General features: G+C 43.5%; 6 protein-coding genes and 1 long non-coding RNA gene across 7 annotated transcripts; 3 read left to right on the forward strand and 4 right to left on the reverse strand.

Moving 5' to 3' along the window:
- The first annotated feature begins 20,132 nt into the window (after nucleotides 1-20,132).
- On the forward strand, nucleotides 20,133-27,213 carry LOC139835439 (uncharacterized). Its single transcript, XM_071825294.1, has 2 exons — nucleotides 20,133-21,232; nucleotides 26,922-27,213. The coding sequence occupies exons 1-2, from the start codon at nucleotides 20,133-20,135 to the stop codon at nucleotides 26,983-26,985; spliced, it is 1,164 nt and encodes a 387-aa protein (XP_071681395.1). The 3' UTR covers nucleotides 26,986-27,213.
- A 2,644-nt stretch (nucleotides 27,214-29,857) lies between these two features.
- On the reverse strand, nucleotides 29,858-35,192 carry LOC139835440 (protein neprosin-like). The gene is made up of 4 exons (XM_071825295.1): nucleotides 34,977-35,192; nucleotides 31,247-31,300; nucleotides 30,893-31,042; nucleotides 29,858-30,278 (listed from the first exon to the last, which is right to left on the reverse strand). The coding sequence occupies exons 1-4, from the start codon at nucleotides 35,190-35,192 to the stop codon at nucleotides 29,928-29,930; spliced, it is 771 nt and encodes a 256-aa protein (XP_071681396.1). The 3' UTR covers nucleotides 29,858-29,927.
- Nucleotides 35,193-45,549: 10,357 nt separating this feature from the next.
- Nucleotides 45,550-46,963, reverse strand: LOC127329865 (uncharacterized). Its single transcript, XR_007869037.2, has 4 exons — nucleotides 46,651-46,963; nucleotides 46,479-46,554; nucleotides 46,036-46,145; nucleotides 45,550-45,789 (listed from the first exon to the last, which is right to left on the reverse strand). It is a non-coding gene; the product is annotated as an uncharacterized lncRNA (long non-coding RNA).
- Nucleotides 46,964-53,343: 6,380 nt separating this feature from the next.
- LOC127328353 (uncharacterized) lies at nucleotides 53,344-55,375 on the reverse strand. The gene is made up of 3 exons (XM_051354958.1): nucleotides 54,925-55,375; nucleotides 54,443-54,663; nucleotides 53,344-54,244 (listed from the first exon to the last, which is right to left on the reverse strand). Exons 1-3 carry the CDS (start codon nucleotides 55,373-55,375, stop codon nucleotides 53,537-53,539), a joined length of 1,380 nt encoding a protein of 459 aa, XP_051210918.1. The 3' UTR covers nucleotides 53,344-53,536.
- Nucleotides 55,376-55,616: 241 nt separating this feature from the next.
- Nucleotides 55,617-65,691, reverse strand: LOC127331741 (uncharacterized). The gene is made up of 12 exons (XM_051357924.2): nucleotides 65,562-65,691; nucleotides 65,289-65,423; nucleotides 65,167-65,214; nucleotides 64,979-65,023; nucleotides 58,259-58,378; nucleotides 57,814-57,959; nucleotides 57,533-57,680; nucleotides 57,058-57,141; nucleotides 56,837-56,952; nucleotides 56,400-56,458; nucleotides 56,196-56,286; nucleotides 55,617-56,105 (listed from the first exon to the last, which is right to left on the reverse strand). Exons 2-12 carry the CDS (start codon nucleotides 65,386-65,388, stop codon nucleotides 55,878-55,880), a joined length of 1,185 nt encoding a protein of 394 aa, XP_051213884.1. The 5' UTR covers nucleotides 65,389-65,423; nucleotides 65,562-65,691; the 3' UTR covers nucleotides 55,617-55,877.
- Nucleotides 65,692-66,766: 1,075 nt separating this feature from the next.
- Nucleotides 66,767-71,036, forward strand: LOC127331742 (E3 ubiquitin-protein ligase AIRP2). Its single transcript, XM_051357926.2, has 5 exons — nucleotides 66,767-67,051; nucleotides 68,517-68,667; nucleotides 68,766-68,832; nucleotides 68,921-69,155; nucleotides 70,511-71,036. The coding sequence occupies exons 1-5, from the start codon at nucleotides 66,987-66,989 to the stop codon at nucleotides 70,719-70,721; spliced, it is 729 nt and encodes a 242-aa protein (XP_051213886.1). The 5' UTR covers nucleotides 66,767-66,986; the 3' UTR covers nucleotides 70,722-71,036.
- Nucleotides 71,037-106,898: 35,862 nt separating this feature from the next.
- LOC127331743 (DDT domain-containing protein PTM) lies at nucleotides 106,899-119,570 on the forward strand. The gene is made up of 10 exons (XM_051357928.2): nucleotides 106,899-107,971; nucleotides 108,063-108,671; nucleotides 109,385-110,384; nucleotides 110,477-110,759; nucleotides 110,842-110,966; nucleotides 111,037-111,500; nucleotides 112,603-112,631; nucleotides 112,916-113,536; nucleotides 113,784-115,277; nucleotides 119,211-119,570. The coding sequence occupies exons 1-9, from the start codon at nucleotides 107,070-107,072 to the stop codon at nucleotides 114,794-114,796; spliced, it is 5,046 nt and encodes a 1,681-aa protein (XP_051213888.1). The 5' UTR covers nucleotides 106,899-107,069; the 3' UTR covers nucleotides 114,797-115,277; nucleotides 119,211-119,570.
- The last annotated feature ends 24,609 nt before the right edge of the window (nucleotides 119,571-144,179 follow it).

The raw sequence follows: 144,179 nt of genomic DNA on the forward strand, positions 1-144,179 counted from the left end.
AAAGAAGCGGCACTTCGGCATCTTGTTAATAGGTTAGTTCCAGAAAATGCACGAATATGACATAAAGTGTGCATAAAACATGTAGATATTATCAATAATGTGGCATGGAACACAAGAAATTATCGATACATCGGAGACGTATCAGCATCCCCAAGCTTAGTTCTGCTCGTCCCGAGCAGGTAAAACGATAACAAAGATAATTTCTGGAGTGACATGCCATCATAATCTTGATCATACTATTTGTAAACATATGTAATGAATGCAGCGATCAAAACAATGTATATGACATGAGTAAACAAGTGAATCATATAGCAAAGACTTTTCACGAATAGTACTTCAAGACAAGCATCAATAAGTCTTGCATAAGAGTTAACTCATAAAGCAATAATTCATAGTAAAAGCATTGAAGCAACACAAAGGAAGATTAAGTTTCAGTGGTTGCTTTCAACTTGTAACATGTATATCTCATGGATATTGTCAACATAGAGTAATATAATAAGTGCAATATGCAAGTATGTAGGAATCAATGCACAGTTCACACAAGTGTTTGCTTCTTGAGGTGGAGAGAAATAGGTGAACTGACTCAACATAAAAGTAAAAATAATGGTCCTCCATAGAGGAAAAGCATCGATTGCTATATTTGTGCTAGAGCTTTGATTTTGAAAACATGAAACAATTTTGTCAACGGTAGTAATAAAGCATATGTATCATGTAAATTATATCTTACAAGTTGCAAGCCTCATGCATAGTATACTAATAGTGCCCGCACCTTGTCCTAATTAGCTTGGACTACCGGGATCATCGCAATGCACATGTTTTAACCAAGTGTCACAAAGGGGTACCTCTATGCCGCCTGTACAAAGGTCTAAGGAGAAAGCTCGCATCGGATTTCTCTCTATTGATTATTCTCAACTTAGACATCCATACCGGGACAACATAGACAATAGATAATGGACTCCTCTTTTATGCATAAGCATGTAACAACAATTAATTTTCTCATATGAGATTGAGGATATTTGTCCAAAACTGAAACTTCCACCATGGATCATGGCTTTAGTTAGCGGCCCAATGTTCTTCTCTAACAATATGCACGCTCTAACCATAAGGTGGTAGATCGCTCTTACTTCAGACAAGACGAACATGCATAGCAACTCACATGATATTCAACAAAGAATAGTTGATGGCGTCCCCAGAAACATGGTTATCGCACAACAAGCAACTTAATAAGAGATAAAGTGCATAAGTACATATTCAATACCACAATAGTTTTTAAGCTATTTGTCCCATGAGCTATATATTGCAAAGGTGAATGATGGAATTTTAAAGGTAGCACTCAAGCAATTTACTTTGGAATGGCGGAGAAATACCATGTAGTAGGTAGATATGGTGGACACAAATGGCATAGTGGTTGGCTCAAGGATTTTGGATGCATGAGAAGTATTCCCTCTGGATACAAGGTTTAGGCTAGCAAGGTTATTTGAAACAAACACAAGGATGAACCGGTGCAGCAAAACTCACATAAAAGACATATTGTAAACATTATAAGAATCTACACCGTCTTCCTTGTTGTTCAAACTCAATACTAGAAATTATCTAGACTTTAGAGAGACCAATTATGCAAACCAAATTTTAGCATGCTATATGTATTTCTTCATTAATGGGTGCAAAGTATATGATGCAAGAGCTTAAACATGAGCACAACAATTGCCAAGTATCACATTATCCAAGACATTATAGCAATTACTACATGTATCATTTTCCAATTCCAACCATATAACAATTTAACGAAGAAGAAACTTCGCCATGAATATTATGAGTAAAGCCTAAGGACATACTTGTCCATATGCTACAGCGGAGCGTGTCTCTCTCCCACAAAGTGAATGCTAGGATCCATTTTATTCAAACAAAACAAAAACAAAAACAAACCGACGCTCCAAGAAAAGCACATAAGATGTGATGGAATAAAAATATAGTTTCAGGGGAGGAACCTGATAATGTTGTCGATGAAGAAGGGGATGCCTTGGGCATCCCCAAGCTTAGACGCTTGAGTCTTCTTGATATATGCAGGGGTGAACCACCGGGGCATCCCCAAGCTTAGAGCTTTCACTCTCCTTGATCATGTTGTATCATCTCCCTCTCTTGATCCTTGAAAACTTCCTCCACACCAAACTTAGAACAACTCATTAGAGGGTTAGTGCACAATCAAAATATACATGTTCAGAGGTGATATAATCATTCTTAACACTTCTGGACATTGCACAAAGCTACTGAAAGTCAATGGGATCGAAATATCCATCGAACATAACAAAACTGGCAATGTGAAATAAAAGGCAGAATCTATCAAAACAGAACAGTTCGTATTGACGAATTTTATCGAGGCACCAGACTTGCTCAAATGAAAATGCTCAAATTGAATGAAAGTTGCGTACATATCTGAGGATTACTCACGTAAATTGGCATAATTTTCTGAGTTACCTACAGAGAAAACAGCCCAGATTCGTGACAGCAAAGAAATCTGTTTCTGCGCAGTAATCCAAATCTAGTATGAACTTTACTATCAACGACTTTACTAGGCACAACAAAACACAAAACTAAGATAAAGAGAGGTTGCTACAGTAGTAAACAACTTCCAAGACACAAAATAAAAACAAAGTACTGTAGTAAAAACCATGGGTTGTCTCCCATAAGTGCTTTTCTTTAACGCCTTTCAGCTAGGCGCAGAAAGTGTGTATCAAGTATTATCAAGAGGTGATGCATTGGCATTCTTACCAGGGGTGTTGCTCTTACCTTTCTTACTCTTATTCCTACTCTTTGGTCTAGGGAATACATGACCGCATCCAGGTGTAGAGGTAAAATTTAGAGTGCCTTTCCCAACATCTATGACTGCTCCCATGAGTTTCAGCAGGGATCTTCCAAGCGTGATTTGTCCTGCCCCTACACATTCAATAACGAGATAATCAGTGGATACCGTCCTTCCAAGAAAGGTTGTGAAAACACCTTCAGCTATACCCTTAGGTATTACAACAGAGTTATCCGTAAGAGTTATTTCTTCTCCCCCTTCAGTAAGTTTCCAAAGTGTCAAAGATTCATAAATACTTTCAGGCATAAGGCAAAACTCAGACATAATATCACAACGAGCAAGAAAAGTTTCACCACCAATAGTAGCTTTAATGGTAGGCACCCACATTGAAGGTTCGAAACTTAATGGAACATAATCATAGTATTCGCGAATTTGGTTATACACTTCTTTTAAACAGGATATATTTGTTTCAATAGTGTTTAATCTATTATGCATGCTAGCATGAGATGGATCAAAATTATTATCGGAGCTAAATGATGTAATCAATTTCCTTATAGCATTAAAAGCTTGATCCCCATCACAATGAAGGAAATCTCCTTCCACTACAGCATCTAAGGCATATCTATAGCGAAGAATAAGCCCAAAATAGAAATTACTAAGAAGCAAACTCAAGGTCATTTTAGGTTCAGTTTTACTATAAGAATCAAAAATTCTAGACCATGCTTCTTTAAAATTCTCTTCACCTCCTTGTTTAAAAGTGAAGATTGATTCCTCAGGTGATAGAGTAACAACTACGGGACTAGGCATAATAATAAAGTAAATGCGAGTAACTAATTTTTTTGTGTTTTTGATATAGCAAACGAGATAGCAAATAAAGTAAAACTAGCAACTAATTTTTTTGTATTTTGATTTAGTGCAGCAAACAAAGTAGTAAATAAAACTAAGCAAGACAAAAACAAAGTAAAGAGATTGGGAAGTGGAGACTCCCCTTGCAGCGTGTCTTGATCTCCCCGGCAACGGCGCCAGAAATTTGCTTGATGCGTGTAGTTGACACGTCCGTTGGGAACCCCAAGAGGAAGGTGTGATGCGCACAGCGGCAAGTTTCCCTCAGTAAGAAACCAAGGTTTAATCGAACCAGTAGGAGTCAAGAAGCACGTTGAAGGTTGATGGCGGCGGGATGTAGTGCGGCGCAACACCAGAGATTCCGGCGCCAACGTGGAACCTGCACAACACAACCAAAGTACTTTGCCCCAACGAAACAGTGAGGTTGTCAATCTCACCGGCTTGCTGTAACAAAGGATTAACCGTATTGTGTGGAAGATGATTGTTTGCAGAAAACAGAGAAACGATTGCAGTAGATTGTATTTCAGTAAAGAGAATTGGACCGGGGTCCACAGTTCACTAGAGGTGTCTCTCCCATAAGATAAACAGCATGTTGGGTGAACAAATTACAGTTGGGCAATTGACAAATAGAGAGGGCATGACCATGCACATACATATTATGATGAGTATTGTGAGATTTAATTGGGCATTACGACAAAGTACATAGACCGCTATCCAGCATGCATCTATGCCTAAAAAGTCCACCTTCAGGTTATCATCCGAACCCCCTCCAGTATTAAGTTGCTAACAACAGACAATTGCATTAAGTATTGCGCGTAATGTAATCAGTAACTACATCCTCGAACATAGCACCAATGTTTTATCCCTAGTGGCAACAGCGCATCCATAATCTTAGAGGTTCTTGTCATTCCTCCAGATTCACGGAGACATGAACCCACTATCGAGCATAAATACTCCCTCTTGGAGTTACTAGCATCAACTTGGCCAGAGCATCTACTAATAACGGAGAGCATGCAAGATCATAAACAACACATAGACATAACTTTGATAATCAACATAACATAGTATTCTCTATTCATCGGATCCCAACAAACGCAACATATAGAATTACAGATAGATGATCTTGATCATGTTCGGCAGCTCACAAGACCCGACAATTAAGCACAATGGGGAGAAGACAACCATCTAGCTACTGCTATGGACCCATAGTCCAGGGGTAGACTACTCACTCATCACTCCGGAGGCGACCATGGCGGCGTAGAGTCCTCCGGGAGATGATTCCCCTCTCCGGCAGGGTGCCGGAGGCGATCTCCTGAATCCCCCGAGATGGGATTGGCGGCGGCGGCGTCTCTGGAAGGTTTTCCGTATCGTGGCTCTCGGTACTGGGGGTTTCGCGACGGAGGCTTTAAGTAGGCGGAAGGGCAGGTCAGGGGGCCACACGAGGGCCCCACACCACAGGTCGGCGCGGCCAAGGGCCAGGCCGCGCCGCCCTATGGTTTGGCCGCCTCGTGGCCCCACTTCGTCTCCTCTTCGGTCTTCTGGAAGCTTCGTGGCAAAATAGGACCCTGGGCGTTGATTTCGTCCAATTCCGAGAATATTTCGTTACTAGGATTTCTGAAACCAAAAACAGCAGAAAACAGCAACTGGCACTTCGGCATCTTGTTAATAGGTTAGTTCCAGAAAATGCACGAATATGACATAAATTGTGCATAAAATATGTAGATATTATCAATAATGTGGCATGGAACACAAGAAATTATCGATACGTCGGAGACGTATCAACGGCCTTCATCTTCACCGTCAAGGTTCAGATAAGAAGAGAACTCTTCTTCATCTTGATCGGTCGGCACATAAAGAATATCGCCGTTTATGAGGCCCATTATATGTTCTTCAGCGTCCGGATCATAGTTGGCCATAACGGGTCAGCTCTATCGTCCGCCATATGTCAGTCCTGAAAACATGTAGTAAAAACAAATTAATTGTGTATATGCATTATCACATCTCTTCTACATATAAAGAGAGAGGGCGACGAGGGAGGCGAGAGGGGGGACGCAGTGACCGCGTGACCGAGAGACCGGTGGCGGTGGCGAAAGGGCGGTGGCGGTGCCGAGGACACATAACCCTCGCCGCCCCCTCTCGATCCCAAAAAAAACACCGCGCGTATACGGAGGGGGCGATGAGCGCTGCCCCCTCCGTATACGCGCGGTGGTTAAGTTATTTTTGTTATTTTAAAAGTGACAAACTTGTGTTAAGTTATTTTAAAAGTGACGAATTTTTAAGTCAAATTTTGAGTTCTTTTAAAAGTGACAAACTTTTGTTAAGTTATTTTGACAAACTTTTGTTAAGTTATTTTTGTTATTTCGAAAATTTAGTTCATGTATTTGACAAACTTTTGTTAAGCTATTTTTGTTAAATTTTGTTAAGTTATTTCTTGTTAATTTAAATTTTGTGAAGTTCAAATTTTGTTTCCGTGAAGTTCAATTTTTTTTGTTAAGTTAATTAAAGTTTTTATGAAGTTAATTTTTTTGTTAATTAAAAATAATAATGGGAGAGATGGAGGGGCCGGGGCGCCGCCGGGCGCCGCCCTAGCTACTGTGCGTGTGTGGCGCGCGCCCCCGGCCGGCCGCCGGCCTCCCTCTCCCCCTGTGTGTGTGGCGCGCGCGCGGCGGCGCCGGCGCCGGCGGGGAAGACGACGGGGACGAAAAGATCGAGCACACGTACGCCGGCGGGGGAGCGTGTCGAGAACGTACGGTGGCCGGCGCGTGCGTGTGGCGACGGCGTCGAGGCGAGCGCGCGGCGGCGATCGGCGAGGGCGGCGGTCGGCGAGGGCGGCGAGGGCGGCGGTCGGCGATCGAGCAGCCTGACGGCGTCCCCTGCAGTTCCTTCGCGCGCGGATCGATCGGAGAAGAAGAGAATGGGGCAGCGGCGGTTCGGGCGCGCAGTTTTATACTGGGCGACCTTTGGTCGCGGTTGGGGACCCCAACCGCGACTAAAGGGGTACCTTTAGTCGCGGTTGGTGACCCCACACCCGCCAAAAGGGTATTTTTCGCCGGGTTTAAGTTTCCCGCGGAAAATACCCTTTAGTCGCGGTTGGCGAGGCCAACCGCGACTAAAGGTATTTTTCGAATTTTTTTCTTTTTCAAAATGTGAAAAGTACATATAATATATCAATAAATTCATAAAAATAAAACTAATTCATTTCAAAATCTGAAAAATACAAATAATATATCAAAAAGTAAAGAAAAATAAAACTAGTTCATTTAAAAATCTAAAAAATTCAAAAAATATATCAAAAAATTCAGAAAAATAAAACTAATTCAATTCAAAATCTTAAAAATACCAATAATATATCAAAAAATTCAGAAAAATAAAACTAATTCATTTCAAAATCTTAAAATACAAATAATATATCAAAAAATTCAGAAAAATAAAACTAATTCAATTCAAAATCTTAAAAATTCAAATAATATATCAAAAAATTCAGAAAAATAAAACTAATTCAATTCAAAATCTTAAAAATATAAATAATATATCAAAAAATTCAGAAAAATAAAACTAATTCAATTCAAAATCTTAAAAATACAAATAATATATCAAAAAATCAGAAAAATCCAATTTCTTCCCTCAACTGTCTTCCTGCCCCCGCTTCCCCGCCAGTTCTTCCCGGCCACCTCTGTCTTCCCACAAGTTCTCCCCGGCATGTCTTCCCGCCAGTTCTTTCCCGCCTATGTCTTCCCGCCATTTCTTCACGCCTCTGTCTTCCCGCCTCTGTCTCTCATCGAGCAGTGCGTCCACCCACGCGTTCTTATCCTGCCGACAGCTTTAGTCACGGTTGCACCCTCCAGCCGGGACTAAAGCTTACCCAAACATCCTTATCCCACCGATAGTTTTCATAGATGACACAAAAACCACCTTTAGTCACGGTTGCACCCACCAGCCGGGACTAAAGATTAGATGACCAGCTCTGGATTCCTCTTCTTCCCGCCATTTCTTCCCTGTCTTCCCGCCTCTTTCTTCCCGCCTCTTTATTTCCGCCACTTTCTTCCCGCCACTTTCTTCCCGCCTCTTTCTTCCCGCCACTTTCTTCCCGCCTCCTGTCTTCCCGCTCCCATTTTTCCCGCTATTTTTCACTACATATATGTAGCCCGGCTTGGCCAGCATTATCACATCTCTACAATCTCTCATCACTCTCTCATGGCTTCCACCGCACCCACTCTAACCTACCAGCAGGTGGAGGAGCTTTGCGCCTCGAACTACCCTTGCCCACCGGGCTACCGCGTCCCCGCCGGCTGGAGCCTAAGCACCGGCGGCGTGCCGGTCCCTCCCATCCCTCAGGGTACTGCGCGCCGGGCGGCCATCACGAACCACTACTACCTCGACCTCACGCCGGAGCAGCGGATGAATCCCCGCTGGCATCCCGATAACCAGCATACTTGGGACGCCTTCTTCATCAATCGGCGTGAGAGGGCGCTCGCCAGGTATGAGGAGGACGGTCTGCCTCCTGGGAACTTCCACGAGGCCGGCCGTCGGCTATGGTGGTACGGCCGGACTCTACAGAGCGTCATGGACTACATCACGGCCGGCGATATCCCCGCCTGCGCTACCCTCGATTCGAGCCACGAGCGCCGCCCGACGACAGCCGACGACAAGACAGCGACGACGACGACGGCAACTTAGAAGGCGACGACTACCAGTACAACGGCGGCGGCTATGAAGACTACGAGTATGCATATTATACGCCTAGGCAGGAGTATGACTAAATCACTCCAAATTTCATGTATCATCAGTGGTATCTCGAATCATTCAAAAATGGACACCAAACACATCACGGGTAATATAATTCACATGATCCATTCAACAAAGTTTGGTACAATAAATTATTACACATCATTTCTTCCCTTGTGTCCCTGCTTGCTTACGATTGTGCCGTATCCATGGAGCATCCTCATCATTTAACTTAATGCTTGGGTCGGTGTTCACTTTGAAGGGCGGAATTTCAGCAAACATATTATAATCTTCTGACATGTCTGTCTTGTCCTCCACTCCCACGATGTTTCTTTTCCCTGAAAGAACAATGTGGCGCTTTGGATCATCGCATGATGTACTGATCGTTTTCTTATCTTTCCGTTTCCTCGGTTTGCTACTCATGTCCTTCACATAGAAAACCTGAGCGACATCTTTCGCTAGGACGAATGGTTCGTCAAGGTAACCAAAATTGTTGAAATCCACCATTGTCATTCCGTATTGCTGGTCCACCTTTACCCCACCTCCTGTTAGCTTGAACCATTTGCACCGGAACAAAGGGACCTTAAAGGAGGGTCCATAGTCAAGTTCTCATATCTCCTCTATGTAACCATAATATGTGACCTTTTGCCCATTCTCGGTTGCTGCATCAAAGCGGACACCACTGTTTTGGTTGGTGCTCTTTTTATCTTGGGCGGTCGTGTAAAATGTATTCCCATTTATCTCGTACCCTTGGAAAGTCGTTATAGTCGAAGATGGTGTCTTGGCCAACATGTACAGCTGATCTACAACATCATTGTCATTCATTAAATGTTTTCTCAACCAACTGCTGAAAGTCTCCATGTGGGCCTTCCTAATCCAGGATTCAGGCTTCCCCGGGTTGTCCAAGCGTAAAATATTCTTGTGTTTCTCAAAGTACGGAGCCACCAAGCTGGAATTGGTCAGAACTGTGTGGTATGCTTCAGTCATAGAATGGCCGTCCATACATATCGTTGATTTCCTTCCGATCGTGCCTTTTCCACTTAGTCTCCCCTCGTGCCGCGATCGAGGAAGACCAATCGGCTTAAGGTCAGGAACAAAGTCAACACAAAACTCAATTACCTCCTCATTTCCATAGCCCTTGGCGATGCTTCCTTCTGGCCTAGTGATGTCTACGGGTGCTTCTATTCTTGTAGACAGTGTTGGGCCTCCAAGAGCAGAGGTTTGTAGAATAGCAGCAAGTTTCCCTTAAGTGGATCACCCAAGGTTTATCGAACTCAGGGAGGAAGAGGTCAAATATATCCCTCTCATGCAACCCTGCAACCACAAAGCAAGAAGTCTCTTGTGTCCCCAACACACCTAATAGGTGCACTAGTTCGGCGAAGAGATAGTGAAATACAGGTGGTATGAATAAGTATGAGCAGTAGTAACGGCGCCAGAAAAGTGCTTTGCTGCCCAGGACTGGCGTGTGGTTGATGGTGGTAATATTGCGGACAGTACAGATGCAGTAGAACAGTAAACAAGCAGCGATAGTAGTATTTAGGAACAAGGCCTAGGGATTATACTTTCACTAGTGGACACTCTCAACATTGATCACATAACAGAATAAATAGATAAATGCTAGACTCTACACTCTCTTGTTGGATGATGAACACCACTAACTGTGTAGGATTACACGAACCCTCAATGCCGGAGTTAACAAGCTCCACAATATTCGATGTTCATATTTAAATAACCTTAGAGCGCACGACAGATCAACACAACTAAACCAAGTACTAATATAGTATGCACACTGTCACCTTCACGCTACGAAAGGAGGAATAAATCACATCAATACTATCATAGCAATAGTTAACTTCATAATCTACAAGAGATCACAATCATAACCTACGCCAAGTACTACACGATGAACACACTGTCACCATTACACCGTGCAGGAGGAATAGACTACTTTAATAACATCACTAGAGTAGCACACAGATAAATTGTGATACAAAACACATTGCAATCATAAAGAGATATAAATAAGCACTTCACTATGCTATCCATAACAGTGAATAAGTATTCTGTGAAATATAGCCTAAGAGACCCACACGGTGCACACAATGTCACCTTTACACACGTGGGACAAGGAGTCTCCGGAGATCACATAAGTAAAATCCACTTGACTAGCATAATGACATCTAGATTACAAGCATCATCATATGAATCTCAATCATGTAAGGCAGCTCGTGAGATTATTGTATTGAAGTACATAGGAAGAGAGATTAACCACATAGCTACCGGTACAGCCCCTTAGCCTCGATGGAGAACTACTCCCTCCTCATGGGAGACTGCAGCGGTGATGAAGATGGCGGTGGAGATGGCAGCGTTGTCGATGGAGAAGCCTTCCGGGGGCACTTCCCCGTCCCGGCGGCGTGCCGGAATACAGACTCTGTCCCCCGGATCTTGGCTTCGCGATGGCGGCGGCTCTGGAAGGTTTCTCGTACCGTGGCTTTTCCGTATCGAAGACTTAGGTCAGGGGCTTCTTATAGGCGAAGAGGCGGCGTCAGAAGGGGTCTAGGGCCACCAGACACTAGGGCAGCGCGCCCCCCCTGGGCTACGCCGCCACCATGTGTGGGCCCCCTGTGGCCCCTCTCTGGCGGCTCTCGGGTGTTCTGGAAGCTTCATGCAATCCTAAGATGCTGGGCGTTGATTTCGTCCGATTCCGAGAATATTTCCTTACTAGGATTTCTGAAACCAAAAACAGCAGAAAACAGCAACTGGCCCTTCGGCATCTCATCAATAGGTTAGTTCCAAAAAATGCATAAATATGACATAAAATATGCATAAAACATGTAGATATCATCAATAATGTGGCATGGAACATAAGAAATTATCGATACGTCGGAGACGTATCAGCATCCCCAAGCTTAGTTTCTGCTCGTCCTGAAAGGTGTAAACGATAACAAAGATAATTTCTGGAGTGACATGCCATCATAATCTTGATCATACTATTGTAAGCATATGTAATGAATGCAGCGATCAAAGCAATGGTAAATGACATGAGTAAACAATTGAATCATAAAGCAAAGACTTTTCATGAATAGTACTTTCAAGACAAGCATCAATAAGTCTTGCATAAGAGTTAACTCATAAAGCAATAATTCAAAGTAAAGGTATTGAAGCAACACAAAGGAAGATTAAGTTTCAGCGGTTGCTTTCAACTTGTAACATGTATATCTCATGGATAGCTGTCAATGCAAAGTAATATAACAAGTGCAATATGCAAGTATGTAGGAATGAATGCACAGTTCACACAAGTGTTTGCTTCTTGAGGTGGAGAGAAATAGGTGAACTGACTCAACATAAAAGTAAAAGAAAGGCCCTTCGCAGAGGGAAGCATTGATTGCTATATTTGTGCTAGAGCTTTGGTTTTGAAAACATATAGAGAGCATAAAAGTAAAGTTTTGAGAGGTGTTTGTTGTTGTCAACGAATGGTAGCGGGTACTCTAACCCCCTTATCAGACAAACCTTCAAAGAGCGGCTCCCATTTTATTTTTATTTTTGTGTGGCACTCCTTCCAACCTTTCTTTCACAAACCATGGCTAACCGAATCCTCGGGTGCCTGCCAACAATCTCATACCATGAAGGAGTGCCTTTTTATTTTAGTTTTATTATGATGACACTCCTCCCCACCTTTGCTTTCTCAAGCCATGGCTAACCGAATCCTTCGGGTGCCGTCCAACAATCACATACCATGGAGGAGTGTCTATTTAGGTTAATTAATTTGGGACTGGGAATCCCATTGCCAGCTCTTTTTGCAAAATTATTGGATAAGCGGATGAAGCCACTAGTCTATTGGTGAAAGTTGCCCAACAAGATTGAAAGATAAACACCACATACTTCCTCATGAGCTATAAAACATTGACACAAATCAGAGGTGATAAATTTTGAATTGTTTAAAGGTAGCACTCAAGCAATTTACTTTGGAATGGCGGAGAAATACCATGTAGTAGGTAGGTATGGTGGACACAAATGGCATAGTGGTTGGCTCAAGGATTTTGGATGCATGAGAAGTATTCCCTCTCGATACAAGGCTTAGGCTATCAAGGTTATTTAAAACAAACACAAGGATGAACCGGTGCAGCAAAACTCACATAAAAGACATATTGTAAACATTATAAGACTCTACACCATCTTCCTTGTTGTTCAAACTCTTACTAGAAATTATCTAGACCTTAGAGAGACCAATTATGCAAACCAAATTTTAGCAAGCTCTATGTATTTCTTCATTAATAGGTGCAAAGTATATGATGCAAGAGCTTAAACATGAGCACAACAATTGCCAAGTATCACATTATCCAAGACATTATAGCAATTACTACATGTAGCATTTTCCGTTTCCAACCATATAACAATTAACGAAGCAGTTTCAACATTCGCCATGAAAATTGAAAGCTAAGAACACATGTGTTCATATGAACCAGTGGAGCGTGTCTCTCTCCCACACAAGCATTTATTCAAATAAAAACAAAAACAAAAGCACACAGACGCTCCAAGTAAAGTACATAAGATGTGACCGAATAAAAATATAGTTTCAAGAGAAGGAACCTGATAATTTGTCGATGAAGAAGGGGATGCCTTGGGCATCCCCAAGCTTAGATGCTTGAGTATTCTTGAAATATGTAGGGATGAACCACCGGGGCATCCCCAAGCTTAGAGCTTTCACTCTTCTTGATCACATTGTATCATCCTCCTCTCTTGACCCTTGAAAACTTCCTCCACACCAAACTCAAAACAACTCATTAGAGGATTAGTGCACAATCAAAATTTACATGTTCAGAGGTGACACAATCATTCTTAACACTTCTGTACATTGCACAAACCTACTGAAAGTCAATGGAATCGAAAAATCCATCAAGCATAGCAAAATAGGCAATGCGAAATAAAAGGCAGAATCTGTCAAAACAGAACAGTTCGTAAAGACGAATTTAATTGAGGCACCAGACTTGCTCAAATGAAAATGATCAAATTGAATGAAAGTTGCGTACATATCTGAGGATCACTCACGTAAATTGGCATAATTTTCTGAGTTACCTACAGAGAATTAGGCCCAGATTCGTTACAGCAAGAAATCTGTTTCTGCGCAGTAATCCAAATCTAGTATGAACCTTACTATCAAAGACTTTATTTGGAACAACAATGCAACAAAACTAAGATAAGGAGAGGTTGCTACAGTAGTAACAACTTCCAAGACTCAAATACAAAACAAAATTACTGTAGCAAAATAAACACATGGGTTATCTCCCAAGAAGTTATTTCTTTATAGCCATTAAGATGGGCTCAGCAGTTTTAATGATGCAGTCGCAAGAAATAGTATTTGAAGCAAAAGAGAGCATCAAGAGGCAAATTCAAAACAAATTTAAGCCTAACATGCTTCCTATGAAAAGGAATCTTGTAAATAAACAAGTTATGTAGGCATAATGCAACAGGCATAGGAAAACTAGACAAGCTCAACTTCAAAATTTTAAGCATATAGAGAGGTGTTTTAGTAACATGAAAATTTCTACAACCATATTTTCCTCTCTCATAATAATATCCAGTAGCATCATGAGCAAACTCAACAATATAACTATCAAATGAAACATTCTTATCATGAGTCTCATGCATAAAATTATCATTACTCCTAACATAAGCATAGTCATTACTATTAATTGTAGTGGGAGCAAATTCAACAAAGTAGCTATCATCAAATATAAGAGGCATATTGTAATCATAATTAAATTTATCCTCCATAGTAGGTGGCACCAAAAGACTACTATCATTATAATCATCATAAATAGGAGGCAAAGTATCATCAAAGAAAATTTTCTCCTCAATGCTTGGGGGACTAAAAAGATCATGCTCATCAAAGCCAGCTTCCCCAAGCTTAGAATTTTCCATAGCATTAGCAACAATAGTGTTCAAAGCATTCATATTAATAACATTCCCATTAGCATGCATATAAAGTTCCATGGGTTTTTTAATTCTCTCTTCAAACACATCATGTCCTAATTCAAGATAAAGTTCATAAAGATCTCTCATATTTTTGTTGTTTTTCATTATGCCTAACTAGTGTAAAACAAGAAACAAAAAGATGCAATTGCAGGATCTAAAGGAAATAGCTTCGAGTACTTACAACGGCGCCGGAAAATAGGTTAGTAGCCGAGATCCGGAGTGTGAGTACCTTTTACCTTTCCTCCCCGGCAACGGCGCCAGAAAAGTGCTTGATATCTACGGGTGCTTCTATTTTTGTAGACAGTGTTGGGCCTCCAAGAGCAGAGGTTTGTAGAACAGCAGCAAGTTTCCCTTAAGTGGATCACCCAAGGTTTATCTAACTCAGGGAGGAAGAGGTCAAAGATATCCCTCTCATGCAACCCTGCAACCACAAAGCAAGAAGTCTCTTGTGTCCCCAACACACCTAATAGGTGCACTAGTTCGGCGAAGAGATAGTGAAATACATGTGGTATGAATAAGTATGAGCAGTAGTAACGGCGCCAGAAAAGTGCTTTGCTGCCCAGGACTGGCGTGTGGTTGATGGTGGTAATATTGCGGACAGTACAGATGCAGTAGAACAGTAAACAAGCAGCGATAGCAGTATTTAGGAACAAGGCCTGGGGATTATACTTTCACTAGTGGACACTCTCAACATTGATCACATAACAGAATAAATAGATAAATGCTAGACTCTACACTCTCTTGTTGGATGATGAACACCACTAACTGTGTAGGATTACACGAACCCTCAATGTCGGAGTTAACAAGCTCCACAATATTCGATGTTCATATTTAAATAACCTTAGAGTGCACGACAGATCAACACAACTAAACCAAGTACTAACATAGCATGCACACTGTCACCTTCACGCTACGAAAGGAGGAATAAATCACATCAATACTATCATAGCAATAGTTAACTTCATAATCTACAAGAGATCACAATCATAACCTACGCCAAGTACTACACGATGCACACACTGTCACCATTACACCGTGCAGGAGGAATAGACTACTTTAATAACATCACTAGAGTAGCACACAGATAAATTGTGATACAAAACACATTGCAATCATAAAGAGATATAAATAAGCACTTCACTATGCTATCCATAACAATGAATAAGTATTCTGTGAAATATAGCCTAAGAGACCCACACGGTGCACACAATGTCACCTTTACACACGTGGGACAAGGAGTCTCCGGAGATCACATAAGTAAAATCCACTTGACTAGCATAATGACATCTAGATTACAAGCATCATCATATGAATCTCAATCATGTAAGGCAGCTCATGAGATTATTGTATTGAAGTACATAGGAAGAGAGATTAACCACATAGCTACCGGTACAGCCCCTTAGCCTCGATGGAGAACTACTCCCTCCTCATGGGAGACAGCAGCGGTGATGAAGATGGCGGTGGAGATGGCAGCGGTGTCGATGGAGAAGCCTTCCGGGGGCACTTCCCCGTCCCGGCGGCGTGCCGGAACAGAGACTCTGTCCCCCAGATTTTGGCTTCGCGATGGCGGCGGCTCTGGAAGGTTTCTCGTACCGTGGCTTTTCCGTATCGAAGACTTAGGTCAGGGGCTTCTTATAGGCGAAGAGGCGGCGTCAGAAGGGGTCTGGGGCCACCAGACACTAGGGCGGCGCGCCCCCCCTGGGCCGCGCCGCCACCATGTGTGGGCCCCCTGTGGCCCCTCTCTGGCGGCTCTCGGGTGTTCTGGAAGCTTCATGCAATCCTAAGATGCTGGGCGTTGATTTCGTCCGATTCCGAGAATATTTCCTTACTAGGATTTCTGAAACCTAAAACAGCAGAAAATAGCAACTGGCCCTTCGGCATCTCGTCAATAGGTTAGTTCCGGAAAATGCATAAATATGACATAAAGTATGCATAAAACATGTAGATATCATCAATGATGTGGCATGGAACATAAGAAATTATCGATACGTCGGAGACGTATCACCTAGCACGGTTACGAACATATTTCTTTAATACTCCCATGAACCTCTCGAAGGGGAACATATTGTGTAGAAATACAGGACCGAGAATGGAAATCCCTTCGACTAGGTGAACCAGGAGGTGCATCATAATATTGAAGAAGGATGGCGGGAACACCAACTCGAAACTGACAAGACATTGGACCACATCGTTCTGTAACCGTGGTAGAACTTCTGGATTGATTACCTTCTGAGAGATTGCATTGAGGAATGCACATAGCTTCACAATGGCTACTCGAACATTTTCCGGCAGGAGCCCCCTCAAAGCAATCGGAAGCAACTGCGTCATAATCACGTGGCAGTCGTGAGACTTCAGGTTTTGGAACCTTTTCTCCGCCATGTTTATTATTCCCTTTATATTGGACGAGAATCCAGACGGGACCTTCATACTGCTCAGGCATTCAAAAAAGATGACCTTCTCTTCTTTGGTCAGAGCGTAGCTGGCACGACCTTGAAACCATTCCGGATGCCGGTCATCAGGGTCTTTCAAACGTTGCTGGTCCTGCCGTGCTTCCTTTGTATCATTTGTCTTCCCATACACGCCCAAGAAGCTTAGGAGGTTCACGCAAATATTCTTCGTAACATGCATCACGTCGATTGCAGAGCGGACATCTAGGACTTTCCAATATTCTAGCTCCCAGAATATAGATTTCTTCTTCCACATGGCTGCGTGCCCGTCAGCTCCCTTCGGAACTGATTGTCCGCCAGGACCCTTTCCAAAGATGACTTTCAAATCCTTGACCATATCAAATACCTCTAACACTGCAGTGCTCCGCAGGCTTCGGCCGGTGATCTGCCTTGCCGTTGTAATGCTTGCCTTTCTTTCTTACTGGATGAATTTTCGGAAGAAATCGACGATGCCCAAGGTACACGTTCTTCTTACAATTTGGCAAATGTACACTTTCAGTCTCATGTAAGCAGTGCGTGCATGCATTGTATCCCTTATTTGACAGTCCCGAAAGGTTACTAAGAGCAGGCCAATCGTTGATGGTTACGAAAAGCAACGCTCGTAGGTCAAATTCCTCTTCTTTGTGCTCATCCCACACACGGACACCAGGTCTGCCCCACAGCTGTAAAAGTTCATCAACTAATGGCCTTAGGTACACATCGATGTCGTTGCCGGGTTGCTTCGGACCTTGGATGAGCACTGGCATCATAATAAACTTCCGCTTCATGCACAACCAAGGAGGAAGGTTGTAGATGCATAGAGTCACGGGCCAGGTGCTATGGCTGGAGCTCTGCTCGCCAAAAGGATTCATGCCATCTGTACTTAGACAAAATCTTATGTTCCTTGCGTCAGCTGCAAAATCTTTGAACTCTCTGTCGATCTTTCTCCATTGCGTTCCATCTGCGGGTGTCTCAACTCCCCGTCCGACTTACGGTCCTCTTTGTGCCATCGCAACAACTTGGCATGCTCTTTGTTCCTGAACAGACGTTTCAACCGTGGTATTATAGGAGCATACCACATCACCTTGGCAGGAACCCTCTTCCTGGGTTTCTCGCCCTCAACATCGTCACCAGGGTCATCGCCTCTGATCTTATAACGCAATGCAGTGCATACCGGACATTCATTCAAATTCTCGTATTCACCGCGGTAGAGGATGCAGTCGTTGATGCATGCATGTATCTTCAGAACCTCTAAACCTAGAGGGCAGACAACCTTCTTTGCTTCGTATGTCTTTGGCGGGCAACTCGTTATTCTTTGGAAACATATTCTTCAACATTTTCAGCAAGTTTTCAAATGCCGAGTCAGCTACACCTGCCTGTGCCTTCCATTTCAGCAAATCCAGTGTGCAGCCCAGCTTTTTCAGACCATTATCGCATCCGGGGTACAGCGACTTTCTGTGATCCTCTAACATGCGATCCAAATTCTCCCTCTCCTTTTCAGTTTCGCAGCGTCTCCGTGCATCAGCAATGGTCCGACCAAGATCATCAACGGGCTCATCACGTGCCTCTTCTTCACCTTCCCCTTCACCTTCCCCTTCACCTTCAGCATCCTCCATGAAAGTATCACCGAAATGATCAAGATAGTTTTCATCGATGAAATCATCCCCTTCTTCATCTTCTTCCATTATAACCCCTCTTTCTCCATGCTTGGTCCAACAATTATAGCTTGGCATGAAACCGTGCCGAAGCAGGTGCAGGTGAACTTCTCTTGAGGAAGAGTAACCCTTCTGATTCTTACAGTCAACACATGGACATATAACAAAACCCTTCTGCTTGTTCGCATTAGCCACTACGAGGAAATCTTTCAAACCCGTAGTGAACTCGCCGGAGAGTCGGTTACCGTACATCCATTGCCGATTCATCTGCATTATTATAATATAAAATATATAATTAACCATCATGAATTTGTTAAACTAACTAGCTATAAACAATAGAAATTAAACAATGAACTACACACATGCATATTTTATCAATGACACACATGAAAGGTTCAAGTTGCTAACCGCGATCGAGGAGGAAAAAATAAATGAGGAAGCTCAAGTGTGGCTCCAACACTTCATATCATGTTTGTTTCATGCTCTTGGGGCATTTTATCAAACACTTTGTGTGCATAAGAGGAACCAAAAGCAAACCTACACCCCCTTGTGAAGCTTGTGAAGAGAAGTGGCACCAAATGGCTAAGTGCTGTGAGCTGAGGACCTTTAGTCGCGGTTGGCCTGGCCAACCGCGACTAAAGCCCCTCCCGTCCACCAGCTGGCCAGCGAGCGCGCTGGGCCCAGGTCTTTAGTCGCGGTTCGCCACCCGAACCGCGACTAAAGACCCCATTAGTCGCGGTTCCTATATTTTGGCGACTAATGGGGCTGGACGGAAGGCCATTTTTCTACCAGTGTGTATTCGACCGTTTAGTATTGAACAATTTGACAATTTTTGTTTCTTCTATTTCTCCGTTGAACAAATTCTGAACCTTCATGTTTTGCAATGGAATTTTTCCGTAGACTTTGAATACCCATTGTTAATGCCCTGTGCCTGCCCATGCTTGAGGGGCTTGAACTTCGTGAAGGTCACCGACGGGGTGGCGCTGCTGGGAGAGACGCTAATGCTACCGTTGTCGCGCCGGATGTAGGTGTTCATGCCAGCAGCTGGGGCGGGTCTTTCCTTCTTATTTGCAGCGCTCTATTGTGCGTTCTAAATTCTGGCTTTCCTGTTGGAGATTAATCTAAACCTACCAATGAAGAGATGGTATGTCTTAGTTAGTTTCCTCAACTCAGTTGTTTCCTGAGTTCATTCGTAGCTTAGTTTGAGTAGGATTCTTACGTGGTAGTAGTATGGGTCGTATACATATGGTTTAGGACGGCGTGTCCTAGTTTGGTAGGAGCTAGCTGAGTTCTAGTCGATGTGTTGCCGTGTGTGGCGTTCAAGTAGTGTCCTTGTAGGAATAGGTCTAGGACGTTGGTCGGTTGGCCGGCCGTGTATTTATACACGAGTAGGTCGTGTGTGAGTTGTAACACAAGAAAGCAGAGTTGAGATTGAGAAATAAATAGAAGGGCACAGTTTAGTCACCACGGCCCCTGCTTCCGACGAACCTCACCGCCGGCGACGCCATCTTGACCGCAAGTTTGTACCGTGAAGTTGCTGTTTTTCAGCCGTGCGCCGTCGCTGTCACGGCCTCGACTTCCGACGAACGCCGCCGGCGACTCCGGCAACGAGAGCACGCGCCGTTGCTTCCCTTAGATGTGTGCCACCACCAGCTCCAGTTTTGTTTTTGGTTTCGTTCCCAAATGATGCCCAGATGACGGGAGGGGATGTGCCTGACCGCGCGCCGCCCCTGGCGAACCAGTGACTCGCGCGACGCCGCGCGGGGAGCAGGGAGCTCCCCGCCCACTCGCCGTCGTGCCGCCCACCGCAGCTCTGCGCGCCGGATCCGGGGGGATCGAGGTGCAGAGGCTCGCGCGCTCATCTCCGGGCGGCAGGCCGCTCCCTGTGGAGACGAGGGCGTCTCCGCCTCCGATTGCGACGGTGAGGCAACCAGGCCGGAGGGGCCTGGGGTAACCTCGCTCGGTGACTTCTTCGACCATCAGCTGTCGTTCTCGGCCGGATCTTCGTCGGAGGACCTCCCGGCGTCGGGGAAGACGCCACAGATCCAGATCCAGTCGCCTCCTTTGGCTCCCTCTGCGGAGACGGCGTTCTTGCTCTCCTCAGCGGATTTCCCCGCGCTTCCGGTGGGAGGAAGCGGGCGGAGCCCTTCGTCTGGATCGGCGGCGACGGCCCCGCTCCTGTTCGTCGGCACGGTTCCGATCTGGGTCGCGGCGGCCGGAGCGCCGCCGCCGCCGGGCGGGGAGGAGCGGGCTAAGCTAGGGTTGCTGGCTCCCTCCGCGGCCCCACTTCCGGGCCTGGGCCGTGCAGTTTCTGTTGGGCCACCCTCTGTTGGGCCAACTGGCCTTGGGCCGCCAACGGTCTCCACGGGGGAACGGTTGGATTTGCGCCACGTACCCCAGGGGCAAAATATAACGGGCCAGATCGATGCTCCGGATCTAGGGCTCCGCATTTCCGATCCTGCCCCTGCGCCGCCGGTACTTAAGTGGCTTTGGCTGAAGAGTGGAACCCTAGATCCATCATTAGGGTTCCCAGCCTCAAGACAAGACATTGCTCGCTTCCACCGACGAGCCAAGATCCTCCACTCACAAACCGATCCAACCTCAGGCGTCGTCCTCTCCCGCGTGCTGATGGACCGTAACTGGCGCGGTGGGAACTCCGGCAAGCGGCCCTACGAGGCGATTTCGGGCGGCGAGGCGCGCCGCCGGGACCAAGAGCTCCGTCAGCGCCTGGATCGGGAGCAGGAGGTGCAGCGCAGGCAGCAGCGTGAGTGGGATGACAACTCTCAGCGCTCCAGGGAAGAATCGAGGTACGCCCGTGACCAGCAGCTACCCCCGCCTCCTCCTCTGAACCAGCGGGGACGCGATTCTAACAAGGGGGCGGGCCCTCGTCGTAATCGGCCACCAAGATCCCTGCAAGGGGCGGATCAGCCACCTACCGGCCTGTCGGACTCGGTCGCGGGTGAATCGTCGGGGGGCGATGTCACTCGGATCATTTGCTACAAGTGTGGGCAAGCTGGACACATGCAGGCGGACTGCACTGCCAACCCCTTTTGTGTCAACTGCAAGAAAGAAGGCCACCTATCTGCTATGTGTTCTATTTTCTCCAAGCTACAAGAACCGTTCTGGGCTGGTTTCGCTGGAGAGGGAAAGGGCTTCTTTTGCCTGGAAGTTGCTGAGGAAGAGCTTCAGAAGCCCAAGGCGAACTCTGCGCTGGTCTGCATCGAGACAGGGGATCTCACGGCAGAGCAAGTTGATGCAGAGTTTAAGGACCTTGTTGAAGAAGACTGGGATTGGCAAGTTCACAAAGTTTCAGAGACAGACTTCTCCCTTGTCTTTCCTTCCAAAGAAAGCCTGAGGATGGCGATCCGCGGGGGTGGCATCAAATTACCAACGAGCCAATGTCATGCGCTGGTCATGTCTAACACGGCGGACCCAACGGCTGCGGAGCAGCTGGTGGAAGTCAAGATCAAGCTCCTCGGCGTTCCACCACCCTTCCGTCACAGCGACCGTCTCCTGGTGGGAGCCAGGGAACTGGGCAGACCCCTTTCGGTGGATGATGCTTCTCTGGCCATTGAGGATGGCCCCGTCCGCATGACTGTTGGCTGCCGGGCACCAGTCCAACTCCCGGACTCCATCACGCTCTTCGTAAACATGCAAGGATTTCGGGTTCGGGTGATCAGGGAAGATGCTCCGGCTGCCTCTGGTCTCCCATCGCCACCGCCCCACCATAAGCCTTCTGATGATGAAGAAGAGGACGACGCCGCGGACTCTAATGGTGACCGTTGGGACGGCCGCCGCGGTCGCCATGCCAGTAAGGACCCACAGAACACGGCGCCAAAACAGAACCCGCTGTCTAAGAACCAAGGCAAGGCAGCTGGGGCCAGCCGCAAATCGGTCCCTCTCACCACTACCTCTCCGTGCACGGAGAAGGAACTCCCTCTGACCACGCTGCCTAAGACGGTTTTCTCCCAGTATGGCTCGAATCTCACCAAGGACGGTGATATCTTTCCCTTGGTGGCACAGATTGTGGCATCGGCCTCTCTCCCATCTTCCAATCCTGAGGAGGAATCGATTGTGGACAGCGAGCCCCTGATCTCTGTATCCGTCTCTGAGCTTTGCACACCAGGGGGCGGGGCAACCTCAGGCCAAAACTATGTGACCCCGTTCAAGGCAGTTTCTCTCTCTGAGGAGGAGAAGAAGGAAGTGGGCTGGCAAAGCCCGATCAGGGCAGCAGAGGAGGCTGAGTCGCTGAGGGAGAAGGAGAGGAGAAGCAAGAGTAACAATGATCGCCCGTCCAAAGTCCACAATCCTGTCCTGTCTGAGGTGGCTACGCACCTGGAATTCTCGGACGACAACGCTCCGACCTCGAAGATGGTGGGTGACCAGCTTCAGGGGGGTCAGGTCATCCCTGAGTTGGCCGCGCCAGTGGCACGCGCTCCTCGGAGCCGGGCTTCGCCGGTGGACGCCTCCCGCAAGAGTGCCCGCGGTCAAGGCCTTACTGAAGGACCAGTGCTGGAGCGCGCGATGCGGGCGACAGCGGCCAAGGATCCAGGTAACAAACCGCTCTCTTCGTTCGCTGTTTTACAAGATACTTCTTCCGACCTTTTGCTGTCTGTTGCCAAAGACAGTTGTGTCGTTTTTCCTTCGGCCGCTGGTTCTTCCTTAGAGGTGCTTTCTCTCATACGTGCAAAAGAGCTAGCTCAGGCCGAACTGGCACAGGCTCGCAGCATTGCAGAGGCAAAACTTGCTAAAGAAAAAGAGGCAGCGGAGGCTGTGAAGTTGTCCAATAACCTGTCCGCACAAGAGGAGCCGTCCCCTGTACCGGTAGGGTCTGGTACAGGCGCTGCTCAAAGGCCACCGACAAGGAAAAGCAAAAGAGGAGCCAAAAAGGTGGTTGTCCAGACAGCGAGACCACGAACCCGCCAAGCACGGGCTAACGGACTGGTGTCTTAATGCGTTGCCTGTTCTGGAACATCCGGGGGTTCGGCTGTCGGGGGCGCCGAACCCTCTTGAAGGATTACCTCCGCGCGCACCACATTGATGTTGTTTGCTTACAAGAGACGGTTAAGCAGGACTTCACGGACCAGGAGCTACGCACCCTTGAAGTTGGGGAAAAATTCTTCTGGTGCTGGCTCCCGGCTTCCGGCCGATCGGGCGGCATGCTTATGGGCTTTAGGGACAGCTGCTTTGAGATTGGAAGGATTGACATGGGGCAATTCTTCCTTAGTGCCACAGTTCTGTGGCGTGTGGGCAAGATTAAGCTCGAGATCATGGGAATCTACGGGCCTACGGACCACGCATACTCCAGGGAGTTTCTTTCGGAGGTCACCAATAAGATCAATGGGCTGAACGATCCTCTTATTATGGGTGGGGACTTTAACCTCATTCGTAGCCAACAAGACAAGAACAACGACAGAATTAACTGGGCTAGACTTAACATGTTTAATGAAGCTATCAGCGACTGGGAGGTTAGGGAGATTCCTCGCACTGGGTCGAGGTTCACCTGGACTAACAAGCAGCTGAATCCGGTGAGAAGTGTCCTGGACAGAGTGTTTATCTCGCCCTCGCTTGAACCCAGATTCCCTCTCTGCTCGGTTGTCGCAGAAACTAGCCTAGGCTCTGATCATACCCCCCTTATTTTGGACACTGGTGAGGATATTCCCATCAAAAGTAACCGTTTCTTCTTTGAAACCGGCTGGTTTGAAATGGAAGGCTTCCATCATCTCCTATCCCAGGCTTGGGAGCGCCTGGGTTTACATACAGGAGGTAGAGACATAGTGGACTGGTGGCAGGGCATGAGTGGCAGCCTGCGCCAGTACCTCCGGGGCTGGAGTAAAAACATTGGGAAAGAACAGCGTACCCTTAAGCTACAGCTGCTGGGGCAGATCAAACAACTCGAGGAGGAGGCTGACTTGACCGGTCTTGAGGAAGAGGGTTGGGCCCTCAGATACCATTTAGAGGACCAGCTAGTCAACATCTACAAACAGGAGGAAGAGTACTGGAGACAACGTGGGAGAGTTCGGTGGGCTTTGCAAGGGGATGCAAATACGGCATACTTTCATGCCGTAGCCAATGGACGCAGAAGGAAGTGTCTCATCTCCTCTCTCACAACCGAGTCTGGTCCTATCTCAGACAAGAGACTGATTCAAGAGCACGTCTACGCGTTTTACAGAGAGCTTTTGGGATCAGAACAGCCGCGCCTCTGCAGTATTGCTCCGGATGCGTGGGATGCTCCATCGCGAGTTAACGCTGCGGAGAATTTGCACTTAGCTCTAACTTTTTCCGAGGAGGAGTTGGAAGCCGTTGTCAAAGACATGAAAACGGATACGGCTCCAGGCCCAGACGGCTTCCCAGTTGCTTTCTTCCAGCGTTGCTGGCCTTTGGTTAAACACGGGGTCCTCCATATCCTTAACGACTTCATCCTGGGACGGATCGATGTCGCTCGTCTAAACTTTGGGGTCATATCGTTAATTCCCAAAGTACCCGGGGCTGATAAAATCACTCAATTCAGACCAATCGCTCTCATTAACGTCATCTTTAAGATTGTCTCCAAGGCTTTTGCTACAAAGCTAGATCCAATTGCTCACCGCATAATCAGCCAGAATCAGACCGCCTTTATCAAGGGCAGATTTATCCTCGATGGAGCGCTGGCTCTTCAGGAAATCATTCATGAGATGAAGAGCAAAAAGCTAGGGGGCATTTTGCTGAAGCTGGACTTTGAAAAGGCTTACGATCGAGTTAATTGGGATTTCTTGTCTGAGGTTTTGCGTGCTAAGGGCTTTGATAGCGGTGCGGTCCATCGCATTATGCAGCTGGTTTCTGGTGGCCAGACTGCTATTTCCATCAACGGAGAGGCTGGCCCCTTTTTCCGCAACAAGAGGGGTTTGCGTCAAGGGGACCCCCTCTCCCCTTTGCTTTTTAACTTCATGGCGGAGGCTCTGTCCGTTATGCTCTCCAAAGCTTGTGAAGCTGGTCACATCGCTGGGGTGGTGCCACATCTTATACCCGGAGGGGTGTCTCATTTGCAATACGCTGACGATACTCTGATCCTCTGTCAGTTCGAAGAGAGACAAGTCATTAACCTGAAGTTTATCCTCATGTGCTTCGAAGAAATGTCCGGCCTCAAAATCAATTATCACAAAAGTGAAGTCATTGTCATGGGACAACCCCTTGAAGATCAGCACAGGGTAGCTGATATGCTCAATTGCAAGCTTGGGAACTTCCCTTTTGTGTACCTTGGCCTCCCCATTTCAGACCGCAAGCTTACCATGGATCAATGGATGTTCCTGGTGCAAAGACTTGGGTCTCGGATTGAATCTTGGTTGGGAAGATTCCTCTCCTCGGGAGGACGACTGATTCTCTCCAATTCTTGTCTTAGCAGCCTTCCTATGTTCGCTATGGGACTCTTTTTGCTTCAGGATGGAGTGCATGCAAATTTTGACTCGCATCGCTCCCGTTTCTTTTGGGAAGGCGCGGGGCCGAAACGCAAATACCATCTGGTTAATTGGCCGGCGATTTGTAGACCTAAGGAAGCAGGGGGTTTAGGCCTGCTTAACACCAGAAAGATGAATATTGCCCTTCTGCTCAAATGGGTGTGGAAATTGTTCCAAGGAGACAACGCCTTATGGGCTCAGATTGTTAGAGCCAAGTACGCGACTGCTTCGGATATCTTCTCCGGTTCGGGAGCAGGGGGCTCGCCATTCTGGAAAAGCCTTCATAAAATCAAGCATTTTTTCAGATTGGGAACCAAGCACTTGGTAAGGGATGGGACCCGAACCATGTTTTGGCTGGATCGTTGGTTCGGGCAGCGACCGCTTAAGGACCTCTACCCCATTCTCTTTAGTATCTGTGACAACCAGCAAATCTCTGTTGCCTCTGCACCTTGCCTCTTCGGGACTTCGCTTCCGTCGAGCCTTTGGTCCTCAGGCCAGAGAGGAATGGGCCAGTTTGCTCCCCAAACTTCAGGAAACCAGGCTTGCTCCGGGATCTGACACCATCACCTGGATCCTTGATCCCTCGGGCTGCTACTCCGTGTCATCCATGTACAAGAAACTGTCCGAGGGAGCTTCTGTTGCGCATGCTAGGGATGTGTGGGCAGCCAAACTCCCTCTTAAGATTCGCATCTTCACCTGGCAGTTGATACTTGATCGCCTCCCATCTAGCCAGTTGGTGGCCTCCAGGTTTGGCCCGGCAACTGGGAGATGTGCCCTCTGTGATGCGCCAGAAGACGCAAATCATATTTTCTTCACCTGTTCGCTCGCTAGATTTATGTGGAGTGTGGCAAGGCAGCTCCTCGAATGTCGCTGGTCCCCTACCTCTTTTGCCCAGTTTTTTGCCATCGTCTCCAGTTTTTCGGGCCGTCCGCGCCGTCTTATTTGGACCCTTTTTGCGGCGCAAAGCTGGGCGCTTTGGCAAGTTCGCAACAAGCACGTTTTTGAATCTAGGGTGATTTCTAAACCTGCTAACCTTCTTTATAAAACTGTCGTGTTCTTGCAGCTGTGGACGCCTCTCGCAAAGCCCCAAGACAGAGCAAACCTGTTGGAGATGGCAAGGCAATTAAGACTTTTGCACGCGGACGTGGTGGCAAGTGACCAGCAAGGATCTCCGATGGCGCAGGCGCACGCGACTCCTCTTGACGTGGCGCCATGACTTTGGCTGGATCGCCCCTATTTCGTTTGCTTGCTATGTTGTTAGCTTGTTCCTTCGGCTAAGCTGTATGCCGCAGCATTGTAACCATACTATGTTTCAAACCTCGAGGGCTTTATTAATTTAAAGTCGGGCACTAGATGCCTTTTATCTAAAAAGAAATAAATAGAAAAAGGAGGGCACGATACGTGCCCCTGGCCACGAGCTTTTTCGCGTGCGTGTTCGTCTAGTTTGATGTGATCGATCCGTGGGCGAATCCCAACAATTGGTATCAGAGCGAGAGCGAGGTTCAAGATTTGAAGCCACGGGGCGGGCGACCGTCGCTCTGCGGAGCGGCCGGGTGGAGACGGCGAGCAAGCTGTCGTCAGCGTGGCGGCGGGCGATCGTTGCTCAGTGGAGCGACACGGAAGGGGCGGCAGGGTGTTGTCGTTGGCGAGGCGGTGGAGGTGGATGATCGTTGATGGGAGAGGTGGTGCCGAGGTGTGGTACCGGGAGTCTTGTCAAGATCGACATCCGCGGGTTTTTCGTCAAGGTGGTGTTCGTAGGAATCCGATGAATCAAGGAGTCAAGTGTGTGCACGTCTATACGTGCGGTCGTCGTCATCGTCTGTGTGAGTCGTCGTTGTGTCCAAGTGCTCGTCTCTGTGAGGATCTGTTGCAGTTGAAGCGCGTCACGTTCGAGGAGTTGCCCGGGAGCAAGGATCGACGTGAGCGAAGACAAGGTGGCGAGGTGGCCATCTGCGTGTCTCGGCGAGGAGATCAAGCTTGGCGTTTAGTGGGACAGTGACCAGTTAAATTAGTAACGACGTGAAGATTGATGGTGCGTCCAGTCTTGCACGTTGCACGCGTAGAGCGACCGTGTGGGCTGGTAGTCCGGATCATGCGTTGGAGTTGAGTCGACAAGCCGCGAATCTGCAAGGAGTCATGAACAGAAAGAGTACGAGGAGATGAGAAGTTTAGATTAGGAGAGATTGTTGGAAATTAATCTAAACCTACCAATGACGAGATGGTATGTCTTAGTTTCCTCAACTCAGTTATTTCCTGAGTTCATTCGTAGCTTAGTTTGAGTAGGATTCTTACGTGGTAGTAGTATGGGTCGTATACGTATGGTTTAGGACAGCGTGTCCTAGTTTGGTAGGAGCTAGCTGAGTTCTAGTCGATGTGTTGCCGTGTGTGGCGTTCAAGTAGTGTCCTTGTTGGAATAGGTCTAGGACGTTGGTCGGTTGGCCGGCCGTGTATTTATACACGAGCAGGTCGTGTCTGAGCTGTAACACAAGAAAGCAGAGTTGAGATTGAGAAATAACCAGAAAAGGAGGGCACGATCGATCCGTGGGCGAATCCCAACATTTCCGTCAGGACACCTTGCAGGTCGCTGCAGGTGCGGAGCCGCTTTGGTTATCTCGCCCATCTCTAGCAGGCGTCGGTGGTTAGTCGCCTTCTCTTGGATGCATCAGCGGGATTGGAGGTGCGGATCTTGCTGTTTCCACGCAAGATTGGGGAATTGTTGGGTTTGATCGAGGCCGCGGTGTAGTCCCAAATTATATAGGCGTTGACGATAGACCACGTAAACGAAACAAACGCAGGACCTATAGGAGTTTTTTCTTTTCTTTTTTGAGAATAAGGACCTACAGGAGTTGTTCTCGGTTCTACTCGGTTGGCCTTATGGCTCTTGGCTGGGCTGGCCCACTTCGATACAAGGAGGCATTACCTGGGCCGGAGCTGAGGAAACATCATGGACGAATCGCTGGATTGACAGCCGAACGACCGGAACGTTTTCACGAACCGTTTTTTTTTACTTATATCGGTGGCAGATATAGCGTATGCAAGAGTTACAAATACGATCTAACCCGTATACAATACGTATACAGTATATTCTAACACCGCCAGCTGCTGATGCACGCTGCACGACAGCATGGTCGACGTCCTAGAGGCCCTGCTTCGGGAGAGGCCGGCTTGGACTAGCAGGTTGCGATGTTTCTGCTGAAGGGCAGGCCATCGATGATGTTCTTCAGTGCCAAGCACGCTGCACCGTTAATCTCACGCCTACTTCCATAGAAGGAGCGACAGATATAAGCGGCGCTGTTGTTCACGTCAGGCACTCCAAGACTGCATGTGCGTGTGCACTGGACTTGAGCAAGTTGTTTCAGGGTAAGAAAGTTGCTTATGAGAGATGGGGTTCTGCCCGTGCTTCTCATCTTTCACTTCAATTTTCACGTCTGCTCAATGCTCATGTCCATGAGGTGGAGGCGCTGGAGTCTTTGCTACTAGACATCATGCAGATAAAATTGGTGCCTCCGTAAGCAAGCTCACAAGATCAGGACAAGTAAAGAGAAAACAACACCGATAGGAAATGCTATTATATTTTTTTTAAAGAAGTTAGGGAAAAATGACTTATGACCAGAGGCATATGTCTCTACTTTGGAGCAGATGTACCCGTATATATAGTGTCATTGTTATTGTCGTTTTACTGGAAGATATATACTTTCATTGTTTTTGCAACACCTTTTTTTTACCCTATGAGCTACGACATGTATGTTATCTTAAAATGAACTTGAAATTTATTCACGTGCGCTATTTTTATTGCGATTTAAAATCTAAAACAAAAGATAAAATAAATAATAAAATGGTACAAACCAAAAATCAAAGTGAAAGAACTTTTGAGTGCTAAAATTACACCATATTATTTTCTAGGTCTGAGCATTTGGATTTTACTCTAAACCCATTGCATCGCACGGGCACTTTTGCTAGTTGTAATTACAAGCAAAAAACATGATAAAAGTTCACGCTTTTTAAAATCTGAAACAGGGTAACCAAACTTTTATTCATGTAGCAAATTACATATAGCATCAGTTCTGGCTCATGCGGCTGGCCCTCCATAGTAGAATTTTCCTCCTTCAATCCGCGAGACCGAGTAGAGCTTGTCGTCTGTGACAGTGGTTGGCATCTTATTGCTTACCAGTGTGGTTTTGCCATCCCTGTCGATGAGCTGAATGTCACGGATCAATGCAGCTTTGCGCGTATCTGATGCAAAGGCCCCACTTCCCATGGGAGGTGATGAAACTCTTGGGTCACTAAGAACATGACCACCCACCCAGATAGCAGATGCTTTCACAGATAAGCTACTAAATAGTGATGCTGGAAAATAACCCACTGGGATTGGGTCGCTATTAAGGCCACAGTGTAACCACCAGTTTCCACTTGATTTGTCCTGTTAGTTTTAAAACCATGCAAAAGGTAAAACAACTACATTAGAATTGGAACCTACTCAGATTATTCCCACAATGCCGAATGAGTAAAAGAATACTCCCGATGTATCAAAATACATTGCATTCTACTATTCTAGGATGTTCTTGGATCACATAGTAGCTAGCTAGATCACACACAAGACAAACATGTACAATAGCTAGTAGATATACAAAGTGGAATTTTACGGGAGCCGGTACCTACCGGCACAAAATCCATTGTTGATTCATTCCTTAAGATTTTTGCCCTAAATAAAACCTCTATGAATAAAAAAACATAGCAGTTTCATTCACGGCATGGATCTTGGGGCAATAATCGATGGTGAAACTTGTGCTAGTAGGTACCGGCTCCTGTAAAAAAAAGCATTCGCCAGTAGATATAGGAGTAGCAGAGTTTCAAGGGAAATTTATAGTTTTCTTGTATGGGGTATCCACCCGGTGGCTCTGTTTTATATTCCTTGATTATGTAGATGCATTTCAGGGAGAAATGGGTGTCTAATTCTCATGTCATGCAATTTAATTCAACAAAAGAAGTTCATTCTAAAATTCAATGTATCGACACGCTGGGAGCAGCACATACCTTGAACACTTTAATAGTAATATTTTGCCGTACCCCTTTAATATCAGACACTGGTTGAATGATATCGCCAGGAAATATAGGGGACCCGCTCACAAGCCGAAACCCTTCACAATCCAGGTTCATGCATCCTGTATCTCCACTGTTGTCTTTCTGCAGTTTCATTCATGCCATTCAGATTTAACTTTGCAAGGTTTACTACCCCGATTTATTTCTTTCTTCTTTGTCTTTTTTTTCAAAGATAGCAAGGTTAACGTTGCACTTTTTTGAAGATAGTAAAAAAATAACCATAATGGTAGGATGATGATAGAGCGCATTTTTTCTAGAGACTTGATCAAAGTAAACAAATATACATACCGCCCAAGACGTGAAAAGGTAAGTCTGCGAGTCATTAAAGTGAGCTGGCAAAACCTGCACCATTACCTGAGACCGTTAGAGTCCTTAAATACAACTAATAATTAGAATTTATAATAATTAGTAGTACGAGGAGACTAGAGAAAAGCAACTTGCCCCCCATCCAACGGCAATTGCATTGATGTTTTCATCATAATCACCCTTAGCGTTAAGAATCTGTCAACACCCGGATTTTTAAGTTCAGATGCCTATTATGCCATTCCTCGCAATCCCAGGAATATTGTTTTTGCGAGACATAATAGATTGATATCACAACACATCATTCATTACAACACATAATCGTCTTACAAATAAAGGATCACATGATCCAGTCTCATTACAATAATAGAAGTTCTATTTATTCATTACATAACACATAGCGGAAGCGAAAGTAGCGTAGTAGTAGTCCATCTATTCCACAGGCAACTGTTGACGTCAGGAGTGATCCTAGTTGTCGTAGACGTCCTGCTGTCCTTCTTCCGGGTTCTGGTACTCGTCTTCATAGTCTGGCCATTTGAATAGCCAGGGACACAGCCATGAGTACTTTAAAGTACTCGCAAACTAATACTAAGGTAAGTACTATCAACTATAGTAAGGGGGTTCTAAGCTCTAGTTTCATTTGCATAAAGCCAATTTTATTTCATAAACACTTTAATAATCAAAGCCTCTTCATTTGCTAAACTCAAGTGGGAACATTAGTGTCATTCCCACAACTCAGTTGTGATTCAAAGTCAAAGTCACCTTTCAATTCAAATCACAAGTCACCATTCATATTTTTAGAAAAGTTCTGATGACGGAACAGTATGGCCTTTCCAACTGTCCATAACCGCGGACGCGGCTATTCGAATAGGTTTAACTCTGCAGAGGTTGTACACTTGTGCCACAACAATTGCAATAGTTCGTCAGGGGTAACTGGCCCTGATTTATCGTACGCAGTACGCGAACTACCAATCCTAACCTTTCATTTACATACTCTAGTATAGGCACCTCTCCCCATGAGCTTGGCCTCCCGGTGAAAACCGCAGTCAACCCGGGAACTGCACAGGGCTTGGGCCGGACATTCACCTCATTTCACGTCATTTCACATCACTTCACCAGTACGGAGGCAGCCTCAAGCATAACCCCTATGACGCTTGTTCAGAGGGAACCCATACTAAAATACATAAGTTTCCAGCTAAGCCTTACCCAGATTCAGGTATTGTGGGGGTACTTGTAAAATTGGAATGGTATCGCATCCGAACCCAACCATCAGTGTTTTTTGTAAAATTCACCAAGTCATTCACCAGTCATATTCACCTTCAAAATCTCTCAATAGAATGACTCATCATTCCAAGGTTTTCAAAGTCATTTCAATTCACAAGTTCCCAACTAGAGTAGTCACTTTTAATATTGAGCACTAGCAACTAGTCATGAGGGGTGCTAAGTATCTTGGAGCTTGCTAGGCTAAGTGTGATGCTCTTGTACTACTCTATAATTCAACCAAGTGAATCATAAACCAAAAAGTAACTTTGATAAATAAAATCAAGTAAAGCTTGTAAAGTAAAAACTTGGGATAGGTTCATAAAGTAAAATGTAATGGTGCCTTGCTCTTGTAGAGCTTTGCACAAGGGAACCTTGCAAGAGTGTTAGCTTGCCTTGATTGGTGATGTGATCAAAGTTTTCTTGCTCTTCCTCTTGGTAGAAGACCTCTTCCTCTTGATAGTCTCCGGTACTAGCGTCTATAAACGAATACGAGGATACAATCACCAAACAACACTTAAGTAATCTTAATTAGCCTTATTGGCTCACACAATTGATCTAGCATCACTACTTAACATTTATTCACAAATTATACTAGGGTTTCTTTATTTAACATTAGGAAAATAATTTCCTCTCATTGAAAATTGAACTTAGGGTTTCTCTTTGGTTTGGAGAAATAATTTCCTCTCATTGAATTCTTCTTAAGATTTAATTTCTCTCATGAATTAATATATGACCTAGGTTGACCAAAGTCAACCTCTTCATACTTATCATTTGAGAAAAATGATTTAAATGAGGTTCCATACCTCATGCAATTTAATACTAACATGATAGTGATTTAATGCCACCAAATAACTCAATATGAGAGTATATAGACCATGGTCACTATCTCATGTTGAATTACTTGAGAACAAGATTTAAATGAGAGGAATACCTCTCATATGATTTAACACATAGTTGTAACTAATTTAATAAAAACTACTATTGAGGTGATTTAATATTCTCAAATAACCAGGGATGATCCCATGTTGACCAAGGTCAACACTTCACACTTAGTATTTGAGAAAAGGGATTTAAATGAGATTCATCATCTCATGTGATTTAAATAACCATGGCAATTGTAAATACTATTTAGATTTACAAATCTACAAGTGAGCAAGTATGAGCCTAAGCATTTAAAGATCAACACATTACTTCATATCACTTGTGAGAATGATTTAAATGAGGTGCTACACCTCATAGATTTAAATTCCTAAAATTTGGATATATTTTAAATGGGCTAGTATTGACTACATAGCCAATATTTTGATTCTAGCCCATGATCATATACAGAACATATATCATATTTTTGCATAGTAAATTAGAGTTTGTTAAATGTGAATTATTGCAATTGGATTCACTGCAAAATTCAAATTGGTTGATTTTTAAGATTTATTTGAATACAGAAAAGTATCTGTTTTGTTATTTTTTCTATTCAAAAACTACACCACATATGAGGTTGAATCCAGTGGGGTTGGTTAGGGCAATTCATAAGCTTTCCAGAACATTTTGAATCACTCAAATTGGATTTGTAGATTTTGAACTATTCAATTTATAGCACTGACCAGAATTGAATAAAAACTGAAATGGATTAATACTAGGTTTAAATGGTTGGGTTGCGCGGGAAACAGATGGGCCGAAGTGGTTTGAATGGGGGAAACAGGCCCAGTAACGGTTCGGTGCTTGGTGGGCTGTCAGGGGTGGGGCCTACATGTCAGCGACAGTGTTACTTACCGAAACGGTACGCGCTGGCGACCGTCGGATCAGAACGTGATCGGACGACCGGGGTTCGTCTTCTTCTCCGGCGAGAGGAGGGCGTGCTGGCGACGGAGGTAGGGGGTCGGAGGGCGCTGTAGGCCGCCGGCGGTTGATGGAGAGGTGCGCGGTGACGTTGACGTCGATGAGGAAGCGTCTGGCACCGTCGGCGAGGCTTGGGGAGGCGTCAATCGGCGGCGCTGATCTGCGGACTCCGGCGGAGATGATCTCGCAATTCCGGCGCGGGAGGCAGTAATTGGAGTGGAGGAGGGGTCGAGGAGAGCGAGGGAGAAGTGGGGAAGCGAATGGTGTGAAGGAGATGTGCTCTGGTGGCCTCTATATATAGCATTGAGGTGAGACCGAGGGGAGCGAGCAAGGTCGTCGATGGCGATGGCGTTCTGAGGCGCGAAGGGGCAAGGCGAGGCACGCGCGGGGTTGGCGACATCATGGCGGTCCTAGTGAGCTTGACGGCATGGCGAAAAGTGGGCTGAGGCATGCTGGCGACGTAGGTGTACTCGCGGTACCGTGTCGGAAGGCGATGATCATGGCGATGGCGACGGTGCACGCGCAGTCAAAGGAGCTTGTCTAGGCGTGTACTGGTGTGGTGTGGAGTGTGCACGCGCCAGGAGAGAGGGAGAGGAGGACGAGGGCGACTGGGCACGGTGGCGTCCTGGCGCGTCCAGGGTGCTGCTGGTGCACGCTCTGGCGTGGCCAGTCGTGGTGACCACGAGTCGTCCAGGGCGTTGTCGTGTTCTCCTTGACCTGGGACGATGTCTAGCGTGCTCAGCAGAGAGAGGTGAGCTAGTTTGGCAAGGTTATGTAGAGAGGAGAGGGCCAGGGTAGGGTTGAGCATGGGCATGTCCATCATGGCCGGCATGGTGGAGTTTTTGCTCATTGGCTTCACCTTTTGCAGGGCTGCAGGGCATAGGATGATGCAGAGAGGGTACCAGTAGCACAATGATCAGAGATAGAAAGTGATTTAGGCAAAAATCCAGAGGTTAATAGCATGTGTCACTTTTCCAGATTTGTGCACACAAGGTGCTCGACACAATGGCCGCATGAAAAATCTTTTCAAAATTTGAAATTCTTTTTGGTGCACTTCATTCATATAAATAAAGAAGTAGAAAGGTGGTGGTGGTGGTCAATTTGGTGAAGACTTGCAAAGTTTCAAAAAGTGGATCATCTTCTCTTTATTTCAAAGTCCTCACTTGTCAATCTTATTCTGGTCAACCTGGTCAACTTCAGCAGGGATGGTCAACATGAAAGTTGTTGACCTTGACATGGTCTTGGCTGACATGGTCATAGTTGACCAAGTTTAGTTTAGGAAGATTCAAATGCAGGGGGGTAAAGTAGTGAAGATTTTATAAATGGGTCATATGACCATTATCATATGTATGTAAAATTTGAATTTTCCCTTGATTTGAATCTGGTTTCTTTTATGCATTTGTGTTTGTTTTTGTTATATAAGAGTTTTAGAGTCCATAGGGCAAGCAATGGTGGCCTCATATGAAGATTTGCAAAATTGCCCTTAGTGTATGTGAGAGAAATGGGGAATTTTTCCCTAATTGATTTCCCTCCAATTGATTTGACTTTTATTGACTCAAATGTGATTCTTATTAGTTTAGAAACATTTTAAGACCATTGAAACCAATTCAAATGGTCTTGCTCAAAGATTTGCAAAAATGGCCATAACACATAAGAGGTGATGTGTCACTTTTCACTATTCTTGTAAATTGTTGATCTTGCTTTAATTGGGCATGGGTTAGGGTCAATTTAGAGTTATATGAAGTTTAGAAATGGTTGCACACCATTTGGTCAAGGTTTAAAGGCATAGGGCAAGAATTGGGTATTATGGCTATGTGCCACATATGCCTCTATGCATATGTTGCATTTCATTTTAAATTTGACTTGGCTTGACCCATTTGTGTTGTTGAGTGTTGAAATGGTATATAGGAGTGATCCCCCCATTCACAACAAGTATTAGGGTCAATCTTCTCAAATTCACAAATTTGCTATTTTACTCTCATATGCCTCTATGGCATTTTTTGTTTCTTTTGAATTTCTTTGGAAACCACTTGAAATTGGTTTGATAGGTACTAGGTAAGATGTATGAAGGTTTTCCAAACCTCTAAGCAAAGTAGAAAGCTTAGGGTAAAGTTTTATAAATATAGCCATAGGCACATATGCCTTTTTCTTATTTATTTTCCTTTTATTTTATTTTAACTAGGATGTGAAAAGAGGGGTGAGGTTTAGGGTTTAAGATTATTTCACAAATACTATAACAAGCAATCATAGCAATAGCACAAGAATTAAGCAAGATCACTATGTATCCTACTTAATTAATAAAAGTTTTTGTTGGTTCCAAAATTTGGAACTAGTGAAATTCATTTGTTTTATTTTGAAATTCTTGGGATGTTACAAACCCTTCCCCCTTAAACAAATCTCGTCCCGAGATTTTAAGAAAAGTTAGGTTCCTAAGAGAGATTGAGCATTTTATTTAACAGGAAGACATACTTGGCATAGTCTGGGGTGCTTCCTGGGCTTCAGTGGCAGTCATGTGGTAGAGACGGCCGTTGTTGTTGTTCTGGTTCCTTCTACCTGCGAAGCGGCGCTGTTGCTGAGCAGGTGCTGCGGTATTGGCGGCAATCCTGGCAAGCTTTTGGGACACTCATTGGAGAAGTGACCCACAACTCCACATTCGTAGCAGTTGACGGTGGACTTGTCTTTGGGAATGACGGGGGTAGCATTGCTTCCAGTCCTTGGGGCAGTATTGGTGTTGTTGTTGTTTCCATTGGTATTGTTGCTGGTGTGGTGGTTGTTGTTGTTGTGGCTGATGTTGTTGTTGCCTCCGGGCTTCGGGGGTCCTCCGTTGTTGTTGGTGTAGTTGGGGCGATAATTCTGAGCAGGGGGCTTGTTGTATCTTGGGTTGAATCCTCCAGAGGAGTTGTTGCGGTACTTCTGGGTATGGTGGGGTCCATTCTGGTTCATCATTCTGCGCTTGCGGTTCTCATTGGCCTGATGCAGCTTTCCTTCCATCTGTATGGCTGAGTCTACCAGGGCTTCGAGGTCAGCGAACGGAATGTTCACTAACACAGTTTGCATCTCATCATGCAGTCCGTTCAGAAATCTTTCCTTTCTCTTCTCAATTGTGTCGGTCTCATCCGGGGCGTACCTTGACAGAGTGAGAAACCTGTCGCGGTATTCCACCACGGACATCCTTCCTTGTTTGAGTTCACGGAACTCGTCTCTCATTTTCTTGATCAGTCCTTGGGGCACGTGGTATTTGCTGAACTTCAGCTTGAAGTCTTCCCATGTCATCATCTGTCCCGCATTCATTGCACGGGCACTTGTCCACCAGGCTCTGGCAGGTCCTGACAGGTAGTGGGTGGCGAACAGTACTTTTTCTGCGGCTTCTACTCCCGCAACTTCAAGGTTGTTCTCCATGGTCTGGAGCCAGTCATCAGCATCAAGGGGCTCTTCAGTCTTGTTGAACATCGGTGGGTTGGTATGCTGAAAGTTCTTTAGCTTCGATCCAGGGTGATCGTGGTTTCCGTGGCCTTGATTGTTCTGAGCTATCTGTTGCAGTGCGGTAATGTTGGCTTGGCGTTCAGCTCTTTCGGCTTCTCGGTCTGCCATCATCGTCTGCAGCAGTTGCATCATGGCATCCTGGGTGGCGTTGCGGGTTGGTGGGGCCATCTAAACATTGATGTAGATGATAAGATAAGAGGAAATTTTCTATGGTTTGTTTTGTTAAAGTTTAAAAAGTTCATAATATTGAAAACTTGAGTAGTGTTGCGGGGGTAAAAACCAACAACACTTTTTCATTCATACCAAGCATCATACATTACAAAGCTAACACACCGTTGGTTTGAAGAACCATTCATCGCTTCTACGATACAAGGGGATCCTGATACAACTCACACATACGAAAGTGCTTAAATGATACTACTCTTCAGGGGGGGGGGGGGATTCTTCTTCACGGGTGAGGTGCTTGGCGAGAGGCGAGGGCGTTGTCCAAATCTCTGCGGGTTTTGTACTGCCTGAAGTCCTGAGGTGCTTCATAGGGGTTCATCTTGGGTTGTGGTGGGGGCATGGTCATCGGTCTTCCCATGGAGTCATGTCTTGGGTAGTAGATGAAACGAGTGTTCTTGATCCCGTCCTCATTTTGTCCACACAGACGGAAAATTGCTTCTTGCATAGCTTTGACAAGTCCTTCCTTCCAAGTGTTTCCCGTTACGGAAAACCAGATGGTTTCCCATACCGGGGCATCATGCCTTCTTCTTAAATCAGTAGAAACGTCCCACCGAGGTGGTTCTCCTAACTGAGCTTTGAGGGGTATTCCGAAGAACTCGGGATACGGGTGTCCTAGATATTCAACCAGTTGCTTCAACTCCTTTTCGAACCTTAGGTCGCCTCCGGAACCAAGCTGATAGCACTCCCATTTGTACTCCATCTGTGAAGAATTATGATGAGTAAGTTAGAGAAGTGTGTCAAAATTTTAGGTAATAGTATAAGAAGAATAGAGCATAACTTTCTTATTTGAAAAAGATCTCAATGATAAGAGGGAGAATAAGTTTTCTTAAATAGTCATTTCATTTGTTTTGAAACTAACATTTTTCAGACGTCCATTCTAACTAGGGTCTCCTAAGGTCAACAATGGCTCTGATACCAACTTGTCAACACCCGGATTTTTAAGTCCAGATGCCTATTATGCCATTCCTCGCAATCCCAGGAATATTGTTTTTGCGAGACATAATAGATTGATATCACAACACATCATTCATTACAACACATAATCGTCTTACAAATAAAGGGTCACATGATCCAGTCTCATTACAATAATAGAAGTTCTATTTATTCATTACATAACACATAGCGGAAGCGAAAGTAGCGTAGTAGTAGTCCATCTATTCCACAGGCAACTGTTGACGTCAGGAGTGATCCTAGTTGTCGTAGACGTCCTGCTGTCCTTCTTCCGGGTTCTGGTACTCGTCTTCATAGTCTGGCCATTTGAATAGCCAGGGACACAGCCATGAGTACTTTAAAGTACTCGCAAACTAATACTAAGGTAAGTACTATCAACTATAGTAAGGGGGTTCTAAGCTCTAGTTTCATTTGCATAAAGCCAATTTTATTTCATAAACACTTTAATAATCAAAGCCTCTTCATTTGCTAAACTCAAGTGGGAACATTAGTGTCATTCCCACAACTCAGTTGTGATTCAAAGTCAAAGTCACCTTTCAATTCAAATCACAAGTCACCATTCATATTTTTAGAAAAGTTCTGATGACGGAACAGTATGGCCTTTCCAACTGTCCATAACCGCGGACGCGGCTATTCGAATAGGTTTAACTCTGCAGAGGTTGTACACTTGTGCCACAACAATTGCAATAGTTCGTCAGGGGTAACTGGCCCTGATTTATCGTACGCAGTACGCGAACTACCAATCCTAACCTTTCATTTACATACTCTAGTATAGGCACCTCTCCCCATGAGCTTGGCCTCCCGGTGAAAACCGCAGTCAACCCGGGAACTGCACAGGGCTTGGGCCGGACATTCACCTCATTTCACGTCATTTCACATCACTTCACCAGTACGGAGGCAGCCTCAAGCATAACCCCTATGACGCTTGTTCAGAGGGAACCCATACTAAAATACATAAGTTTCCAGCTAAGCCTTACCCAGATTCAGGTATTGTGGGGGTACTTGTAAAATTGGAATGGTATCGCATCTGAACCCAACCATCAGTGTTTTTTGTAAAATTCACCAAGTCATTCACCAGTCATATTCACCTTCAAAATCTCTCAATAGAATGACTCATCATTCCAAGGTTTTCAAAGTCATTTCAATTCACAAGTTCCCAACTAGAGTAGTCACTTTTAATATTGAGCACTAGCAACTAGTCATGAGGGGTGCTAAGTATCTTGGAGCTTGCTAGGCTAAGTGTGATGCTCTTGTACTACTCTATAATTCAACCAAGTGAATCATAAACCAAAAAGTAACTTTGATAAATAAAATCAAGTAAAGCTTGTAAAGTAAAAACTTGGGATAGGTTCATAAAGTAAAATGTAATGGTGCCTTGCTCTTGTAGAGCTTTGCACAAGGGAACCTTGCAAGAGTGTTAGCTTGCCTTGATTGGTGATGTGATCCAAGTTTTCTTGCTCTTCCTCTTGGTAGAAGACCTCTTCCTCTTGATAGTCTCCGGTACTAGCGTCTATAAACGAATACGAGGATACAATCACCAAACAACACTTAAGTAATCTTAATTAGCCTTATTGGCTCACACAATTGATCTAGCATCACTACTTAACATTTATTCACAAATTATACTAGGGTTTCTTTATTTAACATTAGGAAAATAATTTCCTCTCATTGAAAATTGAACTTAGGGTTTCTCTTTGGTTTGGAGAAATAATTTCCTCTCATTGAATTCTTCTTAAGATTTAATTTCTCTCATGAATTAATATATGACCTAGGTTGACCAAAGTCAACCTCTTCATACTTATCATTTGAGAAAAATGATTTAAATGAGGTTCCATACCTCATGCAATTTAATACTAACATGATAGTGATTTAATGCCACCAAATAACTCAATATGAGAGTATATAGACCATGGTCACTATCTCATGTTGAATTACTTGAGAACAAGATTTAAATGAGAGGAATACCTCTCATATGATTTAACACATAGTTGTAACTAATTTAATAAAAACTACTATTGAGGTGATTTAATATTCTCAAATAACCAGGGATGATCCCATGTTGACCAAGGTCAACACTTCACACTTAGTATTTGAGAAAAGGGATTTAAATGAGATTCATCATCTCATGTGATTTAAATAACCATGGCAATTGTAAATACTATTTAGATTTACAAATCTACAAGTGAGCAAGTATGAGCCTAAGCATTTAAAGGTCAACACATTACTTCATATCACTTGTGAGAATGATTTAAATGAGGTGCTACACCTCATAGATTTAAATTCCTAAAATTTGGATATATTTTAAATGGGCTAGTATTGACTACATAGCCAATATTTTGATTCTAGCCCATGATCATATACAGAACATATATCATATTTTTGCATAGTAAATTAGAGTTTGTTAAATGTGAATTATTGCAATTGGATTCACTGCAAAATTCAAATTGGTTGATTTTTAAGATTTATTTGAATACAGAAAAGTATCTGTTTTGTTATTTTTGCTATTCAAAAACTACACCACATATGAGGTTGAATCCAGTGGGGTTGGTTAGGGCAATTCATAAGCTTTCCAGAACATTTTTAATCACTCAAATTGGATTTGTAGATTTTGAACTATTCAATTTATAGCACTGACCAGAATTGAATAAAAACTGAAATGGATTAATACTAGGTTTAAATGGTTGGGCTGCACGGGAAACAGATGGGCCGAAGTGGTTTGAATGGGGGAAACAGGCCCAGTAACGGTTCGGTGCTTGGTGGGCTGTCAGGGGTGGGGCCTACATGTCAGCGACAGTGTTACTTACCGAAACGGTACGCGCTGGCGACCGTCGGATCAGAACGTGATCAGACGACCGGGGTTCGTCTTCTTCTCCGGCGAGAGGAGGGCGTGCTGGCGACGGAGGTAGGGGGTCGGAGGGCGCTGTAGGCCGCCGGCGGTTGATGGAGAGGTGCGCGGTGACGTTGACGTCGATGAGGAAGCGTCTGGCACCGTCGGCGAGGCTTGGGGAGGCGTCAATTGGCGGCGCTGATCTGCGGACTCCGGCGGAGATGATCTCGCAATTCCGGCGCGGGAGGCAGTAATTGGAGTGGAGGAGGGGTCGAGGAGAGCGAGGGAGAAGTGGGGAAGCGAATGGTGTGAAGGAGATGTGCTCTGGTGGCCTCTATATATAGCATTGAGGTGAGACCGAGGGGAGCGAGCAAGGTCGTCGATGCCGATGGCGTTCTGAGGCGCGAAGGGGCAAGGCGAGGCACGCGCGGGGTTGGCGACATCATGGCGGTCCTAGTGAGCTTGACGGCATGGCGAAAAGTGGGCTGAGGCATGCTGGCGACGTAGGTGTACTCGCGGTACCGTGTCGGAAGGCGATGATCATGGCGATGGCGACGGTGCACGCGCGGTCAAAGGAGCTTGTCTAGGCGTGTACTGGTGTGGTGTGGAGTGTGCACGCGCCAGGAGAGAGGGAGAGGAGGACGAGGGCGACTGGGCACGGTGGCGTCCTGGCGCGTCCAGGGTGCTGCTGGTGCACGCTCTGGCGTGGCCAGTCGTGGTGACCACGAGTCGTCCAGGGCATTGTCGTGTTCTCCTTGACCTGGGACGATGTCTAGCGTGCTCAGCAGAGAGAGGTGAGCTAGTTTGGCAAGGTTATGTAGAGAGGAGAGGGCCAGGGTAGGGTTGAGCATGGGCATGTCCATCATGGCCGGCATGGTGGAGTTTTTGCTCATTGGCTTCACCTTTTGCAGGGCTGCAGGGCATAGGATGATGCAGAGAGGGTACCAGTAGCACAATGATCAGAGATAGAAAGTGATTTAGGCAAAAATCCAGAGGTTAATAGCATGTGTCACTTTTCCAGATTTGTGCACACAAGGTGCTCGACACAATGGCCGCATGAAAAATCTTTTCAAAATTTGAAATTCTTTTTGGTGCACTTCATTCATATAAATAAAGAAGTAGAAAGGTGGTGGTGGTGGTCAATTTGGTGAAGACTTGCAAAGTTTCAAAAAGTGGATCATCTTCTCTTTATTTCAAAGTCCTCACTTGTCAATCTTATTCTGGTCAACCTGGTCAACTTCAGCAGGGATGGTCAACATGAAAGTTGTTGACCTTGACATGGTCTTGGCTGACATGGTCATAGTTGACCAAGTTTAGTTTAGGAAGATTCAAATGCAGGGGGGTAAAGTAGTGAAGATTTTATAAATGGGTCATATGACCATTATCATATGTATGTAAAATTTGAATTTTCCCTTGATTTGAATCTGGTTTCTTTTATGCATTTGTGTTTGTTTTTGTTATATAAGAGTTTTAGAGTCCATAGGGCAAGCAATGGTGGCCTCATATGAAGATTTGCAAAATTGCCCTTAGTGTATGTGAGAGAAATGGGGAATTTTTCCCTAATTGATTTCCCTCCAATTGATTTGACTTTTATTGACTCAAATGTGATTCTTATTAGTTTAGAAACATTTTAAGACCATTGAAACCAATTCAAATGGTCTTGCTCAAAGATTTGCAAAAATGGCCATAACACATAAGAGGTGATGTGTCACTTTTCACTATTCTTGTAAATTGTTGATCTTGCTTTAATTGGGCATGGGTTAGGGTCAATTTAGAGTTATATGAAGTTTAGAAATGGTTGCACACCATTTGGTCAAGGTTTAAAGGCATAGGGCAAGAATTGGGTATTATGGCTATGTGCCACATATGCCTCTATGCATATGTTGCATTTCATTTTAAATTTGACTTGGCTTGACCCATTTGTGTTGTTGAGTGTTGAAATGGTATATAGGAGTGATCCCCCCATTCACAACAAGTATTAGGGTCAATCTTCTCAAATTCAAAAATTTGCTATTTTACTCTCATATGCCTCTATGGCATTTTTTGTTTCTTTTGAATTTCTTTGGAAACCACTTGAAATTGGTTTGATAGGTACTAGGTAAGATGTATGAAGGTTTTCCAAACCTCTAAGCAAAGTAGAAAGCTTAGGGTAAAGTTTTATAAATATAGCCATAGGCACATATGCCTTTTTCTTATTTATTTTCCTTTTATTTTATTTTAACTAGGATGTGAAAAGAGGGGTGAGGTTTAGGGTTTAAGATTATTTCACAAATACTATAACAAGCAATCATAGCAATAGCACAAGAATTAAGCAAGATCACTATGTATCCTACTTAATTAATAAAAGTTTTTGTTGGTTCCAAAATTTGGAACTAGTGAAATTCATTTGTTTTATTTTGAAATTCTTGGGATGTTACAGAATCCAAATTGCTGTGCAGCTTATCTGGTTAGCATTAAGAGTGTGCCCATAAACCTCCATTGTAGCAACTAATCCATAGTATCCACTATGATGGTTTTCAGTCGTCTTATGTAACGCATACTGTGCAGAACGGAAAAGGTTTAATATGAAATTCAGCAGAATAAAAAATAGATAAGATAAATAAGAAGTGTGTTAGCAGGTAAATAAAAAAATAAATCTCCCTATATATATTAGTACCGATGCAAACTATCATGTTACCAAATTGGAAATGAACTTGTCAGTAAATAGTAGTAAATGGAAATAATATACACACAAGATTTTGTTATGTAAAGGGTACCAAGCAAGGCAACTCACATATGTTTGAACTCCAGGCTTTACATATGGCAAAGTTTTTCCATACAGCATCTGAATGGGATGTGATGGATTGTAATTGGGATCACCATCTTGTGGATATGTTGCTTTTATGTTTTCACTCACGAGCTCTTGTGAAACACCGAAAATTTCCTTTAGGACATAAGGGAGCACGGTAAGCATAAGTATATCCATTAACCAATTTAATGTTTTAAAAATGATGTGGTAAAACAGTGGATCTTTTTAAACAAAGCAAAAAAAAGTTGCCATTTTCATTGACTAAGGAGGTTTACTGTCTTAGAAATTATTACAAACCAACAAGCCTAGCCAAAAGCTAGGCCCCAAACACAAACGGCTACTCTCGCGGCATAAGAACACTTAAGGCCTTAGACCTACACTACAAGGATCTGGGTCTATTGCAACGAAATTATTTGTCGCAATATGTACTGATTTGTGGCAATAGGTATCTATAGCCACGAAATAACATTCGTTGGCAGCCGTTGCAATTGGATGTATGGTAATAGGTTATTGCCACGAATAAATAATCGTGGCAATAAAGTGTGCTATTGCAACAATCATGTGTCAAGTTGCCACATTTTTTTCCGAGGCAGCACGTACCTAATGCCACAATTTGGTTTGTGGAGATAGCTTAATGCCACAAGATCTTGGGCATTGCAATAATCTATTGCGACAAATAAAATATCATGGCCATAGCATATAGCAACAATATTTATTCCATGGCGAAAGGCTACCGCAATAAAACAGTTTCCACCACGATATGATATTACAACAAAATGTATTCCGTGGTAAAAGGATATATCGCAACAGAAACACATGTCATGGGGATATAATATAATTATGGTAAATACCTTGTTACACAGAATATGCTATGCATGCATGATTACAAATCAGTATTGGAAAAGGCATATGTCCAAAAACCAAAGAATCTACGTAATATAATAAATAGTACACGACGCAAATGTATACATAAAACACGTATGCCAATCAAACATTTCATATATGAAAATACATATTACACGTTCTAGAGGCAAGAAACCTAACTGAACGAAATAAAAAAATTAATATCCATATAATTGTTTTTTCAAGGTCCTATGAAAAGCTTCAATACATGTATACTCCAGCTGATCTTCACCTCACTCATATATTTCCGTTCTGCAAGAGGTAGAGCAAGTTCAGTGAGTTATATAATAGAGGTTGGCATAAAGCGACAAATTTAGTTTGATGCATTTTTACATCTGATTTAAGTTGAAACACTAACTCAGTTCCCAAAGTATTGTTGTTGATTACGTGATCTGATCAAACAAACAATACAACCGGTGTATGGCATGAGTTTTCATCACTCAACAACATTCTTTTTTAGTTTTCTCATCAAGACATTATAAGAATGAACTGACTTACAATGGTATAGTATATACTGGAGTATATAATCAAAGCAAGCATGTGTATAGATTTGCTTCCCAGCCTGCACGCATGTGTACCATGGCCGGGCTTGATGCGCTCCATCAGGTCTGCAAGAGCAACAAAGTAAGGTGTGCATAGCATGAAATGATGTTATTGCTGCAGGTCAAGCAGATTAAAAATAGGTCTAAACAGATTGATGTCAACGAAAATTAACATGTGCGATATATTCTATTTTTTCTCCACAGGAATCAGTACTTCAGTATCACTGGAAAAATAACAGTAGTTCAGTATCATTGGAAGAACACCAGTAGTTCAGTATTAAATTAGTGCAAAATTCTGCATTAGGTTGTGTCATTGGAAGAAAACATTTAACTTTGTTATTCAGAATGTAAACATGTAGGAATTAATAAACCAATGCAAACATGCAGGAATTAAAAAACCTCTCCTTCTGAAGAAGAAAATATAGTGTCCGTTCAATGTTGTAATACGCTGCTCGAGTGCATGTGCCACACTGATCTGCACATCACCATGTGTCCATGGCGCGCCAGTTAGTACAATTGCAAAAAAGAGAACACGCAGAAAATCATGGCATGATGGGTGATTAGTGATTACCGCCGATAGTTTCTAGCATCAAGTCCGGCTGTACCTGCCCCGCGGGGTGAATCTGGTCGCCGATCCTGATCACCGTAACCCGCTGCCAGGGCGCAACCGTCGCCAGGACCTCCTGCTCCTCTTTGTACCGGGCTAGGGTTTCTGTTGGAGCCTTGGAGATGTGGTTTGGTGGTTCAGCGAAGTGGGATGTAGAGAGGGGGGTCGGGCTCCTGGGAGACGGTAGGCGGGGTAGGAAGTGGCCGGAGTTGGCCCGGATCTAGGCCGGTGGCGGAGATGGATGAAAGGGGAGGAGAGAGGAGGCGTTGTGAGGGGTAGGTCATTTGGTTCGATGGGGTTGGGGCTCGGGCTGGGATGGTCGGCCCATTTTAATACTCTATTTGTTTCGTGGTTCAGGCAAAAGCTAGCGGGAATCCTCGAAAAAGAAAATATTCAGCGTGGGACTATACCCGCGCGACGAAAATTCAGGCGTTGGATGGAGGATGTGGCTGACATCTCCTTCGGTGACGTGATTTATGGGTATTCTGGTTGTGTCTTCTAATTGGCTGGAAAAAAATGTTCAGACGTCAAGGATTATAAGTGCCTCTATTCCATATTTTTAAAAACTGGAGCTATGGTGAGATCGTTGGTTTAGTTTTTTACTAGTCGAACTGCCGGTTCACTTGTTCATTGTCTCAATGTTTTACTAGTCGAACCGATCGTTCACTTGTTCGTGTTCATCTGTATTTTTGCCTAAATATTAGGGTCCCATACCTAAGTTGAACCCTATGATTGGGGTTCCACACGTTAGATATTGATCATGGCTAGTTTGATTAGGAAAATCGATACATGGGCACGCCACAAACGCAAAACAATTGAGGTGACACACACATGGACACGACATATAGGCTGAACAACTGAGTTGGCCCGCTAGTCGTTTGAACACATCATAGAAAATGATTACGATGATCTGAATTGTCCGTAATCGCCTAAAAATAACATCATAGGCAATAACCCAGAGTATAAAATATCGTTGCAATATCATGTACTATTTGGCAACAAGAAAATATTGTGGCAATATGTGTAAAATATTGCCATGAATATATATTTTGTTGCAATATATGTTCCCTATTGCAACGATGGAACTATCTATTGCAACGTAATAAAATCATGGAAATATGTCGAGATTATTGCCACGCTCTAACATTGTGTTGCAATAACTAGCTTCTATTGCGACGAAAGCCTTGTTTAATGCAATGTTCGGTGATTGTTGTAATACACGCCTCATATTGCCACAAATAAATAATTTGAGGTAATATTGCAATTTATTGCAACATAAAATTGGCGTTGCAATAAATTTTGTTGCAATAGACTGGAATCCTTGTAGTGCTAGCTAGCGACCACATCTTAGGTTCCATCTCGATTTTCTTGAACACCAACATAATTGTGGGGTATTGGTTTTGGAAAGCCCTCGCATTTTTCTCCTTCCAAATTTCCCACAAGGTGATCATTACGAAAGACGGAAGGGCCTTCCTAAATTGGCTTGTTCTATGGATCACAACGGTCCACAACCTCTTCACTGAAGGAGCAATGTGACAATCAGAAGGGGTGATGTCATTAAGACCTATCCAAGTCTTCGCATTCGACCAAACTCTAATCATGAATCTACACTTAAAGAGAAGGTGCACCGCAGACTCTTGAACTTGGTTGTAAAGCTTGCACCGACCACAATTTTCCCATCCATGCCTCTCAAGCCTATCAGTCGTCCAAATCCTATTTTGGATAACCATCCAAGCAAAGAACTTGCATTTCAAAAGCACACATTGCTTACAAACCAGCATTGGCATGTCCGAGGTGGTGATGGCCATAAATTGCATCGTATATGCCATCTTGGTCATAAATATGAGATTTCATTTACTAGTAGGTCTAGAAATCATGTACCCAACCATGAACAAGCTTCTAGATTCCAAAAAAAAATGCTAACTCTTAGATATAGGAAGGTATGAAATCTTCAATGCATGTACAATTGTATCTCTCAATTGCCAGCAAATAAACAAGATGAAATGTATAAAAAAAACTAGGAATAAAAGTTTAGATGTAAACCTACAATACTAGGGGTGGTCCAAAAAAATTGGAAATCCTTTATGCAATCCATTGCACCCATGTCTCCACTAAACCATTTCTACTCCCTCTGATCAATATTAAGTGTCACTGAATTAGTATAACTTTATACTAAATTAGAGACTGTTATTATGATCAGAGGGAATGGCTATATTCACAACGTATGACATAGAGTGATGTGATGCTTTCATTGATGAATATGGAAAATATAAGCTCCTGTATGCATAAGTGGAACAATTCAATCAATTGTTTACTGATATTTACCTCTTGGTTGGCTAGATGAATTGAACCTCCTAAGCTTTGATGAGCAAGAGAGGTCATGCTTAGGACGAAGATGTGCAGTCCTACACAAAACTGAAACATTTTGTGATGAGAGAGGCGCCAAGAGCAATTAGCCTATGGCAACTCACACTATCTACGACAGGAGAGTTTCTCCATAAAGAAAATATATAGGATTTAATTAGAATAATACTTTACTGTGCAAAATCTTGAGCATTTAAAATCTTCCTAATGCCCAACATTAAACATGTGAGCACTAAATAAATGGTGTACCTTTTAGGTGAAATAAATGAATTTTGTATTATAAATAGAATATGTACATGATATTTCAACATTATTTTGTGAAATCTTGAGCATTTAATTTCTTTGAGGGGTCTTGAGTATTTAATTGTACTTATATCTACAAAAAGATCTCTCCAGTATCTAATTTAATTTATTATTAAAGGCATAGCAATATGAATACCCTTTTACTTGGTTTTATTACTCCAATACAAAAGCAAAGATCGTTAAAACTCTTATACAAAAAGATACACCCTCAGTTTTAGACAGCAATGCGTATGTTTTCAGGCAAAAAAAAAAACGATTTTCTATTAATAGATATGCACGATTACTTTTTTTTTAGTGCAAAGCATACTTTGATTTATTGATTCAAAATGTTTACAGGCGTAGTAACATCATATGGAGTGTATAACAACCACAAATGGTGTCCCTCGTCTAGAGCCAAAGCATGCTTTGGTAGGCAAGGGGCCTCCTTGTTCGACATACGCCCTTGCTGAATAAAATAGCAGTCAGTCTTCTCCGCAACCGTGGCTTCGACTTCTTTGATACTACTTCCATGTCTATCTCCCCTTCTATTCACAATATCATCAGCTACTACATTACAGTCAGAAGCAACAATGATTTTAGGACAAGATAAATCACTAGTTGAAGCTAGATCGTCTCGGCATGCAAGTGTCCCCAAAACCACCAGATTAGAAACTCCAGGGCACGTCATGGCTGATGCTCCAAGAAAGTTACCTTGATCATTTTTACCTAAACACCTTAATGCTGTTGCAATCGCAGCTCTCTCAGCGTTTTGCCGGTGCATGGTCGGCCTGCATAGGGATAGGTGGCGGCTGTTCCTTTTTTTTCTTCTTTTCCGGCGACGGAGGCAGTGGGAGGGTTGCGGTGGTGGTGACGGTGGGCTCGATACTGTCGCCCACGAGGAAGCTGGTGCAGGGCGTTTGCTGTTGCCACAATCCCCCATGCCTCGTCAAGGCCTACTATACTCCACTTCGCCTCGACCCTTTGACCATGCCCTGATACGTGTGTGCTGCTGGCGATTGCTTGACGTCGATTGATGTGTGTGTGTTCCGGTCTCTAGGTCCACACTCTAGATCGATTTTGCGCCAGCAAGGCGGATGACAGGCGGCGCCCGGCTATTCGAGGCCTGGCGGTGGCGGCAGATCCTCCTGTTCCTCGGGCAAAATACATGATGTGGATGGATTGAAAAAACACGGAATGCACAGGAGGCCATTTGATTCCATCAGTGAGGGCTCATGAGGTGTGCCCTGTTCTGGACAAAAACTACTCCAGTTAAGAGAAACGCTAGGTAGGTGACAGAATGCCACAATGAAGATTTGTTCTTTACTGCTTGGTTCAGATTTCACAGTCCTATATATGCTTTCTAATGATTTCCCCAAAGATTATATTTGTTTGTCCACACCAATTATTTGATACTTCTTCTCTATAATGGGTTCAGAATTTCGGGGCCTGTTTCACATCTGAATCTTCTAATGTTTATCCATTGGCCTTTTGAAGTTTTTAGTAGTGCTCACAGTTTGATGCTTCTTCCCGTAGATGGCGTGGCGTTCCTAGGTGTAGCTGATTATTACAGGGTTATTTAGATGGGCATGCTTCTGCATCAGTATTGCTAGAAAATTTGACAGATATATTAATCTATTTCAGTATTTGCTCATTCTGAACTCTAATTGATCTTTGTGGGCGATGCAGTTTGATTGATATGCAGATCACACGCTTTACTTAAGATTGCATCCAAAGTCTGCTATATGCTTTCTCTTAATTTTCTGTTGTCTTCAAGATGTTGTAATTAAATCCATATGTCATATTCCCTGAAACTAACAAAACATATGCCGATATGCTAAACCAATTTACAAGCATGAGAACAAATGCAAACTACAACCCAACCATGCAACCTGAGATACTCAAGCATTTTGTACGCCACAAAGACTTGCTGGGGACAATGATGAAGAAGGGACATTTGCCCATATGTTTGAAATCATTCAGATCCTGGTACAAATGACTAAACAAAACTCTCACAAAAATTATCGAAACTTATCTACAACAAAGGCAACAATGACCACTGGAAACATTCAAATCGATTTTCCAATTGGGCCATAATTGCCTGCAATTCGGCAGGATGATGATGATGGTGACAGAGCTCTCTTTCCAGTGCAGGCGGTAAATGTATCGCGTGTCTTTTTTGTCTAGAATTGAGAGGTTCCATAATTGTTATGAAGTATGATTTTCCTTCTGAAAATTTATTCGTTGGGTTAGGCCACCTGCCCATGAAGACCCCTTGGTCCTATGGTATCTTTAATTATTCATGTACGGTGGTACATTTCTGACATGGAAAGGTTCTCAAGAAACATTGCATTTTTGCTTAACTCATAAATGTTCCTATTTTGCTAGAGTGGTCTGAAACATCAGATGGTTTCCGGTTCTATTCAGATATAGAAAGAACAGATTGTTATATCATTTTGTAAGCAACATTGTTTTATTATGTATCATGAAGTTATCTTTATATATCTATCAATTTCATATATTATTTTTAATGGTATATGTATTTAACTTTTAGAACCCTAAAATTAATGGTGAACACCATTGGTCTGACTTTTTGTAACCACTTCTGTAGAGCTTGTTTGGTTGGAGGCCTGACAAAAAGCTGCCTGGCCTGGAGTCTCCCTGAGACCTGCCTAGAAGTTGTTTGGTTTGCATCCTCGAGAATGAAGAGTATCCTGGCCTGGAGAGCATATGGCAGAGTCATTAACCTGGCAGCAGCAGAGACACGTCATTAGCCTGGCCAAGGCGTTCTAAATCGATCGCCTAGCTCAAGCCTGGGAGGCTAATAATACCGTTTCCTGCGTGCTATCCAGTGAAGTTGATCATGGTATAATAAGTTTTTATGGCCTGACAATAGAGATTCAGTTGGCCAGGCCGTGGACACAAAACGAACGCATCTATCTCAGGCTAGCCTGGCCAGGCAGTTATTTTGAATTTTCGAGGGCCAAGCCAGGCTCAATATTTTCTAGGCATGGAGCCGAGGACGCCAACCAAACTAGCCCTTAATCAGTTGAATTGTTGCTTATTTATATCCTGATTCTGCATGATTAACAAAAATAGGAGTCTTTGTGTACAAACTATATCCATGTTCGTGGTGCTGACCTTCGTGTCACTGACAGCAGCGACATCCTCTTCGGCTACAACCTCGGCATCTCTGACTCGACCATCTTTTCTTCACCACCGTATCGGGTTAGACTCTCTCTAGACTTGAATTGATAAGTAGGAGAAGGTACACTAACTTTCAGAGTCTTCAGTGGAAGGAATTAATTTGAGCACAACGTTCTTCTCCTCTCTTTTTCTTACAATTTCCCCTGTTGAAACAAAAAAAAAAGGTTCGTTCTGCTTGCATGCCAACATGTTTTTTTTTGCATCTGCACGGTGCAGACACCGTGAGATCTTCGTATTCAATACTATTATACTTACTAGAATTTTTTATAGGTTCAATGTGCCATATTTCTGTCACCAAACACCCCGTGTATCCGCTGAGCACTCCACCATATCACCACACTAGCTGCGCGTTGCAACATTAAGAAAATATATTCAACAACCCACACTAATTAGTTGGCCTTATGGTGTACTTTAAAAATGTATGCAATCTGGAAGCAGCAATTTTGCTTTTCTAACAAATTTCAGTTTCATGTATTTGAGATGTAGTATAGATATTTTATTATTTAGTCGAAAAAACTATCATCATGGAACACCGGACCGATGTGGACTGTGTTTGGGACAAGGCTAAGAAATTTATGCTAGAGAAGCCAATCAAACAAAGAGTTTGTGCCAATGGAGCCTGTGTTAACCTAGATGAACCGGTGAAAGCCTTGCTGAGCCATCTATATAGGATGTAAGAAGCGCCCTCGCTTGTTTTGTTTTGTAGTCAATTACATATAGTGATCCCCTGTGTAGCAAACAGAGTACAAGTCTTAACTGTACTACAATTAAATTTTGAGCTTGATTTTCCAGACAAAAGCAAGCACATGATGCAGCAAAATAAGAATTAACAGTGAATTAGATTGTACAGAAGTTATCTGAACATCCGAGAAATGTAATTCAGATGTAAATATATTAAATAAGCGTTTCAACCTAAGCTAGCTGCCTATTTCAGTGCACAACATTGGACAACCTCTTGTACAGATGGGATCTTCAACTGAACTTTTGATCTCCACAAACTTCAACAGAACTTGTGTTGATGCACAGAGAAGGCTGCTAATGGATTCCTAGGCACAGAACACCATCTTCTATGAATACCTTTGCTCATCGGCCGCCTTACAATAGCTGTCCAAGAAACCTTAACTTGTAGCTCATACCGGCCGTGGTTGCAAACCTTTTCCTCCTGAGGGTATTGTATAGTGACCAGGGTGCGTTCATCCTCGTCGTTACCGGTAATAAAACAGACATTGATCACAATTTCTTCATCTTCATCAAATGGGGGGATGGGGACAGGGACAGCAACCAAATTTCGAGTTAACACAACAGAGCCACTGTCTTCAATTAATTTCCCAGTGCCCATAGAGGTGTTAGTACCATCATATTCATATAGAATGATATGATCATCGACATTTCCAGTAGTCCAAGCGGTGATTTTGCCGTTGAAAGGGGTATCACGCGACCCATTCAAAATATTGACCTTGAGTGTAGCTGCCACGGGATATGGAACAGGCGCTAACACCAATTCCACCTTGCTCCGCCAGCTAGTTAGCAGCTCAGTCACCGGTCTCTTGGAAGAGATAAGGGGGAGACGCGAGTATTCTATCACACCTTTGCTAAAATCTTGGTCGTCTGTGGTCGCATCACCCTTGATCTTTAGATTGATCTCGAAAAACATTCTGTCTGATACAACAAATCCTCGACTTGGACCTGTCAGAGTTAGGATGTCCTCCTGCACAGGGGTTTTGGGAAAACAATCAGTAACCAAAATGTATGTACATAACTAGTCTGAAATTTCCATATACAAGTTAATGTGGACATCTTTTGTCCACGATGGATTTACACTGAAGGTGTCATTGAGATTTGGTCGGCAATGCTGGTAATATTTGAGCAAAAACCAAGAGGGTTCAAGAGAGGGACAGAAACATACCGGCGACTCGATGCACTGGGAATCATCCCTTTCACGCCGGAACAGGTAGACACACTTGTAGTCGACCTGATCCCTCGCAATCACGGTACCAAACACGTTGATCGGGTAGCCCACGTCAGATTCGATCACCTTCAATGAAACGACATTTACGGATGATCCTACAATCGACCTCCACTGAGAATTGCTTAGCTCTTGGAGTGGCAGCCCATGGATCGCTTCAGCTGTAAAAGTAGGTTAGAAACACAAATCAGAAGCAACAACAGGAGGATGAATCACTACTCGGATATAGACAGAGGGATACACTCCAAACCCTCATATTCCCTAGCCGATTTTGTCGGGTTAACTGATCAAAGTGATGTATATACCCACCCCTGGGCCGGACATCTCAGTCTATACGATCAATTGATTTTTCTCAATGATAAAAATATGATCAATTGCTAAACGAGATTCATATGAGATGGTTGTGGGATGTGTATGCTTACACTCTTGGTCGAGGTCGAAGAAGGCGATGTTGAAGTCGCAGAAGCGGGTGCAGACGTAGGCGTTCGTCTTGGGGTCGTGCTCTGTGAATTCTCGGCAGCGGACGAGGTGGAGAGCCTGCAGCGCCTTCTCCTCGGCCGTGGGCTCCGGGTCTGGCTCCAGTAACCGCGCCATCTCCTCCGGCGTCAGCTCCGGCACACCGTCCGTGTCCGTCGTAGATTCTTCCGTATCCGTTGTGTCCGTGTCTGTCTCCTCCGTGTGCGCCTCCGTCGCCGTCGTGTCCATGTCCGTCGTGTGCGTCTGATCCGGCTCCGCCATCTCGCTCTCCCACCGTAGCATCAGAACTTCAGAAGACAGGAAAGGATTAGTAGAGAAACCTAGTATCTTTGGGGGAAATTTTGACGGCACGCGTCGTATGTGTATTACCACCCGCCTATTCCGGTTCCGATTCATAGCTTCCCCTGTTTCCCGTGCTATCGAAAGCAATAGTAACACATTCAAATCGATTCCGGCTCCGTTCTCTCCTCGCGTCACGCGGCTGCAACTCTGCTCCCCTCTTCCATACAAAACCAACTCGAGCTCTCCTCGTTCTCCTCCGCTGCGGTCAGGAGACCTTGTGTGTGTACCTCTCAGGTCAAATCTGCTTTTCAGCTTTGAATGCGAAGACAGTTCAAATTAGCTGACATGATATGCGTTGTTTTCAGCTACATTGACTTCAATTTCCACAATGGAGAACTTAATTACATCTCTGCACAACCTGTGTGAGAGAGAGAGCAGCAGCAGCCAGAGCATCCCTGCACAACCTGGGATGCATGAATCCATGGAATATACAGCAAAATACCAAGCCATTTCAAACATCAATATCAAGCATAAGTTGCTTGCACAGCTGAATACAAGTACATATCCCGACCATGCAAGGCGAGGAGCCAATCTTGGCTTGCTGCTACATATATCTTTACTTGAACATGGAAATGTCAAAGACGCGGGCAGACTTATCCGAGGACACCGAGACGAGGGAGTTGCCGTCTGCAGAGACGGCCAGCGATTGCACGGCATCGATGTGTCCGGTGAACGTGCGAGCCAGGTCCCCAGAGAGGCTGTCCCAGATGCGCACCGTCCCATCAACGCATCCTGACGCCACATACCTCGACGAACCCAGCCACGCAAGGCATGTCACACCCTCCTGCATATCAAACAGCCACCAATAACAGTAAGTTCATAGCAACATAAAAATACAAGAGACATGAATAGATCGGCTGATTTCTACACTCACATCGTGCTCGCAGGTGGATCGAATTGCTTGATGAGCGAGGTCCCAGATAATGAGAGTTTGATCAATGCTCCCTGTAGCCACCCAGTGGTACCTGCACAGAACAGGGGCGGAGCTAGCTAGGTCAATAGGAAGGCAATGTGCATTGTGACAACAGATTTTACCATGCAGAGTCCAACAATCCAAGAACGTATCACGAAGAAGTACCTTGGTGAGATGCCAATGCACTCGACGGAATTAGTGTGGCCAACTAGTGAGCCAACAACCTGCAGAAACAACCAACAACACTTGTTACACACAAATCAAATCTTAGCTTAGCTGCAAAGCCGTGGCACATGTTTCTAAAACTTTTAAAAACTACCATCAGGTTACATGTGACTTTCCTAAGAAAACATAGCCCTGCAGTATATCTGAGAAAAAAAACTCTGCAGAAATCACTATAGGCAAAATAAGGTGATCAATAATTAATTATTTTTGCATGATCTACAATGCAAAATATAGTTAGAACCACAAATTGCATCAGATACTTTTCATTGTAAGCCAACTTGGATGAGGACTCAAAGCTCATTCAGCATGGATGGGAGTGCTTCATCAACCTTTTTGCTAAAAAAAAAAAGTAGTGCGAAATCATGTCATACACCCACCTGGCCTGAGTTTATACTCACGATGTGCACGGAACTATCCTGAGAGCCGCTAACAATAGACTGGGAGTCCCATGTAACAGCTAAGCATGTCAATCCTTGAGTATGGTAGCTATGACCTACATTGAGGTAAGAAGATCAGACAGTAAAGTTCAGGGTTGACAGAGAACGCATAAAAACAAACATATGAATATAAGGTAATTACAACATAGACAATAATTTACCCCGAACGACATGTCTGCACTGTGCACTTTTAGGGTCCCATATCCTCAATGTTGCATCATCTGATCCGCTACAAATAAGCTTACCTTCATAAAGAAACATGTGAATTAGCTAAAAAAGGATATGCTACATTGGGGATCTTAACTTCCAAAGTAAGCAAGTGAAAAAAGGATCTAAGATGTTAAAGCATCATCAACTTTTAGTTTAACTGGAGTTAATTTAGAACACAGTTAGTAGCAGAAATATCAAATACACACCCATATGTTTCTCTAAAGTCTGAATTGATATGAAGAAGCACTGTGTTGATAACTACAAACAGATTGTCACGTACAGGAGAAAAAATTCATGCAAGGCATTCCAGAAAACAGGACTAAATAAAGTCCAGACAGGGATGATATATTTTATACCATATTAAGAGGCAGCTTAATCACGTTAATATACATAAAATTAAATAACACTAAGGAAATTGCTAAGTACCATCAGGGGTAAAGTCACCACATGTCACTGTGCTACTGTGGCCAGCAAATGTATTCAGAAAGGCATTGTGGTCGGCATTCCACATCCATACATTACAGTCTTCTGATCCGGCAATTATCAAGTGACCTCGCGGATGCCATTTAAGCCACTGCAAAACCAAAGACATAATCAATCATAAAGTACCTATATATAGTTAAAGAACATGAAACAAGGATTTAGCAACGGAAACAGTTACGCAATATGTTCAGCTAAACAGATGAAAGCAACCAGCACCATCTCACCTCAAAGCCTGAATCAGATCCCTCAAGTGTTCCCTGAAGTGTTCGTGTAGCTGTATTCCATACATTTATCTGTCCATCCATGCTTCCACAGGCCACCAATTTCCCATCTGAACTGAAAGCCACAGTGCAGACAGTATCTTTATGTCCTGTATAGGCAACAAATATTATGTAAGCTTAGAAAATTCTAGGGAAGCATCAACAAGTTTACGTACAAAAATCAAAGCAACAGGAACATAGATATAATTATTTGCCAAAAAATCTATGAAAGACTTGCTGCAATATATCAATAATACTTTCAGAGTTATAATAAAAGAAACAGAAAGGACACATTTGAGAAATAATACTGTAAAGTTGACGAAGCATAGAGAAAGTCCTGATAAACATTTACATACAAAAAATCTAGCACGGAAATCCCAATCAGACTAAGAAGATGAGTCAACCATACCAGGCAGCTCCTGAACATCCTCTGCAGATCCAATCCTCCAAAGAAACCCTCTGTCATCTTTACCTCCAGAAACAACAAGCGATGCGTCTGTAGGACTGCACGCAGCAGCGAAGACCTCATCTGTACCCAAGATATCAAACAAGCTATTACCATAATTGTTTTCAATGCAAAGGTACCCTTGTACCGTATGATATACTCCTTCTGTTCTAAAATAAGTATCTCAGTTTTTGTCTAGATTCGGATGTATCTAGACTAATTTTAGTTGTAGATACATCTGTATGTACAAAAAGTTAAGGCTCTGTTTGTTAGTTAAGTACTTTCAAAGTATCTAAGAATACCACAGTGTTCACATAATTTAGTTTTTAATACTTTGAGGTGTTTGGCTGCAACAAAAAAAACTGTTTTTTTTTATACTTCGGTATGTCCAAAACTGCAGTATTTTCTCAGTTTTAGAAAAAAGAAGTCGCGGACACTTTTTTCAAAACTGAGAAACTCAAGAATACCTCAGTGGCTCTCTAGTCTCTGCATTATGTTGGCGTAGTATTACTATCTACTAATCGATCTAGACAATTGCTAGTGCACCGCGGCATTACTGGCAGATCGAATGTCAATCAGTATGCTAGCCTCCTACGTAGCCAAAGGCAGAATCGAGCAGCCCATTAAGCTATTATTACTATGGCTACCTTCCTGAGCGCAAGGCATCTACCAGAGACTGAAATTACCATCTTTCTGTGTCGCTCTCGCCGGTGCGTCAACAAAATCATGGCTAGCCAAACAGGTGATCACTGTCATGGACCTATCTGATGATACGCCTTCCGGGAAGCAAAGACGTAAACTGAGAAGGGTGGGCCGACGGCCAGCTCGGATTGCGGGACCCGAATGGACCAGTTGAAGACCAATAAGGTGAAGGCACGCGCTGTTCTGGTGGCTGACGTGTACCAGCGCTGATGGCTCCTGGTGCTATAGTCGAGTCCTGTAGGTGGTGAGAAGTTGTCGATTGACCAAAGTGTATTGCCTTCTCTTGTATCCCCTGCTTCTCTCCCTCTCTGAACTACTATTTCTCTATCTCCCAGATCCCCTTGCTGTTTGGAGACTTGATATGCTACGTTGTAATCTGGTGAATCTTGTGAGGGATATGTAGACACATAACAATTGGTATCAGATTCCAATCAATTCTGGGCGTTGCTTGTAGAATCCCTTGATCTGAGACAGTAAATCCAGTTCGACAGGCGCTGAATCGCTTCGGCGTTTGGCACAGAGATTCCGAAAGGAACGCCCTCGATTGGTCGCTCGATTCGGGTTGAGCACGTCGGGATCTCGCGCTGGAGCGGCCACATCAAACGCGGTGGAATACATCGGAGCGGATCGACGCTTTGGGTGCCAATATGGAGGAATTGCAGAAGATGATAGCGGAGATGTCGTTGAATCTCAAGACGGGGCTCTCATCAATGGAGTCCAAGCTGGAGAGCACACAGGCATCCGTGGATGCCACGGCACAATCCATTCAAACGCTCAATTCATGGAAGAGTAATATCGACACACAGGTCTCAGATCTCAGTTCTTCGGTCGATGATCTGCGCAAGCAGGTGGACCGTATGGTGGTGGGAGTTGGCCTCAGCGCCCTGGGAACGCCGCCCAACTCGGCTCCAGGTGCAGCGAAGCCCCCTGCAACCTCCGTCCACATCAAAGACGGGGCGACGATGCAGGCGTTGAACTCCAGGCAACTTGGCCACGGCGTCGTCCTCAACACCGGGGTTCAGACAGATGGAACCATGATTCCACTGTCTGCCCCGGTCACAGGTACCACCAACAGCCAAAACACTCTTGCGATTGTTCCAGTTACTGAATCTCAGTCTGCTAGTAGTGTTAATCGTGTCGCTCATGCTCCTCCACAAACTGAATTTCCACGGTTTGATGGTGAAAATCCTAGGCTATGGCAGAAAGCTGCTGAAAAATACTTTAGGCTGTTTTCAGTAGACACAAATCAGCAAGTGGAGTATGCTACCATGCATTTTTCGGGAAATGCGGCTATGTGGCTGCAAAGTGTTGAGAACCAACTAGATAGTTTCACCTGGGAGTTGTTATGTGAAAAAATTAACAACATTTTTGATAGGGGGCAATTTCAGTTGTTGTATAGGCAAGCCTTTAAGCTGAAACAAACAGGTTCAGTAGTTGAGTACATTGAAAAGTTCAACACACTTAGACATCACATGTTAGCTTACAAACCAGATATGGATCCCATTTTCTTTATCACACGTTTCATAGAAGGGTTATGCCGTGAAATTAAAGCTGTAGTGATGATTCAACGTCCAGACGACCTCGATACTGCTGTGTCCTTGGCTTTATTACAGGAGGAAATTGAAGAGGAGGTGCCGCGGATGCAAATCAAGCCGGGTATTTCCAGATCTGTACAAAGGACATACAGTCACTTCAACAACACTAAGCAGTCAATTGTTGATGATAAGTCTGCTAATCTCAATTCCCGGTTAACTGCTCTAAAAAATTATCGACGGGCCAAGAATCTGTGTTTCACATGTGGGGAAAAGTATGCTCATGGGCATAAATGCTCCACTACTGTCCAGTTGCATGTAGTGGAGGAATTATTGGCGATGATCCAAGGTGGTGAAGTGGAAGTTGAACCAAGCAGTCCAGAACAGGAAGTTTTTGTTGATGCGGTGGCTGACACAACAGAAGTATTGATGTCTATCAGTAAACAAGCAATGAATGGCACTGAAAATCTGCACTCCATGCGTTTATTGGGTTGTATTCAAGGTCATGATGTCTTGATCCTCATCGATTCAGGATCGTCCAACAATTTCATCAGTGCTAGTATGGCAGCAAAAATGACAGGTGTGCAGCAGCTAACAGCTCCAGTACATGTGAGAGTGGCTGGTGGCGGCATTTTACAAGGAAGTGCAGAAATTCCTAATTGTCAATGGTCATGCCAGGGTAGTACTTTCGTAACCACATTGAAAGTACTGCCTCTCACATCATATGATGTCATTTTGGGATGCAATGGCTGGAACAACTGGGCCTCATGACCACTCACTGGGCAGAAAAATGGTTTGAATTTGAATGGCAGGGTAAGTTGTGCAAATTGCAGGGTATCACGTACAACATTTCTGCATGTGACATGATCACTGGGCCGCAATTGTATGAAATGCAGAGGCAGGATTCCATTCAACTACTGGTGCAACTGTTCATGGTGGCTGAGGTGGAGCAGAAACAAACCACCGTTCCTCAGATCATAGCTATGGTGTTAAGCACTTATGAGGCAGTATTTGACGCTCCTCGGGGACTACCACCACACAGAAAGTCTGACCACACCATCCCTCTGCTACCAGGGGCTAGCCCTGTCAGTCTAAGGCCATACAGATATAGCCCCATGCAGAAAACAGAAATTGAAAAGCAAATCAAGGAGATGTTGCAACAGGGTATTATTCAAATCAGCTCTAGTCCATTTGCTTCTCCCATACTTTTGGTGGGCAAGAAAGACCTCTCTTGGAGATTGGTAGGTGATTTCAGACATTTGAATGCCATCACTGTCAAGAACAAATATCCTTTACCAGTAATTGATGAGTTATTGGATGAATTGGCGGGTGCTAAGTGGTTTACCAGTCTGGACTTGCGTTCTGGTTACCACCAAATCAGAATGGCAGAGCAAGATGTGCACAAAACTGCTTTCCAAACTCATCATGGTCATTTTGAGTACAAAGTAATGCCATATGGAGTCACTGGTGGCCCAGCTACCTTTCAAGGGGTGATGAACACTATACTGGAGCCAGTTTTGCGCAAATTTGTGTTTGTTTTTGTAGACGACATCTTAATCTACAGCAAAACATTGCAAGATCATGCTAAACACTTGGAGATTGTATTTCAGATCCTGTTAACAAATGAACTAAAAGTCAAAAAGTCCAAGTGCATGTTTGCGCAGCAACAAATTCTCTACCTTGGGCATTTGATCAGTGCTGATGGAGTCACCACAGACAAGAAGAAGTTGGAGCCTATCTTGAAGTGGAAACAACCAGAAAATGTTAAAGAGTTAAGAAGTTTCCTCGGTATGACAGGCTACTACAGAAAATTCATCAAAAGCTACGGTGTCATAAGCCGATCTCTAACTGACTTGCTGAAGAAAGGAGTGCCTTACATCTGGAATGCTGACACAGAGGCATCGTTTCAAGCTCTCAAAACAGCTCTTGTCTCAGCTCCTGTTTTGGCCTTGCCAGATTTCACTAAACCGTTCATGATAGAAACAGATGCTTGCAGCAGAGGTATTGGTGCGGTTTTGATGCAACAAGAACATCCCATTGCCTTTTTAAGCAAATCCTTGGGGCCCAGGCATAGAGGACTATCAACATATGAGAAGGAATGTTTGGCGATCCTTATGGCTGTGGATAAATGGCGCTCGTACTTGCAGCATGGCGAATTTCTCATCAGAACTGATCAAAGGAGCCTTATTCATCTGGATGACAAACGCTTGACCACACCATGGCAACACAAAGCTCTCACCAAGCTTTTGGGCCTCCAGTATCGTATTATGTACAAGAAAGGGGTTGATAATCGTGTAGCAGATGCTCTATCTCGACATATCCACTCTGACACTGAGGAATTGTTGGCAGTGTCCAAATGCACGCCTGTCTGGCTAGAGGCTGTGGTACAGGGTTACTCTCGGGATATTGCAGCTACTGAGAAATTAGCACAGTTGGCCATCAGCTCAAAAGCAGGGAAATATACTCTGCATAACGGGTTAATTCGGCACAAAGGGAGAATATGGATCGGCAATAATACCAAGGTGCAGCAAGATATTCTTCAGGCCATGCACTCTAGTGCCATTGGAGGGCATTCGGGTTTTCATGCTACTTACAATAGGATCAAAAAATTGTTTTCCTGGCCTGGCCTTAAAAAGCAAGTGAAAAACTATGTAGCTTCTTGTTCCATCTGTCAACAAGCTAAAACAGAGAGGTTGCCATACCCAGGTCTGTTGGAGCCACTGGAAGTACCAAAACGATCTTGGCAAATTGTGAGTATGGATTTCATCACGGGGCTGCCTCTGTCTTCTGGGATCAGCTGCATTTTAGTAGTGGTGGATATGTTTTCGAAGTATGCACATTTCATTCCAATTGCTCACCCCTTTACTGCACTGACTGTGGCTTTGGCTTTCATGAAAGAAGTGTATCGACTACATAGTCTACCAGAAGCTATTGTATCTGATAGGGATCCTGTGTTCACCAGTGCACTATGGCAGGAATTGTATCGTCTGACTAACACTGAGTTGCGCATGAGTTCTGCGCGACATCCTGAAACAGATGGTCAGACAGAGAGAGTCAATCAATGTTTAGAAGGCTTTCTCAGGTGCTTTGTCAGCTCATGCCAAAAGAAGTGGTTACAATGGATTCCTTTAGCTGAGTTTTGGTACAATACTACGGTGCATTCCACGTTGGGCAAAACACCATTTGAAGTTTTGTATGGGCATGCTCCAAGGCACTTTGGTGTGGATGTGGTTGAATCTTGTGCTATTCCTGACTTGCAGCAATGGCTTCGAGACAGAGATCAAATGCTGGGCCTGCTTAGGCTCCATCTACTGAGACAACAGCAAAGAATGAAGTCCCAGGCTGATAAAAAACGCACTGAACGTCACTTTGCAGTGGGTAATTTTGTCTATCTCAAACTGCAACCATACGTGCAGACCTCTGTTGCAGTGCAAGGGAACCGCAAGCTTGCTTTCAGATTTTATGGGCCTTATGAAATACTTGAAAAAGTTGGCAAAGTAGCATATAAACTGAAACTGCCTGACACTAGTTTGATTCATCCAGTCATACACGTATCTCAGTTGAAGAAAGCTGTTGGTGCACAGGTGGAGGTACACAAAGAAGTGCCTTCGATGGGAGTTGATCCACCAGTACCAGAACAAATCTTGGACAAGCGCTGGATCAAGAAAGGCACCACAACTAAATGTCAAGTCTTGCTGAAGTGGTCAGGTATGTCTGCATCTTTGGCGACCTGGGAGTGTCTCGAAGAGATGAAACGAAAATTTCCCAAGGCACCAGCTTGGGGACAAGCTGGATTTCAAGGAGGAGGTAATGTCATGGACCTATCTGATGATACGCCTTCCGGGAAGCAAAGACGTAAACTGAGAAGGGTGGGCCGACGGCCAGCTCGGATTGTGGGACCCGAATGGACCAGTTGAAGACCAATAAGGTGAAGGCACGCGCTGTTCTGGTGGCTGACGTGTACCAGCGCTGATGGCTCCTGGTGCTATAGTCGAGTCCTGTAGGTGGTGAGAAGTTGTCGATTGACCAAAGTGTATTGCCTTCTCTTGTATCCCCTGCTTCTCTCCCTCTCTGAACTACTATTTCTCTATCTCCCAGATCCCCTTGCTGTTTGGAGACTTGATATGCTACGTTGTAATCTGGTGAATCTTGTGAGGGATATGTAGACACATAACAATCACGGTATTATAAATACTTGAAAAAACTCTGACATGTCAAAACTGTAGTATCACGTGCCCTGCCCACAGACTAAAACACTGCAGTTTTCTCATACTTCGGTTTTTCAGATACTTTGCAGTGCCAAACATAGCCCAAGGCACTTAATTTAGAACGGAGGGAGGGAGTAGCAGACTACAAATTGCATGGTGTACCAACCTTTCTAGAGCAAACAATGAATGAATCATAGCCACAAGATTTCTTAAGTTGGTTTGTTCAACGAGATCGATCTTACCTGTATGCCCATGAAATGCATACGCTGAATGGTCCTCAACCTCATCTGAAACAACAGAAATTGACGGGAGAAAGACTTGAATTACTAGCATATTGTAATCTCAGGGGTAAAGAACTTAATTTTCTCATAAGTGAACCAGGAAGTTAATTAGAAACGAAAAAACTAGCGTTGGCTGCCACAATACATACCCATCATGTCTTCTTCCTGGTCGTCATCGTCGTCTTGGTCGGGGAGGTCTGAGCAAGGCCAGCAGTGAGCACGGAGCAAGCAGAAGTAAGCAAGAAAGTGCTCTTGTGCAGGTAGTACTGACCTTCCTCGTCCAGGGGTATCTCGTTGATGATGTCCTCGTCGTCGATGAAGACCTCCTCGCCGTCGGAGCCTTCGCCGGGGACCTCGCCTGTAATACTCATGATCGCCGCGGCTGGTGTCGGATGGTTCTTGGCTGCTGTGAGCGCAGTTAAACAAACAAGTTCATTAGCTTCGCAGAGTTGGTTCGTGGCGGCTAAGGGGGAGCTACGAGGAAGGGGGGCTACGGAAGAAGAGGCTCCATGAGGGGGAAAGGAAAGGGAAGAAAAGGACCAACCGGTGGTTGGCTGCGTCTGTGGCGGCGGGGAAGAAGCGGCGCGGCGGCGGGGGAGAAAGAAAGCGGCAGGGGCGGCGCTGTGGTGCGGTCAGGGATGACGGACGGGACAGCTTGGGGTCTCCAGGTCCAGGGCTGAGTGGCGGCCAAGGAATCAGATTATTTGGTCTGGCCCAGTCAGTCGCATCGCACGGTCCAATTGAGCCCAAAACTAGAGTGGGCTGATGGCCCGATGGCTAGTGCCGAGCGCAGATCAAGAAAAGCGAGGGAGTTTTTTTTTAGGGAAAAAGCGAGGGTTTTTTGTTAGGGAAAAAGCGACACACCAATTCAAAAAAAAAAACTGATATTGTTTGTGTCCGTGTGGAAAGAAGAGAAAATTCAGATTTTATCATTTTTTACACAAGATAGAATAAATTTTGGTTTTCCACGGAAATTGGCGTGCACACATGCATGCGTGAAATTTTTGTTTGACATTTTTAATGCATTTTAAAATTGTTTTTCTGAGTGGTAGGAGCTTATGCATCTTAAATTTAAAATGTATTTCCGTGAGTGTATATACGTATCTACTCCTTCTGACCGAGTGAATTAAAAGGGATGAAGGGAGTAAATCTTACTCTGTACCAATACCATGCTTTTCTTAAAGAAAAAAAACTTCATCAAATCCTATGACTCCAGATCGATTTTTAGTGCTCCAATTATCGCATAGAATTCAAAGTGGCAGTTATGACTTCATAAAATTTTGAGGTTCTAGGACTCCAACTCCAAGTATCCTTTTGTGAATCCGTATGTATGTGTGGCCGTGGTGTACAACTGTATATCGTGTATGTCGGTGTTTAAAGAAAAAAACCAAGTTGGCAAGCTGTACAAGAACACCTGATGGCTCCGTGCCACTATACGTGTACTCCTGCCCTTGTCACGGACCCTGCCGCAACATCCTTCCACCGGGCGTCCGCACCTTCCAGAAACGTACGTGTCAACCTTCCTGGCCCGCCCCGCAGCCCCCGGCTGCCCCATCCCCACGACACCAGCCTCTACCCACTCTCACTTACCGTCGGGGCCCACACTATCCGGTCCCACCTGTCAGTCCCACGCAACCGTCACTGTACTCCACCTCCCTCCCGTGCACGCAAGGCACCCGGGCGCGCCGAAAGCGACGGGGGCCCTGACTGCGTGCGTGAGCTCTTAAGACTAAAACTCGGCCTCGCCGCCGCACTCGCCACCGCCGTCGTTCGTCCGCCTCAGCCGCCGCGCGCGCCGGAGCAGAAAGAAGCCCTCGCGGATCCAGAGCGCCTAGGGTTTGCGCGGGTTTAGGGGTTGGTTGGTGGCGCTGCGGGGAGCTGAGAGGCGCGGTTGATTGGGGATTTTGGATGGTCGCGGCGGCGCGGCGCGAGAGTAGAAGCAGACTAGCAGCTCCTCCTCCTCCACCCCATGGGCAGGTCGTTCAGGGACTCGCTGAAGCTGCTCGAGGCCGACATCCAGCACGCCAACTCGCTGTGAGCTCGCCCTCCCCCCTCGCATGTCGCATCGCATCTTTCCCCCTCCCTCCTGCTCGGCTGCTGTTTCAGTTTGAAATTAGCCTCTTTTTTGCGAAATCAGCTTCAAATTGACCTGTTAATGTCACCCAGCGCGTTGATTTGAACTATGTCCGTTGTAACACTGTCACCGGACCTTGCGCCGTTCGTCTCCGTCTGGAGTAGGATCCCCTGTTGTTCGTGCCGCTGTGATGCCCGCCCCCAAATGTGATCGCGCGCGCTCATGTTTCCGCCGGAGTAGCGATCAATCCCTTGCGATTTCCCTCTAATTACCCTCCCTGTGGTCCTTATTCACAAACTATAATCTGCCAGACACACCTTGGTTGGTTAATTTGGCTATAGATAGGTGTCTGCTCCCAGTTTTGCTTTATTCCTGCTCGTAGCTTTTACACGTGTCTGACAAATGCGCTGCTTCCGGCCAAAGCCACCTCCATTGCGCCTTCGATTACCGAGATATGTACGAATATTGCGCTTTTTTTTAGCTCTCATCATGAAATGCCTGTTGTTGGTGTAAAACCGTGCAATTCTTCTCGAGTGGCGATCTGGTCGGTGCCTTCCTCATCATTGCCATCATGGATCTCCCCGAAATTGCTGTCCAGAATGTGCGCTGCACGCGGAGTGCTGATATCATTTGGCCAACTAGCTAGCTGGTCGTCATGAATTTAGTTCGGGTTCAGCTCTTCTGACTTTGTTCACTATCCAAGTTACATAGGAGTCAGACACTTGTATACAAGACGTAGTTCTCAGAAATTAGCTGTAGTGGTATTTTTTAATATTGGCTAATAACCTAGGTACAGAAGCATATCCTTAGCCGGTTCTCTTCGACCTTATTTCTGTACCTCATATTATGATGAAACTGAAACGAAATTCACCAACACGGCAGGCACTTTATTTTGAGAAAACTAGAGGAACACTGTCCAGTATTTTATAGCATGGAAAGAGTTACCGAAACATATATACAAAACAGACTTAAGGCTACTGGATAGTAAGGTGTCAAGTGGGATCCCGCCAACATCACACCTATAGTTCATTTTGCAAATTCCAGTACAAATTTTGAGACTAAAATTTACTCTAGAATTGACAAAATGAACTATAAGTGGGATGCTGGCGGGATCCCACTTACATCTCTACTGGAGAGGCTAATAGTCCTGAATGCATTAACACCACTTCCGCTGCCGGAATTCCAAAACATTCAACTTTTGCTTGTCAATTTTCTGATAAAGTCCCAATGAAGGTCTGGATGGTCTTGTTTCCAGTTTTAACTATGAATATTCTAAGTTTGCACTGAGGACTATGGTTCTTTTTATATAGCCTTACCTCATCTGAACAGAATTGTGCAAGTTTGGTGGAAGTTGAGATTCTTTTTAGTTTCTTTATTCTCTTATGCCTCAAGAATGCATTGCTCACTGTTTTGGCGAAATTGCAGCGCCTCTGAATTTCGAAGAGATTATGATGGTGCCTGTCTTCAGATGAGGATGTCATACTGTCCGGCTGCACACCTTTTCCTTTTTCTTGTGCAATGGACAGACTGCAACCTTGCCGGTGCGCTTGGGCTGTTGAGGATTCTCATTTACAAGGTTGTTGACACTCTGTTATCACAGCCATGTCTCTTTCTGTTGTTCCTTTTGTTGAACTGGAACGATGATTAACATTATCGTAGTCTTAAAATATGCAGGTTTATGCTGATGGGACAACCACCATGTCCACTCATGAAAGGAAAGCAAGCATTAGGGAATTTTATGGTATACTGTAATTGCCTACTGCAAAAAGTTGTACATTTGTCTCCTTAATTGGTTTGTTCATTGCGTCTTTTTTTTCTTTTTTTGGCAGCTGTCATATATCCTTCTTTGGCGCAATTACATGAAGGAATTAATGAAGTGGAGGATAAAAAACAAAAAGCAATTTGTATGGAGAGGTATAGAAGACGAGAAGAGGATCACAAAAGGGTGATCTCAGAGATTGATGATAATATAGAGGAAGAATGTGGCATATGTATGGAGATAAACGGCAAAGTTGTCCTTCCAACTTGTAGCCATGCTATGTGCATTAAATGCTACCGGGACTGGTACATATCTGCTCTCTTCTCTCTGTATCGTCAAGCAAGTAGTTCCTCCGATCTGAATTATAAGATGTTTTGGATATTTCAATGTGGACTACATATAGACTGAAATGAGTGAACAGACACACTGAAATGCGTCTAGATACATATGAATTCGGAAAAAAGCTGGAACATCTTATAATTTGGAACGGACTGATACAAACAACATTTGGCTTTCGTCCTTGTAACAATAAAGCAGTTTTGCATGGTTAAGGTGAAATTTTATTCCTCAGTATTTGAAACACATTGAATGCATTTAGCCACCATGAGGAATCCAAAGACGAATAAATTCTTTACCTTGCTAACTGCTGTGGTCAGCTTGATTTTGCCACTAGGTCATGTGTTGTTAGCTTGGTCGTTGGTTCTCATAGGAGGCTAGGTGGGCATCTAATTGTAATAGGACCCCATTTCAGGTCACCTTAATGAATAGCTATTTGCTTTGTGCTGGCATGCTTGCTCCTTCAATTTCATCATTCTGCATGAAATGTTCATAATCTTAGACTTCGGTTTAAATAGAAATGGGGATTAATTGAACATGAAATCTTTCAAGACAATGTACATCACTTCATCCAGAACATTGGCCTTCCTGGTTTTCATGACTGTTCCTTGAAATAAGAAGTCAGGAATTAATAGTTTAGACATGTGTTTAAACTTATTGGAGAAAAAGCATGGTGCTTTTAGCAAAGCTCAGGACAGCCAAATGTCGGATATACGAGTTCAGAGCAACATGAGGGACCAAGTTCATCTAAGGTGGACTTTTCTTAGCTCAGACTGAAGGATGGCCACTGGATATTCTGACCTGCTTTGCTTAGATTCTGTCGTTTCATCTCCTGTTTTAACTTGGATTTAGATTTTATTTCCCAGAGTCGGAAGCAACACCGATCCTTCAGGAATTCAAGTGGTGTGCAAAATAATATGAAGTCATTTTTTGCCTTCATGAATTTTTTATCCGAAATTAGTTACACCTCTTTTGCTGTATAAGTGATTCAAACTCACTTCTGGGTACCATGACACATGGTACTGCGATGACAATTGAGTGAAAAATCCCAATTTATGATTTTATCTGGTATACTGCAATTATAGTTGCCTGAGCATTCGTTTGCACACCAAATGAAGATGGTCTACGATTGGATTTTTTTAATTGAAATATGGATCAACGTAAAAGAAATATGCCTAACTTTATTTGATCTGATTCTGAACATGTCACAGTGGCCCTGGCACAAAGTTTGTCTATTTTGTGTGATAGTCTGACAATCAACTTTCTGCATGATGCATTCAGTTTGTTCTAATATATATCTGTTCTATGTCTGGCCTCCCTGCAGGAGATCAAGATCCCAGTCATGTCCATTCTGCCGGGATAGCCTCAAGAGGGTAAACTCAGCTGACCTCTGGATATACACAGATAACAGAGACATAGTGGACATGGCGACGGTTCGAAGAGAGAACCTGAGGCGTCTCTACATGTACATAGATAAGTTGCCCACAGTGATCCCTGAATCCGTTTTCGAGGTATACGATTCCCACGTGAAGTGACCTCGTGGTCTTGCTCAGCATGCGCCAATTGTTCATCGGTGCGCTGCTGCTAGTGCTGTAGACATTTGTGGAGCCCCAGGCGGCTGGTGCCGCGAGCTTATGGATGCTCCGAGCAGCTTCGCCGGGGAGGCTCCGTATGTAAGGTATATATGTAAATTATTGTCAGTTGTATCCACACGACCGTTGTCATGTGTTAGGGAGTCTGACGCCTTTGGCATGTAAGTAATGAATCATTGACCATTAAGCATTTCACCCATGCTTGTTTGGGGGGATGTCATTCCGGAATCCGGAAGGATGTATTCTGTTTGATGTTTTTGTCTTGGTGCACTCAGGTTCTGTTGTGAACACATGGATTTCGCACGAAATTGGCAGGGATGTTTTTCCGATTGAGCATGGATTTTTTTTTTTCAGTGGGAGCCAAATGCATGCGCTGCAGATCAGTTATACAGTGGCGCGGGCTGCACCTGAATGTGCAGTGCACTGTTGGCTCTGCTGCAGGCCTGAATCTGCGGTGAACTGGTGGTTTTCGTTAATGCTTCAGTTTAGTGATGAATGGAAGTACGGAAGCCGTCAGGCGTCAAACAACCGTCGTTGCAGTTTGCAGTATATGTCGTGGCAAACAGAGGGTCGTTGGAGTGTCATGTCAGACTAATTAGTTGTGCCCTCTCTGTATATTAGTGAAAAAAGATCTACAATTGTAAATTGTTAAGCTCTGTCCTATACACGGCTTCATTTATAAGTTCTAGCACGACTGGCTACATGCCTGAATTCTTCCTGCTGCAAGATTTTTTCGATAACATATCTTTGAGCTAGTTTTTTTAATGGAGGATATACCTCGGCCTTTGCATCAAAATAATGCACACAACTTTTTTTATTTAGTTATTCAGCAAAGCCTTATGAAGTAATACATTAATGAAGCCGAAGCAACCATCTTGGCAATAAGAAACGCAACACTTACAAGCTTGATGAAATGGTGGTCATAATCAGGGTCATTTGCCTCAACCTCCCACCAACGCACACAATCTAAAACCGTGGCACATGTTCAGCAGACTTGGTGTGGCATGCGCACACTACAGAAGTTGCCGCTTTGTTTTCGTCATCCAAGCAAATGGGAATAGGCATCGTGATTCAAAACCACATTGGTGAATGCTTAGCTGCTTGTAGTGAGCTCATGCCGAGATGTCATGGCGTGCAGAAGCACTTGTCGTTAGGATGAAGATTTCTTGCTCCCGAGCTCCAGTGCTCCTGGTTAGTTTAAAAAATTCAAAATAATATTTGTGAGTGACATTCTGAATCAAGTGGGACAAGTATCAGAATTTCACATATTGCAAGAAGCAAATTTGTTCACAAAGCAGGACTATATATGGGGAACAGCCAAGTTAAAGGTAAACAAGCCTATAAAGGATAGAGCAATTGTCTCTTATGCTGATAATTCTTCTGGCTTAGCATATCTGCATTATGAAAAGATTGGAAGAATTTGCCTCTTCTGTGGAATCATGTTCCATAATATGCAGAATTGTACCATTCGGAACAATCTCATTTCTGACAGAGACAAGAACAGGCAAACAACTTCAGATATTCCAGTTCAGAGATTTGGATCTTGGGTAATTGATGAAAATCTTGTCCCTGCTCAAGTTATAATGGATGCTAGAATGGTCAATGCAGGAACCAATCAAAGAGGAAATGCTATTCTTAGCAGATTGCAGCGTATGTTTGCTGAAGATCCAAAGGGAAAAAGCAAAGTTTCAGAATCAACACCAAATAGGATGAACAGAATAAATGTTGCAGGGGAAGTGCATTTTGGTCCAAGGAAAGAGACAGTCAATACAGGTCAAACCGACTTGACACTCGCCAACATTCCGCATACTGTTTACAGGCAGGCAGCAAGAGAAATTGATGGCAAATGCAATGCATGCGGGACATCTAGACAGATCTCAATTTCTACCGCACCAAAAAAGTCAGGATTTGCCTACTCATGTCAGAACTATTGAAGTACCATCTACTACAGTGGAAGAATTTACAGCTCCAAAACAAAATATCACTACGATGAATGATTTGGCAAGTGAGAACACACAAATCAAAACAGGAGAAGCCACTACAGGAGATATAGTTCAGGGTAGACATGGTCTACTTTTGGGTCAACAAGATAGCCTAGCTCTATTGCAGCATAACTCCAGTCAAATCCCCCAGCCTACTACCATGCCTCCCCTACAATTCTCCATGGATCACAATGCAAACAATACTCCTCAAGTCCCTTCCGCCGCAATTCCTATGCCAGACAACACGGAATCTTCTCCGCCTATGCAGAAACCCTCTCCAAAACGCCCTGCTCAATTCCCATCTCCAAATTCGCCGCCACTTGCAAAGAGGGCGACACCTCCGGCAGCGGCAGCCCATGACGAAAGCCAGCAGCAACAGTCGCAGCAGATCCCTTCCACAACCTCAGAGGCCCACTCCCAGCCACAATCCAGCAACATGCCGCCACTCGACACCATCCCAATCCCACCCGGCCAGACGCGGGTCAATGCCGGCGCATCTTATGAACTGAATGCCGCCGCTCGAGCTGCTTTCCCGGGAGGACAAGAGATTGGAGATGGAGGAAGAGGGTATCTGGACCAGAGAAGGACATCATCGCCAGCAACTGGCGATGGGAGTGTGGCAGCAAATCCTGTCGGATCAACTCCTGGAGCCGACTACACTGCAGCAGGGAGCAGGCCTCGCCGTCGGCCTACTGGATGGGACATTCCAGATCCATCCCAGGATGGAAATCAACTCACATCTGCACATGGGATTACTAGGTATCAGTATGGAGCTGCAACTTGGACACGTTATGCAGGCACCAATCAGATGGATCAAGGCGGGCCTCATCGCAGAGGTAGGCGTACCAATCTGGATCACCTGGGATACCCCTACCCTCACTCACATCGCAGATCGCCTGCAAGATCATATTCAGCTACTCCATCACCACCAGAACATGATCCATGGCCAGTGCGACCGATTTCACCAGCTTCGTCAGTGGGCACACAGGACTCTAGATACCAGAAGGAATGTGGTGATGACATTCAATCTCATACCCCTATTGAAGCTTATTTTCAGCGTCAGTCGAACAGTGTTCAGCAGAATCAGGGAGCACGAGCAATGGAACTTGATGATGGGCATTTGGCGCCAGGCCCTGAGGCGCCACAGGCGCCATGAAGGCTTTAGGATGGAACTGCGGAGGCATGGGCAAGAGCCTCAGCAGTGAGAAAATGATGCATCTTGCCAGGATGATACATTCTGCAAAACCTCAGGTAATTTTCATCTCTGAAATTAAATCCTCTAAAGTCAAATCTTCTGATCTTAATGCTAGGTTTAATATGAACAATAGCTTTGTAGTGCCCTCTCGAAGACGGTCGGGTGGGCTTTGGTTGATGTGGAGTGATGATCTTCAACTGGATGTACATACCTCTAGTTTCCATGTAATCCTAGCCACGGCTATGCATACTACTAGTAATGTTAGGTTTGGTTTAGTATGTGTTTATGGTGATCCTTACCACAGTAAAACTAGTGCTATATGGGAAGAAGTTGCTGCTTTTGTGTATGATAATCATAACCTTCCAATATTATGCATGGGAGACTTAAATGATCTTTTGTATGATATGGACAAGAGCTCTGCTAATATAAATCGAAGCCGTATGTATGCCTTTCGTGCTCTTGTTAAAAATTGTGGTTTCTTTGATTTGGGCTATAGTGGACCTGCTTACACTTGGACAAACAGAAGATTTGCTTCCAAACCTGTTTTCGAAAGATTAGATCGTTGTTTGGTCAATGCAGAATGGTGTGATGCTTTTCCTATATCCAATGTTTATAACATGCCTATAATTCACACTCTTAGTGATCATGCGGCTATTCTTCTCTCTACGGATGGTCCTGTTCGAAAAATCAAACGCTCATTTAAATTTGAGAACTGGTGGATTAAAGAAAGCGACTTCCAAGGTTATGTCAAAGGACACTGGCTCTCAACTGCTAACAAACCATTTTCTGTTAGAACAAAACACCTTGCAGGGGCTCTAAAGATATGGTGTAAGAAAAAGAAGCCGCTTCATCAAGAGATTGTTGGCCTTGAGGAGCAGATGAGGCAAATTCAGATGAAGCCGATTCATCAGCAGGATCAAGCTATACAAATGAGCTTGGCAAACAGGTATGAGCAAGCTTTAACCAAACTCACAGATTTTTATATGCAGAGGGCTAAGAAGCAATGGCTAAACGATGGAGATAGAAATACCTCCTTTTTTCATAGGGCAGTCATTAAAAGAAAAAGGAGAAACACAATTGTCTCAGTCAAAGATGAGAATGATGTCGTTCATTTCATGCCTGACAAAATAAGCAACACCTTTGTGAATTATTTCAGATCAATATTTGCATCTACAAATACTAACAATGGTAGGCCTTACATGGGGACAAAACTCCCTCAAGACACCCAAGACTACACTTACAGCGTACCAGATGAACAAGAAGTTTGGGAAACAATAAAGGAAATGAAAAGAAATGCATCACCAGGCCCAGATGGATTTAATGTCGAATTCTACATAGCAACTTGGGATTGGATTGGACAAGATGTGGTTCAACTGGTAAGAAATTTCTTCCAATCAGGTATCATGCCTTCTCACATAAATGAAACTCATATTGCTCTTATCCCAAAAAAACTAGTTCCTTTAGTTCCGGCTGATTATAGACCAATCAGTTTGTGTAATGTCATCTACAAAATTATTGCCAAATGCCTTGCTAATAGACTTAAACCGCATCTTCCGGATTATATTCATCCATCACAGCAAGCTTTTATTGAAGGCAGAAGGATTAGCAACAATATTATTATTGCTCAAGAAATAACCCACTCATTTTCTTTAAAATCTTGGAAAAACAAATCCTTCATGCTCAAAATTGACTTGGCTAAAGCGTTTGATAGATTAGAATGGGATTTCATTGTCGCTGCTCTTGCACGTAAAGGGCTCCATGGTCATTTCATTAATTTAATTCACGCATGTGTTTCGTCGCCTACCTTCTCTGTGGTCATTAATGGTCAACCGTACACGAAGTTCAGAGGGAATAGGGGCATTCGACAAGGATGTCCTTTATCCCCGTACTTATTTGTTCTTGCCATAAATGATCTCTCGATTGCTTTGCAGCTAGCTATGTCTCAAACTAACCTTACAGGTGTGATGCTTGGACCAAATTGCCCCGCCATACACTCGCTACTCTTTGCAGATGATTTACTCATTTGTGGGGAAGCAACAATTCAAGAAGCAACACGAATGAGGAGCATCTTGCAGGATTTTTGTAGGAAATCGGGACAAACCCCCAATTGGAGCAAATCAGGTATAATTTTTAGCAAGCATGTCGATCAAACCACAGCTCAATCCATTATCAATATTTTTCCAGTTCCAACAATGGATAAAGCTTTCATTCACCTTGGACACCCTCTTATTTTGCCAGCTAAAGATAGAGCTTCTGCTTACAACTTTGTTTTAGACAAATTCAGGTCCAAACTCAGTACTTATAAAGCAGACAAACTTTCACATGCAGCCAGACTTGAACTCATTAAATCAGTTTTTGCTTCCATCCCAGTTTACTACATGTCAAATATTCTCTTCTCCAAAAAATTCATTACTAAGCTCACAGCTATTATTAGAACCTTCTGGTGGACTGGAGTGAGAGAAGAATCAAATGCCAAATCTCTATGCCTTAGAGCTTGGAAAGACATTTGCACTCCAAAAAACGAAGGTGGTCTTGGCATCAGAAACCTTCAGGCCATGAACCAAGCTCTCATTCTTATGGCTGCATGGAGAATTGCTGATCAACCGAACTGCTTCCTACACTCGGTTCTTAAATCCAAATACTTCCCTGATTCATCTATTTGGCGCCCAAACTCAAACTCCCCAAAATCAGCGTTTTGGGCTTCCATTCTAAAAGTGCTCCCCATCCTCAAAACCCACTCTTTCTATCAAATTACCAAAGGAAATATTTCAGTTTGGAGTACACCTTGGTTTCCTGGTTGGAACCACATTTATGATGCCTTAATTATTCAACCGGAGAACTTCAATTATCCTGCTCAAGTGAAGGACCTTTGGAAGCAAAATCAGAATACTTGGAATGAGCTGCTAATTGACACTCTTTTCCAGGAACCAATTGCAAGTGAAATAAAAAATACAGTTATTATTCAGGCGACGGAAGAAGATATGCTTTGTTGGAAATTAACTCCTTCTGGTACTTGTAACACTAAAAGTGCCTATAGAGCTTGTCTTGCTAACTTGCAGGAAAATGGTGAACCAGCTCCAAGACAGGTTGATCAACCAACACTGCAATTGCTGAATAAAATATGGAGCAATAAAAAGGTAACGCCGAGGGTGCAAACTTTTGGTTGGCGACTACTGAGCAAAGCTATTCCCACTGGTTTGAGAGCAGGCAAGTATTCTAAACACATTAGCAAACTATGCTCGAGATGTGGCTTAGAAGAATCTGATTTGCATCTCTTTTTTACTTGCAACTTTGCTAGAGCTGCTTGGTTTACTCATCCTTGGTATATCGTAATGCATCGCTTGATTCACAATGCTTCCACCATTACTGATGTCATTCTTACGTTGACTAACATTAATCATCCACATGCAAGTCTTTCAAATATTTTAACTTTCATGTGGTGCTTATGGAAAGCTAGAAATGACAACTTATTTAACAGGGGAAAAACTTTCCCAACACATATCCATATTAGGGCGCATTCTATTATGCAAAATCTCGAGATGGCTGATGTTATGCAGGGAAACAGGGACAGGGATCAACCTGGTAAAAAGAAAAACCAAAATGCAGGCTATTTGAACAAGCAACATCCTGAGAATCAACTGATCCATCAGGATCCTCAAGACCAAGATTTTACTGTTAATTCTCCTTTGCAGGGTTCCACAATTACAACGGTGCTACATCTTAAAGGAGACAAGATTTTCTTAGATGCATCTTGGAAGAACAACGAAACTACAACACATATTGGGTCACGGGTGGGAATTGGAATCCTTCTTCAGCTTCACACAACGCAAAAAGACTGCAAAGTTAGCATCCAGGCATCGTCAACAGATCATGTTTCCTCGCCACTGCAAGCGGAAGCTTTGGCCCTTGTCTTTGCAGCGAATCTGGCACATTCTCTGCAGCTCCATGGAGTACAATTTCTCACAGATAACCTCACTCTGGCGAAAGCGGCAACAACAGATTCTTTAGTCGACCAAATGGTTCCGTGGCAAATCAGAAACGCCATCAACTCATTCAGGCAGGTTTCTACTTATCTCCGAGCAGCCATTTACCATATCAACAGGAAGCTCAACAAAGAGGCGGATGACTGTGCACATAAGGCTCTACAAACTACTGTTTCAGAGCCTATCTTTAGATGTACTTCTTCAGCTCATTCGAACAAGCTATGTCCTATTTACACTTCTTTGCAATCTCTGAACATGACAGGCTATGTACTGCACTCTGTAATCTGTGATTGAGCTGAATGAAATTGGCGCCCCTAGCGCCTCACTTTGTTCAAAAAAAAAAAAAAATTTGTGAGTTTAAAAAAAAAACATTCGAATGTAGCACATGAATTATCCCACAAACGTGTAAAATATCACTTTCAAATATTGTGTATCCTGAGCTGTACAAAAATAACAAAAATGTAGATCTGTAGAAGTATGTTTGAAATCTCAAAAAATTTATCAGATTTGTCATTTTTGTGTAGCCCATAATACAAAAAACTTAGAGTCACGATTTTACATGCTTGTGGGTGATACGCGTACAGCACACGTCCGTTGGGAACCCCAAGAGGAAGGTGTGATGCGTACAGCGGCAAGTTTTCCCTCAGTATGAAACCAAGGTTTATCGAACCAGTAGGAGCCAAGAAGCACGTTGAAGGTTGATGGCGGCGAGATGTAGTGCGGCGCAACACCAGGGATTCCGGCGCCAACGTGGAACCTGCACAACACAACCAAAGTATTTTGCCCCAACGAAACAGTGAGGTTGTCAATCTCACCGGGTTGCTGTAACAAAGGATTAGATGTATAGTGTGGATGATGATTGTTTGCAGAGAACAGTAGAGCAATTGCAGTAGATTGTATTTCAGATGTAAAGAATTGGACCGGGGTCCACAGTTCACTAGAAGTGTCTCTCCCATAAGATAAATAGCATGTTGGGTGAACAAATTACAGTTGAGCAATTGACAAATATAGAGGGCATGACCATGCACATACATATTATGATGAGTATTGTGAGATTTAATTGGGCATTACGACAAAGTACATAGACCGCTATCCAGCATGCATCTATGCCTAAAAAGTCCACCTTCAGGTTATCATCCGAACCCCTTCCAGTATTAAGTTGCTAACAACAGACAATTGCATTAAGTATTGCGCGTAATGTAATCAATAACTACATCCTCGAACATAGCATCAATGTTTTATCCCTAGTGGCAACAGCACATCCATAACCTTAGAGGTTTCTGTCACTCCCCTAGATTCACGGAGACATGAACCCACTATCGAGCATAAATACCCCTCTTGGAGTTACTAGCAAAAACTTGGCCAGAGCCTCTACTAATAACGGAGAGCATGCAAGATCATAAACAACACATAGATATAAATTGATAATCAACATAACATAGTATTCTCTATTCATCGGATCCCAACAAACACAACATATAGCATTACAGATAGATGATCTTGATCATGTTCGGCAGCTCACAAGACCCGACAATTAAGCACAATGAGGAGAAGACAACCATCTAGCTACAGCTATGGACCCATAGTCCAGGGGTAGACTACTCACACATCACTCCGGAGGCGACCATGGCGGTGTAGAGTCCTCCGGGAGATGATTCCCCTCTCTGGTAGGGTGCCGGAGGCGATCTCCTGAACCCCCCGAGATGGGATTGGCGGCGGCGGCGTCTCTGGAAGGTTTTCCGTATCGTGGCTCTCGGTCCTGGGGGTTTCGCGACGAAGGCTATTTGTAGGCGGAAGGGCAGGTCAAGGGGCGTCACGAGGGGCCCACATGATAGGTCGGCGCGGCCAGGGCTTGGGCCGCGCCGCCCTACCATCTGGCGGCCTCGTGGCCCCACTTCGTTAGCTCTCCGGTCTTCTGGAAGCTTCGTGTGAAAATAGGCCCCTGGGCGTTGATTTCGTCCAATTCCGAGAATATTTCCTTACTAGGATTTCTGAAACCAAAAACAGCAGAAAACAAAGAATCGGCTCTTCGGCATCTTGTTAATAGGTTAGTTCCAGAAAATGCATAAATATGACATAAAGTATGCATAAAACATGTAGATATCATCAATAATGTGGCACGGAACATAAGAAATTATCGATACGTCGGAGACGTATCAGCATCCCCAAGCTTAGTTTCTGCTCGTCCCGAGCAGGTAAACGATAACCAAGATAATTTCTGGAGTGACATGCCATCATAACCTTGATCATACTATTGTAAGCATATGTAATGAATGCAGCGATCAAAACAATGTAAATGACATGAGTAAACAAGTGAATCATATAGCAAAGACTTTTCATGAATAGTACTTTCAAGACAAGCATCAATAAGTCTTGCATAAGAGTTAACTCATAAAGCAATAATTCAAAGTAAAGGCATTGAAACAACACAAAGGAAGATGAAGTTTCAGCGGTTGCTTTCAACTTATAACATGTATATCTCATGGATATTGTCAATGTAAAGTAATATAACAAGTGCAATATGCAAGTATGTAGGAATCAATGCACAGTTCACACAAGTGTTTGCTTCTTGAGGTGGAGAGAGATAGGTGAACTGACTCAACAACAAAAGTAAAAGAATGGTCCTTCAAAGAGGAAAGCATCGATTGCTATATTTGTGCTAGAGCTTTGGTTTTGAAAACAAGAAACAATTTTGTCAACGGTAGTAATAAAGCATATGTGTTATGTAAATTATATCTTACAAGTTGCAAGCCTCATGCATAGTATACTAATAGTGCCCGCACCTTGTCGTAATTAGCTTGGATTACCGGGATTATCGCAATGCACATGTTTTAACCAAGTGTCACAAATGGGTACCTCTATGCCGCCTGTACAAAGGTCTAAGGAGAAAGCTCGCATTGGATTTCTCGCTATTGATTATTCTCAACTTAGACATCCATACCGGGACAACATAGACAACAGATAATGGACTCCTCTTTAATGCATAAGCATGTAGCAACAATTAATTTTCTCATATGAGATTGAGGATATATGTCCAAAACTGAAACTTCCACCATGATTCATGGCTTTAGTTAGCGGCCCAATGTTCTTCTCTAACAATATGCATGCTCTAATCATTAAATAGGTGGTAAATCTCCCTTACTTCAGACAAGACGGACATGCATAGCAACTCACATGATATTCAACAAAGAGTAGTTGATGGCGTCCCCAGGAACATGGTTATCGCACAACAAGCAACTTAATAAGAGATAAAGTGCATAAGTACATATTCAATACCACAATAGTTTTTAGGCTATTTGTCCCATGAGCTATATATTGTAAAGGTAGAGGATTAGAAATTTTAAAGGTAGCACTCAAGCAATTTACTTTGAAATGGCGGAGAAATACCATGTAGTAGGTAGGTATGGTGGACACAAATGGCATAGTGGTTGGCTCAAGTATTTTGGATGCATGAGAAGTATTCCCTCTCGATACAAGGTTTAGGCCAGCAAGGCTATTTGAAACAAACACAAGGATGAAGAGGTGCAGCAAAACTCACATAAAAGACATATTGTAAACATTATAAGACTCTACACCGTCTTCCTTGTTGTTCATACTCAATACTAGAAATTATCTAGACTTTAGAGAGACCAAATATGCAAACCAAATTTTAGCAAGCTCTATGTATTTCTTCATTAATAGGTGCAAAGTATATGATGCAAGAGCTTAAACATGAGCACAACAATTGCCAAGTATCACATTATCCAAGACATTATAGCAATTACTACATGTAGCATTTTCCAATTCCAACCATATAACAATTTAACGAAGAAGAAACTTCGCCATGAATATTATGAGTAAAGCCTAAGGACATACTTGTCCATATGCAATAGCGGAGCGTGTCTCTCTCCCACACAATGAATGCTAGGATCCATTTTATTCAAACAAAACAAAAACAAAAATAAACCGACGCTCCAAGCAAAGCACATAAGATGTGATGGAATAAACATATAGTTTCAGGGGAGGAACCTGATAATGTTGTCGATGAAGAAGGGGATGCCTTGGGCATCCCCAAGCTTAGACGCTCGAGTCTTCTTGATATATGCAGGGGTGAACCACCGGGGCATCCCCAAGCTTAGAGCTTTCACTCTCCTTGATCATGTTGTATCATCTCCCTCTCTTGATCCTTGAAAACTTCCTCCACACCAAACTCAAAACAACTCATTAGAGGGTTAGTGCACAATCAAAATATACATGTTCAGAGGTAACATAATCATTATTAACACTTCTGGACATTGCACAAAGCTACTGAAAGTCAATGGAATCGAAATATCCATCAAACATAGCGAAACAGGCAATGCGAAATAAAAGGCAGAATCTGTCAAAACAGAACAGTTCGTAAAGACGAATTTTATTGAGGCACCAGACTTGCTCAAATGAAAATTCTCAAATTGAATGAAAGTTGCGTACATATCTGGAGATCACTCACGTAAATTGGCATAATTTTCTGAGTTACCTACAGAGAATTTTGCCCAGATTCGTGACAGCAAAGAAATCTGTTTCTGCGCAGTAATCCAAATCTAGTATGAACCTTACTATCAACGACTTTACTTGGCACAACAATGCACAAAACTAAGATAAGGAGATGTTGCTACGGTAGTAACAACTTCCAAGACTCAAATATAAAATAAAGGTACTGTATTAAAATAAACACATGGGTTATCTCCCAAGAAGTTCTTTCTTTATAGCCATTAAGATGGGCTCAGCAATTTTAATGATGCACTCGCAAGAAATAGTATTTGAAGCAAAAGAGAGCATCAAGAAGCAAATTCAAAACACTTTTAAGTCTAACATGCTTCCTATGCATAGGAATCTTGTAAATAAACAAGTTTATGAAGAGCAAAGTGACAAGCATAGGAAGATAAAACAAGTGTAGCTTCAAAAATTTCAGCATATAGAGAGGCATTTTAGTAACATGAAAATTTCTACAACCATATTTTCCTCTCTCATAATAACTTTCAGTAGCATCATGAGCAAACTCAACAATATAACTATCACATAAAGCATTCTTATCATGAGCCTCATGCATAAAATTATTACTCTCCACATAAGCATAATCAATTTTATTAGTTGTAGTGGGAGCAAATTCAACAAAGTGACTATCATCATATATAGGAGGCATATTGTAATCATAAAAGTAAATTTTCTCCTCAATGCTTGGGGGACTAAAAAGATCATGCTCATCAAAGTCAGCTTCCCCAAGCTTAGAATTTTCCATAGCATTAGCAACAATGGTGTTCAAAGCATTCATACTAATAACATTCCCATTAGCATGCATATAAAGTTCAATGGATTTTTTAATTCTCTCTTCAAACACATCATGTCCTAATTCAAGATAAAGTTCATAAAGATCTCTCATATTTTTGTTGTTTTCCATTATGCTTAACTAGTGAAATAAAAACATGCATGATATTAAGTAAAGTAAAACAAGTAGCTAATTTTTTGTGTTTTTAATATAGAGTGCAAGACAGTAAATAAAGTAAAGCTAGCAACTAATTTTTTTATGTTTTGATTTAGTGCAGCAAACAAAGTAGTAAATAAAATAAAGCAAGACAAAAACAAAGTAAAGAGATTGGGATGTGGAGACTCCCCTTGCAGCGTGTCTTGATCTCCCCGGCAACGGCGCCAGAAAAAGAGCTTGATACGCGTACAGCACGCGTCCGTTGGGAACCCCAAGATGAAGGTGTGATGCGTACAACGGCAAGTTTTCCCTCAGTATGAAACCAAGGTTTATCGAACCAGTAGGAGCCAAGAAGCACGTTGAAGGTTGATGGCGGCGAGATGTAGTGCGGCGCAACACCAGGGATTCCGACGCCAACGTGGAACCTGCACAACACAACCAAAGTACTTTGCCCCAACGAAACAGTGAGGTTGTCAATCTCACCGGGTTGCTGTAACAAAGGATTAGATGTATAGTGTGGATGATGATTGTTTGCAGAGAACAGTAGAGCAATTGCAGTAGATTGTATTTCAGATGTAAAGAATTGGACCGGGGTCCACAGTTCACTAGAGGTGTCTCTCCCATAAGATAAACTAGTTGACTCCCCGCGCGTTGCAGCGGAAAGTAGTAATAAAATATTTTGATACAATAAATTGTAGAATATAAGTGTAATAGAAAAAAGTGGAGGCTAATGAAATTTCTGATTACTATGATTAGCAATGATTTCACCATGGAATACAATGTTTGGAACTGCCAGCAGTATATTTTTCTTATACCATTTCGAGAATAGCATAAAAGAAAACTTGTGCATATACTAGACGGATCAAATGGTAAGGAAAATGGTATGAGACAGTGCACAAAATCATTGATTATCTTCCAGTCACCTTTATTTTACAACATTTTCAAAGACACATCCTGTTTTTTCTTCTTCCCATATATGCCACTAACCTGCAAAATGGATACAACAACTATGATTAAAGCAAAAACTTCAATATTTAGCAGTATGGTATTATTATAGATGTGCTTGAGAAAATCATAGGCTTGTCATTTCGGCAAGTAGCGAGTAAGCTGGGATTCGTCAAGCTATTAAAAAGCCAATGAATTTATCTACATGACTTTTGGCTTATAATTGAAAAATTGTTTCTAGTCTGAAGAGGATAAACCTAAGACTAATCAATGCAAATGGAGTGATAGATCTTGTCACACCTGGGGCCTTGTGCAGATTACCTCTGGATGGATCATGGATGTAAAACTTTACCAAAAGTAGCTGTCAGTATGGCATGCAGCGAAGGACCAGGGAAAACAGGTTCAGCGTTCACGTCATATTGAGCACCTGCAAGTAAAAATCTGTGAGTCATCCTTTTCTAGGGGCAATGGAGGAAACGGAAGAGAGTGGATCACCAGCGGCAGCGCCCATACCCACCTGAACTGGAGAAGGATGAGAGGGTGAAGGTGGACGTGACAGTTTAAAGGGCGAGAAATCTGCGCGACCTCGTCATCTGCCGCCATTAGTTTCCGTTTTTCGTGGAGATCGTGGGGGAGATGAAGAGAAGGCGGCATCACGGGATTGATGACGAAGATAGAGCGGGAGGCATTAATGGCCGTAGTCTGTGTGGGAGATCCGTTTGGTGTGTCGATGAGGAAGATGAAGTATAGTATTGGGCTGGTTCATCACGTTCTTCTCTTTTTAGATCTGGCAGATTCGTAGAATCGGGAGAGAAGTGGGCTGATGAAAGACTGGGCTGGATGTGGGCTAAAAATTCGGTTCGGCAGCAACATTGGGCGAAAAGAAAATCCTCAAAAGAAAAGCTTGGGTCGAGATCAGACCTTGGGAAACGCTGACGTGGCAGATTTTGTGGGGTGTATGAAATGTGAAACTGAAAAAGTGATGTGGCATGCTTGCATGTTAAGAGAATTACTTTAGTGGGTTGCTCCTATTTAGATATTATAGATAGCATGTTGGGTGAACAAATTACAGTTGGGCAATTGACAAATAGAGAGGGCATGACCATGCACATACATATTATGATGAGTATTGTGAGATTTAATTGGGCATTACGACAAAGTACATAGACCGCTATCCAGCATGCATCTATGCCTAAAAAGTCCATGATACGTCTCCGACGTATCGATAATTTCTTGTGTTCCATGCCACATTATTGATGTTATCTACATGTTTTATGCACACTTTATGTCATATTCGTGTATTTTCTGGAACTAACCTATTAACAAGATGCCGAAGTGCCAGTTCCTGTTTTCTGCTGTTTTTGGTTTCAGAAATCCTAGTAACGAAATATTCTCGGAATCGGACGAAATCAACGCCAAAGATCTTAGAATCCCCGGAAGCATCCAGAACACACGAGAGGGATCAGAGGGGGGCCACAGGCCCACCAAACTACATGGTGGCGCGGCCAGAGGGGGGGGCCGCGCCGCCCTATAGTTTGGCCCCCCTGTCAGCCCTCCTGCGCCGCCTCTTCGCCTATATAAAGCCTCCGTCGCGAAAACCCTGATACGTTCGACGAAAACCACAGAAACCTTCCAGAGCCGCCGCCATCGCGAGGCCAAGATCTGGGGGACAGGAGTCTCTGTTCCGGCACGCTGCCGAACGGGGAAGTGCCCCTAAGGCTTCTCCATCGACACCGCTGCCATCTCCACCGCCATCATCATCACCGCTGCTCCCATGAGGAGGGAGTAGTTCTCCATCGAGGCTCGGGGCTGTACCGGTAGCTATGTGGTTAATCTCTCTCCCATGTACCTCAATACAATAATCTCATGAGCTGCTTTACATGATTGAGATTCATATGAGTTTTGTATCACTACTATCTATGTGCTACTCTAGCAATGTTATTAAAGTAGTTCTATTCCTCCTGCACGTGTGTAAAGGTGACAGTGTGTGCACCGTGTTAGTACTTGGTTTATGCTATGATCATGATCTCTTGTAGATTGCGAAGTTAACTATTGCTATGATAATATTGATGTGATCTATTCCTCCTACATATGCATGAAGGTGACAGTGTGCATGCTATGTTAGTACTTGGTTTAGTCTGTTGATCTATCTTACACTATAAGGTTACTAAATATGAACAAATTGTGGAGCTTGTTAACTCCGGCATTGAGGGTTCGTGTAATCCTACGCAATGCGTTCATCATCCAACAAAAGTGTAGAGTATGCATTTATCTATTCTGTTATGTGATCAATGTTGAGAGTGTCCACTAGTGAAAGTCTAATCCCTAGGCCTTGTTCCTAAATACTGCTGCGTTACTACTGCTTGTTTACTTGTTTCTTTGTGTTACTACTGCTGCAATACCACCACCATCAACTACACGCCCGCAAGCTATTTTCTGGCACCGTTGCTACTGCTCATACTTATTCATACCACCTGTATTTCACTATCTCTTCGCCGAACTAGTGCACCTATTAGGTGTGTTGGGGACACAAGAGACTTCTTGCTTTGTGGTTGCAGGGTTGCATGAGAGGGATATCTTTGACCTCTTCCTCCCTGAGTTCGATAAACCTTGGGTGATCCACTTAAGGGAAAACTTGCTGCTGTTCTACAAACCTCTGCTCTTGGAGGCCCAACACTGTCTACAGGAAAGGAGGGGGAAAGTAGACATCAAGCACTTTTCTGGCGCCGTTGCCGGGGAGGAAAGGTAAAAAGGCACTCATACTTCGGTTCCAGGTAAAGTACTTTTCTGGCGCCATTGTGTTTGTGCTCGAAGCTATTTCCTTTAGATCCTGTAATTGCAACTTTTTGTTTCTTGTTTACACTAGTTTGGCATAATGGAAAACATCTGTGAGCTTTTTATTCTATTTCCTGAGTCAAGACATGAATGGTTTAATGCAAAAATTAAAAAACCTATGGAATCTTATTTGCATGCTAGTAGCAATGATATTAGTATGAACGCTTTGAACACCATTGTTGCTAATGATATGGAAAATTCTAAGCTTGGGGAAGCTGGTTTTCATGATCTTTTTAGTCCCCCAAGCATTGAGGAGAAAATTTTCTTTGATGATACTTTGCCTCCTATTTATGATGATTATAATGATATTGGTCTTTTGGTGCCACCTGTTATGGAGGATGAATTTGATTATGATTACAATATACCTCCTATATTTGATGATGAGAATAATAATGATAGCTACTTTGTTGAATTTGCTCCTACTACAATTAATAAGAATAACTATGCTTATGTTGGGAGTAGTACTAATTTTATGCATGAGACTCATGATAAGAATGCTTTATGTGATAGTTATATTGTTGAGTTTGCTCATGACACTACTGAAAGTTATTATGAGAGAGGAAAATATGGTTGCAAAAATTTTCATGTTACTAAAACACCTCTCTATGTGCTGAAATTTTTCAAGCTACACTTGTTTTATCTTCCTATGCTTGTTACTTTGCTCTTCACGAACTTGTTTATTTACAAGATTCCTATGCATAGGAAGCATGTTAGACTTAAATTTGTTTCATATTTGCCTCTTGATGCTCTCTTTTGCTTCAAATACTATTTCTTGCGAGTGCATCATTAAAACTGCTGAGCCCATCTTTATGGCTATAAAGAAAAGAACTTCTTGGGAGATAACCCATGTGTTATTTTGCTACAGTACTTTGTTTTATATTTGTGTCTTGGAAGTTGTTTACTACTGTAGCAACCTCTCCTTATCTTAGTTTTGTGTTTTGTTGTGCCAAGTAAAGTCTTTGATAGTAAAGTAAGTACTAGATTTGGATTACTGCGCAGAAACAGATTTCTTTGCTGTCACGAATCTGGGTCTAATTCTCTGTAGGTAACTCAGAAAATTATGCCAATTTACGTGAGTGATCCTCAGATATGTACGCAACTTTCATTCAATTTGGGCATTTTCGTTTGAGCAAGTCTGGTGGCCTAATAAAATCCATCTTTACGGACTGTTCTGTTTTGACAGATTCTGTCTTTTATTTCGCATTGCCTCTTTTGCTATGTTGGATGAATTTCTTTGATCCATTAATGTCCAGTAGCTTTATGCAATGTCCAGAAGTGTTAAGAATGATTGTGTCACCTCTGAACATGTGAATTTTTATTGTCCACTAACCCTCTAATGAGTTTGTTTCGAGTTTGGTGTGGAGGAAGTTTTCAAGGGTCAAGAGAGGAGGATGATATACTATGATCAAGGAGAGTGAAAGCTCTAAGCTTGGGGATGCCCCGGTGGTTCACCCCTGCATATATCAAGAAGACTCAAGCGTCTAAGCTTGGGGATGCCCAAGGCATCCCCTTCTTCATCGACAACATTATCAGGTTCCTCCCCTGAAACTATATTTTTATTCCATCACATCTTATGTGCTTTTACTTGGAGCGTCGGTTTGTTTTTGTTTTTGTTTTGTTTGAATAAAATGGATCCTAGCATTCACTTTATGGGAGAGAGACACGCTCCGCTGTAGCATATGGACAAGTATGTCCTTGGTTTCTACTCATAGTATTCATGGCGAAGTTTCTCCTTCGTTAAATTGTTATATGGTTGGAATTGGAAAATGATACATGTAGTAATTGCTATAATGTCTTGGGTAATGTGATACTTGGCAATTGTTGTGCTCATGTTTAAGCTCTTGCATCATATGCTTTGCACCCATTAATGAAGAAATACATAGAGCATGCTAAAATTTGGTTTGCATATTTGGTTTCTCTAAGGTCTAGATAATTTCTAGTATTGAGTTTGAACAACAAGGAAGACGGTGTAGAGTCTTATAATGTTTTCAATATGTCTTTTATGTGAGTTTTGCTGCACCGGTTCATCCTTGTGTTTGTTTCAAATAACCTTGCTAGCCTAAACCTTGTATCGAGAGGGAATACTTCTCATGCATCCAAAATACTTGAGCCAACCACTATGCCATTTGTGTCCACCATACCTACCTACTACATGGTATTTTCCGCCATTCCAAAGTAAATTGCTTGAGTGCTACCTTTAAAATTCCATCATTCACTTTGCAATATATAGCTCATGGGACAAATAGCTTAAAAACTATTGTGGTATTGAATATGTAATTATGCACTTTATCTCTTATTAAGTTGCTTGTTGTGCGATAACCATGTTCACTGGGGACGCCATCAACTACTCTTTGTTGAATTTCATGTGAGTTGCTATGCATGTTCGTCTTGTCTGAAGTAAGAGAGATCTACCACCTTATGGTTAAGCATGCATATTGTTAGAGAAGAACATTGGGCCGCTAACTAAAGCCATGATCCATGGTGGAAGTTTCAGTTTTGGACATATATCCTCAATCTCAAATGAGAAAATTATTAATTGTTGTTACATGCTTATGCATAAAAGAGGAGTCCATTATCTGTTGTCTATGTTGTCCCGGTATGGATGTCTAAGTTGAGAATAATCAATAGCGAGAAATCCAATGCGAGCTTTCTCCTTAGACCTTTGTACAGGCGGCATAGAGGTACCCCTTTGTGACACTTGGTTAAAACATGTGCATTGTGATGATCCGGTAGTCCAAGCTAATTAGGACAAGGTGCGGGCACTATTAGTACACTATGCATGAGGCTTGCAACTTGTAAGATATAATTTACATGATACATATGCTTTATTACTACCGTTGACAAAATTGTTTCATGTTTTCAAAATAAAAGCTCTAGCACAAATATAGCAATCGATGCTTTCCTCTTTGAAGGACCATTCTTTTACTTTTATTGTTGAGTCAGTTCACCTATCTTTCTCCACCTCAAGAAGCAAACACTTGTGTGAACTGTGCATTGATTCCTACATATTTGCATATTGCACTTGTTATATTGCTTTGCATTGACAACTATCCATGAGATATACATGTTATAAGTTGAAAGCAACCGCTGAAACTTCATCTTCCTTTATGTTGCTTCAATGCCTTTACTTTGAATTATTGCTTTATGAGTTAACTCTTATGCAAGACTTATTGATGCTTGTCTTGAAGTGCTATTCATGAAAAGTCTTTGCTATATGATTCACTTGTTTACTCATGTCATATACATTGTTTTGATCGCTGCATTCACTACATATGCTTTACAAATAGTATGATCAAGTTTATGATGGCATGTCACTCCAGAAATTATCTGTGTTATCGTTTTACCTGCTCGGGACGAGCAGAACTAAGCTTGGGGATGCTGATACGTCTCCGACGTATCGATAATTTCTTGTGTTCCATGCCACATTATTGATGTTATCTACATGTTTTATGCACACTTTATGTCATATTCGTGCATTTTCTGGAACTAACCTATTAACAAGATGCCGAAGTGCCAGTTCCTGTTTTCTGCTGTTTTTGGTTTCAGAAATCCTAGTAACGAAATATTCTCGGAATCGGACGAAATCAACGCCAAAGATCTTAGAATCCCCGGAAGCATCCAGAACACACGAGAGGGATCAGAGGGGGGCCACAGGCCCACCAAACTACATGGTGGCGCGGCCAGAGGGGGGGCCGCGCCGCCCTATAGTTTGGCCCCCCTGTCAGCCCTCCTGCGCCGCCTCTTCGCCTATATAAAGCCTCCGTCGCGAAAACCCTGATACGTTCGACGAAAACCACAGAAACCTTCCAGAGCCGCCGCCATCGCGAGGCCAAGATCTGGGGGACAGGAGTCTCTGTTCCGGCACGCTGCCGGAACGGGGAAGTGCCCCCGGAAGGCTTCTCCATCGACACCGCTGCCATCTCCACCGCCATCATCATCACCGCTGCTGCTCCCATGAGGAGGGAGTAGTTCTCCATCGAGGCTCGGGGCTGTACCGGTAGCTATGTGGTTAATCTCTCTCCCATGTACCTCAATACAATAATCTCATGAGCTGCTTTACATGATTGAGATTCATATGAGTTTTGTATCACTACTATCTATGTGCTACTCTAGCAATGTTATTAAAGTAGTTCTATTCCTCCTGCACGTGTGTAAAGGTGACAGTGTGTGCACCGTGTTAGTACTTGGTTTATGCTATGATCATGATCTCTTGTAGATTGCGAAGTTAACTATTGCTATGATAATATTGATGTGATCTATTCCTCCTACATATGCATGAAGGTGACAGTGTGCATGCTATGTTAGTACTTGGTTTAGTCTGTTGATCTATCTTACACTATAAGGTTACTAAATATGAACAAATTGTGGAGCTTGTTAACTCCGGCATTGAGGGTTCGTGTAATCCTACGCAATGCGTTCATCATCCAACAAAAGTGTAGAGTATGCATTTATCTATTCTGTTATGTGATCAATGTTGAGAGTGTCCACTAGTGAAAGTCTAATCCCTAGGCCTTGTTCCTAAATACGCTGCGTTACTACCGCTTGTTTCTTGTTTCTTGTGTTACTACTGCTGCAATACCACCACCATCAACTACACGCCCGCAAGCTATTTTCTGGCACCGTTGCTACTGCTCATACTTATTCATACCACCTGTATTTCACTATCTCTTCGCCGAACTAGTGCACCTATTAGGTGTGTTGGGGACACAAGAGACTTCTTGCTTTGTGGTTGCAGGGTTGCATGAGAGGGATATCTTTGACCTCTTCCTCCCTGAGTTCGATAAACCTTGGGTGATCCACTTAAGGGAAAACTTGCTGCTGTTCTACAAACCTCTGCTCTTGGAGGCCCAACACTGTCTACAGGAAAGGAGGGGGAAAGTAGACATCAGTCCACCTTCAGGTTATCATCCGAACCCCTTCCAGTATTAAGTTGCTAACAACAGACAATTGCATTAAGTATTGCGCGTAATGTAATCAATAACTACATCCTCGGACATAGCATCAATGTTTTATCCCTAGTGGCAACAGCACATCCATAACCTTAGAGGTTTCTGTCACTCCCCCAGATTCACGGAGACATGAACCCACTATCGAGCATAAATACCCCCTCTTGGAGTTACTAGCAAAAACTTGGCCAGAGCCTCTACTAATAACGGAGAGCATGCAAGATCATAAACAACACATAGATATAAATTGATAATCAACATAACATAGTATTCTCTATTCATCGGATCCCAACAAACACAACATATAGCATTACAGATAGATGATCTTGATCATGTTCGGCAGCTCACAAGACCCGACAATTAAGCACAATGAGGAGAAGACAACCATCTAGCTACTGCTATGGACCCATAGTCCAGGGGTAGACTACTCACACATCACTCCGGAGGCGACCATGGCGGTGTAGAGTCCTCCGGGAGATGATTCCCCTCTCCGGCAGGGTGCCGGAGGCGATCTCCTAAATCCCCCGAGATGGGATTGGCGGCGGCGGCGTCTCTGGAAGGTTTTCCGTATCGTGGCTCTCGGTCCTGGGGGTTTCGCGATGAAGGCTATTTGTAGGCGGAAGGGCAGGTCAAGGGGCGTCACGAGGGGCCCACATGATAGGTCGGCGCGGCCAGGGCTTAGGCCGCGCCGCCCTACCATCTGGCCGCCTCGTGGCCCCACTTCGTTAGATCTCCGGTCTTCTGGAAGCTTCGTGTGAAAATAGGCCCCTGGGCGTTGATTTCGTCCAATTCCGAGAATATTTCCTTACTAGGATTTTTGAAACCAAGAACAACAGAAAACAGCAACTGGCTCTTCGGCATCTTGTTAATAGGTTAGTTCCAGAAAATGCATAAATATGACATAAAGTATGCATAAAACATGTAGATATCATCAATAATGTGGCATGGAACATAAGAAATTATCGATACGTCGGAGACGTATCAGTGGGATACAACACTAACTATGTGCCGAATTATTTTCATATTTTTTTGAAACTTTTAAACCATGATTTTAAATATATTTTAACGGCGAGAGCACTGATGCTCGGGAGCAAATGACACTTTCCGTTGTCGTTAGGTGATGAGGACATCCCTACCTCACTACTACCTCCGTCATTGCAAGATGAAGATGAAGCTGTGAAGCTCAAGTCCAATGAAGTTAGGATTGGACCAATGACACGAGCTCGTGCGAAGCTACTTAAACAACAGGTGAACTTGTTCCTAAACGATACTTTGATTGACGAGAACTTTATACTACCTAAGTCGTATTACTTATGTATGATCAGGTATGAGGAGGAACCAAGCATCGCACGAGGAGAAGAGGAGCGGTGGACAAGAAGCCGGACGTGAAGCCGGACATGGAGCCGGACGTGAAGACATCCCATGGACGCGCGAGGGAGGAGCGGGAGGCATGCGCGAGAGGAGGAGTTCTTCAGGCCGGTCCCAGGCCCGGTCAGACCGGCCGTGGCGCCGGGCCACCCGGTCACAAACCGGATTTTGAACCGGTGCCATCCGGGCCACATCCAGGGAACACGGACCCTTCGTCCGGTTTCCGCCCGGTCACAGACCCGGTTTAGGACCGGACCACCCGGTCCCAGGCCCGGTTGACCGGCCCCCAGACCGGCCGAGTCCGAGTCTGTCTCGACCAGATCTATTCTGGGTCGGTTATTTTCGTACTTTTTCGACCTGAGGTCGTCCCGAACGCCTATATAAGTCCCTGGGACGCCCCCAAAGTTGCTTTAGACCACGTTTAAGATAAACCCTAGTTCTTAGTTGTTTGCTATGCAAAACTATTGAATACTACTCTCCAATTCGTTGCGATCTGGAGTTTTATTGCTACTGAAAGTTTGTGTGATCTGCTGTTCCATTGGGGATTAGAAGATTGCAATTTACCGCTTCGTGGTCGGCGGCTACGTGCGCAAGTGTGTGGAGTTGCGAATATCTTGCAGGGTTGAGAGCTGTTGCATTGGCATCAGGAATCAATCGAGAGACTTCGTCGGCGTCATACAAGTTATCCTCCTCATCATCATCGATTCTATCCGCTGCTACCATCGTGTGTTCATCACTACCGTCGCTTACTGAGAAGATCGGGCAACCCCTTATCATCTTGGTATCAGATTTCCAGTTTTCCTCGGTAAGCCATCCACAATCCACCCCATAGTTGAGTTGTGAGTGTTTCCTATCCAGAAAAAGCCATAAAAAGTTAGGGTTAGGGTTTGCCATAGCCTTAGATTGCACTAATTTCGAGTTTTAGTTGCTTTTCGTAGTTGTTTTTGCGTATCTTTATCTTTCCTCTAGTAGAATTGTTAGGGTTTGTGTTTTCTCTATCATCTAGTTTATCATATTGTGTCAGTTTTGTTACTCCGAGTCCACATAGCGTACAGTGTGCTTGTTCCCAACCATAGACACAGCCTATCGATATACGTGACTAGGAACTTCCCCAGAAGAGACTAGTTTTACCGCTCGACAGGCTGCGCATTAGGGTTTTGGTGCGTTGCATATCTTGTTGGCCGTGTTATCAAGGAGTTGAGTCAAAAAAAAAAAAGAGAAAATTGAAAAGAAGCAAAAAGAGCTACATAGCTGCGTGTGTTATACAAAAAGAAAAATCCAAAAAGAAAAGTGTTGTGCTAGTTGAATCAAGTGAAGGCCTAAGTTTACTTTACTGCACCCGTAGTTGAGCAATCTTGTGCCTGTCTCGTTGAGCTTTGCTAGCGTCTCTCTTGCGCATTGCAACTTTTCCAACATATAGTTGCATTGCCTCATTATATCGCCTTGTGTGAGTATCATTGGTTGTCTACGGTCAGCGCTAGAGCTTGTTATTGGTGCAACTAGGTAGCCTACCTACAGCCCCACATATATCCTGCTTTGTCGTGTGATTTGTTCTTATACCCTTGATATTCGCTTCGCTACATCCGTGCACTAGTCCGTTAATCCAAGTTGGTAAGCAATACTAATTCACTTTGGAGCGGTAAGATTTACCTTTCTTATCACTTTTGAGTGAGTTGTGAGAGTACCACCAAAGATCTTTGTTTAGTGCACTAACCTACTAATCATGTCTTCTACCGAGAATGTTGATGTGATGCAGAAAAAGGACGCCGCTACACCAGTTACTTGGCGTGAATTTGAGGCACTTCGTGATCACATGCAACGTGAAATACGAGTTGCTAGTGATGTGTTGGACAAGGATATTCAGAGTGTTCACTTGAAGGTCGATGAGACTACTACAGCGGTTAACACCGTTCAAACATCGGTGACGACTCTTCAAGCATCTATACAAGCTTTGACAACCGCCGTTGGTGAGATACGTACAATGGTGCAACAACAACCACCACCTGATGAAGATGGCAGTGTGCAAGGTGACAATGCTGAAGCTGCTAATGCTCAAGGGCGTGGTGTTGGTCGTGGTCTTGGACGTGGCGTTGGAGATGCGTTCCGTGGTCGTGGTTTTGTCCCCGTCGGAGCCCAACGTGTTCCTCAACAACAAGACGATGGTTTGGGTAAGCCCAAGTTCTCAATTCCCAGATTTGAAGGAGGTACTGATGTTGAAGAATATCTTACATGGGAGCTGAAGATTGAGAGATTATGGCGTTTACATCCTGACTATACTGAAGATAGGAAGATCAAGCTTGCTTCCTCTGAATTTGATGGCTATGCATTGCGTTGGTGGGATGGACTTGTGCGTGCTCGAGAAGAAGATGGTGAGCTGCCTATTATCACATGGCGTGCTATGAAGGCGGCAATGAGAGCTCGTTTTGTGCCTACCAATTACTTGCGTTCCGTCTTTGATAAGTTGACCCAATTGAAACAAGGTGTGTTGACGGTTGATGCTTACTACATGGAGATGGAGATGCTTATGCAGCGTGCCCGTGTCCGTGAGTCTCTTGAGATGACATTACAGCGATTTCTGAATGGTCTCAGATTTAACATCAAGGGCATTGTGCGTCATCACAGCTACGCTACTATGAATGAGCTACTACATCATGCAAGAGAAGCTGAGTCACAGTTGGCTGAAGAACTGCAAATGAAGGGCCGTGCTACAGGCGCTGGGTGCTATATACCCCGCGCGCCGCCCTCCATGGCGCCCTCTTCGCACCCTGCAGATGTTCCTACTTCGTCTAGCAAGCCGGTCTCTAGTGTCACCAACACAAAGAAGCCCGCTCCTGCAGCAAGTGGAACTAGTTCTAACATGTCGACAGCGCGTAACCGTGATATGGTTTGTCATACATGTGGTGGCAAGGGTCACTTCAAGAAGGATTGTCCTAATCGTAAAGTTATGATAATTAATGAGGACAATGAGTATGAAACTGGAGATGATGCTGATCCAAATGCTCCAGATGAGGATGATTATGATAGTGATGGTTATGATGCTTTTCCTTCTGAAGCTCAAACTATTGTTGTCTCGCAGCGTGTTCTTAATGTGCAGTCAAGTGCATCTACACAACGCTGTAATTTGTTCCAAACAAAGGCACTAGTTGGTCCTGATAAAGCTTGCAAGGTCATTATTGATGGCGGGAGTTGTCGCAATCTAGCAAGCAAAGAGTTATGTGCCAAGCTGAAACTGAAGTATCTACCGCACCCACATCCATATTATATTCAGTGGTTGAGCAATAATGGTGAGATGAAGGCGAGCCACATGGTGCGAGTTGATTTTGAGATTGGACCGTATAAGGATTCCATTGAATTTGATGTGGTTCCTATGACGGTTTGTCACCTGCTGTTGGGCCGGCCATGGCTCTATGATCGTTCTGTGCAACACAATGGTCGCGCCAATACATATCACTTGGAGTTCAAGGGCAAGAAAATTAACTTACAGCCTATGTCACCACAACAAATTGTCAATGAGTCTCGTCAGAAGATTGAAGTAAACTTGGAGGATGCATCCATAGATAGGTGAGAGACTTGTAATACCGTGAGTGATATAACGAAAAGTGAGAGAGTGAATTCCTTAGTCTCATTAGCCACCAAACAAGACATGAGAGAATTTTGTGAGGATCCTACAGCCATGCCTATTGTGCTCATGTACAAGGGTACGGTTTTGGTTTCTAACGACATGACCCCTCTTCCTCTTGGTGTTTCTAATGTTTTGCAGGAATTCAGCGATGTGTTTCCGGAAGAGGTACCCGCAGGACTTCCACCATTGCGAGGTATTGAGCATCAAATTGACTTGATCCCCGGAGCATCGCTGCCCAATAGGGCGCCATATAGAACGAATCCTGAAGAAACGAAGGAGATACAGAAGCAAGTACAAGCGCTACTCGACAAAGGTTATATCCGCATAAGCCTTAGTCCTTGTGCTGTTCCTGTTATTCTTGTTCCTAAGAAAGATGGTACATGGCGTATGTGCGTAGATTGTAGAGCGATAAACAACATTACTATTCGATATCGTCATCCTATTCCCCGTTTAGAGGATATGCTAGATGAATTGAGTGGTGCTGCTGTTTTCACTAAAATTGATTTGCATAGTGGTTATCATCAAATTAGGATGAAAGAAGGGGATGAGTGGAAAACCGCCTTTAAAACAAAATTTGGTTTATATGGGTGGTTAGTAATGCCTTTTGGTTTAACTAATGCACCTAGCACTTTCATGAGACTGATGAACCATGTTTTGCGTGATTTTATTGGCAAATTTGTGGTTGTGTATTTTGATGACATATTAATCTACAGCCGCAATGAATCTGATCATATTATACATATTCGACATGTTTTGCAAGTGTTGCGTAATAGTAAACTCTATGGTAATCTTGAGAAGTGCATATTTTGCAAAGATAAGGTCATATTTCTGGGTTATGTTGTCTCTAAGCATGGAGTAGAAGTAGATGTGTCTAAAATTGAAGCTATTCAAAATTGGCCTACTCCCATGAATGTGAGTCAAGTAAGAAGTTTTCATGGTCTAGCTGGGTTTTATCGCCGTTTTGTGCCCAATTTTTCTACTATTGCTGCACCTTTGAATGAATTGACTAAAAAGGGTGTTGCTTTTGAGTGGGGCGTTGCCCAAGATCATGCTTTTGATGAACTGAAACGATTGTTAACTTCTGCACCGTTGCTTGCACTTCCTGATTTCAATAAGCAATTTGAGATTGAATGTGATGCTAGTGGTATTGGAATTGGTGGTGTGTTGATGCAAGAGGGTCGCCCAATTGCATATTTTTCTGAGAAACTTTCTGGTGCTAAGTTGAACTATCCAATATATGATAAAGAATTGTATGCTTTAATTAGAGTTCTTGAGGTTTGGCAACATTATTTGTGGTCAAAAGAATTTATCATACATTCTGATCATGAAGATTTGAAATATCTGAAAGCCCAATCTACTTTGCATAGGCGTCTTGCTAAGTGGGTTGAGTTTATTGAGTCTTTTCCGTACATTATTAAGCATAAGAAGGGAAAAGATAATATTGTTCTTGATGCTCTATCTAGGAAAACTATGCTATTAACCCATCTTGATGTTAAAATTCCTGGATTAGAGGTGTTATGTGATTTATATGCGATCGATCATGATTTTGCCGAACCATACCGCTTATGTGTTATTGGTAAAGCATGGGAAAAATATCACATACACGATGGGTTCTTGTTTAGAGCTAACAAACTATGTGTTCCGAGAATCGTCTGTGCGTTTGCTCTTATTGCAGGAATCTCATCTTGGAGGTTTGATGGGTCACTTTGGGCGTGAGAAGACGCTACTCATGCTCGCTGATCACTTTTATTGGCCAAAGATGAGGCGGGACGTGGACAGGTATGTCAAGAGGTGCATTACTTGCAACAAGTCCAAGTCCAAGCTGAAGCCTCACGGTTTGTATACTCCTTTACAGGCACCTACTACACCTTGGGAAGATATTAGTATGGATTTTGTGTTGGGTTTGCCGCGTACTAAGAGAGGCCATGATTCTATATTTGTGGTAGTGGACAGATTTTCTAAAATGTCACATTTTATTGCCTGCCACAAAAGCGACGATGCGTCGCATATTGCTAACCTGTTTTTCAGGGAGATTGTTCGACTACATGGAGTCCCGAAGACTATTGTTTCTGATCGTGATGTGAAGTTCATGAGCTACTTCGGAAGACACTTTGGGGAAGCTGGGGACAAAGCTACCGTTCGGTACTACTTGTCATCCCCAAACCGATGGTCAAACCGAGGTGGTGAATCGAACCTTGTCACAACTGTTGAGATCCATGATCAAGAAGAACCCGAAGGAGTGGGAAGAGTGTATGCCGCCTGTGGAGTTTGCTTACAACAGGGCGGTACACTCTACCACAGAGCTGTGTCCTTTTGAGGCGGTGTATGGTTTCAAACCCATTACTCCACTTGACTTGTTGCCTTTGCCCATACATGAGAGAGTTAATATGGAGGCATCCAAGAGGGCAGATTTTGTGAAGAAAATACATGTGAAGACTAAAGAGTTGATAGAAAAGAAAGGCAAGAGCAATGCTGCAAGGATGAACAAGAAGCGCAAAAAGATGTTGTTCAAGCCTGGTGATATGGTGCAGGTACATTTTCGCAAGGATAGGTTCCCGAAGGCTGCGGAAGTCTAAGTTGAAGCCTCGTGGTGCTGGTCCTTACAAAGTGCTTGCCAAGATCAATGATAATGCATACTCGATAGATCTTCCAGTTGATGAGTTTGGTGTCAGTAATTCTTTCAATGTTGCTGATTTGGCACCATATGACGGAGAAGACCTTGGAGCGTCGAGGTCGACGCCTTTTGAAGGGGGGGGGGGAGATGATGAGGACATCCCTACCTCACTACTACCTCCGTCATTGCAAGATGAAGATGAAGCTGTGAAGCTCAAGTCCAATGAAGTTAGGATTGGACCAATGACACGAGCTCGTGCGAAGCTACTTAAATAACAGGTGAACTTGTTCCTAAACGATACTTTGATTGACGAGAACTTTATACTACCTAAGTCGTATTACTTATGTATGATCAGGTATGAGGAGGAACCAAGCATCGCACGAGGAGAAGAGGAGCAGCTGGACAAGAAGCTGGACGTGAAGCTGGACATGGAGCCGGACGTGAAGACATCCCATGGACGCGCGAGGGAGGAGCGGGAGGCATGCGCGAGAGGAGGAGTTCTTCAGGCCGGTCCCAGCCCGGCCGATCGGCCGTGGCGCCGGGCCACCCGGTCCACAAACCGGATTTTGAACCGGTGCCATCCGGGCCACATCCAGGGAACACGGACCCTTCGTCCGGTTTCCGCCGATCCACAGAACCCGGTTTAGGACCGGACCACCCGGTCCCAGGCCCGGTTGACCGGCCCCCAGACCGGCCGAGTCCGAGTCTGTCTCGACCAGATCTATTCTGGGTCGGTTATTTTCGTACTTTTTCGACCTGAGGTCGTCCCGAACACCTATATAAGTCCCTGGGACGCCCCCAAAGTTGCTTTAGACCACGTTTAAGATAAACCCTAGTTCTTAGTTGTTTGCTATGCAAAACTATTGAATACTACTCTCCAATTCGTTGCGATCTGGAGTTTTATTGCTACTGAAAGTTTGTGTGATCTGCTGTTCCATTGGGGATTAGAAGATTGCAATTTACCGCTTCGTGGTCGGCGGCTACGTGCGCAAGTGTGTGGAGTTGCGAATATCTTGCAGGGTTGAGAGCTGTTGCATTGGCATCAGGAATCAATCGAGAGACTTCGTCGGCGTCATACAAGTTATCCTCCTCATCATCATCGATTCTATCCGCTGCTACCATCGTGTGTTCATCACTACCGTCGCTTACTGAGAAGATCGGGTAACCCCTTATCATTAGGCGTGCATTGGCTCTCACTGGGGGCAAGGCTACGACAAGATCATATTGGCGACATAATGCCTTTCTATGGTGAATCACATCAACAGTTCCACTCTTGATTGCTCCTTCTTGGGAGTGGTCATTCAAGCCATTAAGGAGGCTGTGATGTAGCTCATATTCTTTCTTCCATGTCCCCTGGAAGCGAAATGAATCGCACATGTTTTACCTCGTTGTTTTGAAACCTTAGAATCTATTATCCTTTTCTTTTAGATTGACAGCCTCACAGGGAGACATCTTCCTGGTTCAATTGTCATTTCAAATGAAACCTAGTGTTCAGCGAAAAGGTTTTAACTCGAATCGAAAGAGAGAAAGCTAAGAAAGGCATTACAACCAACGCACACCAACAGCTACAGTACCAAAAAAGTTGTCACCTCAAAAACTCAAAAGCCAACCAAACTAAAAACAAAACTAGACTATGCACTACTCAGATGCTATTCCAACACCACATGGATCGGAGCGTCCTCATCTAGGTTTTCCTTCAGATAAGCCATCAAAGCTCTCCCCTCATGTGCCGTCATTGAAGCCGGAGCGTAGGAAGAGATCCAGTCGAAACTGGTGCACTTCAGCTCGACATTAGTTCCAATGAAGACTTGAGGAGTGTCATTTTTTCCGATAAAAGAAATATATTAATATCGAGAGATATCAATTAAACTCAGCCTCTGCAATAACGTAATACCCTAATGGAAGTACGGATGCACATAACCAAAAAAAAAACTAAGAAAACAAAAGGTCCCGCTACAGCCTGTCCTAAGCTCTCCAAAAGCGACGCCTCCAAAAAGGTAACAGTGCACAAACGCTGTCGTCGCAAGATCACCAGATATTAGGTTTTCACCATGAAGATAAACCCCGCTCACAAAACAATGACTTCAAAAAAGTCATTGCTAGGCTCAGCCAATTAAGACCAGATCTTGAATTTTCACCATGTAAGAAAAGACTCTAAACTTCACTTATGTTGCTGCCCCTTGCATACCCTCAACAACACAGAGACTTGAACCTCCATTGCTAGTCTTCCAAGCCAGCTTTTAACAGAGCTTCGCGTCGCTCCCTCCATAACCAAATGGTCGGAATAAAAACATGAGTGTGCACAAACCGAATACCAGCCTATCCAGCAAACTCCAGCGGAGCCTTTCGGAACTCATCACTCCAACCAGCCGAAGAAGGACCGACATTAGCATGGTCACCATCTTCGCGGGAGAGAAACCCTAGAACTGCCACCTTTATTCTTCGACACGGACGAGCAGGCCCCCACGCTGCCCTCCGCTGGCCAACAACAACGAATGAGGTTCAAAAAACGATGGACAAAGCACCATCTTTGCCTCGCTAGGTCGTCGCCGCGAGGCTGACGCCCCGACTGCAGAGAAGAAGACGATCTGACCGGTTGCAGACGATCTGGCAGATTGCAGAGCACAAGACGCTCTGCTAGGATCCAGTCGGCGCTGCCCAGGAGGGCTCCCGATCGGTGGAGGCCGTCCACGGCACCTCCATAGGCATAGCAGTCACACGACCAGGCCCCCTGGGCCCAGATCTGGCTCGCGCCGCGGCCAGCATACCACACCCAACCAGCCTCGCCGGCGTCCAACGCCCCACCGCCTCGCCGCCTCCTCCACAGACCATCTGGCCCGCCCGACGCCGCACCTCCTTGCTCGGACGCGTTGCAGGACGCGCCTCCGCTGCCCTCCACCATTTGGTGGGACAAGAGCCGGCACCGGCACCGGCGGCAGTGGCCTAGCTGGGCCGGAGTTGGGAGATAGCGAGGTTAGGGTTTCTGGGGGGGCTCCGGAACCGTTAGAGCGGGAGCGACCCGGGAGGCAGTCACTTGAAGCTACTCTTGCTCTCGATCAAGAGTATCACTAGAAGCTCTGAAAACCGATCTACCTCCATCCAACACTACTCCTTGAACGGGACTTTCCAGTTTCTTAGATAAGCTAAAACCAACCTCCAGTTTGATATCAATCCAAGGTACACTTAAACACTAATCTGTTAGCTTTCGATTTGTTTATCCGGAATGCATCCGGGAGATACATTGTCATGATTTATTTTGACCAATAAAGTGCTGATATTTCGCTAGAAAAACATATCGACCAGGTATATATGTAGTTTTGCAACCACCGCTAATTGTAGAAGCTTGTGTGATTTGGATTCTGCAGTGAGACGGATTCCAAGCCTGAATGCCAAGCGCTAACTGTATTCCGTGTTCAGGCTTTGAAAAGAAGCAGTGCTGGGTTTTGAATTTCCAACGGCTACTATACTCGGTAGACCTAGTGGGCTGAGGCGATCAGAAATGACCACGGCAATAATGGACAAACCCAAGCTACACCTCGAGGTCACTCAAACACAATCTGTGCCTGCAATGCACCCATGAAAAATTGTTTTAACTTAGAAATAACACTGTTGGAAAACCCAGCTTGGTTAGCATTTACGACTTTATTTAAAAAAAATCTACACATAACTCAGACCATGAGCATTTAGAACCTATCCGGGGTAATAATTTACTTTCCATTAAAATAAATTGGGGCAACCCTTTTAAGAAAATAAAGAGATAACATTTGCTACAAAAAAGAACGTTTATGTGACATGCAACAATGAAACATTGGGGTAAATAAGACTTGTCGAATATTTCGGCAATTTTGGCTATCCCGTCTCCCCAAAAGCAGGTGGTTGTACGTATAGCCATCAGTACGTCCTTCATACAACTCTAAATTGTTTTGGTGTTAATGACACAATATGGTTGGAGGCGCCTCAAAGAGAAAAGAGAGAAGACGATTTCCTAACATTTTTATTTTATTTTAGTCACTAGGAAACATACTATCAAGAGGGGATCTACTTCGGAAGGAATATGTGGAATTGAATCCGGTAAAGAAAACCCTAATTTGTAGAACTAAGTATTTCAAATCTTTGTTGTGAAAGAGACCCTCTAAATCTGGAAGTTGGAGTTTTTGGAACTCTAGGTATTGAAATTCCGGTGGTTAGCTCACTGGAACTTCTGGCCAACCTCATGCGAGAAACATTTGAACCTAAACATAAATTGTCAATAGGTGGCGCATCATCGCCAAAATGTGACAACCTTCCATCAAGGCCGGTAGTTCGAACCAGATATTGTCCAGAACAATGCGCTTATCACAGGGCTTGAACCATTATAGAAGAAGCACGGAAGGTCACCAAGTTACATAGACATGAAAAGCACATGTAGCCATTGAAAAATTCAAATAGGTTAGTATTAAGGATTTCAACAACAGATATTGGTTATATTTAGATACGAAATAGTTGCAATAAATAGCAAATGATAATTACACTCATTAATTCCACAATATTTGGATATGAAATGATCATAATAAATGGTAATCTTAATTACTCATTGAGTGCAATATATTTAGTAGATATCAAATGGTCAGGATAAATGGTAAATATTTATTACACTCATTTAAGTGATGCATATTTAGATACAACAAATGTTAATCCAACTATGCCTTATATCGAAGATTTTTTTGCATGCAAATTTTCCTAGAGTGGCTGAGGGTAAATCCATAAATGTTGGTCAACTTTAGGACCCACCATTTTTAGTGTAATTCCCGCAACTACAATATTGTATAATAAAACCTTTTGTTGTTCCCTTTTCTTTCTCGGCATCTCTCCGCGCCACCATATGCATCTCATCCTCAACCCGTCGCCACACACAATCCAACAAGGTTGATCAATCTTACCCTTCTCGCTTGTAGTCATTTCTATTGTAGTCAGCACAAGCCTCCCCCTTGACAGTTGTACCTCACTTGATTAACATCGCCTTCATTATGTTCAAATTCCACAAAACCAATGTCACAATATTATGTTGTTGTGCATGTTGTTGGAAATATGCCCTAGAGGCAATCATGGATGATATATGTACTAATGTATTCATAAGTTAAAGTTTCATTGTATGGATATTTATATGTATTATCAAATATGTGATTTAACTGTGAAACTGTGTATTTATGATGATTGTCCTAAATTATCCTTAGTCAACAAGATTAAGCAAAACACATGACCTGTTTATACTACATAACGGTTATGCCAGTCTGACTTACACTGACTCACCAAAGAGTTGGACTAGCCCATATTGAGACACAGCTAGCAAGTTTTCATTTGTTTGTTTCATGCAATGGAATCCTTAGACCCGAGGTGATCGCACATTCCGAGTTGTGGATCGGACAACTTAGGTTCTACTAAACATTGCTCCATAATTGGGCAGTTATAAAGGTAGAGTTCGGGCCGGTTGTGGATCAAGCTGCGTGACGTGGATAACCAAGATGAAATTTGCTCATCCGACTTTTGGATAGATATTCTTTGTGTCCTCTCGAGTGATATGATTCGGAAGCATGGCCAGGCGGTTTAAGGGTTAACCAAGGATTCAGACTAAGTGTTAGTAAAATGACTCAAATGATATATCTACTATATTTTACCCAATTCCCTGCTAGCTTGTGGTGCAAGGATCACACGAGAATTTGAAAGGACTAAATTTAATCATGCAAGACCCAATAAAGGGAAACCATTAACACTATATTATTCACATCCCACTCACCCTTCAAGATACTCCTCTACCTTGAGAATGTTTTCTTGTGGTGATCGGTTGAGTCCCCGGAGGTAGGCACCATGGGTTCTAAGGTGTCGCTCATTCCAACGACAAGGTTGCCTTAGCCAGCATCATAAGGCGTTGGCCCGTCCGACTGAAAGGCTTCTAGCTCGCCGTAGGAAACACCACGAGACGTCTTTCTTGGACCTTTCAATGTGTCTAGAGCATAGCTAAGGTGCACTAGTGTGCCGTGTAGGAAAATGCGGGTATCGTAGCCAGAGAGAAAGCTCCGGAGCACGAGAAGCACATGGGCAAAAAAATGGAGAGAAATATAGGGGAGCGGGAAAAAAATTGTTGGTGGGCTAAGAGCACGCTAGAATAAAAAGAGGATGAGTAGGAGAGAGAAGCCAGTCCACACCAAACATGTGAGGGAGATCTCTTTCCTCTTCGGGCAGAGACCGGCGACTTCAAGATCTCAGATCTACACCGCCACCTCCCTCCTCTCCGGTATGGGCTCCTCCTCCTCGTCCTCCTCACCGTAGGCGCGTAGGTATGACACCTCTCCCCTCATCTCTCTTATTCTCCCCCTTCCTCTCTGTTCTTCTTTGGACCTTCCCCTCCCATCTCTATCTTCTTCTCCCCGCCTTCGCTTTTCCTTTTTTTTTTACCACGACTAGCCCTTTTCTTATTGTTGATGTAGTAGTAAAGTGTATCTTCATTGATGGATCTTGCGTCTACTGATGCTTATGGTCCATCCCATGATCCTAGACGGAGATCTAAAATCAAACAATCCAACTTAGATGCATTTTGGCCAGATTTACACATCAAGGTTTTACCCCGGTGTAAAGATGAAGTTCAAAGGCATCGTGCCATCATGTAGACAAGATAATTTGAGCCCCATGCTATGAACTCTTATGTTCTAATAGTTATTATGGGACATGTCGCCTCACCAAACACAAGGTTTATTGCCGGCTTGCCCCCAATGTTTTCCGCACAAAAAAAGAGAAACCATTATCACACACCATTTGTTCGAAACCAACCCATTCTCTCGGCGCACATCGGTGAACCTTGTCAACAATGGTTGGTACAATCTTTCAAGGGACACCCATCGTAGGCAGCACTTGGTTTTACTTGGGTACAACTCATGGTTTGCTATGGGAAACATGACATCGTACACTTCACCCTCTTGAAGCCCAACTAGAGGTACGATGGCAGGAATGGCAAACCCCATTTCTTTTCAAATCACACTAGGGAGAGTGCTGTGGTTGAGAGCAAATCTGCATTTTCCCTCCCAAAAAACGCCATCGCGTCTAGGATCACATACACAGACACACTGCTGGAACTGAACTGAAAGTCCTCTGAACAAGGCCAAACCACAATATAACCACGCGAGCCTCCCTTCCTCGTTCTCCCCACCTCCTTCCTCCCGACGGAACCAGAATCCGGCCTCGCACGCGCCCAGCAAGCCCAAACCCCAAATCCCCCGCCCGATCCGCCCGGAACCCTAGGGATCCGCCCTGATCCGCCGCCGCGCCGGCCCCCCCGCCCTGCGAACCCTAGGGATTCGCGGAGCCGCCGCCGCCGGCGGGGCTGCGCCATGGCGGACCTGGTGGGGCGGGCCGTGAGGAAGGCCTTCCCGGGCTTCGGCCTCTTCTCCGGCGTCGTCGAGTCCTACGACGCCCAGGCCGGCTACTTCCGCGTGCTCTACGACGACGGCGACTCCGAGGAGGTCGACGCCGACGAGATGGCCTCCATCCTCGTCGGCGCCCCCATGCCGCCGCAGCCCGAGACCCCCGGGGGGTCCGCCGGGAAGCGCCCTAAGAAGCGGAGGCGCGGGGACGAGGACTCCTCCTCCCCACAGGGGACCGTTTCTGTGTTATTATTAGGGGAATCCGCGGCTATAGATGTGCTCTCGAATGGGGATGTGCTCGCGACCCCGTCAGCGGCTGTAGATGGGCTCTCGAAGAAGCGGAGGGTCGACCCTGATCCGGAATCTTCCAGGCCAGTCCGTCGGAGCGCGAGGCAGGCCAAGGCGGCGGCATTGGCCGCCGAGATGGAGGCTGCGGCCGCCGAGACCTCGCCCGCCGCCGACTCCATGTCCCCGGTCCAGATTGCTGCTGCCACGCCGCAGCAGTCCAGCAGGAAGCGGCAGCGCGCGAGCGGGAGCGGCCGGTACCGCTCGGTCGCGAGGGATTTGGAGGACGCCGCGGCGGCGGCGGACAGGATGCCGCCGAAGCCGGAGCTGCCGCCGTCGTCGCAGGGCCTGGACTTGGAAGGCCTCCCTGTCCTCGACGTCTTCCAGGTCTACTCCTGCTTGAGGTCGTTTAGCAAGCAGCTTTTCCTGAGCCCGTTCGCGCTGGACGCGTTCGTGTCTGCGCTGCGGTGCGTGCACGTCAACCCCTTGATCGACTGGGTGCATTTCGCTTTGCTCCGCTCGCTCAAGAGCCACTTGGAAGATCTCGCGCATGAAGGAGACCCTCCGGCAATACACTGTATCAGGTATGACGAGTCTTTGATTCCTTACAGTTTTCAGATAAGCTTACAGGTTCTAGGCTCATTTTTTTAAAATTATCTACTGTAAATTTGACAGGAATCTCAACTGGGAACTTCTAGACCTAGCAACATGGCCAATCTACCTTGCCGAGTACTTACTGACCCGGGGTTCAGAACTGAGGTATGGTGTGAAGCTTACAGATCTAATGCTGGACACAGAGTACTATAGGCAGCCAGCGACCGTGAAACTTGAGCTGCTGCGCTCGCTCTGCGATGATGTTATTGAGATCGAGGCTATCCGTTCTGAACTTGGTTCACGGATGTCTGAGTTAGATGGAAATGACGACAGCTATAGAATTACCGGCGTAAGAAGAAAAAGGAGAGTTTCTTCTGTCAAGGCCCTAGCGGACCCTTCTGTGCCTCTTGAAGGCTCTGATGATGTGGATGATGGTAACAGTGATGAGTGCTATCTCTGTGGTATGGACGGCAACCTGCTATGCTGTGATGGCTGTCCTTCAGCTTTCCACTCGAAATGTGTGGGGGTGGTGGAGGATCTGTTGCCTCAAGGAGATTGGTATTGCCCCGAGTGTTCGATGCAGAAGAGTAATGGATCCAGAAATATGTCAAAGCTTGTCAGAGGAGCAGAGGTTCTGGGAACCGATCCACATGGACGACTATACTTCGGCACCTGTGGCTATCTTTTGGTGTAAGTCAATACGTATAGACTTTCTCTTTTGGTCTTCTGATGTGTACATCATTCTGATAGTTCCTTAGCCCTGATGTGATTGCTTAGGCTCCTAATGAAAAACTAGTCAAAATATTTGTCATAGTTGTATGCTTGAGTTCCATTTTGTGCGAGTGTACCATGACATTATCCATCAGTTGTTGAATTCTGTATTACATTTCCACATAGGATTTATGTCATATATGCATTCAGATTAAAAGCTTGCATTTGCAGTATTTTTCACTGCATATCCAGCTCCCATTCCCTTGCACTTCATCTACCTGATTTGTGCTATTTATTTCTCCATTACATTAATTCCATTTGTTGGCGACAGATCTCCCTGTGCTTATGTGTCAGTGAGTTCTGATCTTCTCGATGAATTTGCAGATTTGTCAATTGTGCTTTCCTGCAGATATGGGTTCTCATATTTATTTATTTATTGATAATAGGAAAAGTAACTTCACAATTTCTGGGATAAAGCATGGGAATACATGCAATACTCTGGTTTAACAACATCAGATGCATTTCAGTTTGTCGACTCATTGATCAAGGCTTACAGTTTTTTTTTTTGAAATACTCATATATTGCAGAGATGTGATTTTTTGTTTACCTTGAGAATTTAATTCTATATGTTCGCACTACAGTTGAATGGTTGGTTGATGCATTAACAAATATATCACCTTATTAACTTGCAGGGTTGATTCATGTGATGCGGACTCTCCATGCCATTATTATGGTCAGATTGATCTTCATTCCCTTGTAACAGTGTTAATTCCATGTCATCATTCGTACAATTCAATCGTAAATGTGATCTCTTTATTCCGGGATATGGCAACTGAAACATCTAATAATAACGGGCGATATGAGAATAGCAAGGAATGTAGTACCTCTGAAAATGGGACAGACTGCAGGCACTCATCAATGAAACAACCTCATGAACGTGGACAGTGTATGAGAGTTAAGGATGGTTCCTCTCAACAGTTGGATTCAGAGAAAGTTTGCACCTTAAATTCAGATCAAGATGCCGCACACCAAAATGAGAAGCCAAACGGAGCATCTCAATGTAACGCCTCTAGTGCCAACAAGGATAGCTGCAATTCTCAGCAAGATGATGTTTGCTTACATGCTAATGGTTTGTCTGCGGAGAACCAAAAAGGTCTGTCACCTCAAAAAGAAATAAGTGATTATTGTCTCCATTCTGACCCTGCTAGGTATATAAACTACTACAGTTTTGGTCAAATAGCAGCAGCGGCTGCTGCAGAGTTAAAGCTCAAGCTTTCTGAGAATGTGGAAGGAAAGAAGCTTGGTCAGGATGCAGTTTCCTTTCGGCTAAAAACAATATGCAAGAAACATGTTAATATTTTTGCACTGACTGATAAAAAGTTATCCGCGGAGCTTCTAAAAGAAAAATGTGGCTGGTGTAACTCCTGCCAGATCAGTGGTGGTACTGATTGCGTTTTCAGAGTTACTGATGTTAAGTGTATGGAGAGTACTAAACCATGTGCTGTTGGTCTTTTGTCAGAAAAGAATCAGGAAAGTCATATTGTCCTTGCTACACATAACATTTTGTCAATTGAAGAACGTCTGAACGGTTTGCTATCTGGTCCATGGAAAAATCCGCAATATAGCATTTATTGGCGTAAGGCAGTTCTGATGGCTTCAGATGTATCGTCACTAAAGCAGCCTCTTCTCATGGTATAACTCGTTGAATGTTTTTTCTTTGTTAACAGCTTTATTTAATCTGTATGTACTAAACCCTTTCATGATTATTTCCTATTACTCTGCAGTTAGAGTCCAGTCTGCGACGTGTTGCCTTCTCAGGAGATTGGCAAAAACCAGCAGACTCTGTTGAAGTTGTTGGGTCTGCAGCTCATATCTTGGTCCGTTCATCCAATAAATCTCTAGGAGATGCAATTGCTAGAAAGCCAGGAAAGAAGCCACTTAATGTTGAGCTTAAAGTTGACTCTCGTGATGTTGGTGTTTATTGGTGGAGGGGTGGAACATTGTCTCGTCAAGTGTTTCATTGGAAGAGGTTGCCTCAGTCATTGGCCAGCAAATGTGCTCGGCAAGGTTGTATCTCCAATCTTCTGTCAGCTTCCAGATATGCTGTTTTCCGATGTATTAAACCTTTTTTTTATCTTGTATGTCTCAGCTGGGCGCAAGAAAATTCCCACTATAGTGTATCCTGAGGGTTCACAGTTTGCCAGGAGGCTCAAATACATAGCTTGGCGAGCTGCCGTGGAAATGGCACAAAATGTGTCCCAGCTCATTCTGCAGGTAATATCTTCTCTATCTTGGAAAGTGATCAATAAAATTGGTCACTGAATTGTTCTTTATGTACCTTCAGATTAAAGAGCTTGAATTGAATATCAAGTGGACTGAGATATTGAGCACTCTCTATTCTGCCACTTCAACAAAGGAAACCCAGAAAATAGCAAGGCTTTTCAAGAAAGTTATAATTCGCAGGAAACGCATAGAAGCAACAAATATAGAATATCTACTTGATTTTGGAAAGAGGGAGAATATTCCTCCTGTTGTTGCTAAACATGGAATAAAACTTGAGGAGCCCTCCAGCGAGAGGAACAGGTACTGGTTGAGTGAAAGTCATGTCCCTCTGAGCCTTTTGAAGGCATATGAAGCCAAAGGAATCACTCGCTCACTGAAAAAGATAGACAAAGATGATCTTCCTAAGAACATGAGTGGTTTCGGACCCAAAAAGCCAAAAAGATCAGTGTTTGATGACCTCCTAGAGAAAGCTAAAAAGCGACCCAACAGGCTTTGTGGTCAGTGTTATAAAACAGTAATTGACAGGTATGGAAATAAGTCAATTATTTTTCTGTTCATATAAAGCAAGTGTATAACAGTTCATTGCATTTCCCCACTCAGAACACTCACTGAATCAAATTTTCGTGCCTACTAGCAAAAGCTGGCGAATTTTATTGAACTCCTGCGAACCTATAAGTATTAGAGTGGCTCAGTTTTTGTTTATATTTGGATTATTTTGTTGGAAAACAATACCATGGTTTGTTACTTGCTGACAAACTGCAGTAGGCCAATTCCATGGTTAAATAACTATGCCTGCAAAATCTAATCTTTTGTCATCTCCAGAAAGCAAGTATAGCCTATAGGGCATACATGACCGTGCAGTAATCAATTGCAATTAACTTTGCTTTCACCATTTCATGACTTACCTTGTTTTCGTAGTTGGCTAGAAAAGAAAGTCAGCTCTTTCCTTATCCACATTCGTGTAATGCATTCAGGATTTCGCCATGGTGCTTGTTCTTTTGCATGTCTTGCTGATTAAGTACACTGAGTCAGTTAAATTTTGCTCAACTATTTATGTCTGCTTTTGTATACAGTTTTTTTTTAGATAATAGCTCTGTATTATGTAACAAGAGGAAGTATCTAAAGAAAGTAATAAATTTCTTAAATGACTGGATTTGCTAAGTTTGTTATTAGTATTTTGATTTCTTACGTGGTAATTATATCCCTCCATATGCACCTTCCTACAATCTTGTGTTTCCAAACTCTTGTGGTATGTAGTACTATTGGCAAGCCTAGCTGATGGTGATATTCCTGTACGAACCCAACAGTTTTAAATCTTAATCATATTTGGCCAATACTTTGGCAAAGGTTGTTGGTATAGGAACCAGATTTCAGCATTTTGACTCTGTGTAATGACATATACTCCCTCCGATCCATATTAATTGTTGCTAATATGGATGTATCGAGATACATTTTAGTTCTAGATACATCCATACTAGCGACAAGTTATATGTATCGGAGGGAGTACTTTAAAATACATTTCAGTAGCTTCTGCAGCTTGTTCTCAGTTTTGCCTGTATATTTTGTGTTTTGTTCAATGATATATTGTTTTTGGCAAGTTATCTGACTCTTTCCCTCATTCAAACAGGGAAGCTGTGAACTGTCGGTATTGTGAAGGTATGTCCAATTACATAGACACTTTTCTTGCTACATATGCGTTAGTATAGCCCTCAAGTCTGTTGAAAAAATGCAACCTTTAAATTATTGTGTTTATTATGTATGGGATGTGCCATCTTAATTTTGTGGACCCTGCTCTATGTACTCATGATAAAAAGTTTGATCAATTGTTAGGAATTTCTTTGGTGATCGATCGTTAACCATTAACTTTGGCCTTTTACTTTGAATATTGATGTTTGGAGTTATACTGGGACTCAGCTGCAATATTCTCTCATTATATGCAGCACTTTTCCATAGAAAACATTTCAATGTTCCTAGAGGGGCCGTGGATACTGTCTATGTTTGCAACAAGTGCCTAGCTGAAAAGGTCCCGCCAATGAAGTCCCCCCAGAAAAAGGCAGGATCGAAGAAGAGCTCTCCGAAAAAGAAGCAAAAGACGCAACCACGAAAGAGTTTAAGAAGAAGAAACCAGATAGTTATCAACCTCAAGAAGAAAGCTGTCCGGAAGAATGGGAAGCATGGTCGGCTTAGAAAGAATCTATTGACTGTGTCTAAGAATGAATCTGTAAAGGTGCCTGACAGTCAAGCATCAAATGAGCCCAAGAGTGAACCGGCAAAACGTATATCAAAACGGTTGTATAATAAGTACATGATAGGCAACTCAGGTAGATCTAAGCCTGCAAGCTGCCGTAAGAGGAAGAGGACAGCTTTGCATTATTCGTACTGGTTAGATGGCCTTCGATTGACACATAACACAGATGATGAGCAGGCAACAAGTTTCAGGAAAGCAAGAGTTGTTTTTCCATCCGAGGATGTCAAGATTTCAGAAACCAGTCCAGTTTGCCGTCTTTGTAACAAATGCTACAGTGGAGATGCCATTTATATTGCTTGTGAGAATTGCGAAGGTAAGATAAGTTTACTTTCATGGTATGTTTCAAAAGAAAAAGGTTTACTTCATCCTATGTATATTTGTGATCTTTAGAACAAACTTCTACTTGTTCACTTGACAAATGCATGGCCTAAAAATTCTAGCGAGGCTTAAGTTTTAGCAAGACAAACTTGTTTCTGGAATTCCATATGTTGGCTCTGTAATGCCATGTACTTTCACAGTTTGCATATTGTAAATCCAATTCCATTTGTTCTTCCCTGCAGATTGGTTCCATGGTGATATCTATTCGATCACCATAGAAAATGTCAATAAACTCGTGGGCTTCAAGTGCCATGCATGCCGTCTGAGAGCTATTCCTGTTTGTCCTTATGCACAAGCTGATATGATTGTTGAGGATCAATCAGATAAGGAGGACGACATTGACATGTCTATAGAGGACGAGGACCACAATGGTCCTAAACATCTGCGCACTTCCGATGGTCTAAAAGAGCTTCACAATAACATTGAGGAGCTCCATGGTAATAACATTGAGAAACAGGTTGGTGATCGTATTTGTTTGGAAGTGCTTGAGAATTCTAATGATCTGAAAGAGCCAGGCAGCCATAGTACCGAGAAACAGCTCGATGATTCTAATTGGTTAAAAGAACCGGACAGTTGCAACAAGATGGAAGAGCTTGACAGTCATAGCAGTGAGAATGGTCCTCATGATCATATTAGTCTGAAAGAGCTTGACAACCACTGGGGTGATAAAGAGCGTGTTGATCTTAATTTTCTTAGTGAACTTGGCTGTGATAGTAATGTGAAAGATGTTGACAATGGGGACGGCCCAGAAGAGTTTGGAACTACTGAAGACAGCAGCAACTTTGCCTCTGGAAAAACACAAATTCTGAAAGAGCTTGATAATCACAACAGTTTGGACAAGCTTGATGGCCATTTAAAGAAGCCTGACATTCATAATAGCATGGAAGAGCTTGATAATTGTAACTACCAAAAAGAGCTTGGTAATCAGAACAGTCTAAATGATCTTGATGGTCATAAAAACCTAAAAGAGCTTCATAGTGCTCAAAATGGCAAATTTACTCCAGTAACATGTGCAGATGGTTTTCTAGTTGAGCAGTTCAACACTAGCGTATCTAGTAATGAAGCCATGATCATGACATCAGAAAATGATTCAGTGAAGGAATCTATTGCTTTGCAGTCCAAGGGCAGTCCCGAGGATGCTGTTCTTCCCGCTGAACATGAGATGGACCTTCAGGTTTCTCTGAGCATATATTAACTTTATAGGATATGCCAAATGAAAGTGCATTGTAGGATGAATTTCTGTGAGCTTATACTGCTCTGGTGCTTTGGTAGAGACTTTCTGATTAGTTTGGGTTGTTGAGCTACCTGACAGCTAATTTTGTGCTATAGGATATTACATAATTACATTGGTGATGCAACCCAGTAATAAGAATCTGCAGAAGGAAGATATAGTTTTGTGGATACATCATATTTTGGTCATCTCCTTAGGGAAATATGCTGACCTGATGATCGCAGTGTTGGAGCTATTTATTATGACAGGACAACTTTTATTATGGTTAATATTCTCGGTAGGTCTGACACTGACATAGGGAATATTTGGGTACCATTTCCTTCCGATGGTTTCTAGCCAGAACTTGTGATCCAGTTTGCACTGTGAGATTATGCACTGACTGGGACATTTCATCAGTACAAGCGGCTCATTTTTGGTGGTATTGCACTTACTCATGACGCGCAAGGTGAGCCTCAATTTTTCTTTAAACCCTATTTGCGTGTGTTGAATATTTCTTGCAGAAAAGGGGAGAACATTGAACATGTTCCTTCTCTGTTGTGATGATATCGTTATACAGAACTGTCTAGCTAAGATTCACACTAAGTCACACTAAGCTCTCTCTACTGGGTTTATCATGATCTCAGCAATAGGCCAAAATTGTCGAAAGTACAGCTGTAGGAAGTCTAGTTAAGACTGAAACTTAAGTTCTCTAGTTGATTTATCATGTTCTTAGTAATAGGCAAAAAGTGATAGGTATACTGCTATAGAAATAACAGTGTTAAATCTATACCTTAAAATGTTGTTAAAGGGGGAAGTTCCCTCCCTTAACTGTATATTGTTAGGTAGAAGTGTGGCACCTGCAGAGGCTGTGCCTTGAACGCGGGTGGGCGGGCTCTCAGGTGTGTGCCCTGGCCAACCGCTGCTCAGTTCTCATTAATTTTTATGCTCCCTCCGTACCGAAATAAGCTGCGCGGGCTCTATACGATTTACAAATTGCAAATCAATCCACATGGAATTAATCCATCTGAAATCTAGCCAACTCAAAATTGAAAATTCTGGCCGCGCCTGCCGGCGGAGATCCCTTTCCTCCCGCCTGCCTGCGATCAGCGCAGTTGAATCCTCCACTCCGCCCGTGATCAGCGCACTAGCGAATCCTCCAGCGGTCCGCGATCTGTGCGTAGCTCCGCCTTAGTGCGGACGCCTGCCCTCCCATGATCAACTCTTGAACCCACGCGATCCCATGCGCAGGATCGCACCGCCTCCGCCTGCATTCAGCTTCTGCTCGTCGGAGGCCTGCGCAGCTCCCTCGCTGTCACCGGTCCGCCGCCGTCCACAACTCCGGCAGATCGTCGTCCTGCTCCAGCACGCCTCCGACCTCTCCGAGGCCGCTGATTGACCACTTTGCGGATGAGGCCGCAAATCATCCGGCAGCTCGTCTGGTCTCTCCGGCAGCTCGTCCGGGAGTGCCCACAGCTCCGACAGATCGTCGGAACCTCCCTTTGTGCTCCTCGGTCGATCGTTGCACTGCTGTTTGCGAGTGCCGAGCTCCACGTCCTCGCGGTGCTCGTGTCTCAGCCCTCCTCAGCAGTTTGATGTGATCCTCCACAGCTCGCCGCTCCTTGGTAGCTCATTGTGCTCCTCGGCAGCTCACAGTTGCTCCTTCGCAGCTCCTACTGAAGCTCCTGCTCGCCGGCTTCTCCTGCTCGGCCTGCTCCTCTGCAGCTCCTGCTTGCCCGCCTCTCCTCGTCTACATTCAGAGAGCTTTGTTTGATAAACAATATCCAGGGAGCTTTGTTTGATAAACAATATTCAGAAAACATCATTTTACAGTTTGCAATTTAATAAGTGGACAATGTGTAGCTAACTATCACATGAGGGTCATCAAGTAATGTGTACAATTAAAAGTAAGATAGCCAAGTTCCATTATCATCACAAATAAGCATGGCAATAAGAAAAGAGCCATTCACTACTCAGAGTCGTCCAGGGTGTACTCACTACTCACAGAGCTTCTCCTTGGCGGTGCTCCTCTCCGTGCAGCCTCGCCGTCCATGACGACCACCCTCAGCTTCATATCTCCCTCGATGGCAGACTGCAACCATGCGTCAAGTTTTCTACTCTTAGTTTTACACAAGGCAATCCCGCACTTAGCCATGATACCAAAAGAATTATAGACAACAAAGTAGAGCACAAGAACCTTAAAATAAGTCTATATACCCTTAGAGCATCTCTAGCAGAGCCCGTAAACCACGCCGGAACCGTATTTTTTAGGCCGATTTACGGGTTCAGATCGAAAGTGGCGCAGAACAGAGTCTGAACTCGCCGTCCGGCCCGAAAAACTTGTTCAGGGGCCCGAAAAAGTTTAGACTCGACCCCTACTAATACAGACCAAAGGGTGGTTTACAGGCCCAAAACTGAACGGACTTCTCTAGCGCCGCCGTCCGTACAATCACCTCCAACCGCCGATTTCTGGCTGTTTTGCTAAAATGCTAAAATTATTCGACGACGATTAAACATCCTTTCAACCTGCTCCAATTCCAATCATGTCTATGTTAATTCTCGGCAAATCTTCTCGATATAGACTAATTCCGATTGATTCACGATTCCATAGCTAGTTGGGTGGTGGATTAACTTGCTAGCTAGGTGATTTCTTGCTTGTGCGCGGACGCGCAGGTCGCGCTAGGCCTGGGCGCATGCTTCGCAGATGCGTGTGTGCGCATGCACTAGCAGTTAGGTGATTTCTTGCGCGGGCCGCACATTCCATCGCTCGCAGGTCGCAGCTAGGTGATTTCTTGCTTGGGCAGCGGCCGCACAATTCCATCGCTCGGCAGCTCGGCCTGCGCGCAGGTGATTTGTTGCTAGGGCGGCGGCCGTGCGGGGCGGTGGTGCTGATAGTTCCTGCAAAGAAGATGTTTCGATTATTCTGTTTTTCAGTTTTAGTTTACAGGGTCTGTTCCGTGCCAGCTGTTTTGCGACCCGTAAACACGTTTTCGAAAGACTGAACTCGAGTTTTTCGGTTTGCACTTTTACGGGCTCTGTTAGAGATGCTCTTACTACAACTGAGAGCGGATGAGATCGCAAGGCTACCATAAGACATGTGCCTTGAGGTACCCAAACTGCTCTGAATCATATGGCAAACAACATAGTCCACATTTTATCCCAGTTCAGTGTGATGAATGATGAAGCAGTTTCTATGATCAGAGAATGAACTCTCAAAATCAAAACTGCACAGTAGTTCTAAACTAAGTGGAGCCACAACCTTGTGTGAACAACTAAATCAAATGCGTGTAAATTCCTCACCTTCGGAATCGGGAACACACCATTGCAGCAAGCATACGAATGTGAATCAAATTGCAGACTAGTAAATTCCTCACCTTCGTGTACGGGGGTACACATGACGAGAAATTCCAAACCTTTGGGCTGGAGGCGCATGCCGAGGCGGCCAGGATGGAGCGGAGGCGAGTGGCGAAGAACAAAAGCTCCTCGATCTTGGAGTGGAGGCGAGGGGCAAGGAATAGCGGCACGTGGCGTCCAGGATGGAGCGGAGGCGAGGGGCGAGGAAGAGGGGCACGCGGCGGCCAGGATGGAGCGGAGGCGAGCGGCGAGGAAGAACGGCACACGGCGGCCCTGGAACGTCTGCGTCGTGGCCCTGGAGCGGCACACGGTGTCGCAGCATGGGCGAGGCGCGTAAGCCTGTCGCGGCGGCTGGGCAGCAGCGGAAGGAAGGCGGTTTCCCAACTCTGAGCCGCCGACCAGTAAGAATCCATTTTTGATCCGAAAAATGGGCCTTGCGGGAGCCTGTTCTAGGGTTTGTGGTGGGGCTTCCGACAAAATCTTACACGCCATGGGATCCAGAGCGGAGGATGAGGTGGATCCAGGGCGGTGGTCGCGTGGCGTCAGGAGACCGCTGAGATTGACCGGCGATTGTGACGGGAAGAAATGGGCATTTGGGGATGGTGACGGGAGGACGGGAATTCTCAGGTGAAAAAACTCCAGCGCGCAGCTTTTTACGGGACAGAGGGAGTACTATAAATGATTTGTGTTACCATTATGGGCTCGAACGCAGGTGTGCGAGTTCACAGACGTGCGCTCGAACCAACTGAGCACTGTTCAGTTTCATTAGTTTTTATGCTATAAGTGATTTATGTTAACATTATGGGCGCATTGATGTCTTCTATTCGAGTGGTATTTGAAGTTGATATCATGTGGAAGCATTGGAGCAATCGGTGTTCCTTTGTTGATTTGCCTTCCATTTACATCATCCTTTCCACGTTAAACACCTATTTCATGTCTCATGAAATCATCAAGTTGGCAAATTCACTGATTTGCCTCCCTGTAACATTTCTTTGTCCATCTGGCACTCAGCCAGGTATCTGACCATGTTTATTCTCCTTGTAAGCAGGATGGACGAATGGATGAAGCATTGTGTCCTTCAGCATTTGAAGCTCCCATTCTCCGCACTCTACCAGAATACCAGATCGACTAGGCATCCTGACGATTCATTTTTCTCTTGTTGGCTTTCCCCATGTACATTCTGCGAAGCAATTCATGTGGGCTCGTTAATCTTATCCTGTATAGGGTTCCAATATAGGCTTCAGATTATAGTGGCAACAAAAGGCTCATGCAGTGTAACTATCAGATTCAGATGGGTAGAATGCTGCTGTTGTTGTACTTGCTGGTTTTACTCTGCTGTTTTGGCGAGGCTAGCAGCACCTTGCTTAGATGTAAATTTAACTGTCAGAAAGTTTCAGTACCTTCTCCAGTGCTCCGCCTCTCACCAGTCATTTTGGAACTCTGTCACATTCGTGTTGGAGCTCAGCTGGAGGTCTCCGGTTTGGGAGGTTGGCAGGCAACTCTTTTCCCAGGTGCCTGCATTGCTGGTATACTGATTTCTGACAGCCGAGCGGTTGCATCTCATCCTCACATGGACCGGTGCAGTTCCTGGGCTGCTCGGGTTGCTTCCTCCACCGTCATCTGCTGTTCCTCAGTCAGGCCTTGTGGTCAATGTTTTCTGATATGGTGCTCCAACCGGCTGCACGCGCAGGTAACTTGGGCTGTCATCAACTGCTTTTGAACCACTGCTGTCCCGTCCTGATGCCACGAATGACACGCATTCCGTCGTAGATTGATTGATTGATGTGCTACAATACCTATCTCTACCTGCCGTCACCATCAAAAATCAATCATAGCCCGGCCAGCCGGTCGGCACCATCATTCGCCATCCTTCCTCCCTGATGATCGCCAGTCTCGATCCAGAAGACGAAAGCGACACGCCCAATCACCCAACCCAACGTACGTACTTCATCACAACCAAAGTACTACTCCTCTACTGCTACCACTTCACTCGCATATCACAGAGAGACCACTAGCAGCCTCCAGGTAACCTCGGTGATACGATGAATTTTGAAAGCAACGGCTGTGGATATTAAGCCGGCCGGTGGTTGGCACTTGGCAGTGCCGTACCCGCCTGCCACATGGTAGCAGCTAGAGGTGCCTGTTTTTTTTTTTTGAATGGTAGCTAGATGTGCCTGTAATATGTACGGAGTACCTACGAGCAGCGACGATGATGGCACTCGCTGATGATCACATGACTCCTGTGTGTGATCAGACTCCGAGCTGCATCCCCTGCACGGAGCCAATCAATCGGAGACGCAAGTGATGGCTTTTCCATTCATTGCGTGCGGAAGGCACCGTTGGAAATTGCCGTTCCGTCTAGTACGTGTACACGTACGCGTCTCAATTGTTCTAGCTAGACATTGTACCTCCTCTATTTCACGAAGGTTGTATGAAACTTGTTAAAAATTTAGATGTATCTGGATACAAAATTTGAGACATCCAAATTTTGAGATATCTTAGACAACCTCGTGGATCGGAGGGGATAGTTCTTTATTTCTCAATCGTTACACACATGTAAATACAATATATCTAAAATTAACTGGTAACCTTTTAAGCATGATACTTGGGAAGAAAACTTGGTTCTAGCTAGATATTGCTGTTCTTTATTTCTTAATCTTCAAATAGATTCAACTAAACGAAATATGTTCTTAAGAGGAAATGTCTCGAAAATTCATTGAAAAACAAATATGACCGTGGGTGTAAAATGGGTTGACTTGGCACAACAACATTAGCAGTTGTAGATGCTAGAGCCCTAATATATAATGTTTCACCTTAAAAGTTACTAGAATCGCTATGTAGTTGAATCGAAAATTTATTGTTTATTTAGGATAATATGTTGACAAATAAAGTTTTTTAAAAAGTAATAAAGTTCAATATAAATAATAAATAATCACTAAGAGCAAGTGAAAAATTGCCACAAAATTACTCAATCACAAAACCATCAATTGTTGTTATGTCTTTCCACATTTCTCCACATTGATGAATCAAGCTGTGTAAAAATACTAAAAGATATAACGCATGACAATCTGATCACAGTATGTTCAAGGACAATAAGATGAGAACATGCACACACTATGATCCCGAAAGACAATCAATGTACTCAGCAGTCAACAGAACTCCACGGTCCTCGTCAATTACTTGTGCGGAGAAATCAAACTAAACAATACCCCCAGAGAGTTATAATGCATAGTATGGCGGTTATGAAGGGTAGTGAGAGAAATAAACATATAGGATCAACATACGACTGAATAATAACATGAGCAGAAATGTTAGAATTTTTAGATAAGAGAATGTGTCTTTCAGTAGGTGGAAGGCTAAATTTGCATGGGAGATCACTTGGTTGCAGTATAGAATTAAGGCCAAGCATAGAGATAGTCTTCTCAGATGGATTATGTCGCTACCTTAGAGGCTTTTCCATCCTAGCTTTTAGCTTTTAGTTTTTTTAGCTTTTGTCTCTTAGTTCTGTATATAAGACTTTATAAATTCAATAAAATTTGTTGTGGGGCTTTTTGCCTCACAGTCATGCTTCAAAAAAAAAATGATGAGGAGGATGGGAGGAGACATAAGGTCAAAGCTTTGGGAAGGGAAAAATCTCTCGTTGTATGAATGTGGCATCTTCATTTTCATAATCATTATGATCTATTCAATTATGTTTGGTCACACAACCATGCATATACCCTCAAAAAAGAGGCAGGTCTTTCATCGAGGACATACCATTATGTTAGAAATCATTTTGGGTGACTCCTTCTATTCAATATCTAATTTCAACTGCTTCAAATACTTATATAAATTTAGCATAAACTTTACATCTAGGCAGAAAACATTATAAGAACGTATGTCAAATAAGTCATACGACACAAGTTCCTTGAAAATTTTCCACGATAGGTCGATCTTTTGTGCTACCTAGCAAAGCATGTGCATGCGTCGTGATAAATTCCATATCGGCGTTAGAATGCATTATTATAGGTGGAAAGTAACGACATCACTTTTCAATTCCGCTTAGGTGAACAAAGTCATTAATCATGGCAATGTGGATTCCACATATGTTTACAATAGCTCCCAATGTTGAGATTGATCAAGCATGTCCTGCTGACTAGTGTCCCCCGTCAAGGCTGAGTTGTTGGCACCTTGATTATTTGTACGTTGTACACCAATACAAACACATTTGTACTCACTGACGACTTCTCTCCCAACCTCTCTCAAACACCAAAATGCAGATTCCTAAAGGCTAGCGCGGCGGCGATATTGTACGTTGTTCATTTTTTGCTTCTCTCCACGAGTCACATTTGTGGGTTTTTAATATCACAAACTTTCTGGTTTTTTATCTCAGATAATTTCTGGTTATTAATCTCATAAAATTTTCTTTTTTCTTGTCACGGTCCCATTGTACCAAAGTGGATCGAATACCTGGAGTTTCACGATAGTCTTATTGACAGAATTGCTACTGCGATAGAAGTCATTGTTTCCCCGTCGCATAGAGGGCTTGGACATCGGCAACAAGCTCCTAGGGTTTATACATCCCCGAGGTGCACTTCCTGGTATGGATGATCCATCGCACCCGCGGGAGCTTTCTTGTTTGTTAATAGCGATGTCGAAGGAATCCCTCAATAAAACAGAGAGGTGTCCAACCAGGAGTACGTAGAGAGCCCGATGCAAGCAAGCAGTAAGCCCGAGAAGAGGTAAGAGCAATTAAGATGATGTACACGGTTGTGTCCAAGGTCTTGGATCAGCTTAGGGGAAATCGGTTTACCCTTAATGTTGATTTTTGACATGTAATCATTAATGTCTTGGCGAGTAAGTTGTGTTGTGTTTCCTATTGTTGTTTTGTACCGAATTATGTTGGTTGCTATCTACGATTCGAGGGTTCTTACCAAATTTTGGCTTTTTTTCATACTTGGTAAGTAGAGAAAAAAATTGTATTATCATTTTTTACTATGAAATAAACAATTACGAGCACAGGCTCCTAAATTCATAAAAATATCTTAATGAGCATGTGTTTAATTCAAAAGTATACAACGTGGAATGTACGCATTGGCTACTATGGATCTAGGTTGTTCATATGCTGAGAGGTGCGTCTGACCATCAAAGACGACTGTGGACCGAACTCCGAAGTACTCGCATATGCCACAGGAGCTGGAATTATAGGCCAACAGCCTGCAGGTAACCTCGGTGATACGATGAATTTTGAAAGCAACGGCTGTGGAATTAAGCCGGCCGGTGGTTGGCACCGCCTGCCACATGGTAGCAGCAAGAGGTGCTTGTAATATGCACGGGCAGTGTCGACGATGGCGCTCGTTGATGATCACATGACTCCTGTGTGCGATCACTCCGAGCTGCCTCCCCTGCACGGAGCCAATCAATCCAAGACGTGATTAATGGCTTCTCCCTTCATTGCCTGCGGAAGGCGCCGTTGGAAGTTGCCGGTCCGTCTAGCAAACGTACGCGACTCGATCATTCCCTGCAAATTTGTTCATCTCTGCCTGCCTTGTAGCTAGGCGCAAGTGCGCAACATCCTTACATGGCCGTTGGTTTACAATTAATCCTCAGACGCCTGTACACTTGTACGTGAATAGTACTTTTTCAACCATGATGGAAGGTTCTTAGCGGGATCATGGCATTTTTTCCCTTCGCTGAAGCCGAGCTGCGGGTGTGTGAGCGGGGAATGGACCTGATCAAGCGTCTCAAGCTGAAGAATGTGGTGCTGGAGCTCGACTGTGCTGCGGTGGTAGCCAAGCTGAATAGCGTGGAGGTGGACAGATCGTCACAGGGTCTGTTGATCGAGAAGCTGAAGAGGGCGCTCAGAGAAGTGAATGGGCATGTGATCAAGTGGGCGAGGCGTACGGCGAACACGGTGGCTCACAAGTTAGCTCAAGAGGGTTGCGGCATAGAATGTAGTAAAACTTGGTTTTTATTCCCCCTAGTTGTATTAAGGATGCTCTAGACATGGATCTGTTGGTTGATTAATAATAAGCGCAACCCTTCCCTCAAAAAAAAACTGCCATCCAGAGCCGGATTTGTCATTTCTTTGTTTCTGTTCGAATTGAATTACTTAAACTTTAATCAACCAATTCAATAAATTTCCAACAGTTATAATTTCGCACTTGGATTATGTATCAGTACTTCCCTAGCCGCATAAATGTGCCAGATGACTCTGCGTCTCGGCATATCTGCAGCGTAAGGATTTTTTTAATGGCAGTACGGATGCACACAACCAAAAAAGAGAAAAGAAAACTAAGAAATAAAAGTCTCGCAACAATATCCCAGGTCTAGCAACAGCAATACATCCACCACCAAGACAACACCTGAAATACAGATTCTCCAAAAGAGAAGCCTCCAAGAAGGGAACAATGCACCAGCGCCGTCGTCGCCCGATCAAAGATCTTAGGTTTTCACCCTGAAGATAATCCCCGCTCTCAAAACAATGCCTCCAACAAGGTCATTCCCAGGCACAACCAGTTAAGGCCAAACCTTGGGTTATCACCTGAAAGGTAGGACTCTCAACTTCACCTGTGCTGCCACCCCCATTTTCATACCACTGCTAAATCCCGGAACACCAAGCAAGTTCCTCAACATCGCGAAGACTTGGACCTTCTTTAGCTAATCCCCCAATCCCGCCTTCATGATATTATCTGCTTCTGACTTCACCATGGACCAAAAGTCACTTGATGTCAACTCAGAGCAGAGCTTCACGCCGCTCCCTCCGAAACCAAACAGCCGAAATAAAAGCATGGGTGCGCGCTGCCGAATACCACCTGAACCTGTGAACTCCAGGCAAAAAATGCACTGTTCCATTCGCTATCGGAGCCTTCCGGAACTCATCACTCCGGCTAGATGAAGAAAGACCGGCATCCGGAATGTCTTCATCTTTGCGAAAGAACAACCCTAGGACCACCACCATGAAAGCCGGAACGGACGGCCCCCACACCGCCGCCATGACTGGGAACCACGGTCCATCTTCCTCCTCCAACTCGGCCGGTGGAGGCCGGCAGCCGTCGGGATAGCGGCTACGCACGCCCATGGCGCGGAGACGGTCGGCTGCTGCCCGCCAGGATAGCCTGGCCGAGCCTCATTGCCGCCGCCTCGCGACCATGTACCTTGCCACTGCCGCCCTTCCGCCACGCCGAGTTCCGCCACACCACCGCGTCCCCCGCCATGATCCAGGTGATGTAGCCGAAGGACACCACCACCAAACCCGCCATCCATCGTCGCCGCCCCTGAAAGACCCCGCCTCCGCGCGAAGGGGAGTCCATGGGCGCGCCACCACCACCCCTGTCTTTGGCAGCCGGGCGCGCCGCCGCCGCCGACCCCAACGGCGGCATCGGCCGGGAAGAGGAAGATCAACTGCCTTTTCTAGGGTTTTTGGTCGTCGCCGGAGCCGCCTCGCGTGAGACAACCCGTGGTGAAGATCGGGTGGGGAGGGAGGAGAAGGGGAGGAAGGGGACGGTGGTGGAGGGTGGAGGGGCGACGCTGCAGGGAGGGGTCGGGTGGGGAGAGAGGCGGCGGGTGGGTGCGGAGGGAGGCGGCGGCTGGGTGGTTATATTCATCATCCCAAGCTCTCCTCGTGAACTTTGCTAACACGCAATGAAACTAAAATGTAGATATGCTTTGAGAGGTTACAGGAAACCGAAACCTCCCACAAAAGATACTTAGTGGAAACGTTGCTCAAAAGGTGTTTCTTAGATGGACACACAAGAGCTCTCTACCAAGATATTTCTTGATACCAAAATTGTTACAAACACATGTAAATACAATGCATCTTAAATTAATCGATAACCTTTTAAGCCTGATAAGTACTTGGGAAGAACGCTTGGTTCTACCTAGATATTGTAGTTATTTATTTCCTATTCTTTAAACAGATTCAACAAAATGAAATATGTTCCTAAGAGGAAATGTCTCGAAAAAATCTTTGAAAAAGAAATATGGTAGCTGGTGCAAAATGATTAAAACTTAGCACAATAGTATTAGCAGTTGTAGATGCTAGACCCCTAATATAAAACGTTTCACTCTTAGCATTTAGCAGCATCGTTATGTTGCTTCTAGTTATAATAGAAAAATATGTTTAGTTAGGATTTATATTGACAAATAAAGTTTTACAAAAGTAAGAAAGTTTAATACAAACAAAGTGATAACACTAAGACCAAGTCATGACAAATGACCACAAAATGAGGAAACCATAATGACTGAACTGTTGTTATTACATCCCGTATTCTTCGCATTGGCGCTAGGCGTCGGCTGACCGATCCCGCCCGCGGATCGTTCGCACACCCGCCGTCCGTTTTGCTCCATCGGGTGGATCAAAATGAGCTTCTTGTCACGTCGTTTTCACCAGGTATTTACTGCTACATGCTGTGCTGTGCTGCGTCAAGTTCCGATGCCTCTTCGTCTAATGCTGCTAGCCTACTGCATGCATGCACATGAACAAAAGCATCAAGTGGCTGCCTTGCTTGCGTGCAGGCTCGCTGCTAGCTTCTGCTTTACGCGCTTAGTTGTTGCTAGCTGGCTGGTGCATGTGTGCATGGTACTTAGCAAACCAGCGATTAGGTCACTTTGGGGGTGGAGGTTGCTCTTTCTCTCTCATGGCTGTGCGTGTACAAAATATATACATCATTACAACAAATTATCACAAATAAATATTTAAAAGGAATGCTATAAATAAGTAGTAAGCAAAAAAAGAATCCTACATGTTGACTTACAACAAAACGAACTAACTATTTTTTACAAAAGTCGCAAAAGATTACAACAAAATAATTCATATGTTTGCAAACAATGTAAAGTGGTTAAGCAACATTTTTTCTACGAATTGAATTACAACAAAAAATACAACTACTTTTGTACAAAAGTTACAAGAGATTACAACAAAAAACCCATATGTTTGCAAACAATGCAAATGGATCAAGCATCAATTAATTTGATATGGATTGTATTACAACATAAATCACCAATTATTTTTTACAAAAGTCACAAGCGATTACAACAAAAATCAATATGTTTGCAAACAATGCAAAATAGTAAAACAACAATTAATTTTCTATTGACTGAATTACAACAAAAATCACGAGCTATTTCAAACAAAAATAAATAATAATTACAACAATAAGAATTCTTCGCGCAACATTGTTTACGAGTGGCGGCACATATAGGGCCGGTGGGGTGCGGCATGTACACGAATTAAAAGGCGTGTATATAGAATTACAACAAAAAATCAAACTAAAAACTAGCCAAAATGATACTAGTACTTAAATTCTTGGCTAATTTGTAGTTTTGCAAAAGAAATCATAACATCTAGCTGACTAGCTAGCAGCAGCCATCACACACGCATGCTTGCATGCTGAGCAGCGAGGCTCTGTGCGGCACGAACATGCGTGCATGCAGAGACATGCATGCTGGGCCATGGCATTCATACGAGGCAGTGCGGCACGAACGAGCGCAGGTTGGTTGACCAGGAAAGAGAAAAGAGCGCATGGTCGAAGCACATGCAAGTGGTGGACCACCACGAAAATAGCGCGCGTCAGCTTCCGCGGATCGGTCGCCCGATTAGAATCGTTTCCCTTGATAAATCGAGTAATGTAGAATTACTAAAAAAAACACATTACAAACTGCACAATATGTTCAATTCCAATTAGTTGAGAACATGCATTCCCTATTTTCCCAAAAGATATTCAATGGACTAAGCAGCCAATGGAACTCCATGGTCCTCACCAATTACATGTTCGGAGAAATCGAACTAAAAAATATATTGAGAGAGAGTGATAATGATTAGTATGGTGAGTATAAAAGGCGGTGAGAGAATAAAGAAAGGACTCGCATGCGATGGGATAATAATAGGAGATGAGGATGGGGAGGTGAGATAAGGTCATCTAATTGTTGGAGATATGCCCAAGAGGCAATAATAAAAGTGGTTATTATATATCTTTATGTTTATGATAAATGTTTATATACCATGCTATAATTGTATTAACCGAAACATTGATACATGTGTGATATGTAAACAACAAAGAGTCCCTAGTAAGCCTCTTAACTAGCTTGTTGATTAATAGATGATTAGTTTCATAATCATAAACACTGGATGTTATTAATAAACAAGATTATATCATTATATGAATGATGTAATGGACACACCCAATTAAGCGTAGCATAAGATCACGTCATTAAGTTATTTGCTATAAGCTTTCGATACATAGTTACCTAGTCCTTTCGACCATGAGATCATGTAAATCACTTATACCGGAAAGGTACTTTGATTACATCAAACGCCACTGCGTAAATGGGTGGTTATAAAGGTGGGATTAAGTATCCGGAAAGTATGAGTTGAGGCATATGGATCAACAGTGGGATTTGTCCATCCCGATGACGGATAGATATACTCTGGGCCCTCTCGGTGGAATGTCGTCTAATGTCTTGCAAGCATACGAATAAGTTCATAAGAGACCACATACCACGGTACGAGTAAAGAGTACTTGTCAGGAGACGAGGTTGAACAAGGTATAGAGTGATACCGATGATCAAACCTCGGACAAGTAAAATATCGCGTGACAAAGGGAATTGGTATCGTATGTGAATGGTTCATTCGATCAGTAAGTCATCGTTGAATATGTGGGAGCCATTATGGATCTCCAGATCCCGCTATTGGTTATTGGTCGGAGAGAGTACTCAACCATGTCCACATAGTTCACGAACCGTAGGGTGACACACTTAAGGTTTGATGTTGAAATGGTAGTATTTGAATATGGAATGGAGTTCGAAGATTTGTTCGAAGTCCCGGATGAGATCCCGGACATCACGAGGAGTTCCGGAATGGTCAGGAGAATAAGATTCATATATAGGAAGTCATTTTATGTGTTTGAAAATGATTCGGTGCATTTATGGAAGGTTCTAGAATATTCCGGAAGAAAGTCACTTTGGAAGGCGGAGTGCCGAAGGGACTCCACCACCATGGCCGGCCAACCCTAAGGGGTGGAGTCCCAGGTGGACTCCACCTAAGGTGGCCGGCCACCCCCTCCCAAGGGAAGGTGGGAATCCCACCTCTAGTGGGAGTCCTAGCTTGGGTAGGTTTCATGTCATATGGAAAGTTTTGGTTTGGGGTCTTATTCGAAGACTTGTAGACCAACTCTTGGGTGTTCCAACTATATAATGAGGACCAATGCGAGGGGGCCGACCACCCCAACACAACAAGGTGGCCGCACCACCTAGATGGCCGGCGCCCCCCTCTCCCCAAACCCTAGCCGCCCCACTCCTCCTTCTTCCCCGCACGCTTAGCGAAGCTCCGCCGGGATTCTCCACCGCCACCGACACCACGCCGTCGTGCTGCCGGATTTAAGAGGAGCTACTACTTCCGCTGCCCGCTGGAACGGGGAGGTGGACGTCGTCTTCATCAACAACCGAACGTGTGACCGAGTACGGAGGTGCTGCCCGTTCGTGGCGCCGTGATCAAAATCTTCTACGCGCTTTTGCAAGCGGCAAGTGAACGTCTACCGCAGCAACAAGAGCCTCATCTTGTAGGCTTTGGAAATCTTCAAGGGTGAGTCTCGATCATCCCCTCGTTGCTACCGTCTTCTAGATTGCATCTTGGCTTGGATTGCGTGTTCGCGGTAGGAAATTTTTTGTTTTCTATGCAACGTTATCCTACAGTGGTATCAGAGCCGTGTGATGACCCACAAGTATAGGGGGTGTATCGTAGTATTTTCGATAAGTAAGAATGTCGATCCCAACGAGGAGCAGAAGGTGTTGACAAGCAGTTTCGATGAAGGATTCACTGTAAATGCTCACAGACAAGTATTCAGGGGGTTTTGATGTAACAGTTGAATAAAGTACGAGTAAGTAAAGTGCGAGAGTAACAATTGCAGCGAGTGGCCCAATCCTTTTTAGCACAAAGGACAAGCCGGTTTGTTTACTTATAATGACCAAACGTTCTCGAGGACACACGGGATTTTAGTCTAGTGCTTTCGCTACATACGGCTAAATAATCTTCATTGTTATGATAAGTGTTGTGTGGGTGAACCTATGCTAATGTACCGCCCTTCCTAGGACTAATACATACTTGTGATTATACCCCTTGCAAGCATCCGCAACTACAAGAAAGTAATTAAGAATAAATCTAACCACAGCCTTAAACTCTGAGATCCTGCTATCCCTCCTGCATCGATATACCAACGGGGGTTTAGGTTTCTGTCACTCCGGCAACCCCGCAATTGGCAAACGAGTACAAGATGCATTCCCCTAGGCCCATAAATGGTGAAGTGTCATGTAGTCGACGTTCACATGACACCACTAGAAGAATAACACCACAACTTAAATATCATAGCATTGAATATTACTCAACCATAGTTCACTACTAACATTTAGAATTCACCCATGTCCTCAAGAACTAAACGAACTACTCACGAGACATCATATGGAACATGATCAGAGGTGATATGATGATGAATAACAATCTGAACATAAACTTGGTTCAATGGTTTCACTCAATAGCATCAACAACAAGTAGAGATCGATACCGGGAGAGTTTCCCCTATCAAACAATCAAGATCAAACCCAAATTGCAACGGCGGTGACGGTGTCCAGCGGTGGAGACGGCGGTGATGATGGTGGAGATGATGATGATGGTGATGGAGATGATGTCCAGCTCGATGACGGTGACGATGGCGTCGATTTCCCCCTCCGGGAGGGAATTTCCCCAGCGGATTCCTGCCCGCCGGAGAGCTCTTTTCTCTCTGGTGTTCTCCGCCCCGCAGAGGCAGCTGTAACTCTTCGTGAGGTACCCTCTGTGGCTTAGGTTTTCGGGACGAAGGATTTCGCGAAGAAAAGGAGGCGAAAGGGGCTGTGGGGCCCCCACACCACATGGTGGCGCGGCCAGGCCATGGGCCGCGCTGGCCTGTGGTCTGGCCCCACCTTGGGCCTTCTCAGCTCCCCCTTCTGGCTTCCTTCGTCATCTTGAAAAATAGGATTTTTGGTATAATTTCCTTCCACAGTTGATCTTCCGAAATATTGCGTTCTGACGGTGCTTTTTCCAGCAGAATCCAGGCTCCGGTGCTTGATCCTCCAATAATGATGAAACATGCAAAATAGATGAAATAACATAAGTATTGTATCCAAATATGAAATATATCAATGAATAACAGCAAATTATGATATAAAATAGTGATGCAAATTGGACGTATCAACTCCCCCAAGCTTAGACTTCGCTTGTCCCCAAGCGAAACTGAGCTCAGTAAACAGGACCACATGTTTATGGAGTGAAGAGTCGATAAATAAAATACGGACAAGAAGCATCATATTCATTCACACAAGACATTATAGTAAACAACTTCCTCATATAACTCAACTTGAAACAAGTATAAGGTACTCACAAATAAAGGTGCATAAGAAATCATAGTTGGTGATGGCAAACTTCGTTCTTGGTCAGAGATCAATTAACAGATTATATTTATCTCATTGAGCAGCGCTCTCATGTTAAAGTTTATAAGGCACAACTTGCATACTCAATCATAATGGTCTCCTCATAATCATTGATAACTTGCACAGCTATATTCATTCAGATAAAACTTGTACTAAACAAGGAAGAATAAAAGACATGATGAAGCAAGTCACAATATAATGATTTGATCACAACTACTCAAATGCTTGCTTGAGATGGAGGGAAATAGGTTTACTGACTCAACATAAAGTAAAAGACAGGCCCTTCGCAGAGGGAGGCAGGGATTAAATCATGTGCTAGAGCTTTTTCATTTTTGAAATCATATAAAGAGAATAAAAGTAACATTTTGAGAGGTGTCTGTTGTTGTCAACGACTGGTAGCGGGTACTCTAACCCCCTTGCCAGACAACCTTCAAAGAGCGGCTCCCATATTATTTTCATTTTATGTGGCACTCCTTCCAGCCTTTCTTTCACAAACCATGGCTAACCGAATCCTCGGGTGCCTGCCAACAATCTCATACCATGAAGGAGTGCCTTTTTATTTTAGTTTTATTATGATGATGACACTCCCCCCAACCTTTGCTTACACAAGCCATGGCTAACCGAATCCTTCGGGTGCCGTCCATCAATCACATACCATGGAGGAGTGTCTATTTAGTTTAATTAATTTGGGACTGGGAATCCCATTGCCAGCTCTTTTTGCAAAATTATTGGATAAGCGGATGAAGCCACTAGTCCATTGGTGAAAGTTGCCCAACAAGATTGAAAGATAAAACACCACATACTTCCTCATGAGCTATAAAACGTTGACACAAATAAGAGATACTAAGTTTTGAATTGTTTAAAGGTAGCACATGAAGTATTTACTTGGAATGGCAGAAAATACCATGTAGTAGGTAGGTATGGTGGACACAAATGGCATAGGTTTGGGTTAAGGTTTGGATGCACGAGAAGTATTCCCTCTCAAGATGTGTCTTTGGCTAGCAAGGTTAATTAGCAAGCATAAGAGTCGAGGGAAACAAACAAATATACATGTGATAGAAACAATCATGCATCTTCCTTGTAAGCACAAACAATTTTAACTTCAGAATAATAAGCTATGAGCTAACAAGAAAGAAAGACAATGAAACATCTACATGTATTTCTCTTTTCTACTTAAACCTCAAAGTGTTGTTGCTATTGACCAATGCTAAGTTTGCCAAAACCAAATAGATTTATTCAATGCTCCCAAAGTGATACCAATACTAATGACAAGATAAATCATATAATAGAGATTGCAAACTAAAATAAGATGTGCAAAATGTAAATGATAAGACTTCTCATTAATATTCCATAACGATAACTCACACCAAGGGATACATAGATAACCAACTAAAGGAGAGATACTTCCAAACTGCAACCCATCTTATATGATAACTTTCCTACTCATGATATGACACTACTTGACAATAAAAAGTAAAAGATAGTGACGATGTGATACCGCGGCACTCCCCAAGCTTGGAACAAACCAAGGGGATGCCAATACCGATGATGAATTACTCCTTCGGCGATGGTGGTGATGAACTCCTCCCGCGCTTCTTACAGATCTCCTTCAGCTTCAGTTTCTCAGCTTGACAATTCTGCACTAAGACTCGAAGAGATTCATTGTTATCTGAAGTTGGCGATGATGACCTTGTGATGTGAATCGAGTGGTATTCCAGCATTCTTCGGAGACGGCAATTCTCCTCCTGGAGTATCTCCACTTCTCTTCTTAGAGCCCGATATTGATCACAAAACTCATCAGTAGTCCATAGAGCTTCTTCCAACACAGGGAAGGAGTCGAGGCTAAAAGCGGGTGGTAAAGGTCCCTGCAAGTTATGAGAAAAAGAACGTCGAGTGTCAACAGATCCCACCAAGATTTGCTTGCTCCCAACGGCTTGCTGCTCTTGTCTTGATGGCACCCTCTTCACTTCTTCCTCCGAAAGCCCCTTGCCCTTGTTGTTGGAGGCCATGGTGCTTCTAGACTGAAAACAGATCCTGCCAGAAACAGCTCGAAACAAAACACGTCGAGAAAACGATATACGGACCTCCAGGGGTCCGGGGGATTATATAGCAAAAATTTTTACGACAAAAGGGAAGTACCAGATCGAACCAGAGTCGGAAAGGGGCGACGAGGCGGCCAGACCATAGGGCGGCGCGGGCCCAGGCCAGGCCACGCCGGCCTATGGTGGCACGCCCTCGTGCGTCCTTTCCACTCCGTTTCGAACTCGTAATTTTTCATATTTTCCAAAAACAGCAAAAATATTGTTCGGAAAGTAAATTGCGTACTTTTCATTACCAGTACTGTTACCTATTCAAAGTCGAGTTACGGCGGAATTGTCAATTTGCCCTTTGATGAAAGCCTCCGGTGTTTCCACTTGAATAATATCAACATCAACATTATAAGAATCACCCGAGATATAATGCTTGAGTCTTTGTCCATTCACCACTTGCGTGGCATTCCCTTGGAGAGAGCTAATTTTAATTGCTCCTGAACGATACACCTCCTCGACAACGTATGGTCCTTCCCATTTCGAGAGTAATTTCCCTGCAAAGAATCTTAGACGAGACCGATACAATATGACTTTATCTCCAATATTAAATTCTCTTTTGATAATCCTTCTATCATGCCATTTTTTAACTTTCTCTTTAAAGAGTTTAGCATTTTCATAAGCTTCACTTCTCCATTCATCTAGAGAACTCAATTGCAACAACCTCTTATTACCGGCAAGTTTAGGATCTTTATTTAATTCTCTAACAGCCCAATAAGCTTTGTGCTCTAGTTCTAAACGTAAATGACAAGCTTTCCCATAAACCATTTTATAAGGTGACATTCCCATGGGATTTTTATAAGCAGTTCTATAAGCCCATAGTGCATCCTTCAATTTACTAGCCCAATTCTTTCTAGTTTTATTAACAGTCTTTTGCAAGATAGATTTAATCTCTCTATTTGATAATTCTACTTGCCCACTAGTTTGAGGATGATAAGCGGAAGCAATTCTATGATTAATACCATACCTAGCAAGAGTTTTTCTAAAACCTCCATGAATAAAATGAGAACCTCCATCAGTCATAATATATCTAGGAACTCCAAATCTAGGAAAAATAATATCTAAAAGCATTCTTAAAGAGGTCTCACCATCAGCACTTTTTGTAGGTATGGCTTCCACCCATTTAGTAACATAATCAACAGCAACAAGTATATGAGTGTTACCTTCTGAAGACGGAAAAGGTCCCATGAAGTCAAATCCCCAACAATCAAACGGTTCAATAACAAGAGTATAATTCATAGGCATTTCATTACGTCTGGAGATATTACCAACCCTTTGGCATTCATCACAAGATAAAATAAACTTTCTCGCATCCTTGAAGAGAGTTGGCCAATAAAAACCTGATTGTAGAACCTTTTGCACGGTTCTTTCTCCGGCGTGATGTCCTCCATAAGCACTACCATGACATTTACTCAATATCTCTTGTTGTTCATATTCGGGAACACATCTTCGCATAATACCATCCACTCCTTCTTTATATAAGTGTGGGTCATCCCAGAAATAATGCCTCAAGTCATAAAAGAATTTCCTCCTTTGCTGAGCTGAAAAGGTTGGAGGCAAGTACTTGGAAACAATAAAGTTAGCATAATCAGCATACCAAGGACCTGTCTCGCGAGCTCACCTTTATTACAGCCAATTGTTCATTTGGAAAACTATCATTAACGAACAGGATCATAAGCAATATTTTCCAATCTAGACAAATTATCAGCAACAGGATTATCAGCACCTTTCCTATCTACAATATGTAAATCAAATTCTTGCAAAAGAAGTACCCATCTAATAAGCCTCGGCTTAGCATCTTTCTTAGTCATAAGGTATCTAATTGCAGCATGATCAGTATGAATCGTAACTTTTGAATCAACAATATAAGATCTAAACTTATCGCAAGCAAAGACTACAGCTAATAATTCTTTTTCAGTTGTAGCATAATTTCTTTGAGCAGCATCAAGAGTTTTACTAGCATAATGAATAACATTCAGTTTTTTATCTACTCGCTGTCCAAGAACAGCGCTTCTACAAAGAAAATCACTAGCATCACACATAATTTCAAATGGTAAATTCCAATCAGGAGGTTCAACTATAGGAGCAGTTGTTAAGGCTTTCTTTAGAGTTTCAAAAGCTTCCTTACAATCATCATCAAAAACAAAAGGTACGTCTTTTTGAAGAAGATTAGTAAGAGGCTTTGAAATCTTGGAGAAATCTTTAATAAATCTCCTATAAAACTGACATGACCAAGAACACTACGAATACCTTTAACATCCCTCGGATAGGGCATCTTCTCAATTGCTTCAACTTTAGCTCTATCAACTTCAATACCTCTCTCAGAAATTTTATGTCCCAATACAATTCCTTCATTAACCATAAAGTGGCATTTCTCCCAATTAAGAACAAGGTTAGTTTCTTCACATCTCTGCAAAACTTTATCAAGGTTTCGCACGCAACTATCAAAAGAATTCCCATAGACGGAAAAATCATCCATGAATACCTCTACGATACTCTCGCAAAAACCATGAAAAATAGCAGACATGCATCTTTGAAAAGTAGCAGGAGCATTACATAAACCAGAAGGCATGCGTCTATAAGCATAAGTTCCATAGGGACAAGTAAAAGTGGTTTTCTCTTGATCTTTAGTTTTAACAGCAATTTGTGAAAACCCAGAATAACCATCAAGAAAGCAAAAATGAGTATTTTTAGACAATCTTTCTAGCATTTGATCAATAAATGGTAAAGGGTAATGATCTTTCTTAGTAACTTTATTAACTTTTCGAAAATCAATGCACATTCTATACCCTACAACTACTCTTTGAGGGATGAGCTCATCATTATCATTAGGCACAACAGTCATTCCTCCTTTCTTGGGAACGCAATGCACAGGACTAACCCATCTACTATCAGCAATAGGATATATAATACCAGCTTCAAGAAGTCTTAATACCTCATTCCTTACCACTTCCTTCATCTTCGGAATTAGACGACGCTGAGGTTCAACAACAGGCTTCGCATCATCTTCCATATTAATAGCATGTTGGCAAATAGAAGAAGAAATCCCCTTCAAATCATCAAGAGTGTAGCCAATAGCTCCTCGGTGTTTCTTCAATATTTCCAATAACCTTTCTTCTTCAAACTCTGTAAGCTTAGAACTAATAATAACAGGATATATGTTCTTATCATCAATATGAGCATATTTAAGATTATCAGGCAAAGGCTTTAAATCAAAGACAGGATCTTCCTTTGGTGGCGGTGTTGTACCCAGATCTTCCACCGGTAAATCATGCTTAAGAATAGGTTGACGAAGAAAAATTTCCTCAAGCTCATCTCTTTCTTTCCTAAAAACTTCACTCTCGCTATCCTCCAAATGTTGCTGCAAAGGATTGTTAGGAACAAGAACAATAGATGCACATTGCTCCATTTTAAAATCATCACTAGGCAAATCAGCTTTATAAGGAGTTTTGGTAAATTTAGAGAAGTTAAACTCATAAGATTCACCAGCAAATTTAGTCAAAATTTTCTCTTTCTTGCAATCTATAATAGCTCCACAAGTATTTAGAAAAGGTCTACCAAAAATAATAGGACAATAATCACTAGCAGCAGAACCAAGTACCAAAAAGTCAGCAGGATATTTAATCTTACCACATAGAACTTCCACATCTCGAACAATACCAATTGGAGAAATAGTTTCTCTATTAGCCAGCTGAATAACCACATCAATATCTTCAAGTTCACAAGAACCAATTTCGTGCAAAATCTCCGTATAAAGCTCATAAGAAATAGCACTAACACTTGCACCAATATCACATAAACCATAGTAGCAATGATCACCAATTCTAACAGATAGCATAGGAACACTAGCTTGCTTGGGTTTATTAGGATGTGAAACAATATTAGAAGCATCTTCACAGAAAATAATATGACCATCCTCCACATTTTCAGTCACAAGATCTTTAACTATTGCAACAGCAGGTTCAACTTTTATTTGTTCTTCAGGTTCTACAGGTTTCTTTTCACTTTTATGAACCGAACTATTTATAACAGAGTACTCCTTCATTTTAGCAGGGAAAGGAGTTTTTTCAATATAAGCTTCAGGAATAACATGATCAGCAGTTTCAACTACAACGCATTTATTAATAGATGAATCAATTTTATCTTTATAAGGTTCATGATACTTATCAAAATTCTTCTTTGGCAATTCATAATGAGAGGCAAAAGCTTTATAAAGATTTGCAGCAACTTGAGAATCAAGACCATATGTAGCACTCATATTACGAAATTTGTCAGTATCCATAAAAGCTTCAATGCATTTATAATCATAAATTATACCTGATTCTCTATCCTTGTCGTTCTCCCAACCTTCAGTATTTTCTTGGATCCGATCAAGAAGGTCCCTTTTAAACTCTTCTTTGTTGCGTGTAAATGATCCAGAACAGGAAGTATCCAGCAAGGTCTTGTCTTGAAAAGAAAGTCTTGCATAGAAATTATCAATAATAACATTACGAGGAAGCTCATGAATGGGGCATTTGAGAATTAAAGACTTCAATCTCCCCCAAGCTTGGGCAATACTCTCTCCATCATGAGGCCAAAAATTATATATGCGATTCCGATCCTTGTGAATTTCACTTGGAGGATAGAACTTAGAATAAAACCGGGGCACAATATCATTCCATTCAAGAGAATCCCCATTATCCAGTAATTTATACCAATGCGCCGCCTTACCAGACAGCGATAAAGAGAATAGTTTCTTCCTCACTTCATCCATAGCAATACCTGCACACTTGAATAAACCGCATAATTCATGTAAGAACAATAAATGATCCCCAGGGTGGACAGTTCCATCCCCTTCATAGCGGTTATCCATAACACGTTCAATAATTTTCATAGGTATTTTATATGGTATCACTTCCTCACCTGGCGCCTCATCTACTACCGTTGCAGTAGTAGTAGATTTCCCAAATAGAAATTGATGAGAAGATCTCTCCATAATGACTTATAGCAGCAGGCAAAAATAAAATCAGCACAAACAGTAAAGGTTTTCCTTACCAATTCCACTTACCAATAGCGCTTCACTCCCCGGCAACGGCGCCAGAAAATAGTCTTGATGACCCACAAGTATAGGGGGTGTATCGTAGTATTTTCGATAAGTAAGAATGTCGATCCCAAAGAGGAGCAGAAGGTGTTGACAAGCAGTTTCGATGAAGGATTCACTGTAAATGCTCACAGACAAGTATTCAGGGGGTTTTGATGTAATAGTTGAATAAAGTACGAGTAAGTAAAGTGCGAGAGTAACAATTGCAGCGAGTGGCCCAATCCTTTTTAGCACAAAGGACAAGCCGGTTTGTTTACTTATAATGACCAAACGTTCTCGAGGACACACGGGATTTTAGTCTAGTGCTTTCGCTACATACGGCTAAATAATCTTCATTGTTATGATAAGTGTTGTGTGGGTGAACCTATGCTAATGTACCGCCCTTCCTAGGACTAATACATACTTGTGATTATACCCCTTGCAAGCATCCGCAACTACAAGAAAGTAATTAAGAATAAATCTAACCACAGCCTTAAACTCTGAGATCCTGATATCCCTCCTGCATCGATATACCAACGGGGGTTTAGGTTTCTGTCACTCCGGCAACCCCGCAATTGGCAAACGAGTACAAGATGCATTCCCCTAGGCCCATAAATGGTGAAGTGTCATGTAGTCGACGTTCACATGACACCACTAGAAGAATAACACCACAACTTAAATATCATAGCATTGAATATTACTCAACCATAGTTCACTACTAACATTTAGACTTCACCCATGTCCTCAAGAACTAAACGAACTACTCACGAGACATCATATGGAACATGATCAGAGGTGATATGATGATGAATAACAATCTGAACATAAACTTGGTTCAATGGTTTCACTCAATAGCATCAACAACAAGTAGAGATCGATACCGGGAGAGTTTCCCCTATCAAACAATCAAGATCAAACCCAAATTGCAACGGTGGTGAAGGTGTCCAGCGGTGGAGACGGCAGTGATGATGGTGGAGATGATGATGATGGTGATGGAGATGATGTCCAGTGATGTCTACGTTCCCCCTCCTTTCCTGTAGACAGTGTTGGGCCTCCAAGAGCAGAGGTTTGTAGAACAGCAGCAAGTTTTCCCTTAAGTGGATCACCCAAGGTTTATCGAACTCAGGGAGGAAGAGGTCAAAGATATCCCTCTCATGCAACCCTGCAACCACAAAGCAAGAAGTCTCTTGTGTCCCCAACACACCTAATAGGTGCACTAGTTTGGCAAAGAGATAGTGAAATACAGGTGGTATGAATAAGTATGAGCAGTAGCAACGGTACCAGAAAATAGCTTGCTGGCGTGTAGTTGATGGTGGTAGTATTGCAGCAGTAGTAACGCAGTAAAACAGTAAACAAGCAGTAGTAACGCAGCAGTATTTAGGAACAAGGCCTAGGGATTACACTTTCACTAGTGGACACTCTCAACATTGATCACATAACAGAATAGATAAATGCATACTCTACACTTTTGTTGGATGATGAACACATTGCGTAGGATTACACGAACCCTCAATGCCGGAGTTAACAAGCTCCACAATAATGCTCATATTTTAGTAACCTTTAGTGTAAGATAGATCAAAGGACTAAACCAAGTACTAACATAGCATGCACACTGTCACCTTCATGCATATGTAGGAGGAATAGATCACATCAATATTATCATAGCAATAGTTAACTTCGCAATCTACAAGAGATCATGATCATAGCATAAACCAAGTACTAACACGGTGCACACACTGTCACCTTTACACACGTGCAGGAGGAATAGAACTACTTTAATAACTTTGCTAGAGTAGCACATAGATAAATTGTGATACAAACTCATATGAATCTCAATCATGTAAAGCAGCTCATGAGATTATTGTATTGAGGTACATGGGAGAGAGATGAACCACATAGCTACAGCGGAGCCCTCAGCCTCGGAGGTGGATTACTCCCTCCTCATCATGGAAGCAGCGATGGCGGTGAAGATGGCGGTGAAGACGGCGGTGGAGATGGCTCCGGGGGCAATTCCCCGTCCGGCAGGGTGCCGGAACAGAGAGTTCTGTCCCCCGAATTGGAGTTTCGCGACGGTGGCGGCGTCCCTGGAGTCTTTCTGGAGTTTCGTCAATTGGTACTGCGTTTTTAGGTCGAAAGGGCTTTTATAGGTGAAGAGGCGGCGCAGGGGGGTCGAAGAGGCGGTGGCACCATAGGCTGGCGCGGCCAGGGCCCAGGCCGCGCCACCCTATCATCTGGGGCCCACAGGGCCCCCCTCTGGCGGCTCTCGGGTGTTCTGGATGCTTCCGGTGAAAATAGGAACCTGGGTCTTGATTTCGTCCGATTCCGAGAATATTTCGTTACTAGGATTTCTGAAACCAAAAACAGCAGAAAACAGGAACTGGCACTTCGGCATCTTGTTAATAGGTTAGTTCCAGAAAATGCACGAATATGACATAAAGTGTGCATAAAACATGTAGATAACATCAATAATGTGGCATGGAACATAAGAAATTATCGATACGTCGGAGACGTATCAGCATCCCCAAGCTTAGTTCTGCTCGCCCCGAGCAGGTAAAACGATAACAAAGATAATTTCTGGAGTGACATGCCATCATAATGTTGATCATACTATTTGTAAAGCATATGTAGTGAATGCAGCGATCAAAACAATGTATATGACATGAGTAAACAAGTGAATCATAAAGCAAAGACTTTTCATGAATAGCACTTCAAGACAAGCATCAATAAGTCTTGCATAAGAGTTAACTCATAAAGCAATAATTCAAAGTAAAGGTATTGAAGCAACACAAAGGAAGATGAAGTTTCAGCGGTTGCTTTCAACTTGTAACATGTATATCTCATGGATAGTTGTCAATGCAAAGTAATATAACAAGTGCAATATGCAAGTATGTAGGAATCAATGCACAGTTCACACAAGTGTTTGCTTCTTGAGGTGGAGAGAAATAGGTGAACTGACTCAACATTGAAAGTAAAAGAATGGTCCTCATAGAGGAAAAGCATCGATTGCTATATTTGTGCTAGAGCTTTTATTTTGAAAACATGAAACAATTTTGTCAACGGTAGTAATAAAGCATATGTATCATGTAAATTATATCTTACAAGTTGCAAGCCTCATGCATAGTATACTAATAGTGCCCGCACCTTGTCCTAATTAGCTTGGACTACCGGATCATCACAATGCACATGTTTTAACCAAGTGTCACAAAGGGGTACCTCTATGCCACTTTGTACAAAGGTCTAAGGAGAAAGCTCGCATTGGATTTCTCGCTATTGATTATTCTCAACTTAGACATCCATACCGGGACAACATAGACAACAGATAATGGACTCCTCTTTTATGCATAAGCATGTAACAACAATTAATAATTTTCTCATATGAGATTGAGGATATATGTCCAAAACTGAAACTTCCACCATGGATCATGGCTTTAGTTAGCGGCCCAATGTTCTTCTCTAACAATATGCATGCTTAACCATAGGGTGGTAGATCTCTCTTACTTCAGACAAGACGGACATGCATAGCAACTCACATGAAATTCAACAATGAATAGTTGATGGCGTCCCCAGTGAACATGGTTATCGCACAACAAGCAACTTAATAAGAGATAAAGTGCATAATTACATATTCAATACCACAATAGTTTTTAAGCTATTTGTCCCATGAGCTATATATTGCAAAGGTGAATGATGGAATTTTAAAGGTAGCACTCAAGCAATTTACTTTGGAATGGCGGAAAATACCATGTAGTAGGTAGGTATGGTGGACACAAATGGCATAGTGGTTGGCTCAAGTATTTTGGATGCATGAGAAGTATTCCCTCTCGATACAAGGTTTAGGCTAGCAAGGCTTATTTGAAACAAACACAAGGATGAACCGGTGCAGCAAAACTCACATAAAAGACATATTGAAAACATTATAAGACTCTACACCATCTTCCTTGTTGTTCAAACTCAAAACTAGAAATTATCTAGACCTTAGAGAAACCAAATATGCAAACCAAATTTTAGCATGCTCTATGTATTTCTTCATTAATGGGTGCAAAGCATATGATGCAAGAGCTTAATCATGAGCACAACAATTGCCAAGTATCACATTACCCAAGACATTTATAGCAATTACTACATGTATCATTTTCCAATTCCAACCATATAACAATTTAACGAAGGAGAAACTTCGCCATGAATACTATGAGTAGAAACCAAGGACATACTTGTCCATATGCTACAGCGGAGCGTGTCTCTCTCCCATAAAGTGAATGCTAGGATCCATTTTATTCAAACAAAACAAAAGACAAAAACAAACCGACGCTCCAAGAAAAAGCACATAAGATGTGATGGAATAAAAATATAGTTTCAGGGGAGGAACCTGATAATGTTGTCGATGAAGAAGGGGATGCCTTGGGCATCCCCAAGCTTAGACGCTTGAGTCTTCTTGATATATGCAGGGGTGAACCACCGGGGCATCCCCAAGCTTAGAGCTTTCACTCTTCTTGATCATAGTATATCATCCTCCTCTCTTGACCCTTGAAAACTTCCTTCACACCAAACTCGAAACAAACTCATTAGAGGGTTAGTGCACAATAAAAATTAACATGTTCAGAGGTGACACAATCATTCTTAACACTTCTGGACATTGCATAAAGCTACTGGACATTAGTGGATCAAAGAAATTCATCCAATATAGCAAAAGAGGCAATGCGAAATAAAAGGCAGAATCTGTCAAAACAGAACAGTTCGTATTGACGAATTTTAAAATGGCACCAGACTTGCTCAAATGAAAATGCTCAAATTGAATGAAAGTTGAGTACATATCTGAGGATCATGCACGTAAATTGGCTTAATTTTCTGAGCTACCTACAGGGAGGTGGACCCAGATTCGTGACAGCAAAGAAATCTGGAACTGCGCAGTAATCCAAATCTAGTACTTACTTTTCTATCAACGGCTTTACTTGGCACAACAAAACACAAAACTAAGATAAGGAGAGGTTGCTACAGTAGTAAACAACTTCCAAGACACAAATATAAAACAAAGTACTGTAGCAAAATAACACATGGGTTATCTCCCAAGAAGTTCTTTTCTTTATAGCCATTAAGATGGGCTCAGCAGTTTTAATGATGCACTCGCAAGAAATAGTATTTGAAGCAAAAAGAGAGCATCAAAAGGCAAGTATGAAACAAATTTAAGCCTAACATGCTTCCTATGAAGAGGAATCTTGTAAATAAACAAGTTCATGAAGAGCAAGGTAACAAGCATAGGAAGATAAAACAAGTATAGCTTGAAAAATTTCAGCACATAGAGAGGCATTTCAGTAACATGAAAATTTCTACAACCATATTTTCCTCTCTCATAATAACTTTCAGTAGCAACATGAGCAAACTCAACAATATAACTATCACATAAAGCATTCTTATCATGAGTCTCATGCATAAAATT

The sequence above is a fragment of the Lolium perenne genome, chromosome 2 (genome assembly GCF_019359855.2).
Source record: "Lolium perenne isolate Kyuss_39 chromosome 2, Kyuss_2.0, whole genome shotgun sequence".
Lineage (NCBI taxonomy): Eukaryota > Viridiplantae > Streptophyta > Magnoliopsida > Poales > Poaceae > Lolium > Lolium perenne.

Excerpts from the sequence above, each read along its gene's own strand:
- LOC139835439 (XM_071825294.1), top strand. The coding sequence starts at position 20,133 with ATGTGCCTGACCGCGCGCCGCCCCTGGCGAACCAGTGACTCGCGCGAC. Across the intron at positions 21,233-26,921 it reads CGCTCCAGGGAAGAATCGAG|CTGTGGACGCCTCTCGCAAA; the intron begins GTACGCCCGTGA and ends GTGTTCTTGCAG.
- LOC139835440 (XM_071825295.1), bottom strand. The coding sequence starts at position 35,192 with ATGCCGGCCATGATGGACATGCCCATGCTCAACCCTACCCTGGCCCTC. Across the intron at positions 31,043-31,246 it reads ACCTTTTCACGTCTTGGGCG|AAAGACAACAGTGGAGATAC; the intron begins GTATGTATATTT and ends ATGAAACTGCAG. Across the intron at positions 30,279-30,892 it reads TTACTATTAAAGTGTTCAAG|GACAAATCAAGTGGAAACTG; the intron begins GTATGTGCTGCT and ends TAAAACTAACAG.
- LOC127328353 (XM_051354958.1), bottom strand. The coding sequence starts at position 55,375 with ATGAATCGGAACCGGAATAGGCGGGTGGTAATACACATACGACGCGTG. Across the intron at positions 54,664-54,924 it reads CTTCGACCTCGACCAAGAGT|CTGAAGCGATCCATGGGCTG; the intron begins GTAAGCATACAC and ends CTACTTTTACAG. Across the intron at positions 54,245-54,442 it reads CCCAGTGCATCGAGTCGCCG|GAGGACATCCTAACTCTGAC; the intron begins GTATGTTTCTGT and ends ACCCCTGTGCAG.
- LOC127331741 (XM_051357924.2), bottom strand. The coding sequence starts at position 65,388 with ATGAGTATTACAGGCGAGGTCCCCGGCGAAGGCTCCGACGGCGAGGAG. Across the intron at positions 58,379-64,978 it reads TGCATTTCATGGGCATACAG|ATGAGGTCTTCGCTGCTGCG; the intron begins GTAAGATCGATC and ends TCTTGGGTACAG. Across the intron at positions 56,459-56,836 it reads TGAGTATAAACTCAGGCCAG|GTTGTTGGCTCACTAGTTGG; the intron begins GTGGGTGTATGA and ends TTGTTTCTGCAG.
- LOC127331742 (XM_051357926.2), top strand. The coding sequence starts at position 66,987 with ATGGGCAGGTCGTTCAGGGACTCGCTGAAGCTGCTCGAGGCCGACATC. Across the intron at positions 68,668-68,765 it reads TGAGGATTCTCATTTACAAG|GTTTATGCTGATGGGACAAC; the intron begins GTTGTTGACACT and ends TAAAATATGCAG. Across the intron at positions 69,156-70,510 it reads ATTAAATGCTACCGGGACTG|GAGATCAAGATCCCAGTCAT; the intron begins GTACATATCTGC and ends GCCTCCCTGCAG.
- LOC127331743 (XM_051357928.2), top strand. The coding sequence starts at position 107,070 with ATGGCGGACCTGGTGGGGCGGGCCGTGAGGAAGGCCTTCCCGGGCTTC. Across the intron at positions 108,672-109,384 it reads ACCTGTGGCTATCTTTTGGT|GGTTGATTCATGTGATGCGG; the intron begins GTAAGTCAATAC and ends ATTAACTTGCAG. Across the intron at positions 113,537-113,783 it reads TGCTTGTGAGAATTGCGAAG|ATTGGTTCCATGGTGATATC; the intron begins GTAAGATAAGTT and ends TCTTCCCTGCAG.